We start from the raw sequence: 137,565 nt of genomic DNA, 5'->3' as shown, positions 1-137,565 counted from the left end.
AAAGGACAGTTGTGTCAGCCGGCCCAGATAAGTGATATATCATGTCTCCAAACGCAACAAATGAAACGCCCACTCCTAAAAAGTTCGGAGCCACCATGTTAGGTTCGTCTCCTCAGCTAAAATATAAAACGTAACGTAAAATTTTAATTTCGAATATTTGAGAGCTGCACGTGCAGAACATCTTGCAGAAGTGCTGTGTAGTCTTTATAAAAAAACAAATCATCATATATAAATATGTTAGTGTTGGTAATACTTCTAAACTAGGGCAACGAAACAGTAAATGTTTTGTTAGTGTATATTTAAGTGGTCAGTGAACAGGCAATTGCAGGTTCATTACCAAACATGTTTACTGGCAACGTTATTGTAGACTGATGTTTCTTAACTGATGTTTCTTAACAAGCGAAAACAAACCTGTTTGTAAAACATTATTACCTTTTTTCAGAGCTTCCTTTGAACTTTGTTTGAATGCTTGCTAGGTGGTTTGGCGCTCTCTACTGATGAATACCATGTAGTGCTGAATTCCCAAACATCAAAAGTCACGTCAGGTTCACGGCCTAAATTTGACTTCGCGTAGACTGCAAATTCATGTTCAAATAAAAGCATGATTCTTGTTTTATGGTTTCGTCTGAATTAATGTCACACAAATGTTATAATTACAATAAAAACACTGAAACAAAACAAAACAGCAGGACATATACTTGCGTGCTCTTTATGTATTTTTATGCCACCTGCTGGTCAATTGATAACATTAGATGCCAGTGAATTAAAAGAACAAGATTTTCCATACTAGCGATCAATGATATTCTACTGATATTGTTCGTATCTTTTGGTAAGAACCTGTAGGTGTATTAATACATACATCTTTATCTAAATCGTTGAATCTTTGAATTTAAATTAGGAGTAATAGGACACCATTTATTTTAAGCAGATTACAAATCATATTTGTTTCCACAAGTTAACTTAAATTCCCCTGAACTATTTCAAACACATAGGTTTTGCCAGTTGGCCCCCTGTCTCCCACTCTGTGCCCATTCACTCGATTTGCCCCTATTATTATTATTATTATTATTATTATTATTATTATTATTATTATTATTATTATTACCTTAATCCTAAACAGCTAATTTCTCATACCATTATTTGTTAGTATATCGCGATAGTGATATATCTTGCATTTTGCACACTTACGTACCGAGCCCGGGAAGGGACATAGGTAAAAAATAAAAATTAAACGAGGGAACGTTTTACCATTCGAGCGCACGTTTTCTGTAATTCGTGCGCACGATTACCAATTTGTGCGCACGTTTTGTTTTAATCGTGCGCACGTTTTAATTAAACTCGTGGTCACGATTTAGTAATTCGTGCGCACGATTAACAATTCGTGCGCACGTTTTGTTTTAATCGTGCGCACGTCTTCATTCATTCATTTGCAAACCCTACTGGCCTAAGCGCATACATTGAGAGAGGCAGTAACAGTTCCCTGAAACTGTATATACTTTGATTGTTTAGATTTATGCCACAATGAACAGAGATACGTTTATTAGGTCTTATTTGCTTATGCGTCATGAGGACATTGTAGCTTCCCTTGCACAGCGGGGAATCACAATCAGTAAACGGCATCTGAAGCGAATTCTAAGCCTTTTAATGAACATTTATGACGAATTTTAATGTTGCTTTGTGTTTCAGGTTTGAAAAGTACTTTCAAACGCTTGAAATTGTAACTACTTCGTTTCACAACAAATATCTGTCTAACTCAGTGGTTCCCAAAGTGGGGGGCGCGCACCCTAGGTGGGGCGCGGAGCTATTGCAGGGGGGGCGCGGAGCTTGAAAGTAAAACGTGCACATGTGTTAGGGATGCACCGATTCCGATATTAATATCTGAAAAAATTCTAGATCGGGTATCGGGGACAATGTGACCGATCCATAAAAACAGATCTATTCAGTCTAATTCTATGCTTGTATTGCTTGCTTTTCGGAGTTAGTTCAACCTTAATACTCGCGCTGGTGGTATTCCACTTAGTCCGTTTATTTGCTGGTTGACCAAAATAAACCTGGGCTCCAGTAATACTTCACTGTTCATACATGAACTGATGAGTTGTCCAAAGCTCATTTATTGCGTTACTTACAGAAATAAATTAAAGAGCAGTGGTCTGAGTCGGTCTACGGCAGAAAGCTAAAAAAACAATATTCCATACGCGCGCTCTACTCGCTCCCTTAAAGAGACAGTACACATATTTCTGGCCATTACATGCTTTGTGATCTGCGTGATGTCTGCGCTTGCAAACTAGCCGCATATGTATTGCTGTTTCTCTTATTTCATCTCCTTATTTATTTTAAATTATATGTAGAATTATTGAACCACTTAAAAGGTTTCTTGCTGTTTATTTTTTTCATGTTTGACCAAAGTTGTGAACCTATTGTTTTTGTAAGTTTTAAACACATTCCTAGTCAATATGGTGGGGTGTAGGGGGGGCCGCAAAAATATTCTCATCTACTAAAGGGGGGCATGGCAGAAAAAGTTTGGGAACCACTGGTCTAACTGAACAGGGGTGAGTTTCCCGAAACGTTCTTAGCGCTAAGTACTTAACCTCATACGTTTCATACGAGGTTACGAAGTACTTAGCGCTACGAACGTTTCGGGAAACCCACCCCAGTTCTCTTGTATTACGTTAACAAATACGAGCCTCTTGTAATTCCAGGACGAAACATGAGAGAACGTGAAGACGTTCAGATTGGGCGTTTTGAAAATAAACCATTTAATAATGTGATTAAAAGCGAATTATTTCGAAACATTTAGAGTATATTTATCGTGCTGGGAAATATTGAACTGGACCTTGAAAGTGACGTACAAGTGCTTGAATTCCATCTTATAAAGGTGTATGCACCCTGCAAACATGACTTTGTTCATTGCGCTGAGGCACGGCACGCGCGAAGTTACAAAATTCGAAAGGTGCACGACCTCGCGAATCGACAGCGCGCTAGACCCTCGTGCACGGGCAGAGCCACAGCGCGGACCCTCGCGCCGCTCGCGACATGTCAAGTATAAACCAGGTGTAACTCCCTCCAAGTTGAAAAAACGGACACAAGGCCTTCCTGATTTACTGGCATTTAATTCGGACACAGGTGTAACCAACGATGCCGTGAGAACTGTACAAACATACAATAATACATTTTCATAGAGTAAGGGATTTTCATAGAGAATAGACAATAAGAATATGATTCAACAACATAAATATTCACAAATCAGTAGATTGGCTTACAAACAACATCAGTAAATTCAGAATAGTCCTTGAGACTAAATAACTAACCGAAACTTAACAATCCTTCATAGATAAACATCTTATTTCCCATACACATTAAAATACAAATTACATACCTCATTGGCCGCATTAACTTGAAAGGGTTAACAAAACCACATCTCGGAATGTCTTCTTTAACCAAGTTAAAACTTGTATATAAGTAAATAAGTAAAGAGAAAGCATAACAGAGAGAGGTGGCGAGACCATTAAACGATAAGCAATCACAGAGAAAGCAGAGACTGGCTGAGAACGTACGGTTACGCCGGTTTAGTCTGGGACTGACTCTGGTGCCCCTAGCAACGGCTGGGGGAACTGCATGCGAGCCAGCCCTGACAGCCCTGATGTGAAAGACACTTCATTTTCTGTATTTGTCATTCTATCTTGCAAAGCAGACTGTAGTAGATCATGCAGATTTTATAGACTGAAGCAGACATTTTTATAAATCAAATAGTTTTGAATCGAAAATCGATTTTGAATCGAATCGTGGCCCCCAAAATCGGAATCGAATCGTGAGATAGTAAACGATTCCCACCCCTAATGTTCAACGCGTTTTCTTTTAGGCATTTGTGGGTGATGTGATATAAAACTCGAGTTCTTATTTTTTAGGGACCAAGGAAAAAACTGATGTAACACGTATGTAACGGGGCAGAGCATGGTCACGCAAACATACATCTTGCGAAGATTAGACTGTCTCATTTAACAGCCGTGAGATGCAGCCTACCCGGCCTTCGAAGTGTGTGGCCTCCGTGGGCTGCAGTCTACGTAGGCTGCAGCCCCTGAATTGAGATGCAGCCAATATAAGTACAACTCCGTCACCTGTTCAGTGAGTAAATTAACAGCTAATAAAAGAGGACAGGGGTAGAATTACAGGAGGTCACAGTTTACAGTGAGTGTTTTATATAAGGCTCAAAGCCGAGATTAACACGTTGAAGTTGAGCCCCGGTGAAACCAGTAAGTCACCAGTAAGTTTGCTGTATAACAGCAAAAACATTTCAGCTGAATTCATATGACGTAGACTTGCACGGCTTTCTCTGCTGCCTTGTAAGGCAAAGGGAAACCCTTGACTTTCCCAAATCTGTGGGCATATTTGGAACAATCTCTTTTCTTTTTTAGCTAAGGTCAATTCAGAGAGGAAGCCATGACAGCAGCAAAAACAACATATGTCCAAACCTCCAGGTGCTTCTTTACAATTCTGTACTATCGTTTAACGCATTCTGGATAGGAAGGGAACATGCTAAAAATGCAGAGGATGACTAGAAGTGAGTTGTGATGATGTGATACTTGACCAACATTATGCAGTTTCTATAATTTCCTTTAGTAGCAGATTCACTCCCCTCATCATGACCTCTCAATGACAGCTCTTCATGACCAAACAGTTAAAATGACATCATTTAGGCCGTTCAAATAGACCAGGGGTCGGCAAGCTATGGCATGCGTGCCACCGTTGGCACGCCGAGGCATAATCACTGGCACGCGACACGCTGGACCAGCATCAGCAAAAAAATATATATATATAATAAAAAATCTCAGACAGAGAGCACAATCCTCCAATTGAAATTGCTCCTCAATGCTCTGTTTGGTGGAGGCGTTTATGCTTGGCGATCGATCGTGATATAATACTTAATCTGTGTCGTCCCCCCCAGCCCCCCCCCCCCCCCCCTCTTCAACAACCAATTTTACTTGTTGATAGTGGCACATTCATTGACTAATTGACTAGACATGTTAAAGTTTGTACTCCATGTCTCAAAGGTTGCTGACCCCTGAAATAGACTCTGTGCTTTGCCACCTGAATACACAGACCACCAGTCAGTCAGTTTTCAAAGGACGTTCCTAAAATCAGGCTAACATCAGCCATTATGCATCTGCTAGCTGGTTAGCTGGCAACATTTTTTGACTACCACCTAGCTTAAAACAACATTTTGTCACATAGGGCTATGCCCCCTCTCCTAGCTGTCACATCGGTTTCCCTGTTCCCTCGTGTCTGTGTTGTTCCTTGCCCGTTAGTCCCGCCCTGCTTGTCTGTTGCCCTGGTTTCCCATTGTCTGCCACGCCCTTGTCATCATTGTTATCACCTGTGTCTAGTCCAGTCCTGTGTATTTATAGTCCCTGAGTCTCCCTTGTCATTGCCGGATATTTTGTACATTCATGTTCCTCGTTTTCGCTGCCATTTGTACATTCCTGTTCATTGTGCATGCTGCTGTTCGTGAGTTCGCTCCTTTGTGTTTTCTGTCATCCGTGTTTGCTTGTCCTTCGTTAGTTAACCTGCTTATGAATACGACTCTGCCTATGGAATTCCCATTAATAAATCTCGCTCTCCTCAGCGTTTGTGTCCGCCTCCATGTTCTGCGTCGCGCAGATCGTTACACCTTTACTAAAGTTTAAAAAGGCAAGTAAACTCAATAACTCCACATTTACAACTTTATTTACAGTATGTACAAGCACAAACACTACAGCAAATAAGAGAAAATTATGTCTCAACGACTTCACCTAACAACACTACACACATACTGAGCTGGAGTTGCTCCCATGCTGACTTATAATTTTGAAGTGCTGTCAATCATGTTCATTGCCATGGTATTTAAAAGAGGTACTATTCCTTTGAGAGTTCTTCCAATCATTACATACAGCAGCCTGGCATCAAACGTACAGTCCAATATATGTTCAGTACAAAAATTGTTCTCAAAAATGTCATTAATTGTACATGCAAAATATAGGGTCAACATCATATAGACAATCCATCTATCCATATTAGCAAACAAAGGAAAATTTTTATTGCCCAGGTGTCAAGAGAAACAAACAAATGCAACAGGAATGTCTTGTGTGGTGACATTGTAGAGCATTCCAAACAAAGACTTTAATCAACTACAGTTCCCTTGATCATATCATGTGATTAGTATGCAGGTAAGACAAGGGCACTGCCGGGACCCTGTGGAATGTAATGTGGCTATATAATGGAGTGGTAAAGGTGCTACAGGGTGCTATATAATGATCTTTTTTTCACACTACAGAAGGTTTACAGATTTCACAGATTTTTCAATAAAAATTAGCAATTGCAAACCTGAGGTGATTTAACTGAATGAGGTTTAGCTTATTAGCATCTGGTTAGCCTTATCTTTTGAAGAAGATGGCTTTATTAATCCCCTTTAATATTAAGAAGAAGACTTTATTTATCCCCAAAGCGAAATTGAGTCTCTTAAATTTTACCCATCCATGCTAGTGAACTCATGCTCACACACACTAGAAGCTATGAGCACACACATACTCAGCACTGGGCAGCCACTAGCTCAAAATATTAATTTGGAATAAGAGAGTTAAAGGTATAATATAAGTTAAAGGTGCCTCTGCTAGCATTCTGCTATTTAAGTCATATTACACTCATCTTCACATGAATAAATGTAAAACAAATTCTGATTTTATATGCTGATACACTTTTAACAATGTGAATATGCTCAGTGTATGTTCTCGACTCAATTGCCATTGTCAGTTGTGGTCCTGCAACACAAAGTACCAGCAAGTACTATGGTGTTCATGTCTCTCGTGTCTCTGTCAGCTGGGAGCTGTCGGATGGCTAAACAGCACAGCAGACAGCTGCACCCGCAATCCAAAGAATAGCCTCGGTATCTGCACAAGGCTTTGAGTCTAGAAAAGAGCAGAACCGCCTCTAGATTGTGCTCTCAAAAAGTCTTATAGACCGCATTATGTTGTCATCCTGCGAAAAAAGAACATACATTTTTCATCACAGAGGCTCAGGTATAAGGGATTTAAAGTATTGAAAGATGGGCAGTATGTCAATTCAGTTAGCTGAGAGTGAGGTTACTTTTTGGCAAGCATCGATAAATTCATCAACAGTGACCACACCGTCCTGGTTTCTGTCCATTTTCTGTGGAGGCAAAATTAATTTTCAATTTGCTTTGTGGTTATCCTTTATTTTTTCCACTTAATATCATGTGTACATTATATTGTGTTTAATTATTATTTCATGTTTCATTTGTCACGTTGTGGGGGGGCCCCCTGCCGGTCGCCCCCGGTTACAGCGGCAGCGGTCCTGTTTTTGGTCACGTGATGTTCGTCCCTCAGGTGGGCGGGACCCGTGATCCGTCTCACCTGAGGGTCGTTTGTTCGTCTATATATGTCTTGTCTTTGTACCAGTTGACTGCTGGTTATTATTTCCTACATTTGGAACAATGCACGGGTTTTTGGTTTGCACACTTTCTATTAAACCATCCTCTTTCCCTGAGACTTGGCGTGATCGCTTCCTTTTTAAGTTGCTCACCCTGCCCGTCACATCATTATTATTTATAAAAATAAAAAAAGAAACGTACCTGAAAAAAAATGTCCACATGTTGTTGGGGAAGCTCCTCCTTTAGGCCTGGTTGAAAACAGTCCCCCCTCATGTCATAAATGGCTTTCATTATATCCAGCATTTCCTGAAAATGTAAATAACATGTAAAAGTGCTTCTTACTGGTCCTGCTAAACGTTTATTTCGCTCTTTCATGCTATTTTGTGGATCCATACACACACTTTTAATTTAAGGCTTCAAAATAAAAAAACAAAAATAACTAGGAGAGAGGGAGACTGCGGTACATTAGATTCAGATTCAGAAAACATTGCTCATTAACATTATTTCTAGAGCTGCACACCTCATTGGTGATGTATCCATCTTTGTTGAGGTCATACAAGTTGAAGGTCCAGTTCAGCTTCTCATCGGCAGAGCCCCGGAGGAGGACTGACAGACCCCTCGCATACTTCTGCGGGACCCACAGCAGTGAGTGTGAGTACCGCAGGTTGCCCCGCCTCCTGCCCTGCTATATGTATACATTACACACCCAAGTACCCACAGTACCCATGGTGCATTCAGGAACCCCCCAGACGTTCTTACATCAAAAGTGATGGTGCCATTCTGGTCGGTATCAAATGCTTTGAAGATAAAGTGTGCATATTTTGATGAGTCTAAAATAAACCATGCATATCATGTGAACATAGACATAAAATGAACACTTTGTGGAACATGATTATGCACCTTTATATTTATTTAGTTATTAAATGTAATGCTACTATAATACATTGTAGTACTATTACTATATAGTATACATAATACATAGTGTCACGCTACGGTGCCCGAACCCTTCCTTTTGGGGCGTGTGTTAACGTTGTCTGTGTCCACTCGTCTGCGTCAGTGTAGCTCCGTGGGTGCGGGTGCGTCTTGTCATTATCCGTCTCACCTGTGGCTCGTCTCGTCATCACGTGGGGTTGATGTGGTCTGTCTATTTAATGTGCGTTCGCGCAGTGTCTTGTGCTCGTCGTTGTCTACAGTCTACACGTTGCTGTGTGAGTGTTTCTGTTCTCCGTGCGCTATTGCGCAATATCTGTTAAATAAAGTGACGTCTGTTACGCAAAGCAAGGATCCCGTGTCTCATCCTTCGCCGCGGGTCTCGCGTCACAGAACGACGAGCCGACAAGAGACACCCCAAGCATGCCAGGCTACGCCACCCGGCCAAAGAGGGGCCAGCGCCCTAGCAAGCGACGCCATGCCTCTTCTTCCGACCCGCGCAACACCACCACGCCGACTCCCGAGCAGTTGAAGTCAGACCCAGTGTGCGCGTACATGCTGTGTGCGGCACGGGAGACCGTGGATCCCGAAAGGGCAGAGATGTTCCGCCAGTCTGCAGTGCGGATGTGGAGGGAGCGACACCTCCCTCCCACCAGGGAACTCTCGCCGATACGGGTGGGCTCAGTGGAGCTCTACACCACCGAGAAGACCCCAGAGGGCGAGTTCGCCGATGAGGGCTCGGAGGAGGAGGAGGAAGGCGAAGAGGAAGTCCAGGCTCCCTCAGTTTGTTCTGCCCCCACCATATACTACGGTGAGGGAGAAGATGCCTACCCTCCATCCGTATGCTCCGCCTCCACCATAGACTATGGTGGGGGAGAAGAGGATGTAGAGGACTACCCTCCGTCGGTGTGCTCCGTGCCCACCATAGATTACGGTGGGAGAGAGGAGGATGACGAGGAGTACCCTCCGTCGGTGTGCTCCGCACTCTCCGCTGACTACGGCGGAGAGGAGGAAAATGACGAGGGGTCCTACACTGAGGACGAGGAGGAGAGCCCTCCCCCCTCGGAGCTGTCTGCCGGGACGGTAAAGGGGAGGTGGACTCCTGAGGCGGGCCCATCCTCCGATCGCTCCGAGGGAGAAGAGATGGACTACTCGCGGGGTGGCAGCCCGGAGCAGCCCATGAGCTGGAGCTGGGGCAGTGAGGCGATGGAGACAGAGGGAGAAGACCCCACTGCCGGCTCCAAGGGGCGGTCGAGAGGAGAAGGAGGAATGCCCTACGGTCCACCGAGGGGAGAGACCAGTCGCGCTGCACCTGGCGCGTCGGCCAACCGCGCTGCACCTGGCGCGTCGGCCAACCGCGCTGCACCTGGCGCGTCGGCCAACCGCGCTGCACCTGGCGCGTTGGCCAACCGCGCTGCACCTGGCGCGTCCACCAGCCGCGCTGCACCTGGCGCGTCCACCAGCCGCGCTGCGCCCGGTGGAGGGTTTGCAGCGAGGGCAGGAGGAGGACCGCCCACCGCAGCGCCTGCAGCCCCAGCAGCTCCCGGTCTCTCTCCCCTGATCGCTCTCCTCCTGGCGCGCAGCCTGGCGCCACTGTCATGTGTGTCCGTTCCTGTTTTCGTATGTATTCCCGTATGTCTGCCTAATCTCCTTTTCCCTTTCGTGCCTCTGTGTGTTAATGTTCCTGTTTGTGTGTTTGTAAATGTCCCGTTAAATGTGTCTAACGTGTTTTCCCCGGTCTTCCCAGGGAGGGTGTTCTAGGCTGTTCGTGGCGGATTCTCCACCGAGGGCGGTCATCTCCCAGACGCAGGACTGGGCGCTTCGGATCCGCCCATCGACGTGGGTTCGGGGCACTCGGTCCTGTTGGCACCCCGGGACGGGTAGTGCCCTTGGTGGGGGCGTCTGTCACGCTACGGTGCCCGAACCCTTCCTTTTGGGGCGTGTGTTAACGTTGTCTGTGTCCACTCGTCTGCGTCAGTGTAGCTCCGTGGGTGCGGGTGCGTCTTGTCATTATCCGTCTCACCTGTGGCTCGTCTCGTCATCACGTGGGGTTGATGTGGTCTGTCTATTTAATGTGCGTTCGCGCAGTGTCTTGTGCTCGTCGTTGTCTACAGTCTACACGTTGCTGTGTGAGTGTTTCTGTTCTCCGTGCGCTATTGCGCAATATCTGTTAAATAAAGTGACGTCTGTTACGCAAAGCAAGGATCCCGTGTCTCATCCTTCGCCGCGGGTCTCGCGTCACACATAGCCTACTATAAAATATATATTTTATATTATAGAAATGGATCACCGCTAACATATAATATCAAAGGTCAGTGTTAAATATATCTTATATATATCTTCATATATGTTAAATATTTATATATATTCAATAATATATTTATATATATTAAATATATGTCATATGTCTTTACAAAAGCAGATTGAAATGTGTAAATGTGCCTACCTCCTGGGAAAAACTGGGCATAAATGCTTTTGAATGTATCTTCATTCACAATACCACTGGGACACTCCTGACCCAAATAAACACATTTCAACATTTAATATACAAAGACATGACATATCTAAATATTTACTTTAGGTAGGTTGTGCAGAACAGAACTCTCACTGTTTTGAAGCCCCTGTATAGAACGTGGAGCTCCTTCTTGGTGAAGTGGCTCTGACTACACAGTCGCTCCGGATCTTCCGGGCGGTGATGCTCCACGGTCCCGTCCTGCTCAACGATTTCATTTTCTGCAGTACGTCAGAATATGTAATGGGATCAGAGCCGCACAACAGTTAATTGGTTAATTGGAGATGGCCAGACAATTTCATGATTGGTGATTCCATCTTTGGAAACACCAATTCCCAGGTTGCTTTCTCATTAGATGCTGTCTGAAGAAAACCAATAATTCCAATATATGACATATTTAACGTGATCATCTGTACACCACCTGTGCATCTGCACACCACCTAACCATACACATAAATCAGTACTTTAATTCTCTAATTGGTCAACAAACCCAAACTGAAAAGAACCCTGAGTGGAAAAGATCATATAACTAGCAATATGAGAGCAATGTCATGTGACACACAAGTGCCTCAAGATCCTCCCCGATAGCAGTGGTTACTCAGCCCAGGAGTGCAGCTAGCCGTACACTGTACCGACAGGATCTGTAATTAAGACCACTGGTCCTTACACACACGTTTGCCTTTTAATTATGAAGGCAGGTTTTCTTATGGCTCTTTCTGGTCACAGGTACGTTTATATTTCAAGAAGCTCATGTGTAATTTAGCAAGGTGTGAGCGTGGATGTAACCAGTGTAAATAATTAAGCCATTCGGGTTAATGGAATTGGGCTTTGATGTTAACATGGACAGAAAGGTCCAGTTTTCTCAGCCTGCTTCCAAATAGTGATGTTCATTTTATCGTTTATCAATAACCAATACTAAATTCTACTCAGTTAACAGTAATATGGAATGAAGTAATGTATTTAAGTAATGCATTACATAAAAAATGTTAGATATTTAGAGACATCCTTGTAAGAAACATATATATGTGCATCCTGTTTTCACATTCTTTAACTTCACTATACAACACTAGACATTATGCAAACTCTTATATATAATATATGCTTCTAGAACTGTGTTAAACATTGCCATCTCTAACAACTCACATCTGAAACTGATGCAGTTAGTATAGGGTTTAGACCTCATCATTACTGGTAGCAGAGTGACATTCAAGGATTGCAGTGAGAAATACTTTACAGCTGTTGGGAACAACATCAAAGGAGCCTAGTGAAACAGCCCAAGGTCATGTAATCCTCCTCAGTGCTGCTAAACCACCCCAGTGGGCACAAACCTGACCCCTGCTGTACTTTGTCTGAACAGGAGTGCCAGGTGTAAACAGCAGCCTACAGTCAACCAAACAGACTGCATCTGGATTACATCTATTAACTGTCTGACCATTCTTGTATATTTGCACATGATTTTATATATATATATATATAAATATATATAGCGCTCTACATCTTCACTTGAAGAAGCCTGATTAAAAATGCACTGCAGTGCCATTTACTCCAGACAGCTAAAGACACCCGAGCTAAGGAGTCCGTCCTTCTTAATGCGTAACACCACCACCCCAGTTTCCAAGGACACCATCATGGTGAAAACTCACCTAGACAGAGCACTTAAGATCAGCCTTTGTTTTGATCCACCACTTTTTTTGGTGGTCAGTAAATGAAAAATGGAAATCTGTTAAATATTTTTACTTTTATGTAGCTAATATAGTTTATGTAACTAATTATGTAGTTAATTATTTGTGACCATGCGATTTGCACAGCTTCTGTGTAGAGCAATGTAACATCTGGACATTAATTACTCTTTAGCTTTCTAACTTTCTGATAATTAATTAATGATGACCCTGGTCTTGGTGATGGTAGTCATATGTTGCCTCAATCACTACTCGTGTAGGTCATTTTATTGATTTATTGATGTTTTGTTTTGTAATCATTTGATTGACATGGATCCCATGAAGCAAAACTAATCCAGGACACATTATTAAGGACAGTGGCATAATAAAGTTAATAGGAAAACATTATGATATTTCTCAACATAAAGTGTGTGTGTATCTGGGAGGGTGGAGGGATTAATCTATTCAAAATGTTATTACTTTATAAAATTTTAAGACGAAGAAAGGATTGCTTTTTCGTCCAAGTGACAGATAACCTGACAGGAAACAAATCACCATGCAGCTGTTGCCATACGTATACATTTGTACTTGACAAGCTAAAACATAACTGACACACTACAACGTAAATTCCTCCTGACCCACTAACTTGTTATTCCCATGTCAGTGATAGAGCACTGTTAATTAAATAGTGACATGGGCCGTGTAACGAAGGATCAACATTGCTGCTATTCTTAGCTCTGCGTCTGGATGGGGTGCACCCCATGTAATATAAATGGGGATACGGGCTAGGAATCCCTCGAGGCAGAGAAATCAATTGATCGTGTGTATCAGATGCACAAATTAGTACACATGAAAATAACCATCCGAACCGTCAACAATTAGCTGTCTCGCAAACCGTACACGAGCAGCTGAGAAAAAGAGTGTGACATGCACCTCTGAATTTACATTTACTCTGCCTATCTCTCATGGGTAAACTAATTAGCTGCTTTAATGAAGGATCCATTTCCTCTAGGTGCCAATATTGTATAGTAATTAAGTATGGAGCGTGCAATCAAAATGACTCCCACCTTAATATGAATTTATACACAGCGATAAAATGCCACTTTGTCCAAAAGATAAGGTCATTAAGCAAAATCATTTTATAATCAGTTTATTCCAGAATATCAGAACGGTGACAAGGTAAATGTGATACAGTGAAATATGAATGAAAGTGGATTAAGCTCAAATGACACAATAATAATTGTAAACCAATCTGCCTACTCACTTCTTTGAAATTACACCACATATCGCTACCTTAGCAGTTTGATGCGGACCTAACTCGGTCTTCACTTTAGTACTGCACAAACGGACAGGTAACCAGTATCTCACTATCTCACCTCTCAACAGGGGGGCCACCGAGAGAAACAGCCAGGGTTTTCAGGTATGACACCCGTGCTCTGACTGATCAAAAATGTGAAGGTTACACTAGTTACAGGTAAACGTAAAGGCAGTGTAGTAATTGTAGAAATGACAGTTGCATAAACAAACTGAATTCGAAAGAAAGAAAAAAAGAACTCGCAAAAAAAACGCAGTCAAACAGTTAGCTAGCGAATGTGGAACATTTCATTATGTAATTAAGGTGTTAGGTGTGGAAGTGCAATATTTTTGTGCACCATTTACACTTTTCACCGTATATTTTCTTTCTTTCTTTATTTTTTGACACCTTACCTGAATTTAGAGTCCCCGTGACCAGTCGATGCACGTGCTGGGCAAACTTAATCAGCTGACGCTTGCACCTTCGTCTGCTCATGTTCAGTGTAACAGCGCGACGGTCTTAAATCCAAATCCTTATTCTGCAGGAATTTAACGCTTGGAAGGTGCGTCTGTCTGCCTGTCTGTCTGTGCGTTCAAAACATTGGCCGTAAAACCCCGACGTGTAATTTACACAGCGACGTCTGCCTGCCAGATCCAGCGCGAGGAAGTTGTGTTACAACCGCGAGCGGATTTCGAGCGAGTGCGCTCTTTCTCCCTCCTATTTTCTCGCTGAACGCTTAGTGAACGTACAACTAGTCTAGTGAACTAAGCCTAATCATTAGAATATTTAGTATTTGATGTAATAAATGTAATAATAAAACATTAAAATACTACTAATACTATTACTACTACTACTACTACTACTACTAATAATAATAATCATAATAACAATAATAATAACAAATACATAGGCTACAATTAAAAAATAATATATAATAATAATAAATTATAATTAAACACTTTTACATTATAAGGATAGTAAGAATTTAAAAATATTTTTCATTTTCTCTTAATGGAGAATGAATTTAGAAGGTCACGTTTATGACTCAAGAAATTATGCGTCAATAATCATTTATTTGTATAGCACCTTTCAAACAAATATATGAGATGCTTCACAATTAACAAAAATAAAACAATAAAATGCATGAACAATTTAACAAGGCCATACAAAGACCTAAGCCAAACAAAAAAGTTTTTTGTCTTTGTCACGTATGGCCTCGCCCCCTCCCTTGGCTGTCACTCCGGGTTCCCTTGTGTCTGTGTCCCATGCCTGTTTATCCCACCCCGCTCGTTTGTCTCCGTGATTCCTTGTTTATTACCACGCCCCCGTGTCATTACCGTCACCTGCCCCTCGTTAAATGTCATTGTATTTAAGTCCTAGTAATCCCCAGTCGAGTTATCCGTGGTTTTGTCTGATCCTGTTTGCCGTGAGTCCTGCCGTGTTGTTTGCGTTTTGGTTTACCCGTCCTCCGTGTGTTTTGCCTGCCCTTCCATTGTTAGCCTGCCTCGTTGTTTCCCTTGTCCGTGATCATGCCTGTCTACATTTCATGTCTGGATAGCCTGCCCGTTATGACCCCTGCCGTATTCCCATTAATAAATCTCGTTCCTCTCAGCATTTGTGTCCGTCTCCTCGCTCCGTGGCGCGAGCCCCGTTACATAACCACGGATCATACAAGGACACAGCGAGGGAGCGAGACTCCGGTGAGTTTGGTCGCTGTAACGAGTTGTTGGCTGCTTCAGTGCGGTTTAACACTTGTGTGTTACAGCACGAACGAGCCGGAGACAGGAATACCCCTGGCGCTGTGGGAACAAGGAAGTCTCGTCGCAGACTGAAGAAAGCGCAGTCTCTCACAACTGGCTTTCGCGACGAGACTCCTATTGAGCGCTGTGAGTCTGCCCCGCTTGGCGAACACCACAGGGGTGAGCAACCTGTGGTGCAAGCAGCGGGCAGATGGAACGAGCGCACAGACAAGCTTTGGCTTAACCCTCGGTTGGCTCTCGATAACCACTGCGAGCTCCCGACGCCTCAGAGGAGGCGGAGCCATCGTAGAGAGAGCCACCAAGGGGCGTGTGTGTCTGTGTGTTCTTCCAGGCTCAACCCGGACCCCGTGGAAGAGGACCTCCCTCCGCTGATCCCAGAAGCCGCTCCCCAAAGGCGCCCCAAGAATTTTTTGGGGGGATGCAGTAGCCACTCGCCCCAGGAGTGGCCGGCTCGGAACCCGGAGGACGTCAGTATGGCGGACACGCCCCCCGATGACGTCAGTATGGCGGACACGCCCCCCGAGGACATCGGTGCGGCGGACACGCCCCCCGAGGACGTAGGTGCGGCGACTCCGCCCCCCGAAGACGTCGGTGCGGCGACTCCGCCCCCCGAAGACGTCGGTGCGGCGACTCCACCCCCCGAAGACGTCGGTGCGGCGACTCCGCCCCCCGAAGACGTCGGTGCGGCGACTCCGCCCCCCAAGGACGCCGGTGCGGCGACTCCGCCCCCCGAGGACGTCGGTGCGGCGACTCCGCCCCCGAGGACGCCGGTGCGGCGACTCCGCCCCCCGAGGACGTCAGTATGGCGGCTCCGCCCCCCGAGGACGTAATGTCACGTCTGCGGCCCGTCCCCGCTGCCCGTCGGCAGTCCACGCCAGTTCCCGTTCCCGCAGCCCGTCGGCAGTCCACGCCGGCTGCTGTCCCTGCGACCCAGGAGAGGTCGTCCGCGCCGGCTGCTGTCCCCGCGACCCAGGAGAGGTCGTCCACGCCGGGTTGCTGTCCCCGCGACCCAGGAGAGGTTGTCCACGCCGGATCCTGTGTTGGTCCCTGTCCCCGTGGTGGTGTCTGTTCGTGTCCTTGTGCCCGTTCCTGTGCCTGTGTCTGGTGGTGTTGTCTCTGTCCCGGTCCCCGTGTCTGTTCCCCGAGTTGTCACTCACTTTGTTCCAGTCCCGGTCTCTGTTGTCCAAGTCGTGTTTGCCTCTGTGTTTGCCCCGGCCCTGTCCCCTGGCCCCGCTCCCGTGTCTGTTCCCAGTCCTGTCTCGTCCGGTCCTGCTCCCGTGTCTCCCCCTGGCCCTGCCCGTACTGCCGTGCCCCAACCCAGCTCCTGGCCAGTCTCTGCTTCCCTGTCTCCGGTCCCTGCCATGCCCCAGGTCCCTCGTCCTGTTTTGTCCTGGTCTGTTCCTCCGGTCCATCCTGTGTCCCCTGTCCCTCACCGTACCCCGTGCTTCCCTGCCCTGTCTGCCCTTGCGTGCCCCGGAGTGGCACGCCTTGAGGGGGAGTAATGTCACGTATGGCCTCGCCCCCTCCTTTGGCTGTCACTCCGGGTTCCCTTGTGTCTGTGTCCCATGCCTGTTTATCCCGCCCCGCTCGTTTGTCTCCGTGATTCCTTGTTTATTACCATGCCCCCGTGTCATTACCGTCACCTGCCCCTCGTTAAATGTCATTGTATTTAAGTCCTAGTAATCCCCAGTCGAGTTATCCGTGGTTTTGTCTGATCCTGTTTGCCGTGAGTCCTGCCGTGTTGTTTGCGTTTTGGTTTACCCGTCCTCCGTGTGTTTTGCCTGCCCTTCCGTTGTTAGCCTGCCTCGTTGTTTCCCTTGTTCGTGATCATGCCTGTCTACGTTTCATGTCTGGATAGCCTGCCCGTTATGACCCCTGCCTGTATGTACGACTCCGAGTTCGGTATTCCCATGAATAAATCTCGCTCCTCTCAGCATTTGTGTCCATCTCCTCGCTCCGTGGCGCGAGCCCCGTTACAGTCTTTTTTCGAACAAATCAGTGGCTTTAGCAAGTCTAATGTTCAAGGGCAGACATCGGTCAGTTGTAAGTTATGGCGCATTTCCACTAGGTCCTGCTTGGCGCGGTACGGTTCGATTCGCAACGGAACGGTACGGTCGCGTTGTGTTTCCATTACAATGGTGAACCACCCCAATGTGGGTAGAGTCGCTGTTGGCGCGCGGGTTGTAGTGTCGTGACATCATTTGTATGCGACCACAACACCGGTCGTTGCCCCTTAACACATAGCATTATTGTATCTTATTTATATTTATCTTCATTATTGTATGTGGTTGCTCTAATTATTGATAATTTGGTATTACTCAAACAGGCTGAACACACCCTGCATAAAAAGCATCAGTCATACAATCAAATGAAATCAAATTTTATTATGAAATATAGATATTTAAAGTACAACATATGTAAATAATATAGTTATAGTTTAAAAAAGTGCAAAAAGCAAATTACCTAAAAATAACGTATAGCTTTATATGAAATAAATATTTATAGTACTACAAGCAACATTTTGTGTGCTTTTACTGGCGTCTGTCTCGCATGGTGTTCACAAGTTCGCCAAACACCCCGAGGAAAGCCCGGTTGAAGGAAACATTTTCCGCCAACTCCGCTCGCCTCGTCAGTGGAAGGGGAATCTTGAACGTAAAAAATAACAAATATTAAACACAAGCATTCCCGTGAAAGCAACAACGATATAGTGTAACTGCACAAAATGTGTAGCACGTCATCGCTGCTCGTGCTTTGTTTATGGCTACAGCTAACTAGCAACTAGCAAGGCTAAGAGCTAGCTATTGTACAGTAGTGACTGTGGTGGTAACATTAACTACAAACACAGCTCTAAATTCCTGCGTTTACAATAGATGCGTTCATATTACGTTCATATTACATCTTTTACGAGCCTAGTAGTAAAACTGAAATCACAATACACTCACCATTCTCCGTGGCCTCCAGCACCGACATTGTCCGGCACGTTTTCTCTTCCGTTACTGGCTGGCCGGTGACCGTATATGGCATCCATTTGCTGGAACCATTTCCAGTCTTTGCGGTTTGCTCTGCTGCGTCCGTTATGGTTCTTCACCGCCCAGTAATTGCGTTAAGCTTTTTTTGCTTGGACCGACTGGCACTGCTGAACGGACCGCTGGTAGCCATGAGTGGCCATTAGCGCGGAAACCTCGCTAAAAACCTTTACATTTCTAGTGGCCCCGTCCAATTCGCCCTGGATTTTTTGATCGCTGATTATTAACAGAAAGGTTTGTACCTCGGCGTTTGACCAGGGAACAGACTTTGCTCCTTGGGTTTTAAAAATGGCTGAGGAGTCCATAGCATAGCGGAGGAGTCGCTCTCCTGACGCAACCTGTGACGACACTCCCTGGCCAATCAGTGTCATGCTGTTCCTCCACGTCACAGAACTGTACCGCTTCGGAACAGTTAGAACCTCGAGCGAGTCGGTACGAAAATAGTACCAGAAGGGGCCGGCTCACTGGGAAGTGGTACTAATGGAAACACTCACAAACCGTCGCGAATCGAACCGTACCGCGCCAAGCAGGCCCTAGTGGAAATGCGCCATTAGAAACCTACAAGCTTTTTTATGTGCACTTAGAAATTGAGGTGAGAATCAAAAATTTTTTTAGAGTAACAGATCTTTTCTCAGATCAGGTCAGTTCATCCATTAATACAATGGCCCTCACCCTTTCTTAAACCACTGTCAACATTATTAGGGCCCAAGATCAGCACTTCTGTTTTTCCTTCATTCAGTTTAAGGGGGTTAACTAACCTATTCATGTAACCCAGTAATTCACTTAGTATAGGTTATTGGTATGCTATAGTGTATTGGTTTAATTATGATTGTGGGCTATCCCCTAGCATTAGCTGGTAAACTAACGTTGTTATCCATAGCAAGCTTACCAGGTTTCAGAACAAGCTGGATAGAATGAGGTCAGAGAAGTGCAGATGACTGCAGTGAATCTGAAGGGAAACTGAAGTGCAACTCCAAACAAATAGAACAGGTGGAGAAATGAGTGAAACGAGAGTGGACTGTCCTGAACGTAGACGGGGGTTTCAAGCCTTTTTCTTATGGGTAGACTGTTTGTTTATATTACACTGAACTAAGATTGATTTTAAATCCTCTCAGACTTTCTTTCTTCAGTATCATTCCTCTTTTTCATTTTCTGCTCTGCAAAGTCATAAAATGAACTCAGATGAAAATATGAAATGATTTATGCATTAAGGAGATTGCATCATAGCAGAGAGAGAGAGAGAGAGAGAGAAAGAGACACACAGAGAGAGTACTGAAGTCCCTTCACAGCTGTTTTGAACTTGTAAAACTATTACTAGAGTGCTATACATATTATAGAGTACCCTCAGGGGGTGACATTTAAACTGTTGTTTATGAGGGCCCACACCACTGTAATTTGTGACTATTTGCTGATCTTAATCACATGTCAATCATGGACTTTACAAGAACATGCAGGCTACTGACTCCTGAATTAGTCCAGTGTGAGAACTTCATTGAGGACACACTGTTCGCCATGGTCAGAAAGGAAAACTGCAGTTTTCAAAAGATTAAGATAGGGATGTCTTCAGTCTCTTAATCTGTATAATCGCACCAGCTATACGCTGATCTCACTTCCTGTAAAAAAGATCTTCTCCTGTATCAGGCCTTATTTGTCACAGACTACATGCAATGCAGACATCTATATGAACCAGAATCCATTTCAATACGTTTCAATACTCCACGTTTCTGGTTTTCAGCCATATGCAGTTCAATTTAAGCAGCTGTGGTAGAAAATAAATGAGAGGAAATGCAAAATTGGAGGAGATGAGAGAAATTATTTCAGTGAAGGAATGTGACATGAGTTAAACCAGACTTGAGCCAGAACAGACTTGACAAGCAAACCATTGGGAGGGGACAAGACAAAGGTAGGATGAGGAGGAGAACAAGGAGGTCTGGAGCTCAGGAATGATGTGGAGGACTAGGTGGAGGAGACCTTCAGCCCACGCCAGCAATAATCATAGTGATGTTTTAATTACAGCATGTTTAATACAACGCTATAATCTGCCACTGCATTATAGTTCTTATTCTACTACTAGTCATTTGCAACCACTATTTGTACACACGGTATATGGAAAAACCACAAGGACTCCCATAGATTGCATATAATTTATTACAAATCTCAGGCTCTTTGGAGTTCTTGCAATATATTTTCCTGTAATTTCATTCAATACACCAAATGACACTGAAATTCATAAGAACATTTTGTACAATTTAAAAGAGAAAATCCTTGCTTCAGTTGTTTTATAACGTTTTATATTATGTTTTAGGGATTCTGTCTCCAGATGTGTTGGGCACAAGCAGAAGGATACACCTATTGCACTACTTTATAACACAAAACACACACTCATACCCTTACCCTTACATTACTCACTCACACTTTTTGTTTTGCCAAACAAAAACTGTTCAAGTAAATGCTCCACATTTTAAGTGTTGACTGATGGTCCACCCAAATCAAAAAGTTACTTTATTTTAAAAATCCATCGCACAATTTGCATATTTCCTCTGAAGCAAAGGCCATAATAAAAGAGATTGTAGAGGACCAGCTTATTTAAATTCTTATGGCACGTAGTTTGTAGCTGAGCACACACTGATGCCCTTCCATCGAACCCTTTGACCACTGTGGCCTTTAAATCAAGTGTTTAGTGAAGGGATAATTATTCCCATTCCTTCATCTGGTCTGGATGGTCTGGACGGGCGATCATTGCAGGTGAAGGCCAAAAATGGATGCAATTAGTGCCAGAAACACAGAGCTTAGCATCAGCCTGGATGATCCACCATGGACAGAACTTAAGAGAGAGACATAGATATTAGTGGCAGGAGGATTCAGAATGCCTGCTATGTTAGACCAACATGCATGGTCTTCATTGATGCTGAGCTCAGTCCTGCGTATATATACAAAATATATACATAAAGAAATTAATAAATCAAATTAATTTAATATCATGGTAAAGTTTGAAACAACTGAACAGATGAGCTCAGCATCTTGTATAAACCAGTTTATTTTGCTCTTACCTGTGAAAGAGGTAACAGTCATGACTGCTAAGAAACCGCGAGTGTGTTAGAGTGATGATTTTGTAATCGGCATCATCATTTTTAACTTCTCTTATACTCTGCACTGTAAAGACCTCAGTTGGAGAAATTAGCTGCTCGATTTCCTCCGATGTGCACGTGTAGTGCTCAATGTTAACCGCAGAACAGGAAGTGATGTTGAACACAGTGCCTGTCCCTTCCTCTTCAACTACTTCCGTTTCGGAACTGTCCTGGATTCTGCCCTGGAGGAACTTTCCAAAGCGCACCTCGGTCCCTGTCTTCACATGATATGTGTTAACTGTGCCGTGGTAAATACGGGAACACGTTGTGCCATTGTTAAGAAGTCGGATGACATCTGTCAGGAGGAAGTGAAGGGACTTGAAGAGAAATTTATTTTTGTAGATTGTGCTGTTGCTTCCTTTGGTCTGAACCATTTGGTTAAACTCCTTTCGGAATTTCACTTTGGAATTCCCATAAGCCTGCAGTGCAGCTAAGTGATATGGGGTTCCACCATAAATTTGCTTCTCACATGTTCCATCATGACTCCTCCACATCTCTGCAAAATCTTTGCTGGTCTCAATCTCCTTCTGTAACAGGCCGCCAGGTTTAGTAACAGTCTGCATCATTGTGTCATGACACTCTGTGAAGGTGTCATCCACAGCATCAGGAGACATGTCCAGGTGTCTCACCTCCGCATTCACCTGCAGAACGGAAAAGTGAGCAAAGACAGAGCGGTATTATGCATGACAAAACTCTGACGCCAAAAGGCACTCAGTCTCTCAGAGGCTGTGTTACCAAAAATGCTCAAATTGCACAAACCAGTGGGTAGGAGACCACAAGAAGGAGATGTACAAATGAGGAGAAGCAGCATTTGTGGGGGGTTGACATATTTGGCAAAAAAAAAGTAAAAAAAAACAATCTCAAATGTAAGTCATGGAAATCACTGGGTCATATTGTATCAACTCTTATATTTCCAAATATATATGTGTCTTGTAGATTTTTCCTTGAATTTTACATTTATTCACTAGTTTACTGTCTTAGTAACTAAATTTGTCATATGGTGTGACATGAATGTTATTGTGAATTAAATTAAAAATGGATATAATGTAATAATGTAAGTCAATTATCCTGATTCTTTATCATTACTATTTAAAAGTATACAATTTCTCATGTGCAAATATGTTACCTTTTGTATAAATTTGCTTCATCAACACTCATAAGAAGACTTTTACTCATAATCTTTCAGTATACTTCAAATTCATTTGTGAGTATCTTGTTATAAAAGTACCAAAATTCATGTAACTATTGCTGACACTATTCCCCATCAGCCACATTGTTGAGTTTATGATTAATTATCAAAAACCCTTAATTTTTTTCAAAATTCTGAATGTCACACCAAATTACATGGTATCACGCCATATGATAAATCATGCCACACAGCAATCTGTATGCAAAAATCTGCATAGTGACTGACAAGTGACTGAAATCATTTTTAGTTACAGCAAAATCACAAAATTGTTGAAGAACAGTGAATTCTACTCAACGTAGTGAACAATGCTTATAAGGCATTGACTAATCCATTTACTGTATTCATTAGATGTTACACTTTTTATTCTAATCTGCTGAATATTGGTTACACGAATTCTAATAATCTTTGGTAAGTCATTGAACTTTTTTATATTTAATGCATAAATAATTTTAAAATGAGAATAATTAAAACGATGATCAAACAGCAAGCTGATATTTTATCATTAAAATCTGTTAAAAGTGTGCCATCTCTCATCATCTAATGAAATCTGCCTCAAACTAAATAAATAAAGGGAAACATTTGAGTGACAAAATGATGTAGTTTAACATGGATTCAGCTTGAAAATGGGATAGCAGAGATTCACTAAATTGAATTGGTGTAGATATTAAATGTGAATAATATAATCATATTGTATGTATCCATAACCATTATGTATGTATTTATGCACAGTTTATATCATATAGTGTGACAAAATGATCATATGGTGTGACAAGAAAACCTTGTCACACCTTAAGATAATGTGTCACACCATATGAGGTTTCAAGTACTTAGCATGACATTAAGCAATGTTCCTTTATGCTAACACCATAAAACCATGCTAACTACAATGTGACAATATAGTTTTAAAAGTAATACTGACTGAAAAGTAATTTAATTTGGGCATTTTTGTGTAAAGTGTGTCACACCAAAAGACACACCAAAGGGGAATTGAAGCAGGATTGCTGGATATACTTGATTTTTTTGAAAACATGAAGAGCGATGACTCACTTTGTAACTTTCAGTGTCTCTCTGAGGCTTTCTTCTATCTCCTGAAAGAAGGAGGACCCCCACTCCCCAAAGGTCTCCAAACAATTGCCCATTTTAAAAAAAAGGAATATGGCATCACACCATATGACATCCATTTTTGGGACAAAACGTTTTAGTTAAGGGTGGCTTCAAAATGTTATGCCTGAACTTTTAGTCAAGCAGATTCAAAAGTAGACATCTAGGTTATCAATATATTATTGAGTAAACAGAAAATTTATTAATTTTCTTGTTTTCATTCAAAATCTAACTTTGTGAAATGTGCTTGGGACAGTCACTCCATATGAGCTTTTTCTAGTTTGGCTGAAAATTGTGAAAAAAAGGAATGTTAATCCCATGAATGCTCTGTAAATTCATATAAAACAGCACTTTCTGAACAAAATCACCACAGTTTCTTACATATTTTTCTATAATTTAAGTATATTTGACACTTTGGACCAAAAAAAGCCATGTCATGTCAACCACCCTTGTCTGAAACCAGGACAATCAGGAAAAAAAATGGATCAAGGGACCATGACTACAGAATGTAAGCAGCTAAATTATTTGCCACAACTGTGCCACCAAATTGGAGTCAAACAAAACAGCTGACAGATACACAAATTTGCTGAAGGAAAACAAAATTTAAACTAAATTGCTGCTTCCAAAACAAAATCTGACTCAGTAAAACAAATCAAGTTACATTTACTCTGTTCCAATAGAACTGACATTGCATTTGATAGCCAAAACCACAAATGTTTCATAAGCTCTACATTCAATTCAATATAAAATGTAATTTAAATGTATAATATACATAAAATATTATGAAATCATTATCATTAATTTCCTATTTTGTTCCAGCATTGTTTTTTTTAACTAGCAAACAACCCCATAGTTCTTCATTGGCTCATACACAAACTTTACTCAAGACGAACTGAGGTATTGCATGTTTTCCAACAAAATCCAGATTGATTGGAACATTTCAGCTCAAGCTGAAATGACTATTTATATTACAAACTATGAGCAAAAGCAAGGAAAACTACACAATTGTTTAATTATACTGACCATTCAAGAACTCATCATTGTTAAGATACTGCAACTGGTTATCGACATTGTTCCTTTGGTTGGAACTGGGTTTGTCACTGATCTTATGAATATTCCCATTTGCATACACCCCCACCCCCCACCCCCTTAACGAAAACTCAACAAAATAGAGATTCAGAGTCTAGAACTGTGGAAGAGAGTTACAAGTCTTACTCATTAAGTAAGAGGACTTACATTGTAAGGCAGCACAGGGAGGAACAGGAACAGAAGCAGTTTCACACTCATGTCTCCCATTACATCACTTAGTCCACTCCACTCTGCCAAGCCAAATCCCACGCAGGAATGAAACAGAAGATCAGAAGTTTTTATCAGAACACGGATCCAGACGCGTGGACAGTTATCGTTATTCTATTCCTGAGATCGCCAAGAGCTAGGCTTTTCTGCATACTTTCCTACAGTGGTAAAAAGATTAAAGATAAAGTTTTTTCGAGGCATTCGAGTATGAAGTTTATGGAATGTGCCAGACACACTAAAGCAGAAAATAATGTTCAGGTTGTGGTCACCAGAGGGCGACACTGAACAAAAAGTTGGAGGAGGGGAGGCAGCAAGCAGGTCTGAATTTTCCAAAGTAAACAAGTCTTAAATAACATGCTGGCTGTGCGTCTGCAGTAACATGGCACATTTAGCCACTGGCTAAGGAAACTACTTTGTAAATGTATTAAATGTAATCAGTTTCAATGCACAGAAATGGGACAGAAACAGCAATGACATAACCCCACTGCTGACTAAAAGAAACGTCTTTATTTAGGTATTTCCTTTTTTAATCATTGCAGAAACATTAATTCATACAAAGAAAATGTGCAGGTACAGTGTTCACTGGTTAAAAAAAAGTAACAAAACTTACAGAGCTGCCTCTGACTTTGTTCAGTCTTGTGGGTCCAGGAAAAGAACATTATGTGCACTGCAGCCCAGTGTGAAAGTGCAGGCACTTCTCCAGAGGCTCTCTGGCTCCCACTGTTACAGGGAGGGGTGATCCACATTTAAGGGGAAACAGACCCCAATATCTACCGTTATGCTGACTTATCGGTTGCTACATGACAATAATCGAACGTTGAATGTTGTGTAAATCTTGGCTTTACAGATATTGGCTTACAGAGAAGCCTTGTTGACTTCCTTTGTGTAACATTTCAGACAGTGAGCTTTTCCTTTTCTTTAGTCAAGAAAGACCCCAGAGAGCTCTGTTGACCTTTGGGCTTTGCAGGCTGTATTTCCTGTCAGTGAGTACCCAGCATTACTGGGGGTGGAGTTTATTACAACCTAGTGCACTTTCAGCAAGGAGCAGCATACTCAGTTTCATAATACACACTTTTTTTTTGTTCTTCTTAAAGAAAACTCGATTGTTGTTGGTATTGTTGTTGGGTTGTTGTTAATATTGCAATTGTGTTAAAAGCTACATTTATGTTCACTGTAAGCCCGGATAAAAATATGAGTAAACCGGTTGCCTTAAAAATGTAAGTAATGTACATTGAAAACTTAAGTTGGTATTACTTAAAACATAAAGTTGTTTTGCCTAAAGGGATAAGTTGGGTTTACTAAAAAATGTAAGTAATGTGCAATGAAAATGCAAGTCAGTATTACTTAAAAGTTGATTTGCATCAGGCCTGGGAATCAAACCCACAACCCTCCAGTCACAAGACCAGTTCCCTAACCACCAGGCCATGACTGACTACTTTGTATTTTGAGTTCAAGAAATAAAATATTGATTTATATTTTATTTTCTTTTTTACTTTGATTACAAATGTTTAGTGAAAAAGAATGACAAAATACTTTGTCTTATTTCTGTTCAGTAGTATTTACTTATAATTACTTATACAGTACAGTAATTTGCATTAACCACTACTTAGACATTGAGAATGTGACGGGCAGGGTGAGCGAAAATAAATGGAAGCGATCACGCCAAGTCTCAGGGAAATAGGATGGTTTAATATGTAAAGTGCGCAAACCAAAACCCGTGAACTGATCCGAATTAAGGATATAATAACCAGCAGTCAACTGGTACAAAGACAAGACATATATAGACGAACAAACGACCCTCAGGTGAGACGGATCGCGGGCTCCGCCCACCTGAGGGACGAACACAACGCCACACCCACAGGACAAGCTGCTGCTGTAGACGGGGGCGACCAGTAGGGGGCCGCCGTACCGTGACAGAGAAAATGACTTCTCTAAACTACTGCTGGTACTAAAGACATTCTGACTAGTAAGTAAAAGAGAACATGCTCATGAATTGTAAGCCATAATGTGGACACCACAAACAGCACACAAGAGCAAAAACAAAGACATAAACATGTAGTTTCACACTACAAGCTGATTTTTTAAAGTCTGAAGTTTGGGTGGCAGTTCACGACTACCAATTTTGAGCATTACATGCTGCATGAAGCAGAAAGTGTTTTTCATGCCCTTAGGGTAGACCAGGTGAAGGGCATAGATGAGGCCGAAAAGAAGACAGACGGCCTGGGGTAGATTGGCCAAGTTGTCCATCACCAAAATTCTATATGGTTCACTTGTTGCAAAAGCCGTGAGAATATCCGTCAACAAATAAGGTTAATATTAAAAGAAAACACAGCTCGTAAACAGCCTAGGCTACCGAAAAAAACGCAGCAGGTAAAAAAATCGGCCGCATTAGTTAAAACAAACTGCAACTCGGACTTGTGTTTTGCCTATATGTGTCTGCCTGGCCTGACTACAAACAGCAAGCTAACAAAATGGCGAAAGTGTTCAACAATAAAGTTTTTAAGTTGATCAGTTGAAAACATTTAATTTTCAGTTCATTAAACTTAAAATTGTTAGTAAATTTCAGTGTGTGCAAATATGAGTACAATATACTTAGATTTGATAGTAATGCAATAAAACTTAAATATTTATGTACATTGAAATTAAACAGTTGAGTAGATATAAAATCCGGGTTTACAGTGTTGTGCTATATGAGACAATCATAGTATAAATACGTATTTTGCAAGGCCATATAGAATAAAAAAACACATGACTTCTTATGTGAGAAACTGTCTATGAGTCACTCCATGACAGTGCAGTAAACATTCAAAAAGGACCCCGTCAGAGCAATAATCACAGAGCTTAGAAAGAGACTGGAGAGTCCATCTTGGCTAGACCTTAAAAGAGACACAAGAGAGAAATAGACATTAAAATGCAGAAATACTTGTGAAACACTTATAAGGACATCATTGTAGCTACAAGGTAAAAAATTGCAATTTTGTAATTTTGTCATATTTAACATGTGATTCTGCAATTGTTCTTTTCACTGCTCTCCACCACTGTTCCTTCCTGCCTTACTCACACCCTGCCCCTCCAACTGAGCCAACCAATGAGAACAGTGGTCATTAACATAGAAAACCAACATAGAAAATAGAATACAGGCAATGCAGAATACAGGGAATCTCTGAATGGAGTCAATTTTGTTTATTAATACATTAGAAAATATTTACTAGTGAAACTGTTAATTGTTACATTTTAAGTGGTAAAGAATATATATTACTGTTGGTTGAAAGGTGAAACAGAGTCTCAAAAGAGCATTTTGTTTATCTGATTTTTCAAATTCCTTAAAATGTGAGATTGAAAATGAATAGATTAAAAATCTTATCAAATACTGTACAATGCACACGTACATGTCATTTCAATTGACTAGAAGTGAGACTGCATGGCTTACCTGTGAAAGAGGTAGCAGTCATGACTGCTAAGAAACCGTGAGTGTGTTAAAGTGATGATTTTGTAATTGGCATCATCATTTTTAACTTCTCTGATACTCTGCACTGTAAAGACCTCGGTTGGAGAAATGAGCTGCTCGATTTCCTCCGATCTGCACACGTAGTCCTCGATGTTAACCGCAGAACAGGAAGTGATGTTGAACAAAGTGCCTATCCCTTCCCCTTCAATCAATTCTGTTGCAATGCTTTCAGAAGTAGTGGCCTCAAGGAATCTTCCAAAACGGACTTCCTGTCTAGTCTGTGCTGTATAAAATGTATCTATGCTATAGTACACACAGGAACACCTTGTGCCATTGTTAAGAAGTCGCATGGCATCTGTCAGGAGGAAGTGAAGGGACTTAAAGAGAAATTCGTTTTTGTAGATTGTGCTATTGCTGCCTTTGGTCTGAACCATTTGGTTAAACTTGTCTCGGTTTTTCTCTTTGGAATTCCCATAATTCTGCAGTGCAGCTAAGTGATATGGGGTTCCCCAATAAATTTGCTTCTCACACATTCCATAATAACTCCTCCACATCTCTGCAAACATTTCATTTGTCTTAATCTCTTTCTGCAACAGGCCATCAAGTGTAACAGTCTGCATCATTGTGTCTTGACACTTTGTGAAGGTGTCATCCACGGCGTTGGGAGACATGTCTAGGTGTCTCACCTCCTCATTCACCTTCAGAATGGAATGATAGGCAAAGATGCATGACATGACGAAAGTAATTGCACACAACATTGCAGGGAAACTTCTGGTTCTCTGGAGCTTAAAGCAGTTGAAGAGAAAAAGAGTGCTTACAGTCTCTGAGAGCACACCAGGGAGTACCAGGAGGAACAGGCCAACGCCAAGATGTCTTTTCGACTTTGCCTGGTCATAATAAACACAGGGAAGAAGCACGATTAAAGTCGTTAACACAGAAACAGCGTAACAAAGTAGTTTGTATTGTCAGCGAGAGATGTATGGTTTGTCCAAACAGACATAACTGTATCATAATAAATATTAATGTGAAAATATGCTGTATTTAATAACAATAGATTTACAATTGTGTTTTTCTAGAGTGGATTTGACAGTTTAATTTAAAAATATTTTTGTGTTTAAGTGTTATTATTAGGACTACTAATTATTAGACTTGATCATTATCAAGTAAAAAGATGACCTGAAAATAACAATTTTAAAGCCAGAAACATAACCATACATTCACAGAGAGCTTAGTTGTTTACCAAGCCTTCTGTGCGAAAAAAGCATATCCACAAGATAAAGTTCAAAGTAAGGCATCAACGTTTTGGACCCTTACCATATTCGAACCGTTTACAATTCCTCCAGGCAGTAAAGCGAACTAGAAAAAGAAATCCGTCCGCAGCGCAGCTCGGTGATCTGCAGGAGTGTCCACCGCGCTCCAGAAAACCGCGTTAAAAGCTCTGCTATCCAGAGCCACCATCCGCTGAAGTTCACGGAATAATGGTTTCCTCAGGAAGACGGGAGAAAAGGCAGGAAAACTCCCATACTATCTGGGCTTCAGCGAAAGGCTGAAATAATAGCTAACGGTGAATAAGCTGGAAACATGGGAAGGTGGAAGCAGCACGTGTGTGTAGGGCTAACTCCTGCTGAAATAGTTTTAAAAATCATTTACATTCCGGTACAGAATGTAAATATAAACAACAGGCAATTGTTTATACAAGAGAGAAACAATTCTCTGTTAAACGTGTGGAAGAGAGAACCTCCCTCAGACACCAGGCTTTGAAATCGTGGTCACGGAAACGTCTGGACAGAGACATGATCTCTCAGGAAGCTTCTGAGGAATGCTCCTTAAGTGACTGAAGTGGCACGCCTTAAATTCTATCTATTTAAATTCTAATTCTTTTATTTTAAATTTTTATCGTTCAGTTACACCTGAGGTGGTACAAAGGAACTGCATTGAATATGTCTTTAAATGCACACTGGAAAAAAATTTATTCGTTTCAATTACTGGGGCAGAACAGATGAAGTCAAGCAAATGTGTACAGTATTGTTATGACAAACTATTCATGTGGAATGTCAAACAGGTTGTTCACCATACCGGCCACTAGAGGTCCTCATCCACAAAGTACTTTTTCATCACTATTAATTAACTCACTTGTTCTAACACTGTAATCACCCATATACCCTGTAACCTGCAATCATTGCTGAGTATTGCGAGTCCCTCATATCTGCTCATAAGCCTGTCTATCTTATGTTCGTGGGTTTGGAGTCTCGGCCTATTCTTTGGACGTGGATTCTACATTTGCCCTTTTGTTCAGTAAATATCTGCGTATTGATATTAATATAATTAATTTTGATAGGGTTTATGGGGGAGTTCAAACATACAAATGTTCCGACTGTGGCCCATGATACGGTATGTTGATCAGAGTAGTCATACACAAGACCTGGAGGGTTACGGCAGTGCAGGTTAGCATTTAACCTGCATTAAGTTTAGCCTTAACATACACTGTAGATATGGATAAAATATCTTACACTGTCTCCAAAAATGGTCTTTAATGAATTTAAATTTTGCAATAAACTTTATTGCATAATTTCAAGTTAATTTACAATGAGTCAGCTACTATTTGAGTACACAGAATTGACCACAAAAGGTTTGGTAGCCTGTCATGGCTATAACCTGGACTGACACCATTCAGTTTATGTGTTCAGAGGGAAATACAAAACATTGTTAGATTGTGGGATGTCTGACTGTGGTCTTGTATCCCACATTTCATTTGATTCATTTATTCTGTATTCGCTAAAAAAGCAAACACAGTTGGAGCCAAAACCAGAAGATGACTTTTACTTGGTAAACCGCAAACACCCCCTACTGTGTCAACGCACCTTTCTCATGCATACGTGTCTTGCACAAGAAATGAAAGTGAAAGCTCAGTATTGGAAACTCACTCTCATACAGTAAAATGGCAGAGGCTCGAGTCTCCGTGAATTTTGACGAGTTTAGCTGTTCCATCTGCCTGGACCTGCTGAAGGATCCTGTCTCCATTCCATGCGGACACAGTTTCTGTATGACCTGCATCACGACGAAGTGGGATCAAGATGTCCAGAGAGGAGTCTACAGCTGCCCTTTGTGTAGGAAGAACACCACCCAGAGACCTGAGCTGTGCAGAAACACTCTGCTGGCTGAAATGGTGGAGAAACTGAGGAACACGCATATTGCTGATAGAAGCTTTGCTGGACCAGAAGATTTGACGTGTGATGTCTGTGTTGGGCAAAAGTGCAAAGCTGTGAAGAGCTGTCTGGAGTGTCTAGCTTCATACTGTGTGATTCACCATAGCCTTCACAACGAACTGAACCCAGGCAATAAACACAGGGTGATTGACGCCAAGTATAACCTTGCCAAGAGGATCTGCTATGATCATAACAAACTAAAAGAGGTTTTTTGTTGCACTGAGAAGAAATTTATGTGCCACGAGTGTGCTCTGAATATGTGCAGAGGTCATGAAACCACCACAGTTTCAAAAGAAAGGTCACGCCAAGAGGTAAATATAATAAATATAAATAAAACTCTTGAAATAATATAATTGTGTGTGTGTGTGTGATACAGAAGGTCATAATTTTTATGTAAATGGAAATTAGTCCAAGGAAGTGTCCCGTTCAGTTATATGTGCTGTTCATCGTCAATAAAATCATTGTTTTATTCCTATCGACATCAGCAGAAACGCCGCAAAAACCTTGTTGTGCCGAATTCCGACTCCCCGGCAGAATCATATTCCCATCGCGTGCACGCGCTATACGTTTCAGATAATAATCACGATTTCCGTTGTTTCTATGCACCAATAAGGACTAATTTTTAATGATCTACCACAGGAAACGATGCAGCATTATCTATATCCAAATAAAGACACTGATTCACGCCGTGGCGTGCACAGATAGACATCAGGTGGTGCTAAAGCACCACCAACTCTGCCCTTTATCAACGAAAGTGCCCTTTTGAAACTTCGTTTTTTTTTTTACTATTATTATTATCATTTTACTGAGGTCGGTTTGAAATGATCTTTTGGAAACCTGAGCGATTAAAAACAGTGCCCTGAAATGCGCCACCACCTCGTACACACCCGACCTCTCTCTTCCTTTAACACCAGATGCGCTGCAGCAGCAGTTCAGTTCAGCGAGGTGAAGGAAGCGTCTTCAGCACAGCACGCACGGTCACAGATAGACTTCTTCTCCCGTGCCCCACCAGCACATACACATCAAGTCAAATTGTACCGTTTGCCCTCTAAGCCCAACGTGAAATCATTTTGTTGTGCAGTAAAATGTCTCATACAGCACCAAACTACTAAGCATTTTCGCCCGAATCTCCCGATTAGCCACTCCGGCTCTGGACATGACTGTATATAGTTAATATTGGATATGAATTTTATGAGTCGGCTGCGTTACTTTTTTTCCATTGAAAACTCACGTTTAGAGAATGTTACAAATAAAAGTCAAATTTCATTCAACATGTGCTTGTAATTTTTTTAATAATGAAGTGTTCCACGTGCGCTAAAAAGTGCTCTTAACCTTGCCCCCCAAAATGTCTGTGCACGACACTGGATTCACGGGTGTTAAATATTTTAAATAATATGTAATGTACGAGGTTGGTTGTTACCGTAGCACTCAGGAGGATCGAATGCCTTTAAAACTAAGAATTACGAGAACAGTAACACTTGATATACCGAAGTTCACCTCCGACTACGTGACCTCGCTCGTAATACTTTGTTCCACGTCGTTACTGACAACCGTGCATCTTATATATTTTAATGACATCCTGACTTATTTAATTTTTAATAAGATAAAATATAAAAAGACATATATTACCTAAATATATCTTATTAGCTAGGACAAACCTAGAGTGCTCAGTGAATTAAGTTATAATCACAGTACTCGAACCCACCCCGATTAACAGGGTAGTATAAATTTGGCAATAACAGAACACCTGCCAAAATTATACTGCCCTCATGATCTCAGGTTTGCAGTGTCTGACTGACATCTCTTTTGTTTTGGTGACTGATCTGGATGTGTGGGTTATACCATGTAAAGCACATGTCTCTATGTTCAACATGGGTGGGGTTAGTAAGGGGAGTATAATTTTGGCAATACCAACTGAACACCAGGGGTGTAGTGGAGGGGGAGGGGGGGGTCGCTTGGGGACGCCGACCCCCCACTTATTTTAACAGGGGGGATGCATCCCCCCAGTGGTGTAGTGGGAGTGTGTAGCGGGGGAACAGCGACCCCCCACTTACGATCGCCGCCCCCCCCCCCCCCCCCCCCCCCCCCGCTTATCAATTTACTGTAGAATCGCTACACCGCCACACCAAAAATGACCCCCCCACTTATTTTTTTAGGACTACACCACTGCTGAACACCTGCCGAAATTATACTCTCCGTACTTTTTTTTGGCCCACCTCCACCCCCCTCCCCTCCATCTTTGGAGGGCAACTTTGTTTTTATGTAAACATCAAATGAAAACAATAATATATAGTACAGTACACCTGTATCCACACAGGAGAGGAGAGAAAAGAGGGGGAGAGAAAGTAAAAAGGGAAGAGACAGAAGGGCAAAAAGAACACAACACAAATGACCACTGCAATGGTTCACCAACTGCTGCTCCTGAAAGAAGAGCTGAAAGTGTATCTGAGACATACAGCACTTGGGGAAACTACACAAATGACTGTGATGTATGTGTATGTGTGAGTGTGTGTGTTTATGTAAGTGCAACATAGGATAAATGCACAGAATGCATTTAGTAGCGAGGGGAGATAGCTGCAACAACATTCCCCCAGAGTCCAGAGGCAGGCAGAGAAAGACCAGGGAATCCTGCCTGTTTGCAGCCCCCACAGGAGTAGTGGAGACCCAGGGCCGCACTTCCCAGTAACCCCCGCATGCCCGCCTCAGCCACTGTGAGAGGGAGACCCCTCTGCTTCCTCTGGTTCCCCAGGGCCTGCACTCTATAGTTGTGGGGGGTGCTGTCCAGGGTCTTCCTCTCACAGCCACTGAGGCGGGCATGCGGGGGTTACTCAGAAGTGCGGCCCTGGGTCTTTCTCTGCCTGTCTCTGGCCTCTGGGGGAATGTTGAGTCTCGTTTCACTGTCTTGTTTCTGTGTATAAAAACCCCCTAGTGTTTTACTCTCGTGTCGGTCATTCCTTGTGTGTGAGTCCCTCGTCCCTTCTCTGTCTTGCTTCCCCTCTATTTTACTCTTGTTCTCGTTCGGTTCCGCTCCCTCCCTTGTCCCTCTCGCTCCCTCCCTTGTCTCCCCGAGAGACAAGCGTTTACATAGCAGGGAAAAGGGTGTGGCAATGAGTGGCAGGTGTAGCTAATCTCCCTAAGAGAGAGATTGAGTGTTGTTCCTAACACATATGTTTCAAGATGATTTAGGCTCATGTTTAAAAAAAGTCAAACTCACACTTCTCTTACCAAGCAAAGTGCAAGACGGTGAATTAACATGCGATAACCCTCACCTTTGTGTGTGTACATGTCCATTATGTTACAGGCTGGTATATGGAACAAATAATGATCCAGAATTTGAATAACATTTTAAACATTTTAAAAACATAAAAAAAAACATATTCTAACGTTTTTTTTGTGCATCAACCACAGAAATTGCTGGAAGCTACTCAGGCACAGATTCAGCAAAAAACTAAAGAAACAGAGAACAGAATGAAGGAGCTAAGCATGGCAGCAAAGCACATCAAGGTTATTACCAAAAGACAGATTGCAAACGCCACATGGCATTTTTTACAATTCAGAACAAAACTACAAACTGCTATCACTTACATTCTTAAAGTTAACGTCTTTTAATGTAATGCTTGGAGGTCTGTGATGCGATGTTATACCCCTTTATGCATAATGCATCAAATCTTTGCTCTTTTATAGTCCTCTGCAAAGTCAACACTGAACCAAAGTGAGAAGATCTTTACAAACATGATACAGTCAATTGAAAGAAAGCATTCAGAAATTCTAAAAATGATCCGCGCTATAGAGGAAGAGGAGGTGCATCGGGTGGAAGACATGCTGAAGCATCTGGAGAAGGAGCTGGCGAAACTGAAGCAGAGAGACGCTGAACTGGCCCAGTTTCACTTACAGGATGACGACTTTCTATTTCTCAAGGTTTTATATCTGGCTGCTATGCATTGGTTTAGATGATATAGATTATTTTTTTCAGTCAGTAAACATGAACACACCCCTAACTGAGTTTTGCCCATTATTACAACTATTGCAGATGAACAAAACCTTCTCTGACTATTCAACGTTTGACAATGTGCCAAAAATTCAAGTTGTCCCATCCGCATTCCTGTTCATGCAACAAACTGTAAGATTGCAAGAAAAGTGGAAGTTTTCTGTCAGACAGAATTACGAGAGATTTCCATAGCAGGTAAGAGGACTACTGATCTTTCATGGGAATATCATATCTTACATGTTTAATAGAGTTTTTGTCATCAAGTAAAAAAAGACTGACTGTCTTTGTTGAACTTGTTGGTCTCTCTGAATAGTGAAAACAGTCCACATGGTTCAAACGTCTCATCCAGTGATCAGAGAGGATTTTCTTCAATGTAAGTAACTTGCACGAGACTTGATCAAACACACACACACACACACACACAAACTACATATAGTATGGCAAAATTCTTACCTCGGTGTGACCTTTCTTTTGAAACTGGTGGTTTCACAACCTCTGCACATATACAGAGCACACTCATGGCACATCAATCAATGTTAAACAATATGCAGTGATCAGTTTGGCAGCAAGAATTTTTCTTCACTAGCTCTTCAGATACTGTTACTTTCCCTGTTCTCAATGGCCAGCTTATATTACATTCATCTACCTAGTAGATGCACTTTATGAGTGTATCACAGCAGTACTGCTGAAGAATATTTATGTGTCATTGTCACATTTGGGTTGAGAGTATGCTGTCCGTGGGCATCTGTGTGTGTTGAAATTCACAGATTATCAGGAGCAGACACTGGACCCAAGAACAGCACATAAGAATCTTCGTATTTCTAATGGCAACCGAAAAATAACCTACGTAGAAGGAGCCATTCAACACGCTCCTGAAGATTTGGAGAGATTCAACTATTATGCCCAGGCTCTGTGCACCCAGGCGCTGAATGACCGCTGTTACTGGGAGGTAGAGTGGGGTGGCCAGCAAGTTTACATTGCAGCTACCTACAGGGTAGCTGAAAGAAAAGGATGCGTTGGTACCATAGGCTTTGGCTACAATGATCGATCTTGGAGTTTATGTTGTAATCCCTCTGAATATGTGTTTTGTCATGACAGTCAGCGCACTGTCATCTCAGGGCCAGTTTCCAAAAGAGTGGGAATTTATCTGGATCACAGGTCAGGAACTTTGTCCTTCTATAGCATCGCCCACACTATGACCCTTCTCCACAGAGTTCAAACCACATTCATCGAGGCCCTCTACCCTGGATTCTGGGTCTTTGATTATTCAAACTTAAAAATATGTGGTCAAGATGAAAAGGTGATCCCTCAATTTATTTCTAAGGGTGCTGGAAAATGGGGTCTCCAAGGTTACCTGTGTGAGTGTTCCTACCGAAACAGCAGAAGTGAGCCCTAATTTGTGTTTTCATACTGTTTAATACTGGGCCAAGAATGTGCATTTTTGCCAGTGTAACTTAAATACATATTATTTCATTTATTTGCAATATATACAATCTTTTACTTTTCTGGTTATCATAAGGTACCTTTAGTGCAGGGGTGGCCAATTAATTTTCCCAAAGGGCCACATGAGAACCTGGAATGGTTTAAGAGGGCCAGACTAATATACTTAACTTGGTTCTGCACTATTGTTAAATCATGAAATATATATTCTCTTACAGGAGCATGATGAGTTAATACTGTATAGAGTTGTAATGTTCTCTTACGGGAGCATGATGAGTTAATACTGTATAGAGTTGTAATGTTCTCTTACGGGAGCATGATGAGTTAATACTGTATAGAGTTGTAATGTTCTCTTACGGGAGCATGATCAGTTGTGGAATGTGTAGTGTTGTAATCTCTTACAGGTGCACCTGTAATTATGGAGTCTGGGCGGTGCCTGACAAGTCCACAGCTACAAAAGGCTCCCTGGAAGTACGGACGGCCGGAGAGAGTGGCAGGCTCTCCTCGTTTGTTCTCCCTTTTGGGGTGATTTCATTGTATGTCAGCACTCTGGTAGAAAGAGTTGTTAGACTGCCCTTGTTTCCGTGTGTGGTGATTGTTTCTTTGTTTTGCTTAGTTGTATGTTGATTATGTAGTATTTTCTGTTATCACGGAGTTATTGTTAAAGTTATAATTTCTATAAGTAGCTTAGCACCTGGTAGGGTAGGCTGCTGATTATTTTATAGTTTCGGTTTTCTTTTCCTTTTTTCAGCGTGGGCCTACCTGAAGTCCAGCCGGTGCTATGCTTGTGCTTGTAACATCTTGCATTTAATACATTCTTTAAATATATTTTGAAACTGCAAAGTTGTTGTTGGTTTTCTCGTTATTAAGTCGCTCATCAAAGCAATTTTCTTTCATTCTTTATTTTATTTTTCCTGTTAACCGCCTGACCTAGACCGGGCGGTAACAACTATACAAATATACAGTACACACTATACATATTATATCTTAATAAAATAAACACAGAATGAAACATTACAATAATACAATGAAAATGTGGAGGACAGAATGATATCATTAATTAATAAACTGGGCTGTATCACCACAGCTCTATGTATAAAGATCAGTAACTGGGCTGTATCATCACAGCGCCACATATATAGATCAGTAACTGGGCTATATCACCACAGCTCCACATAAAGATCAGTAACTGGTCAGCATCATCATAGCTCCATGTATAAAGATCAGTAACTGGGCTGAATCATCACAGCACATCTGACTCTTTCTTGCAGTGTTGTGGGATATCACAAAGCTGGTCCTGACTGCTCAATGATCTCACGCAGGCCGGTCAGAGATAGTCAGAGGGCCGGATGTGGCCCACGGACCGTACAAATGTCCAGGTGTGTTAATAGTTCAATCAATCAATCAAATTTTATTTATACAATGCTTTTTACAGCAGTTGTTGTCAAAAAGCAGCTTTACAAGTGCCGAGTCCTAGCCCCCAGTAAGCAAGCCAAAGGCGACAGTGGCAAGGAAAAACTCCCTAGTTTTTTGCATGAGGAAGAAACCTTGAGAGGAACCAAGACTCAGTAGTTGTTAATAGTTTATTTGTTTGTGATTTTTGTCTTTTACAACCTTACCATTGTACATGTTAATGCAATCATATCAGAATATCATATCAGAACTCAGTGATTGTGTAATTATATTCTGTGATGCTATAGCTTGCATTTCTTCACCATTTTAACCTGTGATTAAACAATAGGCATATCCATATCCTCCCATTGATTCATTTATTTTAATTCGTTGATGTTCATGCTTTCCATCATTTCTAAATTAAATTGGTGCCAGGCACTCCCAGTCCCATCTCTCTGTATTTCCCTATATCCAGACACTTCAAACGTTTACACTTTAAATTATGCATTTTTTAAATTATATTGCTGCTATTGGGGTAAAAACTGGGACCCTGGGTTCTAAATTTCATTCCACCTCATGTACCACATGTGATGTGAATGACCAAGACTCAAAAGTAAACCCATCTTCCATTGGGTGGCCCAGCTAATAGAAGTCCATATTTATAGTTCTATTTGTAGGCCTAGTAGTCACAGTCCCTCCAATGTGGATGTTGGGCCTTAGGTAAGAGTCAGCGTCAGCACGTCCACTGGTGGCATCGGCACATCCATTCACAGCATTGGCAAATCAACTGGCAAGCTAGACCATTTACCAGGTGTGTTTATGGAATTGCCTTTGTAGAAGCATACAAACAAGATACAAGATGCAGTAAAAAAAAAAAAAAAATATATATATATATATATATATATATATAATATATATATATAGGCCTAACTAGGCTATAGCCTATAGCCTAAGCAAACTATGATGACTTTCAACTTGATAGTTTAGCTCGGCTGTATTCCTAACCAAATTGCACAGTAGGGGCGTACGTGTGTTTACATGGATGCAGCCACGAAGTCGCCAGGTTTGCTTCATGGAAAATTCATTTTTAGGAATGTAAAGTGTTACCGGAGCGGACCTCGGAGCGGTCGTTTTCTGCATGGTCCCTAGGCTAATTAAATATTTCTTTTTAACCGTTAAAACTGCAGAGGACCAAAACCGGCTTTTGAAAAAGTCCCCCCCAAATTACGTCCGTGAGGTTAAATGTACTAAATGTTGGCTTACATTTCAAATATCATGTTTAGCTGAATAAACATGTTATCAATCCCTTTTAATGTACAGTATGTAGGCTTACAAATTCATGTTTAATAATAATGAATAAACCGTTGAACACGAGTAGCCTACATTTTATTGAGTATGTTTTTTTTCTTCAAGTATCAAAGTAGAACAGCTTCATCAAGCAATCATTGATGCATTTTGGAAACAGGAGATGAGCCCCTGGTCTAATGCACCCTCTGTATTAAGAAACCCTATCTCAAAAACTGACTTTTAGTCATTACTTGGGTAGCACACATATGAGCTATTTAATATAGATTAATCTAGATTAATTTCAAGATTTCAGTGAGATTAATCTAGATTAAAAAAATTAATCTATGCCCACCCCTTATATATATATATATATATATACACTGCTCAAAAAATAAAGGGAACACTTAAACAACACAATATAACTCCAAGTCAACCACACTTCTGTGAAACCAACCTGGGGTGGGTTTCCCGAAACGTTCGTAGCGCTAAGTACTTCTTAACCTCGTACGTTTTATACGAGGTTACGAAGTACTTAGCGCTACGAACGTTTCGGGAAACCCACCCCTGTTCAGTTAGGAAGCAACACTGATTGTGAATCAATTTCACCTGCTGTTGGGCAAATGGAAAAGACAACAGGTAGAAATGAGAGGCAATTAGCAAGACCCCCCCTATAAAGGAGTGGTTCTGCAGGTGGGGACCACAGACCACTTCTCAGTACCTATGCTTTCTGGCTGATGTTTTGGTCACTTTTGAATGTTGGTGGTCCTTTCACACTCGTGGTAGCATGAGACGGACTCTACAACCCACACAAGTGGCTCAGGTAATGCAGCTCATCCAGGATGGCACATCAATGCGAGCTGTGGCAAGAAGGTTTGCTGTGTCTGTCAGCGTAATGTCCAGAGGCTGGAGGCGCTACCAGGAGACAGGCCAGTACACCAGGAGACGTGGAGGAGGCCGTAGGAGGGCAACAAACCAGCAGCAGGACCGCTACTTCTGCCTTTGTGCAAGAAGGAACAGGAGGAGCACTGCCAGAGCCCGGCAAAATGACCTCCAGCAGGCCACAAATGTGCATGTGTCTGCACAAACGGTTAGAAACCGTCTCCATGAGGATGGTATGAGGGCCAGACGTCCACAGGTGGGGGTTGTGCTCACAGCCCAACACCGTGCAGGATGCTTGGCATTTGCCAGAGAACACCAGGATTGGCAAATTCGCCACTGGCGCCTTGTGCTCTTCACAGATGAAAGCAGGTTCACACTGAGCACATGTGACAGACGTGACAGAGTCTGGAGACGCCGTGGAGAGCGATCTGCTGCCTGCAACATCCTTCAGCATGACCGGTTTGGCAGTGGGTCAGTAATGGTGTAGGGTGGCATTTCTTTGGAAGGCCGCACAGCCCTCCATGTGCTCACCAGAGGTAGCCTGACTGCCATTATGTACCGAGATGAGATCCTCAGACCCCTTGTGAGACCATATGCTGGTGCGGTTGGCCCTGGGTTCCTCCTAATGCAGGACAATGCTAGACCTCATGTGGCTGGAGTGTGTCAGCAGTTCCTGCAAGATGAAGGCATTGAAGCTATGGACTGGCCCGCCCGTTCCCCAGACCTGAATCCGATTGAGCACATCTGGGACATCATGTCTCGCTCCATCCACCAACGTCGTTGCACCACAGACTGTCCAGTTGTTGGCGGATGCTTTAGTCCAGGTCTGGGAGGAGATCCCTCATGAGACCAGCCACCACCTCATCAGGAGCATGCCCAGGCGTTGTAGGGAGGTCATACAGGCACGTGGAGGCCACACACAATACTGAGCCTCATTTTGACTTGTTTTAAGGACATTACATCAAAGTTGGATCAGCCTGTAGTGTGTTTTTTTTGTGTGTGGCTCCAAATCCAGGCCTCCATTGGTTATTAAATTTGATTTCCATTGATTTTTGTGTAATTTTGTTGTCAGCACATTCAACTTTGTACAGAACAAAGTCATCATCATCATACCTTTATTTTGACTCGAAGGTACATTGTGTCACGGTGAGTCAGCCGGGACGCCACCAGAGGGCACCCCAAGCGACCCGCACAAGCACCGCCACGCCCTCCGTCACACAACGCACACCCTCACAACGCAGAACACTCCCACGCTCCCAATCACCTGTGTTCTAGCACCTGTTCCGTATTAGGTTGTCCCTTTATATTCCCACAGGTCGATCCTTCCAGCGCTGCTCATTCTCCTGCCTCAGCGCCTCGTTACCAGGGAGAGTTCTGCCCTTGCTACTCAAGAGAGACTTACTTCGGTGTTCTTATTTCTGTTGCTACCTTTTGCCCTTGAGCCTGAGTCTTTTTGTTGATATTTATCATGGATAATAAACCCGAGCCTACTTCACCTCTGCCTCCTGCTGCCTCTGTCCCAGCGTCACAGAATGAGCAGCCGTCGACAGCAGGAGCAGAAGCGCCGTCTCCGTTGGAGATACTGGCCACTCAAGGTAGGGTCATCGGAAGACAGCAACAAGAGATCACTGAGATTAAGAACATGATGCAAATGATGTCGAGTTGCTTGCAGTCTCTCTCTGCCCAGGCGAGCAGCGCATCTCCTCCTATACGAGAGGATAGAGGTCTCATCGCACCTCCCGAGCCCTACGGAGGGGAACCAGACAGGTGCGAGGGATTCCTTATGCAATGCGGGTTGTACTTTACGTATCGGTCTTCTCTCAGTCCTGAGAAAAAGATCGCTTACGTTTTATCCCGCCTCACGGGTAAAGCGCTGGAATGGGGAACAGCGCTCATGCGAACCGAATCAGCTCTGCTGAGGGACTATGACGCGTTCATCTCCGAGTTGAGAGACGTATTCCACCACCCGAGGCAGGGCAGCGCGTGCGGACAGAGCCTGCTTAGGATGCGTCAGGGCACACGGCACGCTGCGGAATACGCCCTGGACTTTCGGACCTTGGCCGCCAACACCGGGTGGAATGATGCGGCTCTCGTTGACGCGTTCGTCGCGAGCTTACGCCCCGAGCTAAGGGCAGAGCTCGCGTGTCGCCAGGAAGGGGCGAGTTTTTCACAGGTGGTGCGTTTAGCGGTCACTTATGACCGTCTGCTGCAGGAGAGGACAAGCCGACTTCCTCACGGTCCTGTTGGCGACACCACTCCGGTCCCGGCGAGCCCCAAAGAGAACCAGAGACCCGAACCCATGCAGATCGGGGAGACAACCACGACCAAGGAGACCGCTCGCCCGAGCGGTGGCAGAGCTCGGGTGAGTAACTCCTTGACCGGTAATTTACTTACCATCCAAGCCTGGTTGTCTTACAGGGGCTGTTCTGTGGGGGTTCTTGCCCTAGTGGACTCGGGAGCGTCGGGGAACGTGATGGAGCAGAGTCTGGCGGAGCGGCTAAGGGTCCCCTTGAAGAAGTTGGAGAAACCGAGGCATGTGCAGGCGCTGGACGGACGACCTGTGGGCGGGGGCGTGATCCAGTACCGCACTGCTTACCTCCGTCTCACCATACAGGGTCATACCGAATACATATCATTTTACATTCTACCACATTTACGTCACCCAGTCACATTAGGTCTTCCCTGGCTTCGTTTGCACAATCCCCTCATTAAATGGTCCTCAGGTCGCATTCTCCGTTGGTCCACTCTGTCCAAACGTTCACGTGCGGGTCGCCGAAAGCCCTATAACATGCTGACCACTAGTATAGAGAGCCCTAATGTCACTCATCCCCAAGCGATCCCAAGCCAGTACCGGGACCTCGCGGAGGTATTCAGCGCATCTAAAGCTGCACAGTTACCACCACACCGCCCCTGGGACGTCACCATCACCCTGAGAGAGGGCACGACTCCCCCCAAATGCAGGATCTACCCCCTGTCACAAGAGGAGGAGCAGGTGATGGAGCAATACATTAAAGAGGCTCTGGCGCAGGGCTATATCACTCCCTCCACCTCGCCCGCCTCAGCCAGTGTCTTCTTCGTGAAGAAGAAGGACGGTGGTCTGAGGCCATGCGTGGATTATCGGGGGCTCAATTCCCTCTTGGTGAACTACTCGTACCCACTGCCTCTGGTGCCTTCGGCCCTGGAGCAGCTGCGGGAGGCGAGTGTGTTCACCAAACTGGATCTGCGCAGCGCCTACAACCTCATCCGGGTCCGTGAGGAGGATGAGTGGAAAACGGCGTTCAGTACATCTACTGGTCATTACCAGTACCGGGTCTTACCTTACGGTTTGGCGTCGGCACCGTCGTTTTTCCAGGCGTACATCAACGAGGTCTTGAGGGAATATCTGAATAGATGTGTCGTCGCTTACATTGATGACATCCTCATCTATTCTCCTTCCCGGGACCAACACGTCCGGGATGTGCGGGCAGTCCTGAGCACTCTCCTGCGCAGTAGGCTATACTGCAAGCTGGAGAAGTGCGAGTTCCATCTTTCAGAGGTGAACTTCCTTGGTTACATCATAAGGTCAGGCTCCGTGCATATGCAACCGGGAAAGGTGGAGGCGGTGAAGGGGTGGAACCGTCCTCACACACGGCGCGAGCTCCAAAGATTTTTGGGCTTCGCGAACTTTTATAGGCGTTTCATCCGCTCGTATAGCCAGTTAGCCAAGCCTCTCACAGACCTACTGCGTGGAGGGGCGAAGAGGATAACCTGGACTGCAGAGGCGGAGAACGCGTTTAACGAGATCAAGCAGGCGTTCACTTCTGCACCTATGTTGCACCAGCCCGACCCGAAACGCCCGTTCGTGGTGGAGGTAGACGCGTCCGATGTAGGGGTCGGGGCCGTGCTATCCCAGCGTTTCAGAAAACACTGCTCGCTCAAACCTATCGCCTTCTTTTCCAGGAAACTCAGCTCCGCAGAGCGAAATTACGGAGTCGGCGACAGAGAATTACTAGCCATGAAACTGGCTTTCGAGGAATGGCGACATTGGCTGGAGGGGGCGAAACATCCGTTCACAGTGATCACTGACCACAAAAATCTCGAGTATATAAAATCCACGAAACGTATGAATGCGCGTCAGGCGCGCTGGTCCCTGTTCTTTTCCCGATTCCGTTTTCAGGTGACGTACCGCCCCGGTGAGAAGAACACACGCGCTGACGCTCTCTCTCGCTCTTTCCCGGAGAGCAGAGAGTCAACGGAAAAAGAGCCCGTCCTTCCAACGGAGTGTTTTCTAGGCGCGCTGGACTGGGAGATCGACCGAGCGATCGCGGCGGCCAACCCACACCCCCGGTGTCCTCCTCACCGCAGGTTTGTCCCGCCTGCGCAGCGAACTCCTCTCATCAGTTGGGCGCATTCTTCGCTAGGCACAGGTCACCCCGGCACAACCAAGACGTCACAAGTGCTGGGAGCTCGTTACTGGTGGCCGGGACTACACAGAGACGTCCTGCGGCACGTGGCCTCATGCCCGGACTGTGCCAGGAGCAAGGTGCCCCGTGTGCCTCCCGCGGGTAAGCTGCTTCCCTTACCCATACCGGTTCAGCCCTGGACTCACATAGCGGTTGATTTCGTCACAGATCTGCCTGACTCGGACGGAAACACCACCATCCTTTCCGTAGTAGACCGCTTCTCCAAGATGGTGCGTTTCATACCTCTACCAGGACTGCCTACGGCTTGGGAGACAGCAGAGATCCTGTTTAAGGAGGTGTTCAGGCAGTTCGGGTTACCTGAGGACATCGTCTCCGACCGAGGGCCTCAGTTCACATCTCAGGTATGGAGAGAGTTTCTCTCCAAGCTCAACATAACGGTCAGCCTCACCTCAGGATACCACCCACAAGCCAACGGGCAGGTGGAGCGTATAAACCAGGAGCTGGGACGATTCCTGAGAGCCTACTGCAGTGAGTATCCGGACACATGGAGCTCCTTACTCACCTGGGCGGAATATGCACAGAACTCTCTGGTCCAATCGAGCACAGGTAAAACCCCGTTTGAGTGCGTGTTAGGCCGACAACCACCTCTCTACCCATGGAACGCCGCCTCCTCAGACCAACCCATAGTCGAGGAGTGGTGCCAGCGAAGCGAGAGGGTTTGGGCAGATACTCACCGCAAGCTGGAGGCAGCGGTAAGGAGGTTCAAGGCCAAAGCTGACCGCCGACGGAGCGAGGCGCCCGCTTACCGAGTCGGGGACAAGGTGTGGGTGGCTACCAGCGACGGCCGCCTGGGACCAAGAGGAAAACTGACCGACCGTTACACAGGTCCGTACACCATCTCCAGACAGATAAATCCGGTTACTTACCAGGTACACCTGCCAGCGGACCGCCGGATCTCGAGGACATTCCACGTGTCTGCATTAAAGCCGTTCCGGGAGGGCCCGTTGAGCACGGAGGAAGCACCACGTCCCCCTTCTCCGCTGCAGCTGCCAGACGGGCAGGCCTATGGGGTGAGTCGCTTGCTGAACTCCAGGCGCAGGGGCGGTGTACTGCAGTATCTGGTCGATTGGGAGGGCTATGGACCAGAGGAGAGGTCGTGGGTCCCTGCCTCCCAGGTGCTGGATCCTTCCTTGATCGCCTCCTTCCATCGGGAGCACCCTGGTCTTCCGGCTCCGCGTGGCCCGGGGCGCCCGAGGAGAGATCGGCTGGCAGGATCCTTGGGGAGGGGTTCTGTCACGGTGAGTCAGCCGGGACGCCACCAGAGGGCACCCCAAGCGACCCGCACAAGCACCGCCACGCCCTCCGTCACACAACGCACACCCTCACAACGCAGAACACTCCCACGCTCCCAATCACCTGTGTTCTAGCACCTGTTCCGTATTAGGTTGTCCCTTTATATTCCCACAGGTCGATCCTTCCAGCGCTGCTCATTCTCCTGCCTCAGCGCCTCGTTACCAGGGAGAGTTCTGCCCTTGCTACTCAAGAGAGACTTACTTCGGTGTTCTTATTTCTGTTGCTACCTTTTGCCCTTGAGCCTGAGTCTTTTTGTTGATATTTATCATGGATAATAAACCCGAGCCTACTTCACCTCTGCCTCCTGCTGCCTCTGTCCCAGCGTCACACATTGAGGGTGACCCTCATTTTCAATGTAGCCGAGCATGTGATACAGGGAATGACATAGTATTGACAAGTATACAAATAAAACATCAAATTTAATCAATTAATTAAGATGATAAAAACAAAATAGATTAATATGAAATAGATAAAATAAATTAAAAAGCATTCATAAAACATTTAATTTAATAAAAATAAAAATAAACTTATTTATTTATATATTTAACCCTTATTTTAACTCGGAAGTACATTGAGGTAACCCTCATGTACTCATTTAAAACATTCACAGGCTTTCTGATGGTGATCAGTAACTAAAAGTTTAAAATGGTTTAGTGTTCCCAGCGAGCTGAGCTTCAGCGTTTCCTGTAATGAATTCCAGTTCGCTGGTGCACTGTAGCTAAAAGCAGATTTTCCCAGTTCACTAAAAATTCTCGGTACCTGACAGGTGATCCAGTCACTGGAGCGAGTCTGATAATTATTATTATTTATGGAAATCAGAGAAGATATATAAGCTGGCAGATGGCCAGACAGTGATTTAAAAATAAAAATTAGCCAATGTGATTCTCTTCGTGCAGCTAGAGAGGACCAACCAACTCTATCGTATAGTCTGCAGTGGTGAGTATTATACGGGTCACCAGTAATAAACCTCAGAGCAGAATGATAGAGTGAATCTAGGGTTTTAAGAGCGCTGGCGGACGCTTTTCTATAAATTACATCACCATAATCCAGGACTGACAGTATGGTTGCCTCCACTATTCTTTTCCTAGCGTGCATGGGCAGACATGATTTATTTCTGTAAAGGAATCCAAGCTTTTGTCTGCATTTAATGGAGAGTTTGTTAATATGGGATTTAAAAGAAAGTTTTTCATCCAGCCAGATGCCGAGGTATTTATATTCACTGACTTGATCAATGCTGGATCCTGTCAGGGTAGAAATAGTTTTAAAATTTAAAACCTTATTTGAAAATCTGAAAAACAGCATAAACTTAGTTTTATTAGCATTTAAAATCAACTTGAGTTTAAAAAGAGCAATCTGTAAGGTGTTAAAAGAATGTTGAAGTTTTTCTAGTGCAGCGTTTGCAGAATCTGCTAAGCAGTATAAGATTGAATCATCTGCATAAAGGTGTAATTTGCAGTCTAAGGTAGAGGCGGCAAGATCATTAATAAAAATATTAAATAATACTGGGCCCAAAATTGAGCCCTGTGGGACACCTTTTGTTATAGACTGTAGGTCTGATTTTTGGTTACCGAGAGACACACATTGCTTCCTGCCAGAAAGGTAATCCTGGGCCCACAGGGCTGCGTCATTACTAAAACCAATCTTGTGTAAGGAAGCTAGTAGTAAATCATGATCTACAGTATCAAAGGCTTTAGTGAGATCAATAAAAATAGCAGCGCAGTACTTTTTTCTGTCTAAGGCCAAGTAAAGATCATTTAAAACCAGCGTGGTTGCAGAGATGGTGCTGTGTTTTTCTCTGAAGCCGGATTGATAGCTGGACAGGACAGAGTTTTCATATAGATAAGACTTGAGCTGGTTATTCACTAGGGATTCTAAAATTTTAGCTAAACAAGACAGTTTTGAGATTGGTCTGTAATTATTAAGATCTGTCACATCACCACCTTTATGCAGAGGAACAACGTGTGCTGTTTTCCAGATAATGGGAATTCTGCAAGATAAAAGAGAGAGATTAAAAATATATGTAATATGCTCTAAAATAACTGGGGTTGCCAGACGCAGTAGGTAGGGGTCCAGACCGTCCTCACCTATTGTTTTTCGGGGATTAATAGAAGAAAGGGCTTTAGCTATTACGTATGGGGAGCAGGTCTGGAGAGTGAAGATATGGTGATTCTGGGAAGCAACAGTAGTGACAGTAGATAGATAGATAGATACATACTTTATTGATCCCGAAGGAAATTTAGTAGGCTGTTCCACAGGCAGGTTTATGTCAATGTTTCTAAAAGTCTGACCAGCTACCACAAAGTGTACATTAAAAGCTTGACACAGTTCTTGCTGGTCACAGATCATGTTATTATTAACTAGAATTTTAGTTGGATTTTGTTTGGAGTTATGCTTGAGTGAATTAACTGCTTTCCAAAAATCCCGTGGGTTTGTGGAGATAGATATTTGGCTGATAAAATACTCTGATTTGGCTTTTCTGATTTCAAAAGTGCATTTGTTTCTCAGTTTCCTAAAAGTAAGCCATTTTTCACTTTCTCCAGTGCGTCTGGCAATAGGCCAGGCTTTGTTTCTTGACTGTAGCAGTGAGGAAATTTCACCTGTAAACCAGGGACTACATCTATCTCTTATTCGCAGTTTTTTGTAGGGTGCATGTTTATTTGCCACTGAGAGGAAGGAATTTCTAAAATGTTCCAGAGCTTCATCCACATCTGAACTGTTGAAAGTTGAGTGGATATTGCTCACTGCTAAGTCAGAAAGAAAGGCCTGTTCATTAAAATGTTTAAAATATCTTCTAACCACCATCCGAGAGCCTGTTTGTATCTTTGAACTGTTTCTAATGCATCCGATCGGGCAATGATCACTGAAACCAAGCTTAAAAACTCCAGAGGCAGTGATTTTTTCCTTTCTATTCGAAAAAGCTAAGTCGATCAGAGTAGATTTGAGAGGGTCCTTTAGGTTTGGACGAGTTGACTCAGTGATCAGCTGTGAGAGGATAAGATTGCCACAAACTTCTTTTAAATGATCGGATGCATTAGAGAACCAGTTCAGATTAAAATCCCCTAGGACCAGCATTTCAGAGGTTGTATAGTGCGATAAAAGCTCTGCTAAATCATCTGTTGCAGAGGATGGCGCAGAAGGAGGCCTGTAAATCCCTATTAAAACAAAAGAGTCATTTTTTCCCGGGGATACCTTTAATGCTAAAAACTCAAAACACTTTTCTTTAGACATGGCCTTTAAAACTTCCACTTCAATGCTATTTTTCATAAAAACGGCTACTCCACCTCCCCTTGATTTTCTGTCTATTCTGTATAAAGTGAAGTTTTGTATTGCTACTTCTGTGTCACTTACAGTTTGCCTGAGCCAGGTTTCTGTTAGGATTAAAATATCAGGATCAGCCTGAGCAATAAAAATTTTCAATTGATCCATTTTATTTTTCTGAAGAAGGCTTCTTATATTTAAGTGGAGAATTCCAAGACCCTTTCTATGTTTAAAACTGTTAAGATCAATAAAAGGGACTATTGAGGATTTAGTAAGGGGACACAATGGGAGTGGAGAAAGCTCTACGTAATTTAAGTTGTTTGTATTGATAAAATTGTTAAAATGATCTTGCTTTTTGTGTTTTTGAAAAGTGCTGGTTCTAGGTTTACACACAGTGATTATTGGAAAAACTAAATTAGTACTCTCCTTCTTCAATGAGAATATTTCATTCATTCAGATCTAGGATGTGTTATTTGAGTGTTCCCTTTATTTTTTTGAGCAGTGTATATACACACACACACACACTGTGCTAACCATTTTTTCAGATATTAATATCGGAATCGGTGCATCCCTAATATTGACACGTGCACGTTTTACTTTCAAGCTCCGCGCCCCCCCCCCCCCCCCCCCCTGAAATAGCTCCGCGCCCCACCTAGCTCCGCGCCCCCCACTTTGGGAACCACTGTGCTAATCACTGGTGTGTGCTAACCACCAGTGCAACTGTGCTAACCAGTGATTAGCACAGTGGTTCCCAAAGTGGGGGGCGCGGAGCTAGGTGGGGCGCGGAGCTATTTCAGGGGGGGGGGGGGCGGAGCTTGAAAGTAAAACGTGCACGTGTCAATATTAGGGATGCACCGATTCCGATATTAATATCTGAAAAAATTCTAGATCGGGTATCGGGGACAATGTGACCGGTCCATAAAAACTCTAATTCTATGCTTGTATTGCTTGCTTTGGTACAAGATGGTACAGATATATGACCATTTTGAAATTGTGTTGGATGAAGTCCATCTCCAATTCCAAGACACTGTTGCAGCCTTCGAAAAAATCTGCAATCAGGCAGACATTTGATGCAAGCCACTGACATTTTAATTGAAGGTACCCAAAACTTATTAAAACTTCAGCATTTGCCATCTATACAAAGAATATATAGAGTATAGGCCACATCAGAAGGCTTTTGTATCTTCCAGCTTAATTTACTTGTGAATGAGCAAATATACAGTACAAGGCAAAATCAAAGCAGAGATGCATAATTATCAGAACTGTGTAATTGTTATGTTATGCAGTATTGAGCATTGAACATGTTAATATTTTTGTGAAATCTGAACTTGAACAGCTCACATTTTATATTAAAATCAAATCAAATGTATTTATATAGCGCTTTTTACAACAGTTGTTGTCACAAAGCAGCTTTACAAGTGTCATTGAGTCCAAGCCCCTAGTGAGCAAGCCAAAGGCGACAATGGCAAGGAAAAACTCCCTAAGGGCATGGGAAGGGGGCGGGGACACACGGACGACCCATCCTCCTCTGGCCGACGCCGGTCACCATGACAACAATTTAAAGAGTGAGAGAGAAAAAAGGAAAAGATGTGAGGTCCATAAAGTCCATTTTGGTGTAGATTTATAAACATGAGTTCTTTATGTAATTCCTGTACAGTCCCAAACGTCTTGATGGTTGCTCACTGTTTGACTGCATAGATGATATACAGACATCAGGGTTGCAACTACATACTTTCTGAGGTGTATGCAAACATACTATCGGCGCCCCCCGCACTCCACTCCCCACCCCCACCAACTCGGCAAATAATTTTCTGTCATCGATTTGGCGCCCCTTCTAGTGCAGCGCCCCTATGCGTCGCATACGCTGCATACCCCCTTTTTGCGCCACTGACAGACATGAATGTCTGACAATTGTCTGCAATTAAATAAAGAGAAGACAGAGGTTCTTGTTCTTGGCAGTGATTCACATAGGAATTATGTCCAGACTTATTTAAATCAAATGAATCTGAATGCCAGTGTGACGCTGGCGTCTGGACGAAGGACAAGACACGGAATCCTTTTCGCAACTGACATCACTTTTATTCTTAAACACAAATAGCGCATATAGCGCACGTAGAACATTGAACATATACTGCAACGTGTATACTTTAGACAACGACGAGCACAGGACACTGCGGGAACGCACATTAAATAGACAAACCACATAAGCTCCACATGATTACGAGACAAGCCACAGGTGAGACGGATTATCACAAGACATAACCGCACCCACGGAGATCCACAGACGCAGACTAGAAGACGTAGACACACACCCAAAAGGGAAGGGCCGGGGTCCTCAACGTGACAGACGCCCCCACCAAGGGCACTACCCATCCCGGGGTGCCAACAGGACAGAGTGCCCCGAACCCACGTCGATGGGCGGATCCGACGCGCTCAGTACTGCGTCTGGGAGGTGACCGCCCTCGGCGAAGAGTCTGCCATGAACCACCTAGAACACCCTCCCTGGGAAGACAGGGGAAAAGACGTTAGACACACACAACGTAACGTTCACAAACACACAAACAGGTACATTCACACAAATAGGCACAAACGGGAAAAGGGGGTTTGGCAAACATACGGGAAGACTCACAAACACTGGAACAGACAAACATGTAACAGGCGCCAGGCTGCGTGCCAGAAGCAGGGCGAACAGGGAAGAGAGATCAGGAGGTCCTCCTCCTGCCCTCGCTGCGAACCCTCCACCTGGTGCAGCGCGGCCGGCGGACATGCCTGGTGCAGCGCGGCCGGTGGACCTGCCTGGTGCAGCGGGGCCGCCGGACGCGTCTGGTGCAGCGTGGCCGGCGGACGCGTCTGGTGCAGCGCGTCTGGCAGACGCCCCGAGCGGCCCGCATGGGAGTTCCCCGTCGGTCTCCATCTCCTCCTCATCTTCTCTCCGGCTCCACTTTATGGACTGCTCCGGGCTGCCACCCCGGGAGTAGTCCATTCCACTTTCGCCGGAGTGATCGGAGGGTGGACTCCTCTCTGAACTTCACCTCCCTTTAACAGTCCCGCTGGATCTTTCCGAGGGGGGCGGACTGTCTTCCTCTTCCTCCATGTAGGAGGCCTCTTCCTCCTCCTCCTCCCCACCGTAGTCTACGGGGGACGTGGAACACACAGAAGGTGGGTAGCTGTCGACGTCCTCCTGCTCCTCCTCCTCCCCACCTTAGTCTACGGTGGGAGCGGTACACACGGAGGGGGGGTAGCTGTCGTCGTCATCCTGCTCCTCCTCCTCCCCACCGTAGTCTACGTTGGGCGCGGAGCACACCGACGGAGGGTAGTCGTCTTCCTCTTCATCCTCCTCCTCCGAATCCTCCACTCCGAACTCGCTCTCTGGGGTGGACGCAGTGGCGCCGATAACGCATGAGCCCACCCTCAGAGGCGAGAGGGCGCGGGAAGTGAAGGGTGTAGCTCCCTCCAGATGCGCACCACGCCCTCACGGAGCATCTCCGCCAGCTCGGGGTTACGGCTCTCGCACTCCCGAGCTGTATCCAGCTGGTAAGCACACACCGGGTCCTTCTCCAGCTCCTCGACCGTCGGTGTGGCTTTGTGGCGCGGGGGTAAAGTCTTCCTTCTCTCCTCCCTCCTCAACGCAGGGAGAGATTTCCCGGGGAGGAGAGGGATGCGTCTCCTGCCACCTCCGCACCGCCTCCTCTGGAGCACTGCAGTAGCTAAGGATCTCCTTCAGGAAATCATTAGATGCATGGTTCCAACAACCCATGCAGAGATAAAAGCAGACAAGGAGTATTACATTTTAAATAAACAGTATCTTCATCTCATTTTTTTGCTCTGAATCTATTGCATTGTTTTGCCAGATATTTGGCCTACAGCAATTCCATCCTCATGGAGAGTTCCATGGCTCTATCATTAATTTCCAACTTTAGAATTCATATACTGCTGATCATTCACATCACAGGACTAAAGAGGTATAGGTGGGGGTTGTGAACTAAATTAATTCAAGTGTGCCCTGCTCTCATTCACTGAAGTACTGTCAAAGAGCATGGGCATGATGGTAAATCACATGGCATTGTCCACTGTTGGGACTTACATACCGGTTAACGGTAATATCCGGTTTTCCCAAGAAAGTTCTCTAAAGTCAGCATCCTGATGACTAATTTAAGGCCTTTGCTGATGCAATAGGAGGAAGTTGAGAGACAAAACATAAGGTTTTATGACATTATGTTGACCTGCATTGTACATGCAAGGAAAAGTTAATGAGATTTAGATCAAGGAATCCTACAGTGAGGGAGATTCAAAAGCCTCCTGATTAACATCATGGGAGACATGGGTTTGTTTTTTGATCTGCTTCCTACATTGTGCAGAATATCAATAAGAGAAGCATGGTATTCTGACTTTACATTTGTCTTTCTTTACATTAATGGTAATAGTAGAGGAAATAGGCTATAAACTTACTTAATGCAAATACTAACAGAATTTATCATATAACCTACTTGGCTTTACTTACTTTTTGTACTTACGGTTAAGAAGTGCTCTTAGAGCCTTTGATGTTCCTTGGAATGTTAAGATTCCTCAACACCCATTAATGGACTATCTATCAATACCCAGTTTCTCTAATTTGCAATAGATTACAAGGACACATAAAAAGTAAACTTCCTATCACTAGCATGTGGGAGAGAACTGTCAACATGCCAAATAAATTGGGATTAGATTTTGGATGTCATCCCTACTATTAGTAAAAATTTAGTGCATAGGCAATCCTGTCCTCCATCCTGTCCTTTTCAATTCATCACATGAGGAATGAGCTCCGTAAGATCAAAGTACATAAGGCTGCAGGTCCAGATGGCATCAACTCCAGACCACTGAGTTGCTGCGCAGATCAACTGTGTGGCATTTTGGGTTTCATGTTCAACCTGAGCCTGAAGCTGGGGACAGTACCACAACTGGAAGACCTCCTGTGTGGTACCAGTACAAAAGACCAAGCACCCAAAGGATCTGTGCAGCTAATGAAGACCCTTGAGAGGCTCGTCCTCAACTATCTATGCCCTCTGTTGACATTTTCATTGGACCCACTGCAGTTCGCCTACTGGCCTGGCATCGTAGAGGATGATGCCATCATCTATCTCCTGCGCCGAGCTCTGACCCACCTAGAGAAGCCTGGAAGCAATGTGAGGATCATGTTCTTTGATTTCTCCAGTGCTTTCAACACCATACAGCCAGGACTTCTCAGGGTCAAGCTGGAGCTGTCAGGAGTGGACCACCACCTGTCCCAGTGGATACTGGACTGCTTCACTGAATGGCCACAGTACGTGAGGACACAGGGCTGTGTCTCTGACAGGCTGGTTTGCAGTACGGGGGTCCCACAAGGAACTGTGCTGGCACCTTTCCCCTTCAACCTCTACACTGCAGACTTCTCCATCAACTCCCCGCACTGCCATCTACAAAAGTTCTCAAATGACTCTACCATAGTTGTCCTCATCACAAACGGGTATAGACAAGTATAGACAGTAGACTCAGGACTTTGAGGACTGGTGCCAGCGGAACCACCTCATGGTCAATGCTGCTAAGACTATGAAGCTGGTTGTGGATTTCCGCAGATGCAGACCCATCACACTGACACCGTTGAACATCCAGGGAGTGGAAATTGAGATAGTGGACACCTACAAGTACCTGGGTGTTCACCTGAACAATAAACTGGACTGGACTAACAACACTTTACAAGAAGGGTCAGAGCAGATACCTGCTGAGAAAGCTGAGGTCTTTTGGAGTGCAGGGGGCACTCCTGAAGACCTTCTACGACTCTGTAGTCACATCAGCCATATTCTATGCAGCAGTATGTTGTAGTAGCAGCTTATCCACAGCAGAAAGGAAGCGGTTAGATAAGCTCATCAAGAAGGCCAGCTCTGTCCTCGGATGTCCCCTTGAATCAGTGCAGGTGGTGGGAGACAGGAGGACTCTGACTAAATTAACATCAATGATGGACAAGGTCTCCCACCCCATGTATGAAGCTGTGACTGAACTGGAGAGCTTGTTCAGTGACAGACTGCTACATCCTAAATGCTCAAAGGAGCGCTAGCGCCGATCCTTCCTCCCTGCAGCCGTAAGGCTCTACAACCATCACTACTCCCAACAAAAACACAATGGGGATATTGTAGATTATTAATATATTGCTGATATTGTGCTGTTTTTTTTATAATTTATCTTTTTTATCACCTGCGGCTGCTGTTACACCTAAATTTCCCACCTGTGGGACAATAAGGCTGTTTCTATTCGATTCTATTCTATTCTATTCTGAATGTGAGCCAGTGGCAAAACTTTGGGATTATGTTTTAAAAGTGGTATCAATTCTGTGTGACAATTATTGTAAGACACCCTGGATTGTGCTTACTAAATGATGGTTCCTCACTTGATTTTTCTTTAAACCAGCAGAGAATTTTGTATACTGCTTTAAAAGCAGCCAAAAATCCACCCTTAAACTTTGGTTTGAGCCGACTACAATACTTCCCTTAACAGGATCTGGCTTGCAGAATTTAAACACATTGTTCTATTGGAGCGATCAATGGCTAGGATCAACAAAACCAAATCAAGAACAATAAGACACCGGACTGACATATATGAGGGTCTGTCAGCATTGGACCTGTAAAGAATACTGATATACCTTCAGTTTGGGCAATAAGAATGGACTGCTGGAATACTCAGATCTGCTACAAGAACTGTGGACGTTTGTGACCGGTGTTTATTATTATTGATATGAGTGCACCAGGGTCTGTGTTATGACCCTGCCAATCCCAAAATAATGGCATGAAAATTGGCAATGAAAAAGTTTTCATTTTCTACCACTGTTTATCATTTGTACTGATATATTAATGCCTGCCATGTGCAAGGTTGACATGCAACTCTTGCGCTCAGAGCTTGATGGAAAATTACAGGACTCTGTCCTCTGCTAGACCTTGAGCGGTGCATACTGGATAACTCCAATTTCCTGTTTTCCTGAGAAGGTCGCCTAAGGTCATTCTCCTGGTCAGTCTCAAAAGGAGGCCTTTGCTGATGCAATAGGTGCCAAATAAGATATAGTTGGACTGAGTGCTGTTTCATTACATAAACCTTTTTGAAGCTTTTATCTTTAAAGCTTACAATGATGCAGTCCTTGATACTGCTGTACTGGCCAGTGAACTCTCAAAAGATGTAACAGGGCAAGTCATGTGCTCGTGATGAGCCACGTAGTACGGCAAGTGCTCATCGGGCAAACCAGTACAGCAGCTATACTATGAAATACTATTCAGCTATACTATACTATCATGACACTCTAGTTTCCTCTTCAGGGATATTTTTTAGGTTAATTAATCCTGGTCTCTGCTCATCAGTCATCTGTAATAATGAATGTTTAAGGCTGCCATGCTCATCGTAATTAACACTAAGAGTGTCCAGAGAGACCTAACCACTACCAGAAGGGAGCGTATCACAACTGCAGCTACATACGCAAGACATTGATAAGGTGAAATATTGTGTCATGTGGAAGGGGAAGTCTGTTCCGGAAAATGGAAAGACCAGTGGCTTTAGCCTTTTTGTATGCCTGTGTCTAAACACATCTGTGTTGCTGTTCTTGTCTGGACCAGTTTAGCAGGGACATATTTCTACTAAAGAATGTATTTACATGCAATCAATTTTCTTAAAATGCAATTAAAAAGTACTTAGTCTTGCAGTAGAGCTACCCAGCTCCAGTACTGGAAGGCCAGAGTCAACATAGTTTGTTGATTTCCCTATCGCTGATAGAATTCTATCCATCAAGGACTGTAGATGAGCTTCTGATTTTGGGAACTACGCCAAATCATCCATTGACTGAGACAATTCAAATATTCAAAAAAGGATAAATAAAGAAACATGTTTCAAATGTTCAAAGACATGTTTATATAACTTGTGCTGCTTCTCATCAGATGCAATTGGTTTTTAAAAATCATTTTAAATCTACATTGTACAAGTTTATTAAAACAAATTAAATAACTATTAATATGACTGTCACGTCGTCACACACCTTCCATCCCCTCTGTAGACTCCCTAGTGCCACCTAGTGGTGCATCTTGCCATCCACGTCCCCAATCACCAGAGTACTATTATCACCTGTCTCTCATTAGCACGCACCCCAGTTCTATATAAATGCCTACCTGTCTCTGTCTCAATTCAAAGTATTGTTGACTATGTCCTTTATCAAGCATTAGTTCCTGTGCGTTCTCCTGTGTGCCAACCTCTGCTTTCCCCTTAGACCTGCCTGCCCCTAGAATTTGGACATGACCCAGCTCTCCCCGTTGGACTGTCTGTCTGTCTGTCTGTCTGTCTTATCGCCTTCTGTGGAACCGTTACAAAAACCACGTGCCTGCAGGAGGCATTCTTATCATCTGAGAGTAGAAAATAAATGTACATTCTGCAACTGGATCACATTGTTTCCTGGTTTCTTTCCAGCATTACAATGACAATCAGAATTTTAGAGCAGTGATTAAGAGTTTCACTTTTTGCTGTTGTTGTGACGATCGGTGCAGCTGGAAGGACGAGGCACGAGACCACTCCGGCTGGCACTGACGTAACGTTTAATTTCAACAAGTAGTGCAGATCGCGCACAAGAAAAACACATATACACATACACAACGTGTATCACTCAAACAACAACGAGCACAGGACACAGCGCGAACGCACATTATATAGACAAACCACACCAACCCCATGTGATGACGAGACGAGCCACAGGTGAGACGAATTATCACAAGACGTAACCGCAACCGACGCAGACGAGTAGACGTAGATGATGTAAACACACGCCCAAACGGAGGGGCTGGGGTCCTCAACGTGACAGACGCCCCCACCAAGGGCACTACCCGTCCCGGGGTGCCAACAGGACAGAGTGCCCCGAACCCACGTTGATGGGCGGATCCGAAGCACTCAGCCCTCTGCCACAAACAGCCTAGAACACCCTCCCTGGGAAGACCAGGGAAAACACGTTAGACACACACACAGGCACGTTGACAAAAACACAAACAGGAACATTAAGGAACAGAGGCATGAAAGGGAATAGGGGATTTGGAACGAACATCGGGAGAGACACAAACACTGGAACAGAAACACACACAAATGGAGCCAGGCTCCGCGCCTGTAGAAGGGCTGTCAGTGCGTGAATGCACATTAAATAGACAAACCACACCAACCCCACGTGATGACGAGATGAGCCACAGGTGAGACGAATCATCACAAGATGTAACCGCAACCACGGAGATACACCAACGCAGACGAGTAGACGTAGACGACGTAAGCACACGCCCAAACGGAGGGGCTGGGGTCCTCAATGTGACAGTTGTTATAGAATATCTAATCTAATCAAAAAAAACTTTTCATGTATAAGCAGGATAACTTGGAAACCTATCAAGGACCTTGTTATGATACACACACACATATACAGGTCCTTCTCAAAAAATTAGCATATTGTGATAAAGTTCATTATTTTATGTAATGTACTGATAAACATTAGCCTTTCATATATTTTAGATTCATTACACACAACTAGTAGTTCAAGCCTTTTATTGGTTTAATATTGATGATTTTGGCAAAAAGGTAAAGAAAATACAAAAATCCCTATGTCAAAAAATTTGCATATTTCATCCAACTAATAAAAGAAAAGTGTTTTTAATACAAAAAAGTCAACCTTCAAATAATTATGTTCAGTTATGCACTCAATACTTGGTCGGGAATCCTTTTGCAGAAATGACTGCTTCAATGCGGCGTGGCATTGAGGCAATCAGCCTGTGGCACTGCTGAGGTGTTATGGAGGCCCAGGATGCTTTAATAGCGGCCTTGAGCTCATCCAGAGTGTTGGGTCTTGCGTCTCTCAACTTTCTCTTCACAATATGCCACAGATTCTCTATGAGTTTGAGGTCAGGAGAGTTGGCAGGCCAATTGAGCACAGTAATACCATGGTCAGTAAACCATTTACCAGTAGTTTTGGGACTGTGAGCAGGTGCCAGGTCTTGCTGAAAATGAAATCTTCATCTCCTTAAAGCTTTTCAGCAGATGGAAGCATAAAGCGCTCCAAAATCTCCTGATAGCTAGCTGCATTTACCCTGCCCTTGATAAAACACAGTGGACAAAAACCAGCAGCTGACATGGCACCCCAGACCATCACTGACTGTGGGTACTTGACACTGGACTTCAGGCATTTTGGCATTTCCTTCTCCCCAGTCTTCCTCCAGACTCTGGCACCTTGATTTCCCAATTACATGCAAAATTTGCAGTGCTGCTTCTCTGTAGCCCAGGTCGGGCGCTTCTACCGCTGTTTCTGGTTCAAAAGTGGCTTGACCTGGGGAATGCAGCACGTGCAGCCCATTTCCTGCAGCCCATTTCCTGCACACGCCTGTGCACGGTGGCTCTGGATGTTTCTACTCTAGACTCAGTTCACTGCTTCCGCAGGTCCCCCAAGGTCTGGAATCGGCCCATCTCCGCAATCTTCTTCAGGGTCCGCTCACTTCTTCTCGTTGTGCAGCGTTTTCTGCCACACTTTTTCCTTCCCACAGACTTCCCACTGAGATGTCTTGATGCAGCACTCTGGGAACATGACCTGTATATATATATATATATATATATATATATATATATATATATATATATATATATATATATATATATATGCATCATTTTTTTTTCTTTGTGAAGTTGACTTACACATGTAGTTTTCATCATACTAATTAATCATACTAATCATACTAATTCATCATACTAATTAATACATACTTGTTATTAGGCTGAAATCTACAGTAAAAAATAAACCATGCAAAGACATGACCTTACTCCTTTCACAGAAAGGTGTTACTCACTCTTTATCCCCATTTGTTCTTGGCTTCTGGAGCTTCTCAGGCTTTTTGGACACCCTCGAAGAGGGAGGACCATCTTCTTTGATTACAAACAGCAGTGTACCTATCCTTCTCATAATGTTTGCTTTGCACTGAGACAGGAGCATCTTTCATTGTTTCATTGGATTGGTGGTGATTCTCCTTCATACAAAATTTTGGATCAGCGAAGTCGATTTGTGATCCTGAATCTGGACATTGGCCAGTTTGGTAGTTTGTTGTTGTTGTTGATGTTTAATGGTAAGTAGCATTTTAAAGACTTTTCAGTCTCAACTGAAAATATTGGTGGGGTTCAGGAGGTTTCTGTATTCTTTCAGAAAGATACAACCAACAATGTGATGTGCATTGCTTCTGTAAGATGTACCAGAGCAGAACGCAAGCTCAAGTGTCATTTACGTTGCTCATTCAGTTAATACTAGGGCAAATTCCAGAAGGAAGAAGTTTGCCTTTTCCTTCACCATCAATGCTGTGGTTCAGTCAAAGCCAAAATTCCCCATTATGATTGTGACACGCAGTCATTTGGTTGTTGGAAATGATACCATGATATTTAAACCAGTGCATGAGTTTGAAACTATGCCTAGGGTATGGCTGTGCAAACCCAGATACTCTAGGCCAGGGGTCACCAACCTTTTTGAAACTGGGAGCTACTTCGTGGAGACCAATTATTGCGGAGGGCTACCAGATGAATTCGCATCCATCTAACGAAAAGTTGTAGAGCGGGGGGGGGGGGGGGGGGGGGGGGGTGGAGGGGGGTGGTGTGCGTGTGCAAGTGTCAATTGCTAAGCGGGAAGACCGCTAGCAACCGCGGACAATCTATAATAGTAGCAAAAACATAAACGATGCAGCGCTTTGGTGCATGGCACTATAGTGAGCTATTTTTAAAACAAGCCCGCGGGCGACTCGTTACGTCCATGCGGGCGACATGGTGCCCACGGGCACCACTTTGGTGACCCCTGCTCTAGGCTCAGACAGGGCATTCAGGGTGTTTTTTCACCAAATCCCTGATCCCTAAATGGAAAACAAGAGTCAAATGCAATATTTTTCTTTGCAGAGAAAGAGCCAAAGTGTGAGGGTTGAAAAAGGCATTTATTAATTCAAGTGAGTGAACAAAAGAAAATAAGCAAACTGTGAGTCAAAACCAAAAGCACATGGTGTCTAGTGAGGAAGTGAATGACTTTTACCAAGTAAATTATTTTACCAATCTAAATGGAATTTATTGTTTGATGACTTTAACTGGAACACGGTTATCAGAATAGTTACAGATCCAAGTAACCTTTCCCCCCAGGTCACTGTTAAAAAATATGTAATTACAACAAGGATTGTAATTTTACATTTATGTGGCAAAACTAGAAACTTTGAAACACATAAAAAACATTTTACCATTAATATCTCTCTCATATTTTCATGCAAATCAGCTAGATACATTTAACAATAAAACACTACCAACAGTAATATTCAATATCTTCATCTTCAATTAGTTGCAATCTGCAATCTCATCACTAGATAACACTAAATCATACACAGGTCCCTTTTAAAGGCAACATGAATTAATTGGAAACCAGAGCATTTTTTTTTACTTAACCTGAGTTAGAAATACATGATGCTTTTCTAACTGAAACAGGATACTGGAGCAAGGAAAGATCATAGACAGAATACTGCAGCAGGAAAAGATTGTATACAGGATACTGGAGCAGGGAAAGATCGTTCAACAGGATACTGGAGCAGGGAAGGATCATAGACAGGATACTGGAGCAGGGAAAGATTGTGGGGCAGAGATTATACCCAGAGAAACAATGCAGGTAAGAATCCAGACAGGCAAGAAAAGAATAAATGCTTGGTGCACAAATACGGAAAGTCACGGAAAGCTGGCAATAAGTTGCAAAGTCTGTGAGTTGAACTGGGTTTCTATACACATGGGAATGACCATTAATATTCAGGTGATCTAGGTCTATAGTGTCTCGTTGTGGCATTATGGGTATTGTAGTCCTCTGTGGCCAGAGATGTGACACTTTTACTGGAAAATGGTGGGAAATGCACCACCATCTACCAATCAGCTACTTTTTCCTAATCATCCCTAGAGCACTGAACATGTGCACGTTTTCTCAAATCGGTGTCTGCTATAGCTTCTTTGTGATATAATGCTTAGAAGATTGGCTGTGCCTGTTCCGTCTGTGGTTTTGTCCCTACCTTCTCTCTGCTTTGTTTTTTGCACTGGCTCTTTTGTACCTTCATCTGTGGTCCTGTGTTTTTTTGCTTTGACCTGATTCAAGGGTCAATTTAGTAGTTTTGAAGCATTTTATTTCTGCTAAGCAATTCCTAATATTTAGTTAACCTAAGCAGAAACTTTCCACTTGTCACTTACTAGCACTCCAATAAATTGAAATTTATTCCCATTAAATCCAAAGGGATTTAACAGAAAGGAAATGTCTCTAGCCTTATAAGCTTTGTTAGTTTAGCAAGTTTTCAAAAAAGCTAAATCTTAATCTACTAGCCTGTGTTGTATTGGTTTGTTGAATCATTCAGTATGACTACATGGTAGACATGAATTATGAGGAACAGAGCTGAACTTTCTGAACTATCTCTTTGATCTACAAAAATTCCAGCAGTTTTCAGGAAGCTGCTAAGTCACTGCCCAGCCCCTAGATCTATATGACATGAGGAAAAAGGTTAAAGTATAGTACAAAAATTGTCCCAGAATCCCTTTGACTGTCTTTTTGTATTATTATTACTCAGTGGAGAAAGATCTTCGATCTTAATCTTACACTCAGCAACTGGAGGAACTGGATAGTTTTCACGTATGACATTTGGAGCCACGCCAACCGAGTTGGTACTTGGGCTGGCGGGCTGCTTGTTAGAATACCCTGTAACATATAGAAACATGTCCAAGTCTAACTTACTTATCTTCATAAGTAGGTCCTCACTGATGCGGTAGGTGTTATATGGGTCGAAGTTTGACTTGTCCATGTGTGTGGTGATATAAACTTCATCAAAGCAAACTTCATTGTCATTGTCATTGTCATAGTCATAGCCATAGTCATAGTAATTGTCATCAAGGCGAACAATTATGCGGTCTGTGTTACTGTAGTCTTGAAGGCCAGTTTTCTCTTTAGTGACATAATCCGGAAAGTCATTCGAACCGTCTAAAAATAGATTGCCCGCCACATAGTAGGGGAGGTCCACTTCGGGCAGAAGTTTCATGCCGTTTCTCTGACATCTGTTCTCAAACTTGTGAAAACCATACTTCTCATTTCTTGGATCACACCATGACACCATATTGTTTCCATCAAAAGACACATAATCATTTGCAAACCAGTACAGCAGTTTGAGTCCATGTCTTGGTGAGGGCCGACCAAATCTAGATCGCTTCAGATCGGATATGTCTTTCAGGGTCTTGACATTGGCCATGATCCACTTTTAAATGGAGGTGGTTTCAGAAGGATCTAATCAATAAAAAAAACTATTATTAGACAACTGCGAGAGTCTCCTTTAGTCCTTTTGAACTTACATTGGCATTTAGCAGACGTTCTTATCCAGAGCGACTTACAAAGTGCTTTGCATCTGATCACAGAATTAATCCTTGGTAATAGTACGGATAGGCCAGAATTCAAGATACCCTTGAGTCAGACTATTACTAAACTACAGGAGTCACTGTCATTACCTAGTGTTTTGCAACTTGCATTGATGGTGAAGGAAAAGGCAAACTTCTTCCTTCTGGAATTTGCCCTAGTACATTTACATTTACATTTATGGCATTTAGCAGACACTCTTATCCAGAGCAACTTGGAATTTGCCCTAGTATTAACTGAATGAGCAACGTAAATGACACTTGAGCTTGCGTTCTGCTCTGGTACATCTTACCGAAGCAATGCACATCACATTGTTGGTTGTATCTTTCTGAAAGAATACAGAAACCTCCTGAACCCCACCAATATTCACACCCACTGGTTGTTCAGTCAGCAATGAAGCTTTAGCTTAATTATATTTTATCATCATAAACTGAAATTCAGGCTGGTTCAAACCTTGTATCAAATGCCTTAAAAACAACAAGCTACTGTCATGGTGTACCAGGCATCCTGCCCAAGAGACAAAGCGCACTGCAAAACACCCCCTCACACACACACACACATGCACACACATACACACACTGCTCGCTCTCCTAATCACCTGGTTACTAAATCATGTGCCCTTGTGTCTTGTTATCAACCTTTCTTCCCTATTTGCCTCCGACAGATCCAGTGCTGTGTGTTGCTTACCAAGGAAGATGTCCTGAGTTTGGTTCAGCTCTCCGGCGTCTCAATGTTTTGAGTGTTTTTCCCAGTGAGTTTTCGACTTTATTCTTTTTAGCCAGCTCAATGCTGCACTCTTTATTTCCACTATGGAGAATAAAGACACTCCTTTGGTGAACACATGCCACACTCCCTCCCTCTCAGTGTCACAGGTACAGCTGTGTTTGTTGTCATAAACCATGCAAAAATGTACCTACCAGGAAGTGCAATCATACAAGTTGAATAAGACATTCAGGACTCATTTGTAAAATTTGAGAAAAAGTTTAATTACTTACTCTAATTAATTACTCTACATACAGACCACTAAATGAATGTAAAAAATGTTTTCAGCACCACTGAGAAAGAAAGATAGGCTAGTACATAAAGTGTCTGCCAAATATATAGCCAGTAGTATTGCTAGGATACACAGGAACTAAACTTAGAAACAGGTGTATCTCTCTAAACTTTAGAAGCTAAAATACCAAAAAATAATTGTAAGATGTATCATCTTACACCACACTCGCTCTACTTTATCTAAAGGCTCTACAGAGAAAGTATGAGGAGTTCTCCAGAAACACTCTTTTTACTAAACACAGAAACTCCACGAGTTATCTCACTACAGCCACGCCCCCACAGGCTGGATCAGTTTCTCTTTCCTCAGAAATGAGCTCTGTGCTTGTGAGGATAAACCTGAGGGTGCATGACTTCATAAGCTGGACCGAGCAGTAGACCCACAGCCCTGTGTCTGTATTGGCCTTTCTGCCACTACTCCCAATATGATATGATTCTAATCATGTTGTTACAATGTATATATTATATATATTATATACAGGTGTGTTATTCATTGACTATATAACTCAATGATCATTCATTAATAATGTTTTTCTCATTTTATCTAAATAAGTAATCTTTGGTTACATTAGCATTGTATGGAAAACAAATACCAAGTTTACTCTGATATTACAATATTTTATTATATATATATCTTATATTAAATATTAGTGTGTGTATGGTATATAGTGTACATATAAACCACGTTAACACAACCAGTACCGATTGAAATAGTAATCCTCAACATGTAATCAATTTGATGTCTTTAGTCAGATTCATCCATTTTATTGAATTACAGAAATAGTCAGAAGCACGATAAACAGAATTACGGAATCATAAATGCAGGTTAAAGAAATGGAACTGTCTGTTTTGTTCCAAAGCAACATAACAAGAGTGACAAGTCACTGAATAGTGACTTATTTGAGGTTTCTCATTTCATCTATTTGAAGTATTTTATTTCTACTAAGCAATTCCTGTTTCCATATAGTTATCTTACTTTAGCTGAGCTAACCAGAAATATTTATTTCCCTGTCACTTTACCAGCATTCAGATCTGCATACTGGACATTCATTCCCATTAATTCAAAAGGGGGAAAACATTAAAGGACATTTTTCTAGCCTTTTTGGATTTTTTTAGTTTAGCAAATGAAAACAAAAATGTTAAATCAGTTATAATACCCTGTGTTGTAAAGAAACTTACCCAATTTACGCCGTCTAATAATCATAAGTAGGCCCTTGCTAATGCGATAGGTGTTATCTGGGTCGAAGTTTGACTTGTTGATGTGTGTGGTGATGTAAACTTTATCGACCCAATCATCGTCAAGACTAACAATTATACGGTCCATGTTACTGTGGTCTTTGTGGCCAGTATAGTCTTCAGAGACATATCTGGGCAGGCTCTGTGCTCCTGCTGATTTTAGATCGCCCACCTCATAGTAGTGGAAGTCGACTTCAGGCAGGAGTTTCATGCCATCACTCTGATATCTGTTCTTAAAGTAACGGAAACCATATTCCCTATTCTCTGGGTAACAATTTATGACCATATCGTTGTTTTCATCAATAGTTACACATTTGTTTGCAAACCAGTATAGAAGTTTGAGTCCATGTCTTGGTGAGGGTTGACCAAATCCAGACGACTCCAAATGGGCTATTTCATTTAGTGTCTCTACATCGGCCATGGTCCACTTTTAAATAGAGGTGGTTTCAAAAGGATCTAAACAATAAAAAACATTATTACAGCTATGTCTCCTTCAGTTTATAAAACCTTCATACACTGAAATCAGGCTGGTTCAGACCTTGCAATACGACAAATGCCTTAAATACAACAAGCTTGTGTTAAGGTATACCAGGCACCCTGCCCAAGGGATATAACACACTACCAAACACACACACACACACACACACACACACACACACACACACACACACACACACACACACACACACACACACACACACACACACACACACACACAGACCCTCTGCCAGTCATGAGTCCTTGTCCTTGCTATCCTCTTTAATTTTCTGCCCTATTTCCCTCCGACAGGTTCAGTGCTGTGCATTGCTTACCTGTGCCACACCAAGGAAGATGTCCTGAGTTTGATTTAGCTCTTCTGTGTCTCAATGTTTCGAGTGTTTTCTCCCAGTGTGTTTTCGTCTTTGTCTTTTTTAGCCAGCTCGAAGCTGCACTCTTTATTTACTTTATTTCCACTATGGAGAATAAAGACACTCCTCTGGTGAACACATGCCACACTCCCTCCCTCTCAGCGTCATAGGTACAGCTGTGTTTGTTGTCATAAAAGCCACAGATTTACCTACCAGGAAATGCGATCGTACAAGTTGAACAAGACATTCAGGAATAATTGATAGAAAGCTTAATTACTTAATCTACATACAGAACATTAAATGAATGTAAAAAATGTTTCAGCACCGTTTTATCTCACTACAGCCACCTCCCCACCGGCTGGATCACTTTCTGTTTCCTGAGAAATTAGCTCTGTGCCTGTGAGGAAAGCCTGCTTTTTATTTTTTTTTATCTCACTACAGCCACACCCCCACAGGCTGGATCAGTTTCTGTTTCTTCAGAAATTAGCTCTGAGCCTGTGAGGAAAAGCCTGCTGCCCTGGCAATCTGCACCTAGCAGAAAGAACGTGGAGAGGAACGTCAGAAGGTGCATGACTTCAAAAGCTGGACAGAGCAGTAGACCTACAGCCCCGCATGTGCGTTGGCCTTTCTGCCACTACTCCCAATATTATATGCTTCTAACCATGTTGTTGCAATGTAAGATGTATATATACATTACATGAGTGATTTCACTTAAAATCAATCACTCAATCAATCAATCAAAATTTATTTATATAGCGCTTTTTACAACAGTTGTTGTTACAAAGCAGCTTTACAAGTGTCCAAGTCCAAGCCCCCAGTGAGCAAGCCAAGGGCGACAGTGGCAAGGAAAAACTCCCTAAGGGCATGAAGAAGAAATCTTAAGAGGAACCAAGACTCAGGGGGGGAACCCATCCTCCTCTGGCCGACGCCGGTCACCATGACAACAACAATAAGTTAAAGAGCGAGATAGAAAAAGGAAATCAAAGAAACCACAGCATCTTTTGAAAAGTTGGCGACAACTCTGTCCATTTAGAGAAAGCAAGTCTAAAGATATAATTTATTGATCATTTGTCCATCATTTTTATTCTTGTTTCATCAAATTAAGTAATCTTTGGTACATTAGCATTGTATGGAAAACAAACACCATGTTTACTCGGATTTCACAATATTTGATATATTAGTATGGGTATATAGTGTACAAAAAACACACACTAATACAACCAATACTGATTGGGACAGTCATTCTCAACCTGTAATTAATTAGATCCCTTTAGTCAGATTCACTAATTTAACTGAATTACAGAAAGTCAGAATCAAGATAAACAGAATTATGAAATCATAAATCCAGGTTACATAAATTGAATTGTATGTTGTTGTTCCAATACAAAAAGACAAGAGTGAATGTCACTAAGTAATTCACCTATTTGAAGTATAAGCAATTTCCGTTCCCATATAGTTATCGTACTTTAGCTGAGCTATCCAGAAATATTTATTTCCCTGTCACTTTACCAGTATTCAAATCTGCATACTGGACATTTATTCCCATTAAATCCAAAGGGGATAAACAATAAGGAACTTTTCTCTATCCTTGTTGGCGTTTTTAGTTTAGTAAATGGAAAAATGTTAAATCAGTTATAATACCCTGTGTCATCCAGAAACTTTTCCAAACTCAACCGACTAATAATCATAAGTAGGCCCTTGCTGATGCGATAGGTGTTATCTGAGTCGAAGTTTGAGTTGTTGATGTGTCTGGTGATGTAAACTTTATCAACCAATTCATCATCAAGACTAACAATTATACGGTCCACGTTACTGTCGTGTTTGTGGCCAATATAGTCTTCAGAGACATATCTGGGCAGGCTCTGTGCTCCTGCTGATTTTAGATCGCCCACCTCATAGTAAGGGAGGTTCACTTCAGGCAGTAGTTTTGTGCCATCACTCTGATATCTGTTCTTAAAGGAGCGGAAACCATATGCCTTATTCTCTAGGTCATACTCTGTGACCATATTATTGTGTTCATCAAAAGTTACACAATCATTTGCAAACCAGTAAAGCAATTTGAGTCCATGTCTTGGTGAGGGTCGACCAAATTCAGACGACTCCAGATGGGCTATTTCATTCAATGTCTCTACATTGGCCATGGTCCACTTTTAAATGGAGGTGGTTTCAGAAGGATCTAAACAACAACAATAAAAAAAAAAAAAAACATTATTACAGCTATGAGAGTCTCCTTTAGTCCATTTGAACTTCATTATTCACATCTACGCTGTTGGTTGTTGATGATGTGTTAGCTTCATTAACTATAAAACATCTTCATACACTAAAAATCAGGCTAGTTCAGACCTTGCATAAAATGGCTTAAATATGACAAACTACTGTAAAGTTACACCAGGTCTCCTGCCAAACGTATATAACACACTGCTGAACACACACACACACGCACACAGAGCACTTGTTCCACACTCCCAGTCAATACTGAGTCCTTGTGTCTTCTGTTATCCTCTTTAATTTTCTTCCCTATTTCCCTCTGACAGGTCCAGTGCTGTGTGTTGCTTACCTGTGCCACACCAAGGAAAATGTCCTGAGTTTAGTTCAGCTCTTCTGTGTCTCAGTATTTTGAGTGTTTTCTCCCAGTGTGTTTTCGTCTTTGTGCCTTTTAGCCAGCTCGATGCTGCACTCTTTATTTACTTTATTTCCACTATGGAGAATAAAGACACTCCTCTGGTGAACACATGCCACACTCCCTCCCTCTCAGCGTCATAGGTACAGCTGTGTTTGTTGTCATAAAAGCCACAGATTTACCTACCAGGAAATGCGATCGTACAAGTTGAACAAGACATTCAGGAATAATTGATAGAAAGCTTAATTACTTAATCTACATACAGAACATTAAATGAATGTAAAAAATGTTTCAGCACCGTTTTATCTCACTACAGCCACCTCAGAGTCACAGGTATGGCTGTGATTGTTGTCATAAAAGCCACAAATATACCTACCAGGAAGTGCAAGTTGAACAAGACATTCAGGACTCACTGGTAGAATGTGAGTATAAACTTAACTGCTTAATCTACATACAGACCTCAAAATAAATACATCAAAGGAGAGGTCTCCAGAAACATTTGTATTTTTTTTTATCTCACTACAGCCACACCCCCACAGGTTGGGTCAGTTTCTCTTTCCTCAGAAATGAGCTCTGTGCCTGTGAGGAAAAGCCTGCTGCCCTGACAATCTGGTCAGTATTTCAGAAACTGCTGATCTACTGGGATTTTCATGCACAATCATCTCGAGGGTTTACAGAGAATGGTCAGAAAAAGAGAAAATATCCAACCCGATACTCGCAAGGTGTACCTAATAAAGTGGCCGGTGCAGAGCCGGCCCTGACCAATGTGGTGCCCTAGGCGAGATTTTGGTTGGTGCCCCCTGTATCATCAATCATTGGGTTGATTGTGTCACTATTAAAGAAACAATCAAAAAGCAAATGACTTAAATATTACCATATAACAAGCAATAAATATAAAGGTGTTGCACAAAAAATATTTTAAAACTATTTTACATAATGTAGTGCTGAGAACAACTTTTAAATATTAATAATACATTAAAAAAATAAAAAACAACAACTACCACCAATGCAAATTAGGGCAATTTGCCTACTGCAACATTATTATTTCAAAAGTGCATCCGCAATGAACAGAGGAGCATATGTGTGTTTTAATATATATTTATTTTAAAACTTGCTGATCTAAGCTAACCATTGCACCTACTAGGATTGGGCAGTATGATGACAGTGGCGGTTTTCACTAAGATCATACAGAGGGGATAAAGCCACAATGACAATTGAGTGTTAGTTGTGAGTCAAGCGAGCTGGTTTAAAAGAAAAACACAACAGCTACAGATTGGCAACATTTTGGATTTGTTTCAAATAAAAATGAGAGACCATTGGAGCACGCCCCCACAATTCTAATTCGATAATATGATTGGTTGATAAAACTGCCAATCTATAATAAAAGCTCTCAATGTAAAAGGTCCTTTCTCTTTTTTACCTAGAAACAACGGTGTGAAATATTCTGATTGGTTGATTTTTTATTTCACCGCTGAAGTTTTTTTCCACCACAAGTACGAAAAGTGGATTTAAAAGCCGATTTATAGGAAAAATACAAATTATTGGTAAAGCGTTATTAACATATATTACATATAATAGATAAAGCATCCTTTTTAAGATCAATTAACCTTCAGAGAAGGCGTTGAAGTCCCGGACGGTTCGCCAATGGTATAGTGTTAATTCACCACATATTACCATTATATTACCTGTTTTTTGCCGCCTTTCTTCCTCCATTTTTCTCCTTTTTCTACCCTGGGCACCAGAGGATTTCTCCCTTTTTGACGTCTTTTCGAGGAGATGTCACTCACTCTGTGGTATCTTTTTCCCCCACAGAGAAACAGTAACGAGGTGCGCAGAGCGCGCGCGGGTGATAGGTGTCGTGTGTTGTTATTATAAAAATTATTAATTTGACAAATATTATTAAACAATGAAATTATGATTATGTGGACTTTGCTTGTTTTCACATTTATTAATTGTTCATTTGTTTAAAAAAAAAAACGCATGCACGCGAGCGCCCCCTGGACAGACGGCGCCCCTAGCATTTGCCTATGTCGCCTAATGGAAGGGCCGGCCCTGGGCCGGTGTGTTTGTGTGTGTGCACATGCATACATATATACATACATATATCCTCATCACAGTACACACCCTCTCATTCCCTGACACTCCCATCTCATCTCAATCACCCGTGTACTGACACCTGCCACACTGTAAAAAAGAAAAAGTTGAGAAAACTCAAAATTTTAAGGTAACTTACTGCACTCGATTTTTGAGTTTTGATCCCAACTCAAACTCTTAAGTTTTTAAGAAATTCACTCACAGTTGAGCCAATTTATTATTTCTTGTTCCAATTATTTATTTTTCACAGGTATATAAACTTCAGATTTTAAGTATTGCCTACAAATAATTCCAAATGTTATGCTAACTTATTATATCTTGTTCAGATAATTTATCCTGCCCATGTATATGAACCTCAAAATGTAAGTGTTACATACCAAGAGTTCCAATTTTTTTTTAGTTGTGCCAACTTAATATATTGTGGCGTAGTGTGGGAGAAAGAGGCCGCAGACAAGTACATTCTTATCAAGAACACAGGTTTTATTCTCACCTTGCAAGAAAATTGGCACTCACAGGCACAATCTGATCAAACTCAAAGCCTACAAACAGCTTGACATTGCACATGAAACACAGGGGGAGGTCATGAAGATGGCAACTTTACACATACATGGAGGGGGAACTCGGATAATGCACATGTACATAAAAAATGGACCAGGTGACTTAACTAATAACACACAATTAATAATCATTAATAACACTATACAGACATAAACACCACATAATACACATAACAGGGCCGGAGCCGCAAGGGCTCATGGGTAATGACGTCACCATCTGGCACCCCCCCATTGGTCAGACGCTACAATATCTAGTTCAGATAATGTATATTTCACATGTACATAAATATCTAAATTCAGTACTAAGAATACGGTAGCTAACTGAAGTTGGGTCATATAAGACAAATGACAAAACACATTTGGACGTTAATATTCAGTTCAGAGTAGCGTAGGTCGCTGCTTGCCGCAGGTGAAATCCATTTCAAGATGTCCGGAGTCCAATTCTGGCAGAAATCGCAAACCCCGCCCCGTTCTCAACTAAGGAGTCAAATTGAGCATGTACAGAGGAGTTGGCCTGGCCTTAACTAGGGTTCAACTACAATTTGTATATTTTGACAATGCAGGTTGTAAGCTCAGATCAACTTTTAACAAGAAACTCAATAAAGTAAGCTGATCCAATTACTTTGTTATAGTTTATGGTGCAATTAATTATTTTTTTATATTTATATTTATTATAAATAATTATTTTTTATTTATATATATACTGTTACGTTTGGGGCGGACAGGCATGACGCAAATGCAGAATTCAGGGGGTTTTAATAAGGAAAGTAACAAACACAAATATAACACAGAGGGCAGAGGGACTATACTAAACAATAGGGAGAGGACACCAACTAAACAGGTAAGCTAAACAACAGGGAAACGTGAATGTATAGACCATAACAAACCGAGAACTATGTAAGCATACGGAGGGGAAGAACATATGATACAGGGACAACAGACACGGGGTAGGACAGACACAATGGCCCGGACACCGGACGCATGGGAGGACCAGGACAAGGAACGGGTGGCGACGTGGGAACGGGGACAGACGAGACAGGACAAGGGGTCGACACAGGGGGCGAGGCCGGACAAGACGGGGTCAAGGGCACAGGACTGGACACCAGGGAGGACTGAGACGCGGAGGCAAACAAGCGGAGGACGACGGAGACAGGGACGGGAACAAAGTGGGTGACGATCTGCGGAACAGACACAGGCACAGTGATATGGAGGACACCACCACGGATGGACACAGGGACAGGGACGTGGACGCGGACAGAAACACACACACGAACAGGGACTAACAGGAAACCAGGGAGGGAACAGGGCAAAAAAGGGAACATAGGTAGATGTAAAACAGGACTAACAAGAGTGTCAATGTCCGGACAGTTCAGCATGGAGCCAGCCCCAGGCCCACAGGCGGGCAAGGCAGTCACTGTGGGGGCTGGCGTGAGCTGAGGAGTGTCCTGGGAAACCGGCAGAGCCGGAGGAGGGTCCAGGGGAGCCGGGGAGGGGTCCATGGGTACGGGCAGGTCCGGCTGAGGGACAGCGGAGACCGGGGAGGCCGGCGGAGGGGCCGCAGGGACTGGCGGGGTCCGCGGACGGGCAGCGGGAACAGGCGGGGGCCGCTGGCGGGGCGCGGGAACCGGCGGGGGTCGCTGGCGGGTAGCGGGAACCGGCGGGGCCCGCTGGCGGGCAGCGGGAACAGGCGGCGTCGCCGTGCAGACATCATCGGAGGGCGAGGTCGCCGTGCAGACGTCATCGGAGCGCGAGGTCGCCGTGCAGACGTCATCGGAGGGCGAGGTCGCCGTGCAGACGTCATCGGGGGGCGTGTTCCTCGGGCCGGCGTCATCGGGGGGCGTGTTCCTCGGGCCGGCGTCATCGGGGGTGTGGCAGCCGGGCCGACATCATCGTGGGGCGTGGCAGCCAGAGCGACGTCATCGGCGGGCGTGGCAGCCAGAGCGACGTCATCGGCGGGCGTGGCAGCCAGAGCGACGTCATCGGCGGGCGTGACCACCGGGCTGACGTCATCGGCGGGCGTATCCGCCACACTGATGTCATCGGGGGGTGTGACCACCGCACTGCCGTCATCGGGGGGCGTGACCACCGCACTGACGTCATCGGGGGGCGTGTTCCTCGGGCCGGCGTCATCGGGGGGCGTGTTCCTCGGGCCGGCGTCATCGGGGGGCGTGTTCCTCGGGCCGGCGTCATCGGGGGCGTGGCAGCCGGGCCGACATCATCGTGGGGCGTGGCAGCCAGAGCGACGTCATCGGCGGGCGTGGCAGCCAGAGCGACGTCATCGGCGGGCGTGACCACCGGGCTGACGTCATCGGGGGGCGTATCCGCCACACTGATGTCATTGGGGGGCGTGACCACCGCACTGACGTCATCGGGGGGCGTGACCACCGCACTGACGTCATCGGGGGGCGTGTTCCTCGGGCCGGCGTCATCGGGGGGCGTGTTCCTCGGGCCGGCGTCATCGGGGGCGTGGCAGCCGGGCCGACATCATCGTGGGGCGTGGCAGCCAGAGCGACGTCATCGGCGGGCGTGGCAGCCAGAGCGACGTCATCGGCGGGCGTGACCACCGGGCTGACGTCATCGGGGGGCGTATCCGCCACACTGATGTCATTGGGGGGCGTGACCACCGCACTGACGTCATCGGGGGGCGTGACCACCGCACTGACGTCATCGGGGGGCGTGTCCGCCACACTGACGTCATCCCGGGTCCGAGCTGGCCACTCCTGTGGTGAGTGGCTACTGCGTCCCCCCAAAAAATTCTTGGGGGGCCTTCGGGGAGTGGCTTCCGGGATGCAGTCATCGGGGGTCGTGGAGGTCCTGAGCCTGTTACTGACCCACAGGTCGGCGGTTATTCCCCATTGAGGCTGAGGGGTAGACTCATAAGTACCCCCCCCAAACCTTTCACACAGCGAACGACAAAACCCTGCCATGGTCCAGGCGTCCGTCGCCCGGTGTTTTAGGATAATGTCAGCCCACTCCAGGGCTCTTCCCTTCAACAGAGACCGCAAAAACATCACCAGTATGTTCTCGGGTGGTCTAGGAACAGTGAGGTGTCGTATGTATGCTTCACTCTGAAGAAGAAAGAGTCTGACCAATCCGTTCTCGCCATCGTATTCCTCGGGGCAGGGACACAGAGAGGGCAGCGCCACAGGCTTACCCCCAGCGTCTTTAGCCAGTAAAGCTTGGATAGAGTCCAGTTGTTTAGTAAAGGCATCCCTATCAAACGGTTGTATAGGAACAACCACTGTTTTAACATTCTGCTGCGTCATATCTTTCTGGTCGGTCATTATGTTACGTTTGGGGCGGACAGGCATGACGCAAATGCAGAATTCAGGGGGTTTTAATAAGGAAAGTAACAAACACAAACATAACACAGAGGGCAGAGGGACTATACTAAACAATAGGGAGAGGACACCAACTAAACAGGTAAGCTAAACAACAGGGAAACGTGAATGTATAGACCATAACAAACCGAGAACTATGTAAGCATACGGAGGGGAAGAACATATGATACAGGGATAACACAACAGTAAACTTTAACTAAGCAAACAACGAGACACGGAAGTACAAAAGATTACAGAAGACTAGGGGTATGCACAAGGAAAACATACGCGCTGAACATGGGAAAACAAAACAAACGAAGGCTAAGAACGAAGCAGAGAGGGAGAACAAGAACTATAACATAACCAGACTATGAAGCAGGGCAAAGGAAAAACGAGGGACTTACACACAAGGACAATAGCATGAACGGACCATAGGCAAAACAGAGGAACAGCGAGGGACTCACGTACAGGGACCCGACAACGGAGAACAACACTAGGGGGTTTTATACACAAAGACAAGACGGTGAAACAAGACTCAGGTGTGCGAGACTAACGACGAGGGCGTGACAGACAGACGGAGGGACGAATGGGAGCGGGAGCTAGGCGGGACCAGGGAGGAGGGAGGGGCTGGACGTGACGTATACATACATACATACTTGTCACGCCCGTGATACCTACCTGTCCTGTTATATCTGTGCCTGCCACATCGGACAAACTCATAACACCATGTCCAACATCTGCGAGTGTCTGCTATTCTGTCTGATTGTGACAATACTCACAAAAAAGCTTTGGACTGGCTCAGATTAAAATGTGTATTCATTGTGTATTGTCTTTGTAAATTGAAAATTAAAAAGTTTGAGAAACACGAGCTTCATGTTTGCAAGAACTGAGTTGTCTGCAACAAAATGAATTTAAAAATCAAATAAGAGACTTTCAGAACAATTATTTGATTGGCTGTTAAAATATTGCATTTAATGTGATTTGATTAAAATTCTATAGAAATAATTTCATTGAAAGTATGTCTAAAAGCATGTTAAGTAAAATACATTATGATTAAACATTGATTTAAACACCATTTATCCTTTGCAAGTATGCACTTTTACATAAGTTTATCCACACCACTAAAACTTATACCATATAGCAATTTTCTATTAGCTAAATAGATAAACAATTATGAACAATTTAACAGAAACCACCCTAATAAATATCAACAGTTTCATTTCATTCAATCTAAAAATGGCCTCCTGAACATTTTAACATTTCCTCTGATTGTTTTTCTCTCCTCTGGGTTTTAATCTATTCATAAAGCCTGTTTAAAGAATTATACACCAGGAGTTGTTCTCTGGTGGACTCTCAGTTGGTTTCATCTTTTTGAGGAAATCTTCTCTCTGCAGATTCCGGATTATCTTGAGGAGGCCCTGGCTGACTCGATAGGTGCGACTACGGCTGAAATTCGTCTGAGTTGTGTGTTCAGCTATGTACACCCTCTCAAGATAACCACTGTCATTAAGACACACGATGATGCGATCCATGTTACTGTTCTGAAGATCCCTCGAGTAGTTCTCTCTGACGTACCAGGGCAATTTGTCTGCTCCTGGGGCACTGAGGTTGCCCACCTCATACTTTGGGATGTTCTGATTAGGCAAGGGTGTTTCTTCATCATCAATTCTATTGTGGAATCGGTGAAATCCATAAACTCCATGTGTAAGGTTGAACTTTGGAACCAAACGACCAAATGTATCAATGTCAATGCATTCATTTGCAAACCAATACAAAAGATTTAGTCCATGTCTAGGATATGGCTTGCCAAACCCTTTGTCTTTGAGCTGGGCCAGTTCATTTAGAGTCATTCCCATGATTGATATCCAAGAAAGACCTATACAGATCTCTGGATGAGGACAAAAACATTAGGTAAATGGACTTTGAACTACATCAAATAGCTGTGTTCCGTAATACAACATTGTCAGGATTTAGTAAAGCATATTCGAAGTACATGCAAAAAGCCAACGTTAGTTAACAATGGGAATTTACCGTCTACATTTAGAAAGTACTCACTACGGTCAGAAATATTAAAACAAGCCTGTGAATTACAATGTAAGTTGTACACACCACCACTGTCTCCTGTAGCTTGTGCGTAGACTAATTGCAGTAGTCTCCAGACTTCTCCACTTGCTGTCTCAAGACTGAACATGAGTAACACGCTGCACTTACTTTAATCCTGTATAGGAGGCAGGCTTCATCAGGCTGCACTAGGAAACCAAAACTTAAAGCAGCATTTCTGCACAATGAATGGGAATGTGAAACTTATCACACCCACGGGCTATCATGTTACCATTTATACACTCAGATAACAAATATGCTCAGATTTATATGCTCAGATAACAAAGTGGGTTATATAGATAATTGAACACGTTTTGAGGGCAGGCCTGGCCTTTTGAAGCGAGACGGCAGGGCCGGCCCTTTCATTAGGCGACATAGGCAAATGCTAGGGGCGCCGTCTGTCCAGGGGGGCGCTCGCGTGCATGCGTTTTTTTTTAAACAAATGAACAATTAATAAATGTGAAAACAAGCAAAGTCCACATAATCATAATTTCATTGTTTAATATTATTTGTCAAATTAATAATTTTTATAATAACAACACACGACACCTATCACCCGCGCGCGCTCTGCGCACCTCGTTACTGTTTCTCTGTGGGGGGAAAAGACACCACAGAGTGAGTGACATCTCCTCGAAAAGACGTCAAAAAGGGAGAAATCCTCTGGTGCCCAGGGTAGAAAAAGGAGAAAAATGGAGGAAGAAAGGCGGCAAAAAACAGGTAATATAATGGTAATATGTGGTGAATTAACACTATACCAGTGGCGAACCGTCAGGGACTTCAACGCCTTCTCTGAAGGTTAATTGATCTTAAAAAGGATGCTTTATCTATTATATGTAATATATGTTAATAACGCTTTACCAATAATTTGTATTTTTCCTATAAATCGGCTTTTAAATTCACTTTTCGTACTTGTGGTGGAAAAAAACTTCAGCGGTGAAATAAAAAATCAACCAATCAGAATATTTCACACCGTTGTTTCTAGGTAAAAAAGAGAAAATACCGTTTACATTGAGAGCTTTTATTATAGATTGGCAGTTTTATCAACCAATCATATTATCGAATTAGAATTGTGGGGGCGTGCTCCAATGGTCTCTCATTTTTATTTGAAACAAATCCAAAATGTTGCCAATCTGTAGCTGTTGTGTTTTTCTTTGAAACCAGCTCGCTTGACTCACAACTAACACTCAATTGTCATTGTGGCTTTATCCCCTCTGTATGATCTTAGTGAAAACCGCCACTGTCATCATACTGCCCAATCCTAGTAGGTGCAATGGTTAGCTTAGATCAGCAAGTTTTAAAATAAATATATATTAAAACACACATATGCTCCTCTGTTCATTGCGGATGCACTTTTGAAATAATAATGTTGCAGTAGGCAAATTGCCCTGATTTGCATTGGTGGTAGTTGTTGTTTTTTATTTTTTTTAAATGTATTATTAATATTTAAAAGTTGTTCTCAGCACTACATTATGTAAAATAGTTTTAAAATATTTTTTGTGCAACACCTTTATATTTATTGCTTGTTATATGGTAATATTTAAGTAATTTGCTTTTTGAACGCAGTCCTGTCCGGACCCAATCTCATTCTTGATTAACTGGATACGGACCAAAACAAAACCGGATCATTTATTTCAGGGCTATTGAAAAAACTTACGTTCGCCACGCGCCGCTCGACCCCCCCCCCCCCCGTCAACAACTTACGTTCGCCACCGGTATCTGCCAAAATTGGACCACGGACAAATTTAGTTGAGTACGCCTGTTATATGGTAATATTTAAGTCATTTGCTTTTTGATTGTTTCTTTAATAGTGACACAATCAACCCAATGATTGATGATACAGGGGGCACCAACCAAAATCTCGCCTAGGGCACCACATTGGTCAGGGCCGGTTCTGCTCATGCTGCTTTCAGTCTGCTCCTCTTGAACGTATATACGGAAGTAGGGAGCATCAAGTCGACGTCACATCAAGACGACATCAGTGATTGGTCAAATTTGCGGGAAAGTTGCGGTGATTGGCTGAAGTTGCAACACCGCCCTGAATTCGCGGGGTTTGCTTGAAGTTGCGTTGAAGTTGCAAATCGCAACATCGCAACTAGTGATGGGATTTTCGGCTCTATTTTGAGATGCGGCTCTAATGGCTCTTCTTACTGTGGAGAGCCGGCTCTTTCGGCTCCCAAACGGCTCCCCATATATATTTTTTACATTATTAATTAATTAATAGCTTAATACTAATTTTATAACATTTTGTTTCATTATTGACATTGTTAAGCACTTGTGATGAGTAAAAATGCTGCATAACAATGCTTTATAAATAAAACTTTTATTATAACCAATTATTAAATGATCACAAAATAGTACCAAAATAGAACGCAATACAGCTTGGTCAATTGCCTGCCGTTTCCACAAAAAAAGTGGAGATAACTTTTTTTCAGTGTTTTCCCACCACATTATTAACTGAAATCTGCGTGTGATTGGTCAGATGTGTTGAGCACACGCTTGACATGCGGGCAGTGGAGACATTCTTTGCAGTGTTGTCCGAAACGATATGTGGTAGTATAAAGAAACACCCCTCAAACACAGGGGAAGGAACATTTACCTGACGAATGTTGCATTGTGTTCCAGGTTTGAAAAGTGCTAAAGTAGGCTAAAGTACTTGAAAATGCTTGAAAATGTAACTGTATTTTGTTTCACAAAAATAGCTGTCTGACTGAATCGATGTGATATGAAAAGCCCAATTGTTTCGAATCATTTCGAGTATATGTATAAATATTTAACTTAAGTTTGCTGGGAAATATTGAAAATGGACCCTGAAAGTGACGTTCAAGTGCTTGAATTCCACCTTGTAAAGGTGTATGAACCCGGCATAAATAACTTTGTTCATTGCGCTGAAGAGGTGCACGACCTTGCTTCGCACTGGGGTCCTCACGCAGGGGCGGAGCCACCGCGATTGCGTCATTTTCGGCGCACGGACCCTCGCGCTGGTCGCGACGCGCCAGGTATAAACTGGCACAAACTGAGGAAATAAACTCTCCGCTCTCTACCACTGGCAGAAGCAGAGCAATAGGCGCAAGGAGAGGGAGAGACAGTGAGGCACCGAAGGACAAATAAAAACGATGTTGGAAAAAACTGTGACACTTGCAGAGCACAAGCGCAATACTGAAGGAAATAGGATAGTAGGATCCTAAAACGGCTCCCATTGCAGAGCCAGTTCCATCGTTCACTTCAAAGAGCCGGCTCTTAGAACCGGATCGTTCGCCAACGACACATCACTAATCGCAACTTTCTGGAGGGTCTGTTCAATAAGCTTCTGTAACTGCCCCTTTAAATCCGTTCACCTATATGCCCACTGCTCAATATGCCATGTTGTGTGCTGGTATTTCTTCTTCCGATTCATGTGTGTTCTAGAACAGCATTTCTGTGTTTTTAGTTTCCAAATTTAAGAATATGTTTCCTTACGTTAGAAATGCTGACAAATTCAATAATCATGTACAAATTGCATACAATTGTAACGACTTGAAATAGAAACCATTTTACAAAAAGGAATGCTTTCATTATATTTTAATATTTTTTTCTACATTCACAAAATCAGTATGGGAAACAATAACCTCTTAATGTATGCTCCTATGCTCGTTTGTTTAATCTATCTCTTTTAAACAAAGTGCGCAGCAAACACGCATCGTGAACACACCCTTTTTGAATAAGGAACCAACTTCAGCTGCCGAATAAGGAGCTGCGAGTAAGTAACAAATCTGAAACTGCGAATAAGTAACCAACTTCAGCGTCGTCTTTTCGGCAACGTCCAACCTAGGTCGACCTCGCACTGGGCGGTTTTCCATGGTCCACGATCCAGACCTTAAGCGTTCTACCATTTCACATATATTCCGACATACAACAGTATTAAGCTGCATGTTGGTGAAAGCTTGGATATCGCCAAGCCTGGTATTTGCATGCTGGTGAAGTTGAAAACGAAAAAGAAAAGTGGGAAATGAAAATGAAAAGTGGAAAATGAAAAAGAAAACCACCAGCAGGTAGCGCCAATCCTCCTCCCCAAACTCGCTCTCCGGAGTGCTCTCCGTTGAGCAAAGCACAAAAATTATTAATTTGACAAATATTATTAAACAATGAAATTATGATTATGTGGACTTTGCTTGTTTTCACATTTATTAATTGTTCATTTGTTTAAAAAAAAAACGCATGCACGCGAGCGCCCCCCTGGACAGACGGCGCCCCTAGCATTTGCCTATGTCGCCTAATGAAAGGGCCGGCCCTGCCGTCTCGCTTCAAAAGGCCAGGCCTGCCCTCAAAACGTGTTCAATTATCTATATAACCCACTTTGTTATCTGAGCATATAAATCTGAGCATATTTGTTATCTGAGTGTATAAATGGTAACATGATAGCCCGTGGGTGTGATAAGTTTCACATTCCCATTCATTGTGCAGAAATGCTGCTTTAAGTTTTGGTTTCCTAGTGCAGCCTGATGAAGCCTGCCTCCTATACAGGATTAAAGTAAGTGCAGCGTGTTACTCATGTTCAGTCTTGAGACAGCAAGTGGAGAAGTCTGGAGACTACTGCAATTAGTCTACGCACAAGCTACAGGAGACAGTGGTGGTGTGTACAACTTACATTGTAATTCACAGGCTTGTTTTAATATTTCTGACCGTAGTGAGTACTTTCTAAATGTAGACGGTAAATTCCCATTGTTAACTAACGTTGGCTTTTTGCATGTACTTCGAATATGCTTTACTAAATCCTGACAATGTTGTATTACGGAACACAGCTATTTGATGTAGTTCAAAGTCCATTTACCTAATGTTTTTGTCCTCATCCAGAGATCTGTATAGGTCTTTCTTGGATATCAATCATGGGAATGACTCTAAATGAACTGGCCCAGCTCAAAGACAAAGGGTTTGGCAAGCCATATCCTAGACATGGACTAAATCTTTTGTATTGGTTTGCAAATGAATGCATTGACATTGATACATTTGGTCGTTTGGTTCCAAAGTTCAACCTTACACATGGAGTTTATGGATTTCACCGATTCCACAATAGAATTGATGATGAAGAAACACCCTTGCCTAATCAGAACATCCCAAAGTATGAGGTGGGCAACCTCAGTGCCCCAGGAGCAGACAAATTGCCCTGGTACGTCAGAGAGAACTACTCGAGGGATCTTCAGAACAGTAACATGGATCGCATCATCGTGTGTCTTAATGACAGTGGTTATCTTGAGAGGGTGTACATAGCTGAACACACAACTCAGACGAATTTCAGCCGTAGTCGCACCTATCGAGTCAGCCAGGGCCTCCTCAAGATAATCCGGAATCTGCAGAGAGAAGATTTCCTCAAAAAGATGAAACCAACTGAGAGTCCACCAGAGAACAACTCCTGGTGTATAATTCTTTAAACAGGCTTTATGAATAGATTAAAACCCAGAGGAGAGAAAAACAATCAGAGGAAATGTTAAAATGTTCAGGAGGCCATTTTTAGATTGAATGAAATGAAACTGTTGATATTTATTAGGGTGGTTTCTGTTAAATTGTTCATAATTGTTTATCTATTTAGCTAATAGAAAATTGCTATATGGTATAAGTTTTAGTGGTGTGGATAAACTTATGTAAAAGTGCATACTTGCAAAGGATAAATGGTGTTTAAATCAATGTTTAATCATAATGTATTTTACTTAACATGCTTTTAGACATACTTTCAATGAAATTATTTCTATAGAATTTTAATCAAATCACATTAAATGCAATATTTTAACAGCCAATCAAATAATTGTTCTGAAAGTCTCTTATTTGATTTTTAAATTCATTTTGTTGCAGACAACTCAGTTCTTGCAAACATGAAGCTCGTGTTTCTCAAACTTTTTAATTTTCAATTTACAAAGACAATACACAATGAATACACATTTTAATCTGAGCCAGTCCAAAGCTTTTTTGTGAGTATTGTCACAATCAGACAGAATAGCAGACACTCGCAGATGTTGGACATGGTGTTATGAGTTTGTCCGATGTGGCAGGCACAGATATAACAGGACAGGTAGGTATCACGGGCGTGACAAGTATGTATGTATGTATACGTCACGTCCAGCCCCTCCCTCCTCCCTGGTCCCGCCTAGCTCCCGCTCCCATTCGTCCCTCCGTCTGTCTGTCACGCCCTCGTCGTTAGTCTCGCACACCTGAGTCTTGTTTCACCGTCTTGTCTTTGTGTATAAAACCCCCTAGTGTTGTTCTCCGTTGTCGGGTCCCTGTACGTGAGTCCCTCGCTGTTCCTCTGTTTTGCCTATGGTCCGTTCATGCTATTGTCCTTGTGTGTAAGTCCCTCGTTTTTCCTTTGCCCTGCTTCATAGTCTGGTTATGTTATAGTTCTTGTTCTCCCTCTCTGCTTCGTTCTTAGCCTTCGTTTGTTTTGTTTTCCCATGTTCAGCGCGTATGTTTTCCTTGTGCATACCCCTAGTCTTCTGTAATCTTTTGTACTTCCGTGTCTCGTTGTTTGCTTAGTTAAAGTTTACTGTTGTGTTATCCCTGTATCATATGTTCTTCCCCTCCGTATGCTTACATAGTTCTCGGTTTGTTATGGTCTATACATTCACGTTTCCCTGTTGTTTAGCTTACCTGTTTAGTTGGTGTCCTCTCCCTATTGTTTAGTATAGTCCCTCTGCCCTCTGTGTTATGTTTGTGTTTGTTACTTTCCTTATTAAAACCCCCTGAATTCTGCATTTGCGTCATGCCTGTCCGCCCCAAACGTAACATAATGACCGACCAGAAAGATATGACGCAGCAGAATGTTAAAACAGTGGTTGTTCCTATACAACCGTTTGATAGGGATGCCTTTACTAAACAACTGGACTCTATCCAAGCTTTACTGGCTAAAGACGCTGGGGGTAAGCCTGTGGCGCTGCCCTCTCTGTGTCCCTGCCCCGAGGAATACGATGGCGAGAACGGATTGGTCAGACTCTTTCTTCTTCAGAGTGAAGCATACATACGACACCTCACTGTTCCTAGACCACCCGAGAACATACTGGTGATGTTTTTGCGGTCTCTGTTGAAGGGAAGAGCCCTGGAGTGGGCTGACATTATCCTAAAACACCGGGCGACGGACGCCTGGACCATGGCAGGGTTTTGTCGTTCGCTGTGTGAAAGGTTTGGGGGGGGTACTTATGAGTCTACCCCTCAGCCTCAATGGGGAATAACCGCCGACCTGTGGGTCAGTAACAGGCTCAGGACCTCCACGACCCCCGATGACTGCATCCCGGAAGCCACTCCCCGAAGGCCCCCCAAGAATTTTTTGGGGGGACGCAGTAGCCACTCACCACAGGAGTGGCCAGCTCGGACCCGGGATGACGTCAGTGTGGCGGACACGCCCCCCGATGACGTCAGTGCGGTGGTCACGCCCCCCGATGACGTCAGTGCGGTGGTTCATTTGTTTAAAAAAAAAAAAAACGCATGCACGCGAGCGCCCCCTGGACAGACGGCGCCCCTAGCATTTGCCTATGTCGCCTAATGGAAGGGCCGGCCCTGTGTGTAAGTGTACCTGTTTGTGTATTTGTGAACGTTCCGTTGTGTTTGTCTAACGTCTTCTCCCCGGTCTTCCCAGGGAGGGTGTTCTAGGCGGTTCGTGGCGGACGTTTCGCCGAGAGCGGTCACCTCCCAGACGCAGGACTGAGCGCGTCGGATCCGCCCATCGACGTGGGTTCGGGGCACTCGATCCTGTTGGCACCCCGGGACGGGTAGTGCCCTTGGAGGGGGCGTCTGTCACGTTGAGGACCCCGGCCCCTCCCTTTTGGGCGTGTAATGCATGTTAGTTAGTCAACGTCACTTAGTCTGCACTTTATAAAAACACAGCATTAACTAATGCAACTGTTACATGTTTACTTAACATTAGTTAATTATTGTTATTGTGTTACTCATATGTTGTTCATATTAACTAATGCATTAGTTAACGTTAGTAAGTAAACCAGGGCTCTCAAGTCTCACGCATTGAGCGTGTGACACACGCATTTGACCGTCTTCACACGCTCACACGCCACACTTCCGATTTCACACAGCGAGAAAAAAAATCTAGTTTATTTACCTCCGATCCATATCTATGTCGCCCTCCACTGGCGATCGATCGCGATATACAACCCCCCACCCCTCCGCTCAACAACTCACGTTCGCCCCCCCCCGCGCTCAACAATTAACGTTCGTTCGCCAAATTCCCATAATATTCGCATTTTGTCGAATTGCTGCTGCTAATGGCTCAATGAAGATAACGAAAAGGGAGGGTGATAGTGGGCAGCCCTGCCTGGTGCCCCTCTACAGAGTGAAGCTTTGTGAAGTGATGTCCTAAAGCGTGCATTAGGAGAGCTATGTAAGGTTTTGATCCAGTTTATGAAGGATAAGTCAAATCCAAATTTGTGCAGAACTGATAATAAATATTTCCAGTTTACCCAGTCAAATGCTTTTTCTGTACCTACGGATACAATGGTAGTTTCTAATTTGTTAATTGTGCAGTAATCTATTGTTTATTAGTCTGCGTGTATTGTGACAAATTAGATGTATTACGTAAAGAAATAAAAAGGCATGTTTTCGAAATTAAACTTAAAACCCAATGATTAAAAAATACATGTTGATTATGTAAATGGATAAAAAAATGATCTAATTGTATTTCATTTCAATACGCCCCCTTAATTAAATTGCCATTACTAATAGAACAACTCTATTTCTTGAAAGGCTTTAATACAAATTTAAGTCAAAGCTGACAAATGTACCTACACACAGACTGATAATATTCAAACGTGGAAATAGGAATGAGTGAGAATATTTATATTATTGGGAAATTAAAATATAAAGAAAACAAAAGAATACAAATTCTGTAAAAAAAAGGGGGGGGTATTCGTCACATTTCTATTTTGGAAAAGAAAAAGTACATAAAAAAAGGAATTTTCTTATCTACTGCACTTTAATGGTAAAAAATCAGGTAAAGTATTCAAGTTTTTATTGATGTTATGAAACGTACTGGTACAATGCAGTATTTATGCACAGTATAACAATACTGGCTGTGATGGCGAGGAATCGTTAAAACCATGAGCCGCGACGGATTGCGTGGGGGAAAGAGCACAGTCAGCTAAAGCTAGGTTTACAGCCTGATTTATACTTGACGCGTTGCGAGGGGCCGTGTGGCGAAAATGACGTAATCGTGGTGGATCCGCCCGCGCGCGAGTGCCTCGCGCACTGTCGATTCGCGGCGTGCACCTCTCGAATTTTGTAACTGCTGGGTTGTTGCCCTCCTACGGCCTCATCCATGTCTCCTGGTAGCGCCTCCAGCCTCTGGACACTACGCTGACAGACACAGCAAACCTTCTTGCCACAGCTCGCATTGATGTGCCATCCTGGATGAGCTGCACTACCTGAGCTACTTGTGTGGGTTGTAGAGTCCGTCTCATGCTACCACGAGTGTGAAAGGACCACCAACATTCAAAAGTGACCAAAACATCAGCCAGAAAGCATAGGTACTGAGAAGTGGTCTGTGGTCCCCACCTGCAGAACCGCTCCTTTATAGGGGGGGTCTTGCTAATTGCCTCTCATTTCTACCTGTTGTCTATTCCATTTGCACAACAGCAGGTGAAATTGATTCACAATCAGTGTTGCTTCCTAACTGAACAGGTTGGTTTCACAGACGTGTGGTTGACTTGGAGTTACATTGTGTTGTTTAAGTGTTCCCTTTATTTTTTTGAGTAGTGTATATACTGTATATGAATCTATACATGGCACATAGTGTATATGACAGCTTTCATTGTCATGTGGACAATATTACTTCCAGCAATAATATGATTACAAAGCCACATAGTGGCATAACAAAATAACTAACAAACTTAACAACTTGACCCTGACAAAATACAGGGGAAAAACAACTGGAAAGCTACTGAAACCTACATTGTTCACTCAGTGAGTAACCTCTGCAGCTTTTCTTTTTTTCTCTCTCAGCTTTTCAGTGCCACCTTTACGTTTCGTAGTTTGTTTAGACCCTGGCTTAGACTGCTCCATCTTTATGGCAATGCGGACTTATTTTTTCACGTTTCAGTAGTGTCAACCATGTCGCAGAGGAATCACATGATGAGTTAAGACCCTCAGCAGTGTCAATGTGCAACTGGTGTCTCTTGATTTGTCACTCGTGGAATACAAACAGGGAGATATAATGAATGTGGCCAGTTTGTGACTACTTGTATTAATAAGTGACACAGCTGCTGTATGTTTTCGTAGTCCGGCCTGGATTTTCTGGGACAAGTTGTTTTTTTTTTCTGATCTCCGCTGCATGCCGTCAGCCCGCATCAGCTGGCCGGCATGCTCGTTCATGTGTTTACAAGCCCAGTCTGCGGCCGCGCGCTAAGCAGGTTTGCCTGACTGCAGCGGGGGAGAGGTAATAGACACCGTTGACTGGATTATACTGTCACGAGTGATCGTAGCGCGCGACTCCGCACACCACGCGCTGGAATTTTTCAAGTACTTTAGCCTAAATTCCAGCACTTTTCAAACCTGAAACACAATGCAACTTTAAAATTCGTCAGGTAAATGTTCCTTCCCGTTTTTGAGGGGTGTTTCTTTATACTACCACATATCATTTCGGAGAACACTGTAAAGAATGTGACGCGCCAAGTATAAACGCCTCCGCCGTTCGCGGAGGTTCGTGCGAGGTGTGCACTACGGTCACTTGCAAAAGTATAATCTAGTCTTTAAACAGCAGCGTGACTACGGGCCAGGGCCGCAGTGCGCGGCAATGGCTCTTCCACAGGCTGAGTTAAATCACCGGCGGCCCACTAACCCATCGGCCCACCGGGGAAATGACCGGTAGTAATGTATGCCAGTCTGCCCCTGCAGGGTTCATAGGGGAATTAAAGCACTTGTGTCCATTTCAATATTTCTCAGCACGTTAAACTTAATTTAGGTAAATATTTATACAAATACTCAAAATGATTTAAAATAATTCGCTTTTTTATCACATTTTCAACGTGATTTTAATTTTCATATTTTTAACGTCTTCACGTTCTCTCATGTTTCGTCTCTCATGTATTTGTTAACGTAATACAAGAGAACTGTTCAGTCAGACAGCTATTTGTTGTGAAACTAAGTAGTTACAATTTCAAGTATTAGTCTAAATTCCAGCACTTTTCAAATCTGAAACACAAAGCAAATTAAAATTCGTCAGGTAAATGTTCCTTCCCCTGTTTTTGAGGGGTGTTTATTTATACTACCACATATCACTTCAGACCAGTGACGGTATACGGTCTCTGCTTCGGACAACACAGCAAAGAATGTGACGCGGCAAGTATAAACGCTTCCACCGTTCGCGCAGTTTTAGGAGAACCAAGTTAGCCTAACCGCTAACGGCTAATAAAATAATTTAGCCCAAGCAACACCCATGTAAGAGGTAAGTACCACTAAAGCAACGAAAAACCACAGTTAGGCAAATATTACCATGTTGAAGTCAGTTTAAACTCAGAAGAGTGTTTACCAATATACATGCCTTTCGCTCACACTAACTGAACCTATACTACGGAACTGAACTGTTTGGGGCAGTCTGCCAATTTTTATATGACTCAAAGAGCCAATCAGGAATAAGCAAGGAAACATCTTCACGCTGTAAAGCAAAATGCATTTTTGTGATTGGTTCAGAGATTATTTTAAAGATAGCCGTTGCCTGCATTGTGGTTGGGGGGTAGGGTTGCCACCTGTCCCGGTTTTCCTTCTTTTTAATATTCGGTCCCAGCAAAAAAAAATTCATTTAATGTCCTGGTTTTCACTAGGTTAGATTGTTTCTGCACACTTAAAATCCGGGATATTTTTTAAAACTGTGGAAATGTCCTGGTTTTTAAATTACGTTAATCGGGCCATTAATTCTACAGGCACTAGGACAACTGGCGGAGAACCAACAACTTACGTTCGCCAACCTCCACCCCCCCCCCCCCCCCCCCCCCCCCCGACAACTTACATTCGCCACCACCCCCCGTGTCCTGGTTTTCCCAAACAAAAATATGGTCACCTACCCTATTGGGGGGACAAAGACACAATTTGGGGGGGCAGCCTCCTCAGCACTGGCCCTGCCTATAGCTTCTTATTTTGTGTTGTATCTGTTGTTACAGATCTGTTGTTAGCGCACACCAAGACTTCTCAAAAATTACCTTGGGTGAGTCCACCCGAAGAAGCTCAAGCTAATGAACCCTGATTAGCTCGACTCTTGGCCTCCCTCTGGTGGCTACTGATTGGTGTTGCGAGCCACCTGTTGCACCTCCATTACTGTCCTACATAGCTTATTTGAAGTTTATTAAACAAATGGTTAGATGATCTGTTTACAGACTGATTGTCAGGTCCTGTTACACTTTCTCTGTAAAGCTTTGTTGTGATGCAACTGAACACATGAAAATGTAAGATTTTAATTTTTTAGTTTAATGAAGAGTATTTCCCCCACACGTTTGATACGAGAACATGAACATGTGAAAATGAGAACCAAGCGGTAGAAAGATGGCGAGAAAGAAAAATGGACAGCATGAACAAGTCAGGCCTCATCACATCCAAGGTGTCCCCAAGGGGCAATTATGAGGAGTGGGAGGCATGGCCATGGTGTTAAAATTCTTGTGCACTGGTGCCCTCAATAGTGTTTATTCATGCAAAGGAGGAGTGTGAGACCACAGTTTAGCAGGTAATCTGTGAAGCTTGAAGGAGAGTAACCCAGGATATTTTCTGCAGCTACAATTTACATATGTCCCCTAAACACCTCTCATGCTGGTAAACGCATGTAAGCTACGCTCAGAATAACCTAGTGCAGCATGGCCGAAAGTGAGTTAGTTTGAAGAGAGTGAAGGCGATCTAATGTATGTATGGAAAATGCTGCAAACCCCTAATCTAATCTCTGCAATAGCAAGCCCTTGAAATACAAAGTTTAATTAAGGCAGAACAATTGAGGTGCTGGCCACAAGCACTCACAGTTGTGCTGTTTTTTATCTATTTTTGTTTATTTTCTTATTGATTGGTTTTCCAGGTGACCATATTCCTCTATTTTAATTTTCATGCTGTTGAGAGCTGACATTACATGACAAGGAAAACAGACAAACAGGTTGGGTGGAGCCTTGTCCTGTTGGACAGGATGCAGAGATCCCGTGGAAATGTGTGAAGGCCAGGATACGTGAACCTATCTATTTTCCAGATGTTGGTTGGCAGAGCTACTGGCATTGACAACAAAGGCCTCACCGTTTTAACGGCATGCCAAGTACAAAGTTTTCCAGGACAAAATAAGCTTGGCCATTTCATGAAGACAAATCAAGAAGCCAAAGGAAACAGAGCACACCAAAAACAGTCGCAATGATTTAAAGGTAAGCTTTGGCGTTATCCAAGCGGGGCGGAGCAATGGATTCAGGACAGCGGTGAGTGGAGTTGTGTTCTTTTCCAATCCAATTTTATTATGACATCATCCTGCAGCGTCACTGCACTCCGCCTGTTCTGTGACACAAAGACCAAGACCGAACAAAAAAAAAAAAAAAACTTAAATGAAAAACTAAAATGCAGGTGAAGAACTCTCACAGGATAGCAAGACAAAGACAAAATTATAAGGTAATGAAATAAGAGACAAATGTTGAGGGTTACATAAACAAAAAAATAATATTCCATTAGTATGTATCCATGTTAATTCATTTTTTTTGCTTTATTTTTAGATGGGGAATAAAAATAATTAAACTTTAACTGAATGAGTGTGGAAAATATTGATGGATTCCCCTTAAACATGAGAAAATCAAAAATTACTAATCACACTATCTCTCAAAATTCATTACATGTAACATCACTGTGAGTGCTTACTGAATACTTCCCACCAGAATGATAGTTATTAATATTACATCATTATTTGATATATACACAAATATTTGCTGTTTGCATTTTGTGTGTGTTGCTTTATTACGCTTGATTCTTTTCTCCCCCAATAAGTACACTTGAAAATAAAATGTAATTTTTCTTCCCCCTTCTGAGAGGATGTACAATAAAAGTCTCAAACGTCACTCGTGAACACATACACACATACACTTGCACACACATTTGTAATTATTATTCTTTTTTTAATTCAAGAGTCCCCTCTCGGCCTCGCATGGCCTTTTGCGTGTTCGCACTTCCGCCAGATCAGGATTCCAACGGCCTCCTCCTGGCCAGGAGCCAGGAGGTCATCGGGTCAAGGGAACGCCCCATAGTGTTCTATATAGATGACGGGACTGCGGGACATGGGCGTCTCCGCTGTGAGGGACACCGTCACAGACAGGCACTATTTATTTTCAGAACTGTGGATTACACCATTAGTGCAAATTGCACTCCTACACTAGTACTGCTCATGGAAAGTTAATGGGTGATACGACATTACTATTCCTGAAGTGCAGAAATCATACACCCATTACTCCGAACTCCAAAAAAAAAAAATTTCTTATAATGTCATTATTCAGATGTCTTCAAAGTATTTTCTGGTAATATCCTTCATTGTCCTTCTGGCTAAATTACACACACATTATTTATTTTTTTAATATGCTTTTCCAGGCCACCGTGGACAACAAGTGCAGGTCTGGGACTTGCAGTTTTGCACTAGCCAAGCCTTGGGAGCTAAGATTCATGGGGTTGGCCTGCCTTTGCCCTGATCTGAGACCAGTGTGGACAAGACAGTCAGTGCTTCTGGGCACTGCCCATGCATTGGCAAGAAGTCAAAATATGAACACAGCACTCTGTCTGTGACTGAAAGAAGCACGAGAGACCTGGGTGAAGTCCGCACCCTGTGGAAGACGTGTTGGGTGCAAGGCTGAGGCGGGAGGGGGCGGGGCAGATTTGGAATGGGTGTGGGGTTTAGCATAGGCGCAAAATGGCAAAGGGTGCGGCACCTCTACCCGTCCACCGCTGAAGAACACAAGAGCGAAAGTGCACCATTTCCCTTATGGGACAAAAAAATGAAATAAAACCAAAAAGAAAAAGATGACTGCAAGGAGTCAAGAGAACGAGGGAGGGGAAGAGGGTGGTGAGAGGGAGAGGGGTGGGGCGTGCTTTGGTCTACGATGCCCACCTGCTGCTTGCCGCCTTTCATCTGCTTATGGAGGGTAGAGGAACTCGACAGAGGGCAAGACAGGAAGCGAACGGCCGAGCAGCCAGGGTGTGGGGGGGGGGAGTAGGTGTGGCAGTTCTCTGCATTTGTGTATTTTGTTTTGTTTTTTCTCAGGAGGGGTGAGGTGAGGGTAGTTCGCCGATGGAGATGTGCATGAATGTTTGGATCAGAAGATGTCAGGGCAGTCGTCCCAGTGGCCTTGCTCCTTGGCCTCCCAGTAACCCCCCTTGTAGATGTGCGTGGGCTCTCCCGTCATGGGGTCCTCCTGCCGTTCGAACCACATGGACTTGTAGTTGTCCTGGGGGACACCTGCTTGAAAACGTGAGACAAAACAAGACCCGTCGAATTAAGACCCACATTAATTGAAGAGGATCTCCACAAACAGAGATGCGTGGGAAAAGTGAAAACGTTCAAGCAAGATTTGCCAGAAATTGTATGGTTACATATGTGCAGTAATATTTAACTGCAAATCTGATAAGATACACACATACATACATACATGAGGTCAATTCAGGTTAAACAATTATTACCATAACCTCTTAATCCAAAGCCATTTGAAATGTAAACCAACCCATCTAAAAGTTCAAGCGCTAATAATTTTGTAACCTAGTCAACAGAGCACAAGAGTCCAGACAGATGCTACCAGGAGTAGGACAAACAAGGAGTGAGAAGCGGGGGGGGGGGGGGGGGGTTTGTGGGGCTCAGAGAGAGGGGCAGGGGCAGCTCTGGGGAGCATGGTACTTGCTTTTGGTGTGAGCTTCGTAGGGACCTTCCATGTCCTCCACTAAAGCAAGAACAATGAGCAGACAGTGAGGAGATGGTTGTCCATGTTGAGTGTGCATGCAAAATGAAAACGAACACTACAAACATGCATTACATGGGTTATGACATGTATAGTGCAGGTCGTCACGAGCGTTTGCCAACACAGGAACATATAACACTTTAAAGGGCAAATATATAGCTAACTAGGGGTAAAAATGTGTATGGGAGTATATATACTTGTGTGTGTATACACACAGACCTCTGAAGACCCGTTCTAACAAGACCACAAAAATGCACAATACACCATTAAGCAAGGATGTTTAGGATTGATTTCCTTGACCAGCTGGGTCCTCTGCGTGTAAAACACTTTGTGAGTGTCGATGCTACTTGCTTGAGAAAGATGATTGTAAGCCAAGCAGTTTCCCCGGTGAAAACTCAAATAAACAACGGCAGAGACAGAGCAGTCAGGAAGTAGGAAGACGGACACCTGGAGTGCGGGTGGAATGGCAGACGTTGTTCTGGGGAAAACGGGAAAGCAGCTGACAAAGTTGGCAAGGGAATACGCAGGTGTCGTGGAGAGGTCATGGGGATTAGAGAGGACAGGCAGCGAGAGAGGCACTGGCAGCTTCACTGCAGGACAAAATGAGGTCGGTGATGATATCAACAGGTGTGAGCAATATCCTTGATCTCTGTAGTCATTCCATAATCAACCAGCTTGTGTAAAAAAATTCCACATGGTTAAAGTGGAGGGTTGTCGTCTTGTGGAGAGATAAGATGTGTGTGTGCTTGCATACTGAACAAATGAGTACAGATCAACAAATATAACAAAAAGCAGACCAAGGGGATTTATACTGACAAGGCCCAGCAGTACTGTGGGGATCGGGCAGGGGCAGTTTTTATCCACTCCACAGGAGGAGAGGCAGGCAGGAAAAGGGGCAGAGGGAGAGAGGGAGGGGCCCCAAGAGAGGAATGTGCTTCACAAGCAGTGACACCATTGGCTGAGGAAGGGGTTGAAGACCACATGAGGCCAGAAATGGAAAGGGGGTGGGGGAAAAGAAAAGGGGAATCCAAACCAAAAGAAGATTAGGACAAGAGCCTACAATAAACCTAAGAACAGAAATCTGGAGGAGGACTCCTCCCCCGTTACCACGCACGCCAGGCACAGGAAGGGGAGGTCATGACTGAGGAAGAGGAGGGCAAGACTGAGGAAGAGGAGTACTTGCTTTTTAGAGGCGAGTCAGTTATGAAGTCCTCAATGACAGCTTGAGAGGAAGACACACGGAGAGGAGAGTGAACGGGAGAAACGGACACGAGGAAAAACGCCACAGGAAACCTCGTACGCACATCCACCCATGTATATGTGCACATCATATACATGTATGTAATATATATCTCTTTCATTATATATATATAAAATCACTCTTTCATCATATCATTTATATATATATATATATATATATATATATATATATATATATATATATATATATATATATATATATATATATATATATATATATGATGAGAGAGAGAGAGAGAGAGAGAGAGAGAGACAGAGAGAGACAGAGACAGAGAGACAGACATCGAGTCATATCAAAATATTATTTTCCACCCTGGTTTGTAATGATCTTGGCCCGGGACATTACGGACTCTACGTGCATTAATATACAAGTGACTGTACTAGTCAGCTGTACTGAACCGACATCCAGAAGAGCCTGATGACTGGGTACCGGGTGAAGACTGGTACCATCTCCACCGCAGTGCAGCCGTACTGAGAACGGCCGTTTCGCACATCAAACGCCGCCCGGCAGCATAACAGCGGCGTCCTAAGGGTCACTGATGCCACAGGGGAACGACTACTCCGGCAAGTGCTAACATAACTCGGTTAATGCCCCCATACACAAGGATGGTGCATGAGTGGTCTCAGGAGCATAACACTGGCTTTTGGGGGGGGGGGGGGGGGGGGGGGGGGGGGGGGGGGGGGGATTCCTTGTCCTGCTAAGTCGCCTGACGACCTAGGGACGTTCTGTTGCAGGAGTGGACACTAGCGCCCCCTGACATCCCGCCACCTAATCACGTCCATGCCATGCCGTCTCACTAGGGTCATCCGAGCATGGGTAGGAGGGCATAATATTCTGATATGATTACACACACACACACACACACACACACACACACACACACACACACACACACACACACACACACACACACACACACACACAGCCAGACACAGACAGCCAGACACAGACAGCCAGACACAGACAGCCAGACACACACACAGACAGACAGCCAGACACACACACAGACAGCCAGACACACAGACACAAAGCAAAACGAGCACAGTCGGGGCTTGTTCTGCAGTTCTGTGTGTTAGGCCTAGTCTGCCAGGCCGAGGATGAATGGCATCTTTATATACCTGGGTCTGGCCGAGCAGCCCTTGAAGCCTAACCCTATTCTAAACCTCCACACTTGCACAGCAAACTCCACCACCTCACTGACCCCGCTCCCTCTTACCGTCCTCAGAGGTGGAGGCGAGGCGGACGGCCTCACGCTCCCGCTCACGCCTCACGCTTCGCTGCTTCTCCTCCAGACGCTGCTTCTCGCCGTTTGCCTCATCCCACATGCCCTGCTCCATCAGCCGCTGGTCCGGCCGTCGCCGGCTGTCCGTGGGCGCCACGCCCTCCTCCGGCTCATTCAGGGTCAGCGCCAGCGCCGAGAAGTAGTACATGGTCTCCGCACCATCCCTGCAGGAGTGGAATAAACATATAAAAGAATTTATAAACATGCCTGCAAAATCACCATATTCTTAACAGATCCAGAAATGCTCTTGTGTTAAAGTAACCTTTTACCCCGTACATGTGTCAGACACAGCACTGCAGCAGCAACGCTCGCCGTAAGTAAAAAAAAAAAGGAAACGCTTCAGGGTTTAATTGTGCCATTTCCAGTAGTTTCTCACCTGACACAGAACAAAATTAAATATTCTTCCTGTACCATTCAGTACCATTACCAAAAACAGCCTCGGTTAGCTAGTTTCTATATATCCTCAATGTTTTAAGTGTTCAACAGTATTTGATTCACACAAATGGGTCGGACTGAACCATGTCAACCACATTACACCATGTGTCTCACATAATATTTTACTTCTGTTCCAAATTTACCATGATAATTAGCGCAACCATGTCAACGGATCCCTCTGCTAAATTAATCCTATGCCATTGATGTAAGCCAATCAAAAATCGACATGTAAATGAGTCCATACATATTAAAGACCCTCTGGCTAACCCCAGTCGTGAGACCAGTGCTGTACTGTACATAAAAATGTTTATGAAGTTCTTTCACCAAGCCAAGAACTTCACGGCCATGTTGAGGTAAAGACTTCAGTATTACTTGTAAAATCCCAGCAGAGCAGATTTCTCTCTCCTCAGTCTATATTTGTTTATAGTTTCTTCCTCTCAAAGTACCTAAATTTGCATTTCTTATGACACACGTTTGTGATATTCTGAGATCCTGCTCAACCAACTTGTACTCTGCAAAAAGTTTGCCACCATACTCACTCCAAACAAACCACAAATGTACTTTTTCAATACATTTGCTGGTCAGCTAAGTGGGTGTTGAGGACTTGCTTGTGTGACATTTTAATGCTGTTAGGCAAAAGATCATCCAGTCAACGTCGGCTTTTTACGGGGACGTTTACTGTATGATGGGTTCGGGTAGTAATTTTTCCGGTGGTCTGTTATAAATCATAACTATATCATGTGAAATTGTGGAGACAATGCAGAGACACCATGTGTCTTGTAAACAGTAAAATACTACAGCAGTTCATACTTATGGATGAAGAAACGTCTTCCTGTGGCACTAGTTGACATCACATAGGGAGGGTGAGATGCAGGGAGGGACAGAGGGAAACACTGGGGATCTTACGGCAGTGGGTTCTTCCTCCACAGTTCACGGGGTTTGAGCGTCTGGTAAACGGTCTTCTGGCGCCCGTCTGCACCATCCTCTCCCCCCCGGCTGCTCTGCATGACGCGTGAGCACTCCATCTTCTCGTCCCACGTGCCCGACAGCACATAGTGCGCCTTGCCGTCCTTGTCTGTCACCACACCCGTCACCTGCAGCACACAGGAGCGAGGGAGGGAGGAAGGGAGAGAGAGAGGATTAAAGAGGTGGAGAGACAGGCATAGAGAAGGAGAAGTGTTGCGAGAGGAGTGTCTTATTGGAGGGCACTCACCTTTCTGGCCACGTCTCTGGAGAAGTAGCTGTAGGGAGCGAATTTGAGGTGACAGCGATCGCCCGTTCTGTGGTTGATGACGTCGATCTCCCCTGACTGAACAAAGACAAATTACCAGACCAGCTCACATGTCAGGCATTAACACTAGGCTTAGGAATATGACATCCTTTACAGATCACTTAATAGCATCATAAAACAAAACAAACCAAACCCTCAGAACACACACAGGAAAAAAGAAAACCTTGAATCAGATAGCACTTTTATAGCTCCTCGCTGAGCACTATTTGGCAATAAAGACTCTATAAAAACAAATAGCAGCGTTTCAAACCGTTGCGGCATTATATGCCTTATACTGCCCTCTGCTGGCCAGACAAGGCGTCGCTTGAGGCGTTTCACAGAGTAACAATGCTGGTTTCCACCTTGAGGGAGAAACAGGGGTGTAGCAGCAAGACATGTGGCAGGCTCTTACCTGGTCGATCCACAGCTTGCCCACTATGATGTTGTGCACCGTGGTGGTCACTTTCTTCCAGCTGTAGTGATTGTTACTCTTCTCAAATATACAGTGAATTGAACCTGGAGAGGCAAAGGATGTTTTTCTAATTACTTTTTTTACAGAAAAAGAAATGTTTTTGTGCCAGATGCTTGGTTCCTGTCTTTCTAACTGATTAATAATTGAAAATGTCAATGCATCACGCTTTCGCATTGGTGTAAATGTCCGCACACGCACGCACATACCGAGAGGCATGATGGAGAGGTATTTGCCCCTGAACTTGCTGGCCACAGTGATCTCCTGTCTCAGGGTCCAGCCCCGCACGGAGATTGCGTGATGGGCCGCGGCTGGGGGGTGATGACTAACCTATGGCGAGAGAAGAGGGACAAGCTGCAAACTTGGGACACTAGGCAGCACAACCCCGAGACAAGCTTGTTGTTTGTCGAGGAAACACTACACTTACAAGAACCATGACTTTATAATGCACGTCTTTGTCCAACACCCTGCCCCATTTCAGGCTAAAACTGGCCAGATCTTTAGAACGGAAACAGCATCTTGGTCAGCCCCGGTGAACCCTTCCCCTCCGACCTTCTCCCCCATGGCCAGTTACCTGCTCACAGAGTGAGCGGTAGCCGCTCTCCTGCAGCCGGTCCAGCTCGAAGGTTTCCCCCAGCAGCGGGTTGAAGGGCTTGCCCGTGCGGTGCACCGTAGTGGAGTAGGAGGAGATGGTGAAGGCCGCCACATAGCACAGCTGCTCCAGAGAGCTCTGGCACTTGGCGGCGCGGTCGAGCAGCTCCGAGTACTCCAAGTCCTCGGACAGGCGCTGCAGCATGGAGATGGGCTCATTGAAGTTCACCTGCTCGTGGGAGGGGACAAGAGAGGAGAGAGAGAGAGACACACACGCAAAAGACATCAGGGAGATTCACAAATGAAAGAGCTAGAAATGACCAGAAGTTCTTAACTGCCCGGGTGGCAGACTCACAGGCATAGGGATTTTGGAGAGCTCTTTGCCAATGCAGTTCTTCATGATGCTCCAAAGGTTGAGCGAATAGTTGGGCTTGTCCGGGATTCGGCTCCGCCTCTTCCTCACAGGTTCCAGCTCCTGGGACTGAGGAGACTCAGGATTGGATGCCAAAGACTGCTCGTCCAGCTACAAAAGACCAGTTGGGAAGCAGATGATATGAGATTTTACTTAGAAATAGGGAGGTATGCCACTCCTCAGGTAGGAGCCTGGGAGGGAGATGGGGTCTGTTTTAAAAGAGAAGGAGGTCAAACAATGACCACTGGCAGCAGAGGAAGACAGAAGTGGGCAGGAGAAGCAAAATATTTTTCCATTTTTATAGGGGTTGATTCGTCTTCCCACAGTACAGGATAAATCAAAAGGATGTAGGGACTTTGTCAAACAAAAATGCATATTTTTATACTTTATGGTAAGTGTTATTGAATTGGGTTGTGTTAAACTATGTGCACAACTATGTACTTTATTAATGAATATATAAACTGACATTAGACTAAGAGAGTGTTTGACATTTGATGTTCAAGGTTAGAGTTCACATTTTTAAGATGAGCATGTACACACATGCAGGGAGACATTGGCTCCTTACCGATGTTGTCCCGTCATCCATTCCCAACTCACTGCTGATTCCACTGATGTTGCTGCCAGACCTCCTGAGAAAAACGGCAAAGGAGAGAGGGATAGATAGAGAGATTGAGAGAAAGGGAATATGGGGGGAAAAGGGGATGGAGAAGCAGAGGCCAAACACTTAGGTCTAGTCCACACTGACAGGAGACAAAGCAGTGAATGGATGCGAAGTCAGAGTGCATGCGGGGCAGAGACGGACACGTGGTGAGGGGTATTCTGGGGGGAACAGACACAGGCCAAGGAGGGGGCATGGAGCAGTGGTGACAGACATGGGGCAAGGGGGTGGGAGACATACATGGGGTGAGGAGGGGTGGACAAGGAGCGAGGGGGGTGGGGTGAGCATAAAGACCTGTGATACTTTGGGTCCGCTGGGACCGTGATGAACTCCTGCACTTCTTCACATGCATCAAAGAACTCATTCTCCTCATCGTCGCTGGCATCGCCCTTTCCTGACCCTGCCCCTGGAGGGACAGGTGATTTTATTATATATATATATATTATATATATATATGAATAATGTCATGTCTGTTATTGCAAAGTACAGGATGTTATACCACTCATACGTGCATACTTGTGTGTGTGCGTGTGTATGAGAGAGAGAGCGAGAGAGAGAGAGAGAGCGAGAGAGAGAGAGAGCGAGAGAGAGAGCAAGAGAGAGAGAGAAGGATTCCTGGGAATAACTGCAATGAACTGTAATAAGAGATGTAGAGCTACTGCAGTGAAGCACACACGGCTTCCAGAGAAACAGGACGTCCTTCATCACTTTGCTTGCTCAGCTGTTTCTCTGGAAACCTTGTGTATTAGTGCATATACATATATGCGCGTGTGGGATAACCTGGGGACCCGCACACGGTGACAACCTGCAGTATATGTACGTAGGCCAAGAGTCACAGATTGATTTTTTACTTCGTGCTTCCGTTCTCCATGTTTTGCCTGAACAAACAGAGGAAGTCCGTCTCTGGGTCCACTCAATTATTACTGACATCGGTCTGTGCAGTAGTCAATAAACTAGTACTCCTGTGTGCATGTTGAGGCATGCGCGCAGGTGGGGGGTGTGTGTGTGCATGTGTGAGGCGTGCGTGTGCACCTTTGCTGTCGGCGGCGGGGTTGCTGGGCGGTGCGGCCAGCACGGTGGCCCCACGGAAGGCCCTCTCCAGGTGGTTGTGCTGCTTGGCCAGTTGCTCCAGGGTCTCCTCCAGCCGCACACGCTGCTCACGCTCCACCTGCAGCGCCTTCTGCCAGCGCTTGCTGTGCGCCTGCGCCAACGCCAGGAAGTCCCGGCAAGCCTGGACCCCAGGGGACGGAGAGTGAATACTAGTGTATGTGTGTGTGTGAGAAAGAGCGCACGTGGGAGGTGTCACAGTTACCTGCAGGCTGTCCCTCACTATTGCACACACTAGCAATGCTCTGGACTCCTTTTAGGAAATGACAGCTAATATAGGAAAAGTTAAAATATAGCAAAGTGCTTCCTACATAAAGACTGGGAAACCTGGTGTGAGTGATGCGTGTTTGAGCCCAGCACAAAATAAGCTAACATAACCGCCAGGGACTGTTGCGTAGGACACGTCTGCACAGCTGTAAAGTGCCTTCAAGTTGACTAGAGAGGAACATTTTTTGCGATCAGAAATGAGAGTGGCCGTCTGTGTCCCCAGTCTGCCGTACTGCGTGTGGCTTACGTTGATCATGGCATTGGAAGTGATGCGGAAGAGCGTGGCCCTCTCAGTGACCTGCCGAATCTTATCACTTGTCTCCCCGCCTGGCTTGATGCCCTCCAGCTCGGACAAGGACCTGAGAGGAAAAGGTGCACAGACAGCCGTTGAGGCGTCCGAGGTGGCGCAGTTGATCGAACCGGGCCAGAGGCTTGGGGAAACAGGAGTGGGAAAGAGCAGGAAAAGAGTTCTGGCTGTGGCAGCTGACCTTTGGAGGGCGGAGCCGTGCTTGGCGATGAGGTCGTTGCAGGTGCTGAGGTCCTCCACTTTGCTCCCCAGCGTGCGAAGTGTGGACTGCACCTCGGAGTTGCGTGAGCCCTGGCCGGCCGCTGGAGGGGTGGTGGGACACTCGTCCCCGGAATCGTCTGAGATAGAGAGAGACAGGCAGATAGAGACAGACAGATGCAGACAGACAGTTTTCTCTTCTCTCTCTGTCTAAGTGACTGCTCTCTCCCCCTCCACTAACAGGGGTCCCCGACACCCACCTGACTCCGCCTGGATGCGCACGGCCTTGGCCTTGGCCAGCTCCAGTGCCGTGATCCAGCGCTGGCGCTCCACCTCCGAGCTGGCCTTCAGGTGGTACGTCTGCGCGCCACCATTGGAGATCACGAAGTTGCACGAGTCCTCCACAGCGATGTTGGCCGTGGCCAGGTTGATGGTGCCGCGGCAAGTGTGGCCCATCTCCGCCTGGGTCCTGAGAGAAAGAGGGAGAGAGAGAGAGATTTCCAAATCATGTCATCATTCCTTCAATCATCAAAGGGCTGATGTTACTGACATGGCCGATTACAGAGATACACAGCATGGAAATTGGTCTTACAGCAGAACATCAAAGAAAAAGAAATTCTTGGCAGGCTTTTGTGAACAGCAGTAAATGTAAAAGGTTCAGATAAATCTGTCAAGCATAAATCTGATCCACACGAAAGCCAAGCTGCCGTCAGCAGGATTTGGCTGTAGAGCATGCAGGGCCCGCCGCTCAGGAGGAGATCTGTGCGTATCTCCCTCGATCATCCTCACATCAGCTCACATGATGCAGCCTCTTCTGTTTGGACTAAACACTTGGGATGTTTGGACCATCAACAAATGCTGACAAAACTGTACTGGGGGCCGTGCCGGAGAGCGTATCGAGGGGGCAGCCGAAGTGACACGTGATGACCCGTGTAATAATGCTCACGTCAGGTGTCAAAGGGTTTATGTAGATCCCACGTGTGGCGTTGAACGAACCTCGGACATGAAGCTGAAATATAGCAAATTCTTTTCAGGAGCAGGCCCCTAAACTCAAAATGCACGTCCAATCCAGATGCCACAAATCACGACAATCTGAAAACCTTTCACTGAAGGTATGAGACACCCTGTAGGTGTGTGACTGACCTTCTGGCTAAACAATGAATCCAATTCGTTACATCCAGCCAATTTACAGAGGATGTAATTGGAAGTCAAACGATTAAATTAAAAAGTTTCTCTCATGCAGTCTTATACTATAATTAGATATGACCACAGGCATTTCTACTACAGTGACTAGGTCAACATTTCATTTTTACTAGGCCAAAGTGTCGTCTTATTCTTTCCTCCACTCTAATCGCTCCTAAACAGCATCACCATCACATTAAATCACCATTTTCCCAGATTTTGCTGAAAAGACTTACAGTAGTGACTCAACACTAGCACCACCATTACATCCGAAATCAGGATTAATCCGTCTCTGGAAAACAACTCCATTTGTCTGTCTGCCTGCCTGCATGTCCGCACGTGTCTCCTTGTCCCTCAAGCACATGCAGGCAGGCAGGCACACACACAGCTGCCCGCACACACGTGCACATACATAGACACACATACACAAGACACTTCTTACATGTCACACTACAGTGCTGACTGTTGAAAAAGCAACGCTGAGTGCCTCAATTAGTTTGCAGTGCTGACCACGGGCTAAGAGACTGATGTAATGAAAGCCGAACGAGACCCTGGGATCTTCCTGAACATTGATAATCATTTCCTCCACACCCACCCTTAAGATAGTCTTATGACTCCAAACACACATCATGTAGGAGGAGTTTGCTTGTTAAACCCACTATACCAGCCACCTTCAAGGCTCATAAATTCAAAAATAACATGCAACAACCAATTATATATGAATAATTGGCCCAGCACTTCCTGTACTGCTGTATTTTGCAAAACTACTATGATACAGAATCTCTTTCCATTAGCATAGTCGTACTTGGCAGGAGATCTACCAAAGTAATCTACGGCATAATTAGGTGAAAATGCTCACATAAAAAAGATCATCATACCATTTGTGGCCTGCTGGGCATAGTGTCCTTACACGCAAACAGACCCACCGCATTAATAATTGACAGAGACGGGTGGAGGGGAATGACACTTGTCCATCAGAACAGCCTACAGCTTCTCCTCGGGCAAACTAGCATCATCTTACAACAACATTGTTTCACTGACAAACAATGTCAATAAAAATGTCACCTATACGAGGCATTAAGCACTTCGACATACCAACCATACGTGCCCTCACAGCCAAGAGCGCAAACACGTGCGTTTCCAAAAAAAAAATCCCTCGCAGCGTTGCTCAACACAGATGCGACTCCACCTTAGCAAATGAACACCACCACTCTCACATATTTGGCAATGGACAACGTTGTGTAAGGCTTACGTTTGTGTACTGTGTCCCGCTTGTACGAGATCACGGCTGTGAATGCTACGATTCAACTTGACAAACCCGACAGCAAACCTCATGGCCGTGGTCGCCGTTTACCCATTTACGGATCGGTAAGCGATCATGTGTTAGAGGTCATGTGGAAACAGATGGACTTACCTGTAGTAAGACAGTAAACCGTTGCTCAAGACGAACCATCGCCTTTGGTATCCCTTGATGTAATTCGTCCATTTGAAAAGCCAGCCTTTATAAGTGTCTCCTGGTGCTGGAGCGGGCGCCTTGGGCTCCGACATCACGACAGCCCGAGGCTTCACAGTGTCTCACAGGGGCCTGTTAACAACCAATAAAGCCATGTTGGTGACCAAACCTAAACACAGTTAATCCAGTAACTCACCAAAGGGGAGTCACAACAAAACACCACAAAAGAGCACACGATGAAGTATTTACGGTTCACCAGGCGCAAGGCGCTACGTAACGTGTTATCTGGTTTAGCTGGTTTCGCCTACGTGTACATAACAAACCAGCTAGGTTAGCTAACAGGCTAACCAGCTACATTCAGCAAGTAAACCTGGAACATATGACATGTAACTATAATTATATATATACATATAGTTATATATAGCTAGCCAATGAAGCTTGTGATTGGGACATAACCTGTGTTTCCGACCCTTCCCGTTGTTATTATCTTGGCTAGCTACACAGGTAGACAGCTAAAAGAGCTAAGACTGCGCTAGCTGGCGACGCTAAGCTAACTGCTAAATTACGCCGTGGTCGTTTCGTTGACAGTAAACAGGTATCCATTTATAGAGACATTGATAATAAGTGACGTGGGACGTGTACCTGTTATAGTTAAAACGACACAACCTCGTTTGGCTAAAGGTAAATGTCGTGTATCTTCCAGACAAGCCTACCTGTCTCACAATCCCCCTCGGAGGAAGGAAGTGGAGCTGGTGCTCGCGCGAGGTGAAGCGCGACTCTGCGCGCGACGCCACGGACAGCACCGTCCACCGAGTTCTGCTGTCAGCCAGGGTTGTGCATAGGGCGACTGAAGGAAACTTGTTTAAGGGGAAAGGGGGTGTTTCAATGTCCGTTTGTAATACTTTAATTCTCAGTGCACTCAAAGTAAACTGCAGAATAACGCAGAGAAAGGTATGATCTATAAATTTATATGTCCTATTCATGTACAATGTGACCTATTTTTTTTCTATATCTAAATCATGTAATTCCATATAATGATTAGACATAGGTTAACATATATATCCTATTCAATGTTGTCATTAATTCTTTATTAAATATGAAAACGCTGGTAGATAAGCACTTTGACATAAAGATCAGATGGTTGTTGTCTATTACATGTATTTTTGAATGTTTAACTTGTAGGTTCCATGGTGTAATGGTTAGCACTCTGGACTCTGAATCCAGCGATCCGAGTTCAAATCTCGGTGGAACCTTCTCGTTTCTGTTTCTGACTTAATTTAACAAGTGCATAAAACTTCTGGACCGGTTCTAGACGGATATGGCTTGTGTGCTGTGTGTATGAGCACATGTTTAGTTATATTTTAAAAGCCAGAACTATATTCAGGGCTTGATTTGAGGGGGTGTGAGAAAATGCTACCCCCTCAGTTAAAAACAAGCATGGGGAACACTCATTTCCCTTTACATCCCCTTTGGATGGATTATGTGATTTTTCTCTGGCCACGGGTTTTCCATCCACCGAGTTTTTGCGCATTTTGAAAATGCGCATGAAAAAAGCTGGATGGAAAAAGACCAAAATTCGAAAAAAGTCCCAAATATCGCAAAAAGATTTTTACGCTAGGAGGAGGTGGAAAATTTCGCATCCCCAAAATTCGGAAAAACTGGATGGAAAAGGGTTTTTCGCATAAACGATGACGTATCATGCCTCAAGTCATGTGGTTCTGTACATGATCGCGATGTAAAGACGGCAAATGCATACAAAAACAATTCTGGAGAGAGCAAAAATTAATTGAATTTAACTTCTCCATGTATAGAAAAGAAAAAGAAAAAAATGTTTCAAAACCTCAACGTGCAAAAATGCGTAAGTGCCAGATGGATGTAAAAACCACTATTGTTTGGCGTCCTCTCACGTGATCTAAAGTTTATTCGCATAACTGTAATGAATAGAAACAAGGCTTAATTCGCATTTTTTCTGCCGAAACTTGGAAATTGCGCATTATTTTTTCGAAAGGTTTGGATGGAAACCCGGGGCATATAAGGAATTCTTCAAAACGAAAAACAATAACCACCATTAACAAGCGGAGTCCCAGCTAACAAAAAAACGTCCCGAGGACGTCCCGCGAACCAACACTGCGAACGTCCTCTGGACGTTTTTTTGTAGGGTCGCCAAAATGTTTCAGGGGACGTTCAGTGGACGTTACAAAGGACGTTTGTAGGACCACCTGGAAACATCCAGAGGACAATGAGCGGACGTTTAAGGAACGTCCTTTAAACGTCTCTTATGTGTTAAATTGTTTAGGTCTACTTCTTATGTTACTTCTAAAACAACTTAGATTTTATTGATTTAGTAAATCCGGGTATTGCATATGGAATAAAAATGAACACACAAGAAGTGATAGGCTGTAAACAAGTTTATTATTTTTTATTTGAAATGCGAAAAAAGTGTCTGATGTGCGCATTTTGAATGCCGTTTCAAGCCTCCTTTTCACACGTTTCTTGGGGTGAAGCCTAAAATAGACAAAGATACACGTTTGTTAACATTTAATTTTGTGACCTCTAGTTATATTAAAGCGTTCGATAAATGAAGTAATTTGAACGTTTTGCTTGAAGAACATCAGCTACTCAAATCAATGCTAACCCAGCTAGGTAGCTATAGTTGGCATTAACTTGTTAATGTGGCTAGCTACTTATAGCGAATGCTATCGTCGGCTGTTATCTGTGGCTGAGACCATCAACATCAGTTAACGTTACTTACTATTGAAGTCTTAATGCAGTGATTCATATAACTTTATCATTTGGTAGCGTAGCGTAGTGATAATTTAGCTCTAGCCATGACCATATAGAAATAATGTCCAGCCACAGATGGGCATCTGTTTTTGGTACAACTGTTTGATTTTGCTGATCGGGTTTTATGATTATCCAGAGGGGTTAGCTGAGGGTTTATTAAAATCACCTCATACATTAGCTCAGAAGATAAATTTACTAAGATATGTATTTACTAGCTAACCATATTTTAATCAAATGTAGGTGACTCACCTTGAATTTAAAATAACGGCTTCTGTCAGAATATTCATGTTAGCTAACGTTCCTACGTCGCGAGAAGACGGCTCGTGCGTTTATGTTCCCGCTTGCTAATCCTCTAGTGAGTAAAACTCTAAATCAGCTGACTGCCTTTCACACACGCACCATGACAACGGTCGCGGGACCACGTCCGGACGTTCTCAAACGTTCTCTAAATGTATCAAAAATAACGTTATTTCAACGACTATACGGGGACGTCACCGAACGTCCTGTGAATGTATCTTTGGGAACGTTCCGCCAGGACTTCGAGGGGACCTGCTGGGAACGTCCGTTATGGCCTAGGAACGTCCTATCGCGAACGTTATAAAAAACCTCTAATAAGAACGTCCGCGAACGTCCCCGGGACGTTCACTGTTTGCTGGGAGTCTTGATAAAAAAATCTGATTAAAGATTAAAAATCTGTATCTATAATGTTAGTGTATTGTCTTAATAATTAATTAAATACAAATTTTTAAAATAGGCCAATAAAAATTTATTTGGTCAGCTGCATCACAAAGACGAGAACTGTTTAGGTAACCCTGATGGTAAACGTTGACTGCAGAGCTAAGGACACTGGCATTAACAGAAATATAAAGTAATAAAAAGAACAAATGTGCATGTTTTCAAACACATACATTCAAGTCATAAACTGCAATAAAAGTATACAGTTAAGTATACTTCTCTCCTTCTCCCCGTTTCTCTTTCTCTCTCGCTCTCCCTGTATTTTTCTACTATCCCTAGATTGCCTACTGTGCCTCCTCTCCTGTTTCATTCATTCAAGTTTCGTTCAATCACTCAGCCTCTGAAATCAACCGCATTATTCACTAATATGCATCATCAATCATCAAATCATCAAAGCAGAGCAGCATGTAAAACGACGTTTTGTTTATCAATTCAAGAGCAGCTAATGGGTGGGGTAATGCTGCCATCTAGAGTGTCAAATGGGTATAAGCAGTATACAAATTGCAAAAATATTTTGTGAAAACAGAGACTCCAAAACAGTAGCTATCTAGAAATACTGCATAACACAATCACTGCATAACACAATAAAAAGAACAAAGAAAAGAATTATAATCATAATCATTATATTGATAATGATTGTGTAATGCATAGTGCAAATATGCCGAAATGGCGGTACCTGCAAGCCACCCGTCTGTAAAAAACATCCAATGCCTGAGCCCCATTCCATTTTTCCTCGGCCAATGGCGCGCGAACCATTCCATTTTCTTCGTTTTTCTCGGCCAATGCCTGGCCACCATTCCATTTTTCCTCGGCCAATGCCTGGCCACCATTCCATTTTTCCTCGGCCAATGCCTGCCCACCATTCCATTTTTCCTCGGCCAATGTCTGCCCACCATTCCATTTTTCCTCGGCCAATGCCTGCCCACCATTCCATTTTTCCTCGGCCAATGTCTGCCCACCATTCCATTTTTCCTCGGCCAATGCCTGCCCACCATTCCATTTTTCCTCGGCCAATGACACGACGAAGGCGATCTTGCCCCGGTCACTTCAAAGTATATAAACTTTACACCGCGTAGAAGAAAGAAACACCGTCTCGGATTTGGGATTTCTCAACAAGACACAGGTATGCCTTATTTTTGCTAGCATATTTATTTATACGCAGGGTTGTTTTATGCCTGTTTGTATAAGGAACCAATAAATAAATGCTGTAGATATATTTTGCGATCATTGGAAAGGTAGTCAGCTAAGAAATACTGTATATACATTATCTCCTGTGGTGACGCTCATGGACGTAGTTCGTTAGCAAGCTATCGGATAACTTCTAACTAGCCTAAATTGGAGGAATAATTTATGTAATTCTAATCATGACGAATAATCTAATTAATGTTTCTCTGTGTTAGCCATCTATCCTGTTTTTCGATTTTCAACGGACAATCGCCGAAATTGTGAGGTAATTTAACGGTATATAAACGCTTTATTTAACTGTTTTTAAACGTCTTAGAAAATACGTGCCCCTGCCTAACACGTTATTATTTTGTTATTACTAAGTATCTACGTAGAAACGAACATTATAAAGTATATGGTTAAGTGAGTAATACGAATCCTTGTAGTATTAAAAAGGTTAAAAACACATTAGTAACTAGTGAGTTGGTACCAACTGCTCACATTCATTCTTAGTTGCCATGGATTTACTTATTTGTTAATTTATGTTTGTTTTAATTATAAAGTATATCATACACTTTCGTTATTTACAATGTCTTGTTTCAGATCATGTCAGCATCAAAAAAATCTCACAAGGCCATGGCTGACACAGACTGGCTTGCCCGGCTGCAAGCATTTGCCAACACAGGGGTTTGGCCATCGAGCGAGGGCAACAGGCCTGCTCCAAGACAGAAAAAGTGGCACGAACTCTATAATAAGGTAAAATAATATGATTTCTCTCATTTTAAAATAACTTAAGCCTTATTATTCCATATTTATTTATTGTTGCTTGACTCTTTAAATAGTTCTAATTGGAGTTGTGAAGGACAGGTGAGAATTGCAGAAAATTACAATTACAAAAGAGAAGACATCTTGCCTGAATGTGGATTTTTTTTTGCAGATTGAAAAATGCCCCCAGCATCTGAAGGGACAGTCAACCCTTGTGGGAGGATTGCCCAAGTGTGTTTGTAGCTTTCATAAGGTAACTTAAATTAATTAAACCTGCAATCTGCAAATACAGAATAATGTATTACTAAGGTTGACTGTTTATGATGAGTTTTAGTAACTATATATATTTTCTCCCTATATATAAATGTATTTCTGCTACATTTTCAGGAACGTTCCAAGAATCCACTGGCTCCTCAACCATCAACAAGTACTGCCAGCCTGAGCACTTCTCCCTCCACCAGTCCTGCAAAGAGGCCTAAATTGACTTTATCCATGGTAACATACACTGTACTATAAAGATATGAACATTATGTGATGTTGCTGTGCTGAATATTCTTCATGGTTTCCAACAAATATTGTGATCTTCTTTTTGTACTAGTTTGAACGATCAAGGTATGGTGGAACCCATGTGGCTACAGCAAAACCAAACCTGAATGTCACAAGGAAGCATGTACAGGTAAAAAAAATACTATATATTAATGTTTTTTCTTCTATTTGTTCTATTCTAACTGAATAACAAACTATTAATTCCACAGCCACAGGAGATCCTAGGAGCAGGTTCAACGTCTTGCCAGTCTCCTGGTCCTCAGCCTTCAACATCCTTCCATCCTCACAGGCCTCTCCTACAGTCCCCATGTTTTCTTGCTCCACCACCACCACCACAACCACAACCTGCAGAACAAGGGCAACATTCTGCAGAGTCTTCTGTTGTGATGAGCATGGTACGGTAATGTGTCATTAATAAATCACAAGTACATTCATGATTCATTCACAAGTCATTCATGATTACACATAACATCTGTGTATACTTGTGCTATTTTTTCATCATAGCCAATCCATCAGCCAGAAAATACAGCAGAGCTCCCACTATTGTGGCCGCAGACATTGCCACGGCAGGACCAGAAATGGGTGTCTGAAGCTCTCTTCAGACTTGGGCCGAAGGGAAAGCTGGAGCTACGCGACAACCTGCAACTATGGTATCATGCACCACCTCCAGCTCTTTTGTATCACCAGTCTCCCACTCCTGATCGTTTCTTCTCGCAGTCTCTGTTGTTGTGGATGCCTTACAGGTTGTGGAAGGTGCGGCTTTACTGTACGAATCCTGACTGTAAACATCGGCTGAGTGGAGGTGGTCTGCACAGGAGGGTTCGGCAGGTCCTCGACATCGATAGGTACTACAACCTGGTGACGGAGACACTGATTTGCAGCAGATGTAGATCCAGCTACGTATCGTGGAGCCAGACAATCCTTCACCAACTGGACCTAGCACATCGCTCTGAGTTTAGAGTGATCCTTACTCGCAGGTGAATGAAACACTAAATTACTTTGCCATCATGGACATATCTTTTTGCAAATCTGACACTTATTTCCCTAAATAACAGAATAATAAAGATTTTTTTCCCCCAAGATATGCCTGTGACATTCGGGTGATCCGCCTGCTGCGTGAGCGAGGACTGGGAAACGGCCCTGTCCGGATCATCGGCCAGCTGAAGGAGAACCACAGCGAGCAGTGGCTCCAGAGGGCCGCACGATATGTATCGGAGTGTGCTGCCTTCATGGAAAATGCAAGTGTGCTTCCACCACAGTTTCAGGAACCCCCAGAACCTGCCACAGTGCCCAACTACAAGTGGCTCCTCACTGTGTACAGCCAAGACATCCTCAACAGACTGGAGGAAATCAAGGCTGGAATCACTTCAACCTATGGAGCCATTTTAAAAATGGATTCTACCAAAAAGGTTAGATGTTATTTATTATATTAGTTATCATTTGGCAAACTTTTTTCTCAGGTTATTTCTCAACTATATACACACTATATATAAATTTTAAAACACCGCCACCCAGCTATTCTCTCAGGAAGGATCTGATCTGTTGTGTGTGATTATGGTTATTGCAGTTAACACTCAGTTTGAATGTACTTTAATGAAGGAATGAATGTCTAGGCCACTTATTTTGTTTTGTTGATAGAAGGCCATTGATCACTTACTTTCAAAATCCCCTTTAAGTCACCTCTCTTTGTCTGGCAAGAAGAACCATTATGGCCCATGATGGTTTGTTTTTGTATATGCTAAATAAGTCATATAGTCTGTTTGTCCTGAAGGAGACATCCTCGTTTGGATCCTTTGTTATGATAAGCTAGGTATGATGGGTAAGCCATTGGGTTTGTTTCTTACATTGTTCCTCTCTTATTGCCAGATCACCAAGAAGTTGACTGGACCTGCCAAGGGCACTGCACAATGGCTCACATCTGTGGGGAATGAAAAGGGCCAGGTGTTGATGAGTGTACTTACAACAAATGAAGGTGCTGGGTTGGACCTCATGATAGCAGGTCTAGTAGACCGGTACTGCAAGGCTGGTGTTGCTCCCCCTGTTGCCCTTTATGTGGACTGTGGCTGTTGTAAGGAAGTGGGAGAGACAAAGCTGAAGACCAGATTCAGTGGGTGGCCAGATGTGATTGTGCGTCTAGACATCTGGCATTTTATGCGACGACTGGCAACAGGGTGCACCACCGATGCCCATTAGCTTTATCCAACGTTCATGTCACGTTTGTCGGCCTGTATATTTGAGTGGGATGCAGGTGACGTTAGTCTGCTGAGGAGGGCCAAAAGGGAGCAGCTGAGGAAGCAAGACTGGCCAGTGTTGACCGACAAAGATGTTGATCGACACATCACAAAAGATGAGCTGGCACTGCACTGCAGGAGGAGAACACGAGGACAAGAGACAACCATCCACCTGCTCGATCAGCTACTCACAGAGCTAATGAGTGGCAAGGGGAACGATGCCCTTGGTGTTCCTCTTCTTGACACTGTGCGAATGCAGCACATCTGGCGTGTACAGAAGCGGCATGTGGCATGCATTCAAGACCCTCCTGGTGTGGCATTGTACACGGAGACCGGAGACATCACCAAGGGAGGAGTAGTTTTAAAAACATACCGGTGTGCAAGAGGCTCCACATCCCTGGAATCGTTTCACTGCCATTTGAATCGCTTCATTCCAGGTATGTGATAACTGTTAACTTTAGTAAATATTTTCTGCAATATATCATGTTTGATTATATTAAAAATCACATAACTATCAATGAATTTAGCTTGCTTTGCTTTGTTTGTAACAGATGGTTCTTGTATTAATTGTGGTACACATTCTTTCAGGAAACAGTGCCAATAGTCTGAACTTTCAGATATATCTACTGGAAGGGCTGAATCGCTGGAACAAAGACCGTGCTGCTTCTGCTCTTGCAAAGGAACCTACAACCCTGCGCAGTTACACTGGGGAGTTGGTTCACTTTGTCAACGACAACTACCAGAAGGTTTTTAAAAGGAAATTGATGCCGGCATTTACACCACCTGCAAAATACACTGGTAAGCATATTGTGATACGGCATTTAATATTTTAGAATACTTTATACGTCACAAAAATGTTTATTTTTCTTTTTTTATTTAATGCATTTTCAGGGGAGCTCATTGGTGTGCAGTACCTGCTAAGGCAGAATAATGAGCCACTGGAGGATATGCACCCAAATTCTGACAGAACCACCCAGCTGCTGGAGGACTTAGAAGTGCATGACCAAGATGAAGATGATGAGGGGTTCAACGAATCCAGTCTGCAGGATGAAGCAATGGTGGCAGACCTGGTGGTTGCTGATGAGACATTAGAATTTGTGTTCCCTCACCCACCTCTCCACCCTTCACCAATGCCCTTGGTCCAGCCTTCATCGTCATTACCTTCAGTTCAACAAATGGTAAATGATAGAGTCTTACTTTGTCTTTTTATAGTAAAATTTATCTGTTAAAACCACTAATCCAAACTACACCTATACTCCTTCAGCAGCCTCCACCAGTGCCCTCGGCCCAGTCTCCACCAGTGCCCTCGGCCCAGTCTCCACCAGTGCCCTCGGCCCAGCCTCCACCAGTGACCTCGGCCCAGCCTCCACCAGTGCCCTCGGCCCAGCCTCCACCAGTGACCTCGGCCCAGCCTCCACCAGTGACCTCGGCCCAGCCTCCACCAGTGCCCTCGGCCCAGCCTCCACCAGTGACCTCGGCCCAGCCTCCACCAGTGACCTCGGCCCAGCCTCCACCAGTGACCTCGGCCCAGCCTCCACCAGTGCCCTCGGCCCAGCCTCCACCAGTGCCCTCGGCCCAGCCTCCACCAGTGCCTAGTCAGTCTCCATCAGAGCCTTCAGCTCAACAAATGGTAAGTGATAGTACCTTACTTTCATTGTTAAACATCTTCATTGTTAAATTCTCTAATAAACAGCACACAAATAAGAACGCGACACACAAATGCTTTATTTTCTCATGCTTTATTGTAATTAAACCTTTATTGTAAATAGAAAATGCACATTTATACAGACATTATAACGTTTCATATTATTATTTTTTATTTCTAGGCTGTGGATGTCCATAACATTCCTGGAATGGAAAGAGTGGATGAATTATCAGAGTATCTGGTTGAGCTTCGCACTCAAACAAGCCTGACCCTGACAAACCAGCAGACCACCACGATTGTTAGTTTGTGGCAAAACCTAAACCAGTTTGATAAAAACAGACTGGTGTATGCAGCTCGGCATCAGGATAGGCTGCTGACTGGCCGCTTTCGATCCCCCAAAAAGAAGGCAGTTTTCACCCCTGGTGTTGAGAGCACAAAAAGGTGTGTTCTGGGATCAAGTGGCTCCCCTGCTCAGTGGCCTGACTGCTGTCGGCTGATTGAATCCATCTTTATAAGACTGGCCAACATCCACAGAAGCCCCAAAACTCTGGGCAAAGTAAGTGTGTCAAGGTGGGCACTGATGTTGGAGGACTACAGGAAAATCAGGCAGCTTGTTTTGAACAATGGGACAGTGATGGAGCAGACCACCCTTCAGCTGGTAGAGGTGAACCAGAAAACTCTTATGCAGTGGTACAAAGAGCGCCTCAAATCTCAGGAGGTCTCTGTGCTACTTCAAGGGGTGCGCCTCCCTGATGCACGGCCAGTGGCAGCTCAACCTCTACTGCCAGCAAATGTACAACCTGATGAGCCTCCACAGTACCCTCATCAGGTTCATATTTACCACATGCCGCCAAACACAGCAGGTCAGGCTAAAACTAAGTTTAGAAAAATTCTGCCCAGTGCCACACCACCATTAGCCCCTAGTCAACGACATCAGGACACTTCCATTCAGCCTCCCGTTGCTTCCATGGAGTCTGGTTCACAGGAGGCCTCTTTGAGGATGATACAGCCAAGACCTTCACCTGTACTGATGATGTTACCCGAAGGACCAGCTGTGTCTGTCATGCCTCAGGTGTTGTTGCCCAGTTCTGTCCCTCAGCCTGCTACCCCCACTGAGCGACATTACAAGCGGACAGTCCCATATAATACCTGTAGGAAGTGTGGACAGTCACGCAAAACAGCAACTGGCCATAGCCAGTACAAGGGGAAGATCTTCTGTCCTATGACAGAGACTCTTACCAAGGAACAGTGGCTGGAAAAGATGAGAAAACTGTGATTAATGTGTATACTTTATTTTCATACATTACTATTGTATTTTTATATTACAAAAATATAATTATTATTATCTTTAATGGTTTAAAATGTTGTAAATGTTTTGCTGTAGTTTATTGGAATTTTTTATAGTTCAGCTGCTGTGGCATTAATATGTGTATATATGTATTAGTGTAGATTTAATATTTTATTTTTATGTAAATTGTAGTATAATTTTGTTAATTGTATTAGAATATCATTTTGTTAATTTTATTCATGTTTATTATATATATATATATATACATAAAGTGTATAAAGTATATAAAGTGTGAATAAATATATAAAGTGTGAATACAAATACAGAGTGTCAATTTATTAAATCAAGCAATAAGCCTAATATGATGAAACAACTCATATGTATGTGTATGAAATGCACATATATATTACAATATATAAATTGTGACACGGGTGCCCTGTAATTGTAGGCACTGCTGACAGCCATAAAATAAAATTTTGCAATATATTTCTTAGAATATTATTACACAAAATATCCACGGCAAGATTCTCAGTTACAAATATTTATATCCAGGCTGGATTCGAACCTGCGACCTCCCGATCTTTTCTCAACTTTTTTTTCCTTTTTCTTCCTTTTTCTTCCCCTTCTTCCCCCCCTCATACAGACGATTGTTCCCCAGCTTTGGCGGAGTTGGGAGAGCGTTAGACTGAAGATCTAAAGGTCCCTGGTTCGATCCCGGGTTTCGGCAAAGAAAAGGAAATTTTAGGAACAAAATAAATGAACTTCCACAGATACAATTGGTATTATTGTGTTAATAACCCTGTTGTTACTATTATGTTATTTTTTTAAGATTGCCGAGATGGATTCTGACTAGTAGAAGACACTCTATGTAGGTTCCATGGTGTAATGGTTAGCACTCTGGACTCTGAATCCAGCGATCCGAGTTCAAATCTCGGTGGAACCTATATGGCATTTTCTTCTTTATCTTCACTGAAATAACGTGTTATTTAACGTATTTAATAAAGCAAAATACATGTAATCAATTACTATCCATTTTTATATTTTTAGTGTCATAATACTCAGACAACATCAAAATAGCATTACATTACTTACATTACTTACTCACAAAATAATGCAAATTACAAATTACTTAATTACAAAATAATCTCTCAGTGCAGTTGAGATTTTTTTTTCACAAAGCAGTAATCAACTTTCAAAGTTATTCAAGACATTTTAGATTAGAATATCTGTCCCCCTGTCAATCCGATGTCTGTGGATTCGTGCTCACTGGTGAAGGCAGTTAGCGCTCTCCTCCAAACGTGTGCAGCTACCCATTGGCAGTAGCTGGAGGATACGGTGTTTGGCTTCTTATATCCAGAGGAATTAATTGTGGGTGAGAATTGGCATGAGAGCTAAAGTTGGAAAAAAAATTATATAGAATATAAAATAGTAGAACAGTACTATGTACTACATACTTCTACTATGTACTAAATAGTTTGTTTAGGGCAGTGGTACAAATGCTAGTTTAAAATTTTATATAATTTTTATATAATTTTCAATAGGGGTGGCGAACGTAATTTGTTGACGGGGTTGGGGTTGGTGGTGAGTGGCGAACGTAATTTGTTGAGGGGGGGGTGGGGGGGTGGAGGCGATCGTGATTTGTTGACAGGGGGTGGCGGCGAACGTAATTTGTTGACTGGGGGGGTCAGTACAAATTTATTAAAGGGCAGAATCTAGCCCTGGTTCACACTGTTCCGCAGACATTTTTAACATCCGGGGCTTATGAAAACTGAACAGGCATTAAAACGACAGGCTTAAAAAGGTTCATTTCTTCCAATTGCTTGTGCCCCACCTGCAATACCCATGTGCCCTACACTTTGAGAAACGCTGGTTTAGGGGATGTAATATTGCATCATGCCAGTAGACATTGTGTTTTCTGCAGGAAACCATTGGCCACTGGAGTCAGGGTCTCAAAGTGTCAATGCAGGATCCAAAACTGCAGGTATGACTTGCTTTAATGTTACTAATTCAGAAGGAATGAATTGAGTTCAGCTGGTGAAGAATTATAGAGGCCAACAGAATCTGAGCAGCACACGTTTATTGCCTAGTGTGGCTCCCAGCATCACTGAGGAACACTCATGTTATCATTCTTTTCCAGCTCCCAACACTTGGAAGTTGGGTAATCTTTCGGTTTGAGTACCAGGTTTAAGAACCAGACTAGTGGCTTGCGGGTACTCAACCACTGATTTGCAAACTTCTGCTGTAATAGACAGAGTTCAGTTCTCAATCCAGCATCTTCACAGCTATGATCTAAAAGCATGAACTCCCACCATGACATCAACATCATCATCAGCATCAACATTGTTTTGCCTCGTGTCTGACATCATCGTTAGATGTACAAAAAAATGTGAAATGACATGTGCCATATATGTTGATTGTGAATTTTCACCACAATCAAAATTTGTCCTCCGCATTTACTCATCTGTGCAATTAGAACACACACACTAGTGATTACGAGGGAGTTGTGGTGCACACATGCCGGGGGAGCAATTGGGGTTAGGTGCCTTGCACAAGGGCACCTCAATCATGGCCTCAGGCCTGGGAATCGAACCCATGACCCTCCGGTCACAAGACCAGTTCCCTACTACAGGACCATGACTGCCCCCTAAAAGGAAGAGGAGGTGGTGGTGATCAAAGACAAATACCTGAAGGCCCGGCACCATTGGCTGGTGCTGCCTTGGGAGTCCATCCCCAGCCCAGGTGCAATGGTGTTTTCCTGGCACACTTTGGGCCCATTTGGGTTTCTTGAACACGACACTGAGTTCACTGTACTTGCAAGGCCTCCACAGTGACCAGATCTCAATCCAATAGTGGACCTTCGGGATGTGGTAGAACGGGAGATTCCCATCATGGATGTGCAGCCAACAAATCTGCAGCAACTGTGTGATGCTATCATGTCAATTTGGACCAGACTCTCTGAGGAATGTTTCCAGTACCTTGTTGAATCTATGCCACGAAGGATTAGGGCAGTTCTGGAGGCAAAAGGGGGTCCAACCTGGTAATAGCAAGGTGTACCTAATAAAGTGGCTGGTGAGTGTATGTGGATTCTCAAAGATGTGTCGTCTCATTCCTTTCTCCAGCCTGGTCACAGACATGGACAGTGCCAAAGCATCTTTCTCCCAAGTGTTTTGCATCTACGGAGTATCCAAGGCTTTCAATTCATGTTGCATGTCGTCCAGCCATCATCCCTGGTCTAATGGTGAGGCAGACAGAATGAACTAAAAGGAAGGGTTATTCTTTGGACAGTCCTGCATATCCCAATCCGACTTGCAAAGTACCTTACATGGGCAGAATTTACACATAATTCCCTCACTCAGTCTATCGAATTGTGACCTATTCATTGTGTCTATGGCCATCAGCCTGCTTTTCCCCCTTGGGATTCTCTGCACTGTAATCAATTTCTGTAGTTTTCACAGCATTATTGCTATAAAATGATCAAATTCTTACTGTAGAACCTGTATACAGCATGTTACTGTATATCTGCAAAGCATCATGGTCAAAATTCAGTGGCGGGTGAATTCTATAGTAAATATAATTTTCCTGTGAATCATAATACAGTAATTTCAAGCGGGATTTTTTCAGCAATTTAAACAGAAATTCACTTTTGCTAATGGTAGGCAACATCCACACAGACAGAGGATAATGTCTTTATATCCTTCATAGCTGATACATGCTGTGTAGTTCGCTGTATAACTAAATATATAAACCAGCGATGAAAATCAGTTTTTTATTTATGCACATACACCAGCAGCCAGTCTTCTAGTGCTAATGGTTAGCTCAGCTAACGCTATTAGCCGAGCCTTTTTTAGCTCGCATCTTTCAGCTAATAAACAGTCAGTCTGTGTCGAGGTAGAACCTGGTACTAAGCGAGATAAATAGCATTGAAAGCTTTGCTTTCATTAGTTTATTTCAGTATAGTGTAAATCAGTGGTTCCCAAAGTGGGGGGCGCGCCCCCTGGGTGGGGCGCGGAGCTATTGCAGGGGGGGCGCGGAGCTTGGAAGTAAAACGTGCACATATGTCAATATTAGGGATGCACCGATTCCGATATTAATATCTGAAAAAATTCTAGATCGGGTATCGGTGACAATGTGACCGATTCATAAAAACAGATTTCTATGCTTGTGACGCTTTTTGGAGTTAGTTTAACCTTAAATATCCACTCTGTCCCGGATAGAAGTGAACTTGGACAGTTAACAGACGAGCGAAACACGGAGCACGCAGAGGAGAGGTGAATCACTGACTCATACTCGCGCTGGTGCTATTTCACTTAGTCCGTTTATTTGCTGGTTGACCAAAATAAACCTGGGGTCCAGCACTACTTGACTGTTCATACATGAACTGGTGAGTTATCCAAAGCTCATTGAATGCGTTACTTACTGAAATAAAATAAAGAGCAGTGGTCTGAGTCGGTCTACGGCAGAAAGCTAAAAAAACAACAATATTCCATACGCGTGCTCAACTCGCTCCCTTACTGTGCATTCACACCGAAAGCGATGAAATCGCTCTCCGTCGCCGAGTCCCTAGCATCGCATCGCGTGGGGGCGTGTCCAACATCACGCCGGCATGCAGCACGTGACAGATATTCAAATCACGTTTTTTAAAGCAGGACACAGTATTTATTTATTTTAATCTATTGATGACAGGACACACGATTATAAAGGAGTGCGTGTATAAAACATAGTGTGTGTACAGGGCTCTCAAGTCTCACGCATTGAGCGTGTGACACACGCGTTTGACCGTCTTCACACGCCACACTTCCGATTTCACACGGCGAGAAAAAAAATCTAGTTTATTTACCTCCGATCCATATCTATGTCGCCCTTCACTGGCGATCGATTGCGATATACAAACCCCCACCCCGCTCAACAACTTACGTTCGCCACCCCCCGCTCAACAACTCACGTTCGCCACCCCCCCTCCGCTCAACAACTTACGTTCGCCATCCCCCCCGCTCAACAGTTAACGTTCACCACCCCCTGTCAACAACTCTCACACTCTGACATGAATCCAAAACTTGAGAGCCCTGTGTGTGTATAAAACACATATAGTATATAAACCTAAAATGTTTATGTAATTTTTTTACTTTTTACCCCAGACCCGAAGATCAAACAGGAATAAAAAAAATCATAACAAATAATAGGGTTTATGCTAATTTATTGCAGATGTTTTTTAACAAATGAACAGTATTCCCTCCAAAAATAAACATTTTGTACTTTAAATAAACAGGGACACATCGTAAAGTGCGGGACATCCAGAGACAGCCACTATCAATCTCTCCTCCATTTTGCAATCGGAACAAATAATCAGTAGGAACCAAAGTCAGAGGTGCGGTTTCGGAGGAGGGTGCAAATATACTTTCTGATTGGTAGTCGCCGCCGCACGTCATTGCTCATTTGCATAAACTTGTTCGCGTCACTCGATTCGCTCAATTCGCGTCGCGTCGCTGGATGTCGCTCACTCTCATTGAAAATGAATGACTTCCGGTCGCCATTGTCGCTCTCGTCGCTTTTGGTGTGAACCAGAGACCGTATATATAAGTGGACTGGACGACACGAGTGAAAAGTGAAGCCTCCGTGAGTCAGCTGCCCTCTAGTGGCTGGCTGCAGTACAAATTTTAACCCCACCCATTCCCATGTAAGTGAACGGGCCGGACGAGAAACTTTGAATTTTTATTACACGTAAAATAAGTTTTTTGAGCAATTATATTTAGTCAATTCTATAACACCCCATTGCGTTAGTATCTCTCCCAGTGTTTTTCTCTACGATAAACAGATTTTATAGAAGTTATTAAGAGTTATTTAAAGGGGTGTGGCGATAAGGTGATTGACAGTTAATAGATGCGTTGGTTGACATCTAATACCAGACGCTCAAACGTGAACGCGCTCAACATCAAAACTCTCGACAGCAAAACTCTCGAGAGCAGTATTAAAGCCTTTTACCTTTGTTTATTTTGCAAAATGTCAAAAGTTTCTATACTGGTGGGCGTATCCTAACGAATGTCGGGGCGGAGATACAGTCTCTGGCAGAGATACTGTCTTGCCTACCGGTTCTAATGTGCATGCTCTGGCTCCAATTTTCAAGATGGCAGCGTCTGTGCGGCCATCTTGGTAGCTTCAAAAACTCACAATGGGAGTCAACGGTGACGTACCGTCCATTATGAACGCACAGTTAAAAAGACAGTACACATATTTCTGGCCGTTACATGCTTTGTGCTCTGCGTTATGTCTGCGCTAGCAAACTAGCCGCATAGGTATTGCTGTTTCTCTTATTTCATCTCCTTATTTATTTTAAATGATATTTAGAATTCTTGAACCATTTCAAAGGTTTCTTGCAGTTTATTATTTTCATGTTTGAAATAATAAATTCTAGATCGGGTATCGGTGACAATGTGACCAATCCATAAAAACAGATCTATTCAGTCTAATTCTATGCTTGTAACGCTTTTCGGAGTTAGTTCAACCTTAAATATCCACTCCGACACGGACAGAATACTTGGACAGTTAACAGGCGAGTGAAATACGAAGCACACAGAGGAGAGGTGAATCATTGACTCGTACTCGCGCTGGTGGTATTCCACTTAGTCCATTTATTTGCTGGTTGACCAAAATAAACCTGGGCTCCATCATTACTTGACTGTTCATACATTAACTGGTGAGTTGTCCAAAGCTCATTGAATGCGTTACTTACAGAAATAAAGATAAAATAAAGAGCAGTGGTCTGGGTCGGTCTACGCAGGCCCGTTGACAGTCTTACTGGGGCCCGGGACAAGAAAGTTTCATGTGCCCCCCCGGCTTACGTCATTTGAATTTCCTTTGTAGCAGACAATCCTTCTGTTAGGTCATATAGTATATAATATAGCCACACATCAAAGCTGTCTCTGACAGCTGACTGGTTTATACTTGACGCGGCACGAGGGTTGGGGCGGCGAAAATGACGTAATCGCAGTGGCACCGCCCATGCGCGAGGGCGTCGCACGCTGTCGATTCGCGAGGTTGTGCACCTCTCGAATTTTGTAACTTCGCGCGCCTACACCTAAACAAGGTGGAATTAAAGCACTTGTACATCACTTTCAAGGTCCATTTCAATATTTTCCAGCACGTTAAACTTAATAAAGTTAAATATTTATACATATACTCGAAATGATTCAAAATAATTAGCTTTTTATCACATTATTTAATGGTGGTTTATTTTCAAAACGCCCAATTTTAACGTCTTCACATTCTCTCCTGTTTCGTCCTGGAATTACTCATATTTGTTAACGTAACATAAGAGAACTGTTCAGTCAGATAGATATTTGTTGTGAAACGAAGTAGTTACAATTTCAAGCATTTTCAAGTACTTTAGCCTAAATTCCAGAACTTTTCAAACCTGGAACACAATGCAACATTAAAATTTGTCAGGTAAATGTTTTTCCTTTCTTTTCTGCGCTCCAGATTTCTGTTTACTTTAACTATCCACCACTGTATTTCCCGCTGTTGGGCGGGTACCAGCCGGTTACGGTCGGTGCTGGATCAAACCATTTTTCAGTGGGAGGCAGGAGTGTATGCACTTAATGGAAAATATGCAGATAGGTAAACAACATATATATTTTAGCCATTGAGCTTAATTTGAGTACAGAATTTTATATTAATGAAAGATTTCAAGATTATATTTAAAATGATAGACTATAAATAAAAAATAAATTGCTGGGCTCTTTGATGGGCCCCCCTGGCCCTGGGGCCCGGGACAACAGACCCGGTTATCCCCCCCTGTCGACGGGGCTGGGTCTACGGCAGAAAGCTAAATAACAACAATATTCCATACGCGCGCTCAACTCGCTCCCTTAAAGAGACAGTACACATATTTCTGGCCGTTACATGCTTTGTGCTCTGCGTTATGTCAACGCTAGCAAACTAGCCGCATAGGTATTGCTGTTTCTCTTATTTCATCTCCTTATTTATTTTAAATGATATTTAGAATTCTTGAACCATTTCAAAGGTTTCTTGCAGTTTATTATTTTCATGTTTGACCAAAGATGTGAACCTATTGTTTTTGTCTGTTTCAGGTTCTTTGGTATTTTACATTCAATATTATATTCATAATTGCCCTGACTGAACAAATGCAAGTTGTGTTGTTTTTACATGTTTTTATGTGTGTTTAAGTGTGCTATACTGGTGCAGAGTTTTCAATAAACTTGTTATTCAGTATGTCTGTGTTAAAAAAAATGTTTTAAGTCAATTCAGCACTGTTTTACTCACATCGGTATCGGATCAGTATCGGCCGATACTAAGCCTCAGATATATGAATGGGTATCGGAAGTGAAAAACGTGAATCGGTGCATCCCTAGTCAATAGGGGGGGCAAAAATATTCTACTAAATCTAAATCTACTAAAGGGGGGCACGGCAGAAAAAGTTTGGGAACCACTGGTGTAAATGAACATGAACCCGGTGTTTATCAGGTCTCACTTCCATAGGGTTGCCACCTAGGTCTGACGTAAAACGTTACCGGAGGGGTTTAAAATGGACACAGTGAGGAAAAAAAAAACAGATTTAAAGTGTGTGCAGAAACAGTCTGAATCGTGGTTTGAACTAACCTAGTTTTTTTGCCGGGACCGGCACATGAAATCCGGGACAGTCCCGGGAAAACCGGGACAAGTGGCAACACTACACTTCCACCATTCTAAGGTACTGCTCTGCTACATAATCCTACACTGCACTGGGAGAGGGAAATGTTAGAGAGGCACCTTCTTTAGTTGCTAATGTGCGTTAAATTACCAAAACTTACTCATTGTATATGACATTTTCATAGAATTAGTTATTTTGTGACATTTAGTGGATAACATCATCAGTTTGCTGTAGGAGTAACGTTACTGCATAAACGTTAGTGTTTGCTAGCATGTATGTGTTGGTGTGCCAGCTAGCTGCATTTAGTGAAGCTCATCACTCGTTTTTTTGCTAACCGTGAGTACCAAGTACGGAAGACCAGTGTTGCCAACTTAGCGACTTTGTCACTATATTTAGCGACTTTTCAGAACCTCTAGAGACTTTTTGTAGTAAAAAGTGACTAGCGACAAATCTAGCGACTTTTTGTGGTGTTATTGGAGACTTTTGGAGACTCTGATCACACATGAATAAATTAATTTAAACACAGAGTAAATAAATTAAACAATAAATTGAATTTTGTGGGACAACAATGTCTTCATTTTACAGTATATAATCCTTTTTACAGTAATTAACTTACTATAATAAAATAAATACAGTAATTTTAAGCTGTAAAGCTTACAGTAGTTTATTACTGTAATAGAAAATACAGCACCCTATTACTGTGATAAAAATTACAGTAAGTACTGTAAGTACTGTGATTAAATGTACAGTATGCATACTGTGAAATTGATTACAGCAATTTACTAGCCAATTGCTGGCAGCAAGTTACTGTACATTTCACAGTAATCTTTTTACAGTGTACCCACTGACTTCCCTGCCCAGGATAAGTGGCTTCAATGTGGTTCACAGACATGGGAGTGAATTTGCGCTCCATCCCTGCAAGGTGTAGAGCGTTTTCGGCATACTGACCCCCTGGTCCAACATGCCTGCTGGCAGCACACACTGCCAGGAAGAGCAGCTCAGCTGCCTCGAGCATGCTGGGAAGCAATGGGAGAGAGATGAATTCGACCATCTTTGAAAGCAGTAAGTCTGTGACAAAATCAATAGGCAGGTGAGACCAGCAATGATGTGGTGCGCCGATTACTGGCAGGTGGTGAGTGAGGTATTTGGCAGCATGCACAATTTGCACATGACACAGTATGCCTCACAATGTCTCTGTCCATCTCCAGCCACCAATGCCATGTTTCTTAGAGGGATGTAGATGCATCTGCATGCCTGGTGTAACATGAGAATAATTTTCAGTTATCAACTGCCTGAAAAACCTGTTAAAAACATGCAACTGCTCAGATAGAAACTTGCTCTGAAATGTCAACATAACATTTAGTCATGAATTAAGTTTTTTGGATTGAGTCAATGAAAAAAAATTCGTGTGATTGATTAATTCAATTTTATTACATTGAGCCAATGTCTTATTTTTTTCAGTGTGTATATATATATTTACATTTACGGCATTTAGCAAGGGTGTTATTGTTGTTGTTCTGTGATTGGGCGGGTATAGTAAGGGGGCGGAGTATCCGTGACTCCCATGATGTTCTGTGAGTTACATGTTCGGACCCTCTGTCCCTGATGTTCAGTAGGAATGTGGACGCGAGTGCGTATATGTGTACTGTAGTGTGTGCTTAGTGCAACTGAAAGAGCAAAGCTTGGTGCGTCCTCAGTGCAGCCTAAAAGAGCAAAAAGACTGCACTGTTGATTTTCCCAAATAAACTACACGAAAATGAGCTACCCGCATCCGACCTCCTTCTTGGCTTCGTCACATTGATGTCAGAATAGGCGCACCTCTCCGGCCGGAGAGATCCAACGCGCCCTAGACGAAGTCGCGGAGGAGATCAAAGTGGAAGAGCGCCGGAGGCAAGGCGGCACCCCCCGGGTGAAGAGATCTCGCGAACCTGCCGGTGTGGCCCCCGAGACCCAGCACGACAGTCGGCGCGAAGAAGACGGCGCTACCCGGTTTGCTCGCGACGGCGACGGCAGCAACCAAGTCTATGCTACCCCACCCCCAGCACGCCTCCCTCGTTTCAACGGTGATGTGCAGTGGGAGTGTTACGAGGCGCAACTCAACGCAGCGGCACGGCATTACCGATGGCCGGCTGATGAGACGGCGTTACAACTGAGCCTCGCCCTGGAGGGCAAAGCACTCCAGGTGCTGATTGATCTCCCGGCATACCAACACGGCAACCTAGTCGCGCTGAAGGCAGCGCTCCGCCGGCGATTCAGCCAGACACCACCCACCGAGCAGCAGCGACTAGCATTGAGAGCGAGGAAGCGACATCGCGGCGAAAGGTTAGGTGTGCTGGCAGTCGAGCTACAGACGCTGGCTCGCCAAGCATACCCGCAGTTTTCCGAAGACGTGCTACACGAGCTGACGCTCGAGGCATTTATCAATGCCGTCACACCCGACCGGCTGCAACAACACTTGCGGCTGACGGCGCCGTTGACGCTGGACGAGGCGGTCAGAGAAGCCGAACGCGTCGAGCCGATCCTCTCCACCTCTTCTCCCCAAGCAGTGTGCCGTGCGGCTGAGGTCGAAGAAGACGGCGGACAGAGGACAACGCGAGACGGCGGACTGGTGTGCTGGCGGTGTCGGAAGTGTGGCCACCGAGCACGCGACTGCGAGGAGGTGCTGCCGGCGGGAAACGGCGACGGGGCCAGTCAGTGAGGGGTGACCGGGTCTCGAAAAAGTCCACCCTCGACGTCGAGTTCGTAGCTGGCCGGTTGGGAAAGCGTGACGGCTTGTGGCTCCGATGTGAGGTGGGTGGACACACACTCTCTGCGCTAATCGATACTGGTTCCACTGTGTCCATTATTAGGCCCGGTGTGGTGCGAACCAGTCACAGCAGCAACGAGACGGCAGGGTTGCGGTCCATCACCGGGCAGGTCGTCACCATCAGCGGCAAACAGCAGCTGTCGGTACGGATGGGGAAGAAGAGGTTCTACCATGAGTTCTGGTTGGCGGTTGTGGAGGAGGAGTGCATATTCGGTCTCGATCTGCTGGCGGCGATTGGAGCCAAGGTGTGCACGTTATGTCCAGCCCTCGAGATTGGAGCCGAGACGGTGCCACTGTGGGGGCGACGCGACGAGGCCTCGGACCAACTGAGCGATGACACCGGCCGGTGTCAATGCACGGCTCGCAAAGGGGAAGTCTCACCGTCCGGAGGAGCTGAACACGCAGCGCCGGGTGGTGGCGAGGACCCCGATGCGAGCCGAGCAACACGGCAGCACTCTCGGGCTGGACTCCGCTCGCTCAGAGGAGCTGAACACGCAGCGCTGAGTGAGCGGGAGAAGGCTCGAGACGCTGACGGCAGCGCACCCGAGCGACGAAGCGACGACCACAGCTCAACTAAAAGAGCAATACATGAGCTGTGGTCGACGAGCTGCGAGAGACTAGACACTGTACAACGGCGACATCTGTGGGGACTTCTCCACGAGTTCACAGACATCTTCGCAGCAGACGAATCCGAGTGCACCAGAACGAACATGGTAGAACACCGCATCGACACGGGCAACGCTGCGCCAATCAAACTGCGACCACATCGGCTGCCGTGGTCAAAACGACAAATCGCCGAGCAAAAGAGAGAAGAAATGGCTCAAGCGGGTGTCATCGAACCGTCCAGTAGTCCGTGGGCTGCACCAGTGGTGCTTGTGAAGAAGAAGACTGGTGACTGGCGGTTCTGTGTAGACTATCGGCGACTTAACGCCGTGACGAAGGTGGACTCGTACCCGCTGCCCCGCATCGATGACACATTTGACCGGCTTGCGGGTGCGCGATGGTTCAGCTCGCTAGACCTCCGCAGCGGCTACTGGCAAGTAGCGCTGGCGGCTGAGGCGCGGGAGAAGACGGCATTCACCATGGGAGGAGGTTTGGCAGTTTCGAGTCATGCCGTTCGGTCTGTGCAATGCTCCAGCGACATTCGAACAGCTCATGGAACGCGTGCTCGCAGAGGTGCCGAAAGACCGGTGTGTGGTGTACCTAGACGATGTGCTAGTGCATGCCCCGGATTTTGACGAAGCTCTTAAACGTCTGAGACAAGTGTTTGAGGCTGTCCGTGCTGCAAAGTTAAAACTGCACTCCAAGAAGTGTAACCTCATGCAGCGGAGGGTAACGTTCCTCGGTCATGTCGTCACGGCAGACGGCGTGACTACAGACCCAGCGAAAGTCGACGCTGTTCAACGCTGGCCGACTCCGGCAAACTTGGAACAACTGAGAAGCTTCTTAGGACTAGCCTCATACTACAGACGTTTCATTCGTGGCTTCGCAACACAGGCAGCCCCACTCCACCGGCTGACGGAAAAGAACGTGAAGTTTGTGTGGAGTGAGGAACAGGAATCCGCGTTCGAATCTCTTCGCGCAGCGCTGGTTTCTGCACCGGTACTGACGCTCCCACAGTTTGGCTGCCCATTCATCCTAGACACCGACGCGAGCGGCTTCGGCATCGGAGCGGTGTTGTCCCAGGTGCAGGAGGGACAAGAATGGGTGATAGCCTTCTTCAGCCGCGGTCTGACGAAACCTGAGCGCAACTACTGTGTGACGCGGCGAGAACTGTTGGCGGTGGTAGCGGGGTTGAAACACTTTCGACCCTACCTGTACGGCGTCCCCTTCACGCTACGTACAGATCACTCCTCCCTGACCTGGCTGATGAGGTTTAAAGAACCTGAGGGTCAGGTAGCCCGCTGGCTGACGGCGCTACAAGAATATCAGTTCACGGCCATACATCGAGACGGCAAGAAACACTTAAACGCCGACGCGATGTCCCGCCGCCCTTGCCTTGAGCTGTCGTGCGCTTACTGCGACAGACTAGGCTCTCCCGAAACCTGTGCTGCCATACGTCCGGATCCAGTGACGCCGTGGAGTCCCGATCAGCTCCGAACCACCCAGGAGAGCGATCCCGAGATCCAACCTGTTCTCCAGTGGCTGGTGAGTGGCGTCCGCCCAGAGTGGACCGCTGTGACACCGGTCGGTCCGGTGGCGAAAGCGTTAGTGTCACAGTGGTCCCTCCTAAAAGAGCAGGGCGGCGTCCTCTACCGCCGGTGGGAGAGTCCGACACCGGGAGCGTCAGTGCTACAGCTGGTAGTACCGAGAGAACTGCGGCAGGCGGTGTTCGACTCTGTGCATGGTCAAGCTGGCGTGGGGCACTTCGGCGTCGCAAAGACTCTGGGCAAATTGCGGCAGGTGTTTTATTGGCCCGGCTGTCATCGGGACGTGGAGCTATTCGTGCGCTGTTGTCCTGTCTGCGCTGCGAAGAAGGGGCCGCCGGAACATTCCCGCGCCCCGTTGCAGTCACTGCGCTCTGGCATGCCCATGGAGAGAGTGGGCGTGGACGTGCTGGGGCCGTTTCCCGCTACGGAGCGCGGGAACAGATACATCTTGGTGGCGGTCGACTACTTCACAAAGTGGCCCGAGGCGTACGCGGTCCCTGACCAGAGCGCCGTCACTACAGCCCGCTGCCTGGTCGACCAGTTCTTCAGCCGGTTCGGGGCACCGGAAGAGCTGCACAGCGACCAGGGGCGGAACTTTGAGGCCGACGTCATGCACGAGGTCTGCCAACTACTGGGCATCCAGAAGACACGCACGACTCCCCTCCATCCGCAGAGTGACGGGTTGGTCAAACGTTTCAACCGGACGCTGGCAACGCAGTTGGCGATGACAGTGAAAGCTGATCAGAGCGACTGGGACTTACAGCTGCCGCTTGTACTCTGGGCGTGTCGGACGGCGGTGCAGGAGTCCAGTGGGTTTACGCCAGCACACCTCATGCTCGGGCGGGAGCTCCGGACTCCGACACAGCTGGTGTTCGGGACGGCACCGGACGAACGACCTGAACACGACGCGCCAGGCTACATCAACGAGCTTCAGCGGCAGATGGCAGTCGCTCATCGCGCAGCCAGGGAGAACCAGGCTGGAGCCAGCATTCGACAAAAGCGGGCATATGACTCATGCGCTAGGGGGGAACCACTCGCTGCGGGGTCAGTGGTGTGGCTCTTTAACCCCAAGCGCAAGAAAGGAAAGAGCCCGAAACTTCAGAGTGACTGGGAGTCCGCACTAGACGGCGCCTTGTGGTGGTCCACAGGGACCGTTTGGCGCCGGCGGTGTCTTTGCCCGAGGACTTGCGGGACACAAGGGGAAGATCTCCACGTTCGGGAGGTAGGACTGGGCGAGCGGGCGCGCCGTTACGGCCGCGACGGCACAGGGTCAAACCGCGCCGCTTTAATGACTTTGTTTTATAATTGTGTTCATGACTGTGGTTCAACCGGGACGGTTGACGCTCGGGGAGGGGGTAATGTAGCGTCGCAAGGGTGTTATTGTTGTTGTTCTGTGATTGGGCGGGTATAGTAAGGGGGCGGAGTATCCGCGACTCCCATGATGTTCTGTGAGTTACATGTTCGGACCCTCTGTCCCTGATGTTCAGTAGGAGTGTGGACGCGAGTGCGTATATGTGTACTGTAGTGTGTGCTTAGTGCAACTGAAAGAGCAAAGCTTGGTGCGTCCTCAGTGCAGCCTAAAAGAGCAAAAAGACTGCACTGTTGATTTTCCCAAATAAAGTACACGAAAATGAGCTACCCGCATCCGACCTCCTTCTTGGCTTCGTCACAATATATATGAAGAGTTTGGTTCCAAAACGCGATAAACGCCATTTAAAAAAATGAGTTAGAGCCAGAATCAGAATGGTATGTGACCACTCTTGAAAAGCCAATATTCAATTTTGATCAAAACGCCACATCCGCCCTGTAATACTGCCCTACTTTCTCTCTTTCTTTCCAAAATGCAACAAACGCCAATCCTGATTTCTCGCAGAACGCCACATCTCCACTCATCCAATCACAGCGCACCACCACATATGTAAACATCATAGAACGCGACCTGTTGAGCCGCCCGGCATTTCTTGTAGCCTACTTTGTTAAAAGATATCTCGTTTTTCACTCTCAAAGTCCGCTAAAATGAATGGTTTTGATGGTATAGAGCCTGTTTGTATAGCAGCTATACTATTTATGTTAATAGTTATACTATTTTACTATTTATGTCTGTAACGGGTGCGAGGGAGTCGAGGATGCAAAAATGAGGTGCATTCAAAGGCTACGTGTATTGAGCTTGACGATGGACACACTCACGGCGTCTTGAAACAGCTGTCAATCACACTGAACAGTAAACGCTCATGGCGCATCATAACACCAGTAGAATACACTAAACAGTACACACTCACGGCGTGCTGACACGGTTTAACACACACAACGAATGTCACGTTAAAGACGAGCACCAAACGATACAAACACACACTATATACACGTAGCCTAACAAGCACCGCGTGAAACACATTAGTCTAACGAGACAAGTGAACACACACACACACACACAGACGTACATACAAAGACACGGGCTGCATCTCAAATCAGGGGCTGCAGCCTACGTAGACCGCGTAGACCACAGCCCACGGTGGCCACACACTTCGAAGGCCGGGTAGGCTGCATCTCACGGCTGTTAAATGAGACAGTCTAGTCTTCGCAAGACGTATGTTTGCGTGACCACGCTCTGCCCCGTTTCATACGTTACATACGTGTTAGCGCGCTGTCCGACAAATATCACATCACCCACAAATGCCTAAAAGAAAATGCGTTGAACATGTATTCACATGTTTGGCGGGAAGTATAACTTCTTAACAAAATTCAATGTATTTTTATAAACGTTACTCTTTAGTAAATACTCAAAGCACATATTTACCTGCAATATCATTAATAACTGGCATGTTATTTAGCATCTCATTGCAGTATAAATGTCCATATTTAAAAAATACCGACATTTAAAAACGAATTCCTCGGCCCGAACACTAGACTCCGCCTGTTTATTGTTCATAGAGCAATGAATCCTGGGATATGGTGGGACGCGAAGGATACTCAGATGCATCCTTCGTTTTCGGGGTTTTGAAGGCTACATTCGTCGGCCGCATAAGAAGGAGCCCACGAATTGGGACAGCCTCGTCGCGGCGCAGTGACGTAACCGGCCTACAAATGCGCACTTCGTGGGCTGCAGCCCCTGAATTGAGAAACAGCCACGGAGAACATTAACACACGCTCGAAGGGAGGGGTTCGGGGCTGTACCGTGACAATGTCTTGTTCGTTAATGAAATGTTTTGAAATTTGTGTTTTTAGGCCCAATGTTCAAACTATTATATTAAGATGTACAATTTACAGTTATTTATTATTGTATTTTGCACATTTTCAGTAAAAAAAAGTTCTATTGATGCCAAAGGATATACAAGACATTTATACATTTATTTATACAAGACTGGATTTATTGCGTTTTGCGAAAAAACGAATTGTTTTTTTTTAATAAATCTTTAAATATTAAAATCTTGATTTGATTTGTTTGTGTTTTTTTAACCTTAGTATGGTATTTGATAGTTTGAAACAGAAAACAGTGGTTTTTAGCCTACCACTTTCTTGCTAAAGAAAACACATTTTTACTCAAATTGATCAAAATGGATTTATAGCGTTTTGGAACAAAACTCTTCATGTATATATATATATATATATATATATATATATATATATATATATATATATATATATATATCCTATATACACACATATATATATATTATATATATATATATATATATATATATATATATATATATATATATATATATATATACACAGATAAAAACGGGCTGCAAGCGAGTTAAATTTAATTAGTGGTCAGCCATTATCGGCGTTAACGGCCCACCACTATTCCAAATGCAATTTATATTTCGATCTTCAGAGTACATATTCATTGTTAATCAGTGAGGTTTCTGCACATTTCAATGTATTGGTTTAATCTTAAAAAATTCAGGTCAGTGTAAAATGGAATACAGTGTATAATCGCAGTTATGGTCAACAAACATACATTAGCATACACTCCATCACAAAAAATAAAATTCTTTGTACCTGAGTATTAATAAAGCTTTGCAATTCTTTGCCAGTGGCGCATTTCTGTACAGCATTGGGGATGCAGAACATCTTAGTAAGGCGACGGTCTGCTGAGAAATTCAAAAGGTTTGCCTTGTGCTTAAGCGCATCCTTAATATATTCATCAAATTCCACAATGCTGGGGCGTCTGCTGTTTTGCTCTAAAGCAAGGTCTTCTGCAGGAGTGAGGGCTGCTACAGGAGGCCCACCACCAGTAGCAGCAGTAGCGGTTTTCTTTCTGGTTGCCTTTTTCATTTTCTTGCCTTTTCGAATATCGATTAATGAGGCTATGTAAATACTGTGTGCACGCGCATGATCGCCGATTACAAAAGCCTGGCTTGAATTAGCGGGAACATGTTGCGTCTGGATGTCGTTAGTGGAACGGAACTAGACTGAAGTTAACTGTTTGGCTAACTCAAGCGAGGCTCACTCTAATAAGCACCGCTTTCATGAGCTCAATTCGTGGAATAGCCCTCAGTTGTAATCACAACTGATAACAAGTAATCAGTAAACATTCTGATCTCAGACCAGTTGCTTGAACTTAAGTGCAGACTAAAACGCACAAAAAGATTCTAAACATATCGAAACAGCGTGACGTATCAAAACCCGTTTTTGGAACAGTCACGTGACATTCCCATTTTGATACGGCCCCATACTCATATAGCGGCCCGCGGGCCTTTTTAGGCCCATTGGGCATCTATTTCTGGCCCACAAGATGTTTTGAAAAGTTTTTTTTTTAATGAATTTTTTTTGTTTTGAAATTGCGCACCGCGATCTCAAGACGAGGCTGTTACACTAAACAGATAGCAGCAGCAACACATTTACAGGCATCCCAAGTTGCAAAAGTTGATTTCAGGGAGGTTACCCCCCAGAGGTTAAGTTGTAAGCGAATATAAGTAAGTTGTTGAGCGGAGAACAGGCCAGTCAGAACCCCCTCTCTCTCCTTCCCACTCGCGATTAGAGAAAAAACAAGTCTGTCGCCTGTGTGCGCGTTTGTGTGGGTCACTCGTTCTGAATTCCGGGAGATTATATGTGACTCGCGGGTATCAGGGAGACACTACCGAAATGCGGGAGAGTCCCGCGGCTTCCGGGAGACTTGGGATGTCTGCATTTACCGACTGAAGCAATTATGACAGGCCCGAAATTTGCCCCCCCCCCCCCCCCCCCCCCAAAACTGGACAGCGAAAACCGCCAGTTCCAGCTAGAATGGACAGAAAGGTTTGCGTTCTTTCTACCACCGTCCAGTACTCGCCCTATGTGCTTAATATGTCAAGAAACTGTCACGGCAATAAAAATGTGCAATGTGAAATGACACTATGAATCAAAACTCAAGCATTTTGAAGAGATATTTCCGTAAAACTCAGAGATCAGAACAACAAAATGAAATGCTCTTAAAGCATCATATGAAACATCCAACCGAATCCTCCACACTTCTTTGACAAAACAACAAACAGCAACACAATGCTCCCTTAGAGTAGCGTGGGTTTTGGTGAAGCACATGAAGCCATTCACGGATTCAGAGATAATGATAATTAATTTTAATTTATGCCCAAATTCAAATTCTATTTTTATTTTAGGTAATATTTTGTTTTGAATAAAAAGGATGTTATAATGTTATACGTTATATTGTTATGATACGTTATCATACACGGTCCCAATAAATGGCCCCTTGAGTCATTGAAAAAATATATTTGTGGCCACTCATCATTTCTATTTGAGTACCCCTGTGATACGGACTTCGAAACAGTGTTTCGGAACACCGTGATTCAAATAAATGAATCGATTCAGTTCGATTCCACGTTTCGAATTTGACATCACTAGTTGTGGGCGTGCGTGTGAGAGAAGGGGTTCATGTGTGTGCCCTCTGGTGGCGTCCAGGCCGACCCAATGTGACACCAGCTAAATAAAGCTAAACATTCTTAACTGCAATGTCAGTGTTCACTCTCTGAAAAGTCTTTAGCTTGAGTAATAATAAAGGTCAATATGGCCCGTCCGAATTCAGTCATTACCGGCCAGTAGCACTTACCTCAATATGTTTGGAAAAACTGATCCTTAGAACTCTCCTTCCAGTTGTCAGCCCACATCTGGACCGACACCAGTTTGCCTACAAGGTTAAGAGGAGGACGGATGATGCTGTGGCATGTCTCCTCCACCCCCTCCACCAACACCTGGAAACTGTCAGGACTGGCTTGGATGTCGGTCCTCCAGCCGCCACTGGCGGTACCCGAGTCAGTCCTAGAATTAATTGGCATAATCAGCAGTGATTTGTTTGAGCTGTTTTCTTGGGTTCTTAAGGAAGCTTGTGGAGACGAATCACTGCTGAATTGTTTTGGTCTCATTCCGTTGCGCTTTCAGCCCTTCTGTCACCAGAGGTGTCAATTCCAGGTTCAGAAAGTAAAAGTCCTCACCAGGATTTTGCTAAGGCTTCCTGGATTGTGTTGATTCCACTAATTTTACCTGGATTGCACTAATTAGAAAATCTAGCAAGCTTGAGCAAAATCCTGGTGAGGACTTTTACTTTCTGAACCTGGAATTGACACCTCTGTCTGTCACTCATTTCGTTGTGTTGTTAGGTGTCTCACCACCTCCCTCTTTCACTCTCTCTTCTACCTCTGTCACTTATTCGAGTCTCTACCTCCCGCGCCGCTATCTGGCCTCTCAAGTTTTCCCCAAGCTATTTTCTCTTCCTATCCGTTGTTCATTTTTTGGGAAGGTTTTATTTATGTTGTGGCGTTCGCCTGCTGCCAGCCTCTTCCGCTGGCATCAAAAGTTTCACTTTCTCACGCGTTGAGTTTCTTCCACGTTCTTTGTGTTGCATTTATTATTATTTTTTACCCCAACTTCTCCCCGGGCATATGTGCACCATAACCTCCTAGTAATCACTAGTATGTTTGTTCTAATTGCACAGATGAGTAAATGTGGAGGACAAATTTTGATTGCGGTGAAAATTCACAATCAACAAATATGGCACATTATTTTTTCCTTTTTTATTCCTTTTTCGCGTTGAGATTTCCGCATTGTTTTCTGTTTATAGTTTTACAGTATTATTCACGTGTAACAAACCTGACAGGTTACAAGGGCTAGGCTGGAAACGAGGTCTGGGGGAGGAGAGCAGTGGTCAGTACACAAGAGATCAATAACGGAGGTAGAACGCTTGGTAAGTGGCATGCCAACAATACTTTGCAACTCGTAAGTGAGAGGGGGAAGCTTAAGTACACGTGAATATTGGAGTAACGAGCAGCAGGTGTAAGGAATCTTTCGGTGGTCACGTGCTGTTCCTGACATCACGGTATTGTTTTCTTTTCTGCTTACGCGTTGAGATTTCCGTGTTGTTTTCTTCTTCTAGTTCTACCGTGCTCGCACGGTTTAGTTTCCTTTTCGTTTTTTGTGCATCGTGTTTTTTTCTAGTTGTTTTATTGCTCAGGAGTGTGTATGTTATCACTCCTCATTTTTGCACATTGTGTACATCTCTGTACTCAGCACGTTACAGAAACACCTGGCAACTATACCAGACTTCTCTTCATTGATTTCAGTTCTGCCTTTAATACCATTCAGCTAGGCCTGTGTTGAAAAAATCGATTTTCCGATTCAGCATATGATGATCTGATAATCGATTCGTACGTCGATTTTTTAAAAATTAAAATAATTTTTTACATTTTCCCCAGTGAACTTTTACCCCCGCCTTGTCACTGAATTCACGCAGGCGTGCTCGGTCTAACTAACTGTAAAACAACATGGCGTCAGACAG

General features: G+C 44.0%; 8 protein-coding genes and 2 non-coding genes across 24 annotated transcripts; 5 read left to right on the top strand and 5 right to left on the bottom strand.

Annotated features, from left to right (window-relative positions):
* Positions 1-5,618: 5,618 nt before the first annotated feature.
* kcnip4b (potassium voltage-gated channel interacting protein 4b) lies at positions 5,619-14,475 on the bottom strand. The gene is made up of 8 exons (XM_076992290.1): positions 14,228-14,475; positions 10,959-11,083; positions 10,797-10,863; positions 8,180-8,250; positions 7,941-8,048; positions 7,622-7,726; positions 7,117-7,179; positions 5,619-7,008 (listed from the first exon to the last, which is right to left on the bottom strand). The coding sequence occupies exons 1-8, from the start codon at positions 14,307-14,309 to the stop codon at positions 6,961-6,963; spliced, it is 669 nt and encodes a 222-aa protein (XP_076848405.1). The 5' UTR covers positions 14,310-14,475; the 3' UTR covers positions 5,619-6,960.
* Positions 14,476-20,732: 6,257 nt separating this feature from the next.
* Positions 20,733-26,839, bottom strand: LOC143494189 (ecto-ADP-ribosyltransferase 5). The gene is made up of 4 exons (XM_076992285.1): positions 25,925-26,839; positions 25,255-25,337; positions 21,651-22,369; positions 20,733-21,424 (listed from the first exon to the last, which is right to left on the bottom strand). The coding sequence occupies exons 2-4, from the start codon at positions 25,312-25,314 to the stop codon at positions 21,337-21,339; spliced, it is 867 nt and encodes a 288-aa protein (XP_076848400.1). The 5' UTR covers positions 25,315-25,337; positions 25,925-26,839; the 3' UTR covers positions 20,733-21,336.
* Positions 26,840-27,822: 983 nt separating this feature from the next.
* LOC143494188 (ecto-ADP-ribosyltransferase 5-like) lies at positions 27,823-30,556 on the bottom strand. The gene is made up of 4 exons (XM_076992284.1): positions 30,077-30,556; positions 29,581-29,649; positions 28,745-29,460; positions 27,823-28,190 (listed from the first exon to the last, which is right to left on the bottom strand). The coding sequence occupies exons 1-4, from the start codon at positions 30,077-30,079 to the stop codon at positions 28,094-28,096; spliced, it is 885 nt and encodes a 294-aa protein (XP_076848399.1). The 5' UTR covers positions 30,080-30,556; the 3' UTR covers positions 27,823-28,093.
* A 1,082-nt stretch (positions 30,557-31,638) lies between these two features.
* LOC143494187 (E3 ubiquitin-protein ligase TRIM47-like) lies at positions 31,639-36,801 on the top strand. Of its 2 annotated transcripts, XM_076992283.1 has the most exons (7): positions 31,639-32,279; positions 35,377-35,472; positions 35,653-35,680; positions 35,759-35,886; positions 35,999-36,151; positions 36,270-36,329; positions 36,724-36,801. In XM_076992283.1, the coding sequence occupies exons 1-5, from the start codon at positions 31,701-31,703 to the stop codon at positions 36,146-36,148; spliced, it is 981 nt and encodes a 326-aa protein (XP_076848398.1). In that variant the 5' UTR covers positions 31,639-31,700; the 3' UTR covers positions 36,149-36,151; positions 36,270-36,329; positions 36,724-36,801. The 2 variants fall into 2 exon arrangements, with proteins under 2 accessions (XP_076848398.1, XP_076848397.1); XM_076992282.1 differs by having other exon boundaries at positions 31,640-32,279; positions 35,653-35,886.
* Positions 36,802-66,199: 29,398 nt separating this feature from the next.
* On the bottom strand, positions 66,200-70,665 carry LOC143494206 (uncharacterized). 6 transcript variants are annotated; one of them, XR_013125573.1, is made up of 4 exons: positions 70,545-70,665; positions 70,106-70,350; positions 67,762-69,724; positions 67,519-67,653 (listed from the first exon to the last, which is right to left on the bottom strand). XR_013125573.1 is itself a non-coding variant. In XM_076992308.1 (3 exons), the coding sequence occupies exon 3, from the start codon at positions 67,119-67,121 to the stop codon at positions 66,609-66,611; it is 513 nt and encodes a 170-aa protein (XP_076848423.1). In that variant the 5' UTR covers positions 67,122-67,156; positions 67,513-67,653; positions 67,762-67,940; the 3' UTR covers positions 66,200-66,608. The 6 variants fall into 6 exon arrangements, 1 of the variants encoding a protein (XP_076848423.1); XR_013125576.1 differs by having other exon boundaries at positions 70,106-70,246; positions 70,545-70,661; XR_013125575.1 differs by lacking the exon at positions 70,545-70,665 and adding an exon at positions 70,355-70,521 and having other exon boundaries at positions 70,106-70,246.
* Positions 70,666-82,758: 12,093 nt separating this feature from the next.
* On the top strand, positions 82,759-83,993 carry LOC143494210 (uncharacterized). Its single transcript, XM_076992316.1, has 2 exons — positions 82,759-82,848; positions 83,070-83,993. Exons 1-2 carry the CDS (start codon positions 82,767-82,769, stop codon positions 83,642-83,644), a joined length of 657 nt encoding a protein of 218 aa, XP_076848431.1. The 5' UTR covers positions 82,759-82,766; the 3' UTR covers positions 83,645-83,993.
* Positions 83,994-90,644: 6,651 nt separating this feature from the next.
* osbp (oxysterol binding protein) lies at positions 90,645-105,907 on the bottom strand. Of its 8 annotated transcripts, none has more exons than XM_076992269.1 (18): positions 105,750-105,907; positions 104,998-105,168; positions 102,662-102,870; positions 102,385-102,541; positions 102,144-102,255; positions 101,555-101,753; positions 100,817-100,928; positions 100,430-100,493; positions 99,808-99,975; positions 99,436-99,681; positions 99,071-99,191; positions 98,805-98,908; positions 98,336-98,431; positions 98,029-98,216; positions 96,622-96,851; positions 95,328-95,366; positions 94,088-94,126; positions 90,645-93,651 (listed from the first exon to the last, which is right to left on the bottom strand). In XM_076992269.1, exons 2-18 carry the CDS (start codon positions 105,129-105,131, stop codon positions 93,509-93,511), a joined length of 2,361 nt encoding a protein of 786 aa, XP_076848384.1. In that variant the 5' UTR covers positions 105,132-105,168; positions 105,750-105,907; the 3' UTR covers positions 90,645-93,508. The 8 variants fall into 8 exon arrangements, with proteins under 8 accessions (XP_076848384.1, XP_076848386.1, XP_076848385.1 ...); XM_076992271.1 differs by having other exon boundaries at positions 100,430-100,490; XM_076992270.1 differs by having other exon boundaries at positions 105,679-105,823.
* Positions 105,908-106,217: 310 nt separating this feature from the next.
* Positions 106,218-106,289, top strand: trnaq-cug (transfer RNA glutamine (anticodon CUG)). The gene has a single exon. It is a non-coding gene; the product is annotated as a tRNA-Gln (tRNA).
* Positions 106,290-109,505: 3,216 nt separating this feature from the next.
* Positions 109,506-114,662, top strand: LOC143494207 (uncharacterized). 2 transcript variants are annotated; one of them, XM_076992311.1, is made up of 13 exons: positions 109,506-109,678; positions 109,956-110,005; positions 110,323-110,475; positions 110,657-110,737; positions 110,872-110,979; positions 111,083-111,160; positions 111,240-111,425; positions 111,535-111,875; positions 112,112-112,439; positions 112,897-113,698; positions 113,850-114,059; positions 114,153-114,439; positions 114,526-114,662. In XM_076992311.1, exons 3-10 carry the CDS (start codon positions 110,326-110,328, stop codon positions 113,221-113,223), a joined length of 1,599 nt encoding a protein of 532 aa, XP_076848426.1. In that variant the 5' UTR covers positions 109,506-109,678; positions 109,956-110,005; positions 110,323-110,325; the 3' UTR covers positions 113,224-113,698; positions 113,850-114,059; positions 114,153-114,439; positions 114,526-114,662. The 2 variants fall into 2 exon arrangements, with proteins under 2 accessions (XP_076848426.1, XP_076848425.1); XM_076992310.1 differs by having other exon boundaries at positions 111,535-112,007.
* Positions 114,663-117,065: 2,403 nt separating this feature from the next.
* trnaq-cug (transfer RNA glutamine (anticodon CUG)) lies at positions 117,066-117,137 on the top strand. The gene has a single exon. It is a non-coding gene; the product is annotated as a tRNA-Gln (tRNA).
* The last annotated feature ends 20,428 nt before the right edge of the window (positions 117,138-137,565 follow it).

The sequence above is a fragment of the Brachyhypopomus gauderio genome, unplaced genomic scaffold, assembly GCF_052324685.1.
Source record: "Brachyhypopomus gauderio isolate BG-103 unplaced genomic scaffold, BGAUD_0.2 sc92, whole genome shotgun sequence".
NCBI classification, from domain to species: domain Eukaryota; kingdom Metazoa; phylum Chordata; class Actinopteri; order Gymnotiformes; family Hypopomidae; genus Brachyhypopomus; species Brachyhypopomus gauderio.
This window is presented reverse-complemented; position numbering and strand designations above follow the sequence as displayed.

What these genes read in the sequence shown, in the direction of transcription:
- LOC143494187 (XM_076992282.1), top strand. Translation starts at nt 31,701, where the DNA reads ATGGCAGAGGCTCGAGTCTCCGTGAATTTTGACGAGTTTAGCTGTTCC. An exon ending in TGGCAGCAAAGCACATCAAG is followed by an intron (nt 35,473 to 35,652) that starts GTTATTACCAAA and finishes GCTCTTTTATAG; the next exon opens with TCCTCTGCAAAGTCAACACT. An exon ending in ACGACTTTCTATTTCTCAAG is followed by an intron (nt 35,887 to 35,998) that starts GTTTTATATCTG and finishes CAACTATTGCAG; the next exon opens with ATGAACAAAACCTTCTCTGA.
- LOC143494210 (XM_076992316.1), top strand. Translation starts at nt 82,767, where the DNA reads ATGTTCAGTCTTGAGACAGCAAGTGGAGAAGTCTGGAGACTACTGCAA. An exon ending in AGCTACAGGAGACAGTGGTG is followed by an intron (nt 82,849 to 83,069) that starts GTGTGTACAACT and finishes GTCCTCATCCAG; the next exon opens with AGATCTGTATAGGTCTTTCT.
- LOC143494206 (XM_076992308.1), bottom strand. Translation starts at nt 67,121, where the DNA reads ATGGCCGATGTAGAGACACTAAATGAAATAGCCCATTTGGAGTCGTCT.
- osbp (XM_076992269.1), bottom strand. Translation starts at nt 105,131, where the DNA reads ATGTCGGAGCCCAAGGCGCCCGCTCCAGCACCAGGAGACACTTATAAA. An exon ending in CCTCTCCATCATGCCTCTCG is followed by an intron (nt 98,909 to 99,070) that starts GTATGTGCGTGC and finishes TTGCCTCTCCAG; the next exon opens with GTTCAATTCACTGTATATTT. An exon ending in AACTGACTCGCCTCTAAAAA is followed by an intron (nt 94,127 to 95,327) that starts GCAAGTACTCCT and finishes TTCTTGCTTTAG; the next exon opens with TGGAGGACATGGAAGGTCCC.
- LOC143494207 (XM_076992310.1), top strand. Translation starts at nt 110,326, where the DNA reads ATGTCAGCATCAAAAAAATCTCACAAGGCCATGGCTGACACAGACTGG. An exon ending in TCACAAGGAAGCATGTACAG is followed by an intron (nt 111,161 to 111,239) that starts GTAAAAAAAATA and finishes TTAATTCCACAG; the next exon opens with CCACAGGAGATCCTAGGAGC. An exon ending in AAATGGATTCTACCAAAAAG is followed by an intron (nt 112,440 to 112,896) that starts GTTAGATGTTAT and finishes TCTTATTGCCAG; the next exon opens with ATCACCAAGAAGTTGACTGG.
- LOC143494188 (XM_076992284.1), bottom strand. An exon ending in CTGGTGTGCTCTCAGAGACT is followed by an intron (nt 29,461 to 29,580) that starts GTAAGCACTCTT and finishes TCCATTCTGAAG; the next exon opens with GTGAATGAGGAGGTGAGACA. An exon ending in GACTGCTACCTCTTTCACAG is followed by an intron (nt 28,191 to 28,744) that starts GTAAGCCATGCA and finishes GTCTCTTTTAAG; the next exon opens with GTCTAGCCAAGATGGACTCT.
- kcnip4b (XM_076992290.1), bottom strand. Translation starts at nt 14,309, where the DNA reads ATGAGCAGACGAAGGTGCAAGCGTCAGCTGATTAAGTTTGCCCAGCAC. An exon ending in CACGGGGACTCTAAATTCAG is followed by an intron (nt 11,084 to 14,227) that starts GTAAGGTGTCAA and finishes GACGTACTGCAG; the next exon opens with AAAATGAAATCGTTGAGCAG. An exon ending in TATACAGGGGCTTCAAAACA is followed by an intron (nt 10,864 to 10,958) that starts GTGAGAGTTCTG and finishes TATTTGGGTCAG; the next exon opens with GAGTGTCCCAGTGGTATTGT.
- LOC143494189 (XM_076992285.1), bottom strand. Translation starts at nt 25,314, where the DNA reads ATGGGAGACATGAGTGTGAAACTGCTTCTGTTCCTGTTCCTCCCTGTG. An exon ending in TCCCTGTGCTGCCTTACAAT is followed by an intron (nt 22,370 to 25,254) that starts GTAAGTCCTCTT and finishes TCCGTTCTGCAG; the next exon opens with GTGAATGCGGAGGTGAGACA. An exon ending in GACTGTTACCTCTTTCACAG is followed by an intron (nt 21,425 to 21,650) that starts GTAAGAGCAAAA and finishes CTCTCTCTTAAG; the next exon opens with TTCTGTCCATGGTGGATCAT.